At 40.8% G+C, this 144,179-nt stretch overlaps 6 protein-coding genes across 6 annotated transcripts in view; 2 read left to right on the forward strand and 4 right to left on the reverse strand.

Annotated features, from left to right (window-relative positions):
- Positions 1-3,288: 3,288 nt before the first annotated feature.
- Positions 3,289-12,774, reverse strand: dalrd3 (DALR anticodon binding domain containing 3). The gene is made up of 13 exons (XM_073470664.1): positions 12,345-12,774; positions 10,721-11,028; positions 10,177-10,487; positions 9,181-9,239; positions 8,963-9,064; positions 8,818-8,882; positions 8,395-8,453; positions 8,191-8,273; positions 7,898-8,024; positions 6,960-7,018; positions 6,709-6,825; positions 6,525-6,593; positions 3,289-6,208 (listed from the first exon to the last, which is right to left on the reverse strand). The coding sequence occupies exons 1-13, from the start codon at positions 12,576-12,578 to the stop codon at positions 6,089-6,091; spliced, it is 1,713 nt and encodes a 570-aa protein (XP_073326765.1). The 5' UTR covers positions 12,579-12,774; the 3' UTR covers positions 3,289-6,088.
- Positions 12,515-20,126, forward strand: LOC141000044 (uncharacterized). The gene is made up of 4 exons (XM_073470665.1): positions 12,515-12,598; positions 14,780-15,293; positions 17,143-17,187; positions 17,357-20,126. The coding sequence occupies exons 2-4, from the start codon at positions 14,876-14,878 to the stop codon at positions 17,644-17,646; spliced, it is 753 nt and encodes a 250-aa protein (XP_073326766.1). The 5' UTR covers positions 12,515-12,598; positions 14,780-14,875; the 3' UTR covers positions 17,647-20,126.
- A 7,044-nt stretch (positions 20,127-27,170) lies between these two features.
- On the reverse strand, positions 27,171-39,295 carry impdh2 (IMP (inosine 5'-monophosphate) dehydrogenase 2). The gene is made up of 14 exons (XM_073470257.1): positions 38,825-39,295; positions 35,946-35,994; positions 35,580-35,681; positions 35,387-35,461; positions 34,343-34,549; positions 34,145-34,232; positions 33,788-33,987; positions 33,309-33,399; positions 33,066-33,161; positions 29,415-29,558; positions 29,091-29,235; positions 28,396-28,539; positions 27,821-27,904; positions 27,171-27,583 (listed from the first exon to the last, which is right to left on the reverse strand). Exons 1-14 carry the CDS (start codon positions 38,920-38,922, stop codon positions 27,562-27,564), a joined length of 1,545 nt encoding a protein of 514 aa, XP_073326358.1. The 5' UTR covers positions 38,923-39,295; the 3' UTR covers positions 27,171-27,561.
- A 1,645-nt stretch (positions 39,296-40,940) lies between these two features.
- On the reverse strand, positions 40,941-57,878 carry arih2 (ariadne homolog 2 (Drosophila)). The gene is made up of 15 exons (XM_073470137.1): positions 57,768-57,878; positions 52,877-53,409; positions 50,643-50,710; positions 50,328-50,400; positions 49,971-50,112; positions 48,942-49,063; positions 48,144-48,253; positions 47,363-47,480; positions 47,111-47,161; positions 46,761-46,782; positions 46,133-46,284; positions 45,511-45,654; positions 44,766-44,834; positions 44,384-44,509; positions 40,941-42,893 (listed from the first exon to the last, which is right to left on the reverse strand). The coding sequence occupies exons 2-15, from the start codon at positions 53,141-53,143 to the stop codon at positions 42,822-42,824; spliced, it is 1,536 nt and encodes a 511-aa protein (XP_073326238.1). The 5' UTR covers positions 53,144-53,409; positions 57,768-57,878; the 3' UTR covers positions 40,941-42,821.
- A 2,576-nt stretch (positions 57,879-60,454) lies between these two features.
- xpc (xeroderma pigmentosum, complementation group C) lies at positions 60,455-69,715 on the reverse strand. The gene is made up of 14 exons (XM_073471058.1): positions 69,450-69,715; positions 67,379-67,672; positions 67,119-67,215; positions 66,910-66,994; positions 66,633-66,790; positions 66,364-66,484; positions 66,047-66,136; positions 64,543-65,412; positions 63,945-64,105; positions 63,269-63,350; positions 62,363-62,494; positions 61,954-62,123; positions 61,284-61,377; positions 60,455-61,095 (listed from the first exon to the last, which is right to left on the reverse strand). Exons 1-14 carry the CDS (start codon positions 69,565-69,567, stop codon positions 60,763-60,765), a joined length of 2,805 nt encoding a protein of 934 aa, XP_073327159.1. The 5' UTR covers positions 69,568-69,715; the 3' UTR covers positions 60,455-60,762.
- A 71,585-nt stretch (positions 69,716-141,300) lies between these two features.
- The window catches only part of LOC140999692 (hyaluronidase-1), a 6,159-nt gene continuing 3,280 nt past the window's right edge, over positions 141,301-144,179 (forward strand). The window contains exons 1-2 of the mRNA XM_073470212.1: positions 141,301-141,891; positions 143,377-143,625. Of these exons, the coding sequence (XP_073326313.1) occupies positions 141,301-141,891; positions 143,377-143,625 (840 nt within the window). The remainder of the gene's footprint in view (positions 141,892-143,376; positions 143,626-144,179) is intronic.

A 144,179-nucleotide genomic window follows, 5' to 3' on the forward strand; every position in this document is an offset into this window, starting at 1 on the left:
CAGGTTGTGGGAAGAAGGAAACACATCATTAATCTGCAGTTTGCGCTCGCTACATTTATCGGTTGTCACTCACTGGGCTGTCATCATTTAGGGCTGTAAATGTCAGGAGTTTATACCATTACCTCAAATTAAATTTAAATGTTGACTTGTTATACTTGTGCATACATCTTATATTCTGCAAGTCCCCAAACAGCTCCATGCCTCAGGTTGGCTTTTGTGAAACAGTCAGCCAGTTTCTTTATGTGTGCTGTGTTGGCAGGATGATCATGACTGTGTGGGCGTGGACCATCTCTCACTCTTGTCAACATCCAGGAAGAAATGCTAGAAGAAGAAGCTGACAGCCAGAGCAGGTGGAAGGTATCTTGTCTTTGAAAAAGCCTCAAATCAAGTGAATGCTTTTCCCCTCATTTTTAAAAAGACATCTGCAAACATACTGATAACAGAGAGACACTGAAATATAAACATATAGCTACACAGATGCATTTGAAGGACAGGTGCTTTTATTACCTCTGCCCGTGTCTTGTTTGTTTGCTTGTTTGTTTGTTGGTTGGTTTGTCAGCATGATTCTACAAAAACTATTGAACTCATTTCCACAAAACTTTGTCCCAGAATACCCCCCATTAACTTTTGGTTGGGATCCAGATAAAGGGACGGCTCTAGGAAATTTTTCTCACTTTCTTTAACATTGCGAGACAGGGTGTTTTCACACATTTTTGCACATTTCTCAGGTAATAATACATGGGTCTTGATGAAAATATAGGTGGCTGATGTCCCTGAGTGATTACAATTTGATGCAGATCCAAATAAAATAAAATGAATGAATGAATGTTGGGTTTTGGCAGAGGTATGCGCTCTACTGAGTGCCATTCTAGTCGAATATTTAATGAAATATGTTAGATGCGGTTTTACAGCAGACAGACATATAAGGCAATCAAAGTAATTTAAGTGGAGGTCTAAGTTTGTGGAAAATGAGCTTATTATTTCTACTGACACTATGTTTACTGAAATATGATGCTCACACACACACACACACACACACATAATGTTTGACATCTATCATGCTCATTCATAACCATTTCAGGAAAGACACCACTATGCCATAATCACCCTCACTATTATTTTAAGTTGCTTGTAATGATCATTTTTTAATGGATAATTAAAACTTTAATTCCATCATTGTTTAGTGGAGCTAATTAAGAATCAGCCGTGCAGCAGGATTACTGTAGACATTAAACAATAACGCTCAGTTACCATCTTCTCTCCATGAAATTTAGAGGTTCCACTAATTGCCTGCACAGTCTCCTATCTGTGTTACATGCTAATCGCTGCTGGTGACCTTAACCATGGTGAAATTCTCCACTAATAGCATTATTATTAAGGCAATCAACTGATTTGTCTGTGCCGCTCAGTTAATTAAAACAGAACCAATTATTCCTGTCATTACATGTCATTGTGCCTCCGACTCCTTTGTTTCAGACCAACAGCACAAATAAGCCAAAAATGTGAGAGAGAAAGAGAGGGAGAGAGATAGGATTAGACAGACATATTGATGTGAGGATAAAAAAACGACTGATATTGGTCATGATACTTAAAAGAGCTGCCACAACCAATCATTGTATTTCTCTGGGTTTTATGTTTTGGGGACACATACATTTAGAACATAAGTTAAATAAATACAGTATATGCTGTATATCACACTGACCTTAAAGGTGCAATATGTAAGAATTGACCCCTAGTCGAAGGCCACTGAAACAGGAGCAGCATGTCACCAGAGAAACTCCTAACTTCTGCTTAGTACACTCTTTCTCTGTCACTAACTATGGTGGTAACTACTAGCTGACATTAGCTTGTTAGCTCAGTTAGCTGTATATCTAGTGTTCCTAAGCTGACTCTTAGTCAGCAGCCTCTGCCTTTGGTATGTCAAAACTGAAATTTCTTCACATTCTGTTGATAATTAGTATTTTTAATATTTTGAACTAAAAAATCTTACATAGATATTACATATTGCAGCTTTAAGAAACCTGAAGTTAACTGGGTTAGCCCTGTGAGCATGTGTGATTTGTCCCACATAGTACATTATAATGGCACCAAACTTTAGATAGAAGCAGTGAGGGAGGGGAAACGCAGGGCAATCTGAAACATGTATCAGTTATTTCAAGACTCAAGGTTAATTTAGTCATTTTACAAACCGGGTGGCAAAACAAAATTTAGCTTAAGCTCTTTTAGGCTACAAAAGAGCAATCCTATTCTATGGAGTGGAGCTACCTGGGAAAAGAAGCTGCTTTCAGTCTACTTTTCATTTTTCTTTTCTTTCATTTCATTTCTTTGTCACTGACTGAATGCAAATAGAGAGCAATAAGGGAGCAAGCAAGAGAAAAAATATTGGGAAGAAACGAAACGGTACAAAAATGAACTAAACATGAAGGAAGGAAAAAGAGTGATGATAGAATACTTATATAAGCATGAAAAGTAATAAGAGGAGAAACAACAGTCTTGGTAAAGATGGCATCAGAAATACAAACAGCCAATGTCATGTTTCATAAACTCAAATTCACACATTGCATCTGTATGAAGTTAAATGTAAAATGTAAAAGCAGCAGAACTGACAGTTTTCATACTGGTTTACTCACGAAAACAAGAATGAAATAAGAGTTTATGGAGAAATACAGGATGAGATGGGAGGAAAAAGGCAGCAAGGAGTTTCAATTCAGACCACTAATCCGGCATTCATGTGTATTTACACAGTCAGCAGAGGGCCTCATTTATAAATTATCAAAACTGTCTCTCACATAATCCTGGACTACGCTGTATAATCCTTGCATAAGAGCAAATAAAATCATCACTATCCACAGGATTCACAGCCTGTTAAATGAATAGAATTATTAGCTTAATCAATTATTTAAGCTTGAAATGACCCACAGAAATATGATGTAGCCCACTGAATTAAGAATTAAACTCAGGTTTTCAAGAAGCAAATTAGTTATAAATGAGGTCCAAAAGAAGGAAGTGATGATCAGCAGAAAAGGGGGATGGAAACAGGAATCCAAGCGAGAGGAAGGGATGCAAACTATGAAAAAGGGCAAAGACAAATGGCACGTCACATTACCAAGGTTGTATCTCCTCTGATGAATCACTGTGAACAGCACATACTGTATATACGTGCAGTGTGTGGGTCATTATCGGACTTATGGTGGCCTGAGGGCAGTGTGTGGTAGTGGAGCATGAGGGGATTTATCTATAGAACAACAGTATCAGTATGTACATGTACAAGAGACAAATACACAGTGGGAGAGTCTCATGGTTATTTTAATTCTGCAGACAGGAAAGACACAGAAACTGTAGGCTGACAGATGTGTGTAGGAGAGTTTGACAGTATTCTTTACATTTAGATGGGCGAATACACTTGAGGATCCGAGATATACTGTATGTAGAGATTGTTGAGGATAGGAAGGAGTGTCCTGTGAAGTTGAGCCAGCTTGTGCACCGTTGCTAGACTGATTTTTATTTGCTTTCATTAACAGAATTCTTCTATTTTTACAATTGAAAACAAGATGAGTTAATTACCCACCTTCTTTCTTTAGCCCATAAGAACCCATGGTGGCCAAAAATGGGTCTGGGTTCTTATGGGTTAGACTCATTATTTTTGGACTCCTCACACTACTGCTAAAACCATGCGAGTCATCATGAAGCTGTTCGGTTTCCAGCTGAAAAATGTCATCAAGATTCAGCCCAGTCACCAGGATAAAATGTTGGCAGTTAATGTTTCTCCAAACTAGATTCACGTTACATGTTAATGACCTGAATTTCTTATCAGGAGGTGCAGTTACAGGCGAAAAGGCTGCCAAGCCAGTGACAGCGGCAAGACTTTGTTTCAACATTAGTAAGTGTGAAACAACAGGATAACTTTTAACGAGGGGCCGCAGCGTTTCAACATTTGTAAACATGCCACTACTGGATATTTTTAAGGAGACATGGGGACAATTTCCAGCCATGTTTGTGTTGACAATAACCTGATATTTTTGACAGAAAGTCAGGACATCTCCAGCCATGTTTGTGGTGAACAAAACAGGTATTTAAAGCCAAAACATGATGTTTTCCTAACATGTTTTTTTGTGCCTAAACCAAACCATAACCTAAGCACAACATTTATCCTGGCGAATGGGTCGCAAGATTTTTAGTCTCCATAAAGTAAATGGATGGATAAGTACTTGAACTTCCAAAACCAGGAGCACTAAAATTAGGACAGGCAAACTTTAGCTCTATATGTGAGTATATGACACATTGACAGCACAGAATAAAGAGATATAAGGGCACTAAGCAGAGATATGGGAGCTGGAAAAAAATGAGAGATGAGAGGAGAAGGTCAGAGATGTTGAGGCCTGAGGGGAGAAAACATGGCAGCAAGAGAACAACCAATGGAACACATATGGAACATACCATATCTGTTATAGACAGTACATCTGTTTACAGATACGGTGAGACAGTATAAGAAAGGGAAAAATGGAAGTCCCTCATTCTGCATCTCTCCTGCTTTAATACTGCGGTAATTAGAGCGCTGGTTAACAAGACAGTCACTGTAAATAAATCAGCATTTATAAACATCCCATAAAATGTAAAAAAAAAACTAAAAAAAACATTAAAAATAATCCACAGACCATTCAGGGACAAGCAACATTTGAAGGGATCAAACATTTCATGCAGTGAGTTTGTAAGATATTTGATACTTGTGCACATTAACGGTTTTGTTCCAAAGTGAGATATTCACCTAAAAAAAGAAGAAAAAACAACACCAACTTACAAAATAGTGTGGAGCACAAAGTAAAAACAAGCTATGGCACATTTTAAAGACAGCAGTTAATTGAAATGGCAACACATTTTAGGTCATTATTTTCCCATACCAAAATTTATAAATAACATTTTTGGCATAAAACTCTTAATATATATTATTTTCATGCCATTTCATGCATTTCCTAACGTTGTGGCACAATGCCCTTAATGCTGCTAATGTGTGGCATTTGCCAATAACTTATGAACACCTGTTACATTTGATACATGTTGGTTGATACTGAACATTTGTGATTTGTCAAGCAGGATAACTAATCGGGAGCTCTGTTTAATAATATGAACACAGCAATTAAGACTCATATGCAGAATATATATTCTGTACAGATCTCTTTTTTTAACTGACAATAAATATTCATGTGGCACTGATAAATACAAGGTGGGTAACATACATGAAATGGGACCTCACAGTTGAACAAGGCTTTAAAAAATGTCCTCAGGCAGTGACTAAGACACTTAAACGTGTTGCAAAGGGTGGAGTCTGTTTAGCAGGGCCGTAATGTAATAAAAATTAGGCTATTTAGAAAGTTTAAAACATCTAATTACAGATTAGATGCAATGTCCTGACTACTAGTTGGATTTTGGCACCAAAATCATAGTAAAAAGCTCAAAGGGCGTAACTAGAGTAACTGAGGCACAGGTTGGGCCCATTTGGGTGATTCAATTTGATTCAAAAACCAAAGTGTAAAAATGACAATTCATTGTTTTAACGGGGGTTGCACTATTACTCAACTAGGAAGGTTAACATCCCAGAGTCTCCAGGGTTTGTTACCATGGGACAGAGCCTCGCTAGCTATTTTGCCATTGCTCTTGGTCTCTATGCTAAGCTAACCAGCTGCTTGCGATGGCTTCATATTTACTGTACAGACATCAGAGTGCTATCAGTCTCTCCCAGACGAAAATAGCTCCCAAAATGTTTACTGACGTCACATTACATAATTTATGGGTAATTCTTTAAATATTCCAGTATGACCAGCTACAAGTTATCAGACTGACAATGAGCTTTAGAAGCTACATAGTGGGCGGGCAAAACTGTATATCATAATTGCTGTAACAGTCTCCAACTGTACCATAACACTGCCAAAGAGAGGGAAACATGGTGATGTGACTTCGTAGGACCTATTTTCATTGCTAAAGGAAGTGGGTACGTGATGAGGCTACACTTGCAAAACATAGGTGAGTATTTGTGGGATAGGTGGGGTGGTAGGGCTAACAGTGACCACAGGATGAGTGAGCTATGTTGAGGCTATAGTTGCCTGATGGGGGGAAGGTTAAGGGTGTCCAGAGCGCTGTGGTAGAGCTCTCTCAAGGCTCTTAACAGATACAGACGACTAAACATCTGGTTGAAGAGATGAGGCAACGGCTCCTGGAGATAAAGAGAATGAAATTGATGAAATTTTGCTAACCTCCTGCTGAACTGTGTTTTTCATTCAGTAATCACATTCTGCTAGTGCCCAAAAGTCACCAGACAGGGCAATGGGTTATTAACACACTAATCTGGTGTGCAACAGTAAGGGAACACACATTCATCCACAAAAACTCACTGTCGGAGTTAAAATTTTTCTTTGCTTATAATTTGTCTTCGGTTAATAAATGAATACATTTATACATAAACTGTACAAACACAAGACCTACTTTATTTATGAGCATGTATGAATAAATAGAAGTAAATAGATTCTCACCCCCAGCACATGGACTCTGTTGTAGTACGAGCTGAAGTCTTTACTGAGAGACACGAGGAATTTACAGATCTGAGGAACACAAACATGGACACGAGTTGGATAAACATCTTAACAGCAGACTGGTTTAAAAATTTCTATTGAAGGTGCCCATTGAGCGATAATCAGTTCATGTCAATGCCCTGACCTGTTCAGTCTTAATATTGACTCTGGCCCCTCCCCCTTCACAGTCTATCGCTTGTCCTGATTGGTCCAGCAGCTCAGAGAACGTAATGAGGTAATTGAACAGGAGAAGCCACTCGCCCTGTTGGTCAAAACACAGAGATAGCATGAGAGGATTAACACTGAAATGTTGCTGTGAGGAGACTGTATAGTCTAACAGAGACACGTTAAAACAAAGGAAATCTAAACACAGCCTACAAGAGAATCAAATGGTACCTCTTCTTTCAGAGCAGAGAAGTCTAGCTGGGAGCCTTCAGGGATTTCTGGGTACAGACCTGCAGATAAACAGTCAGAACATGTATGCTGATTCACAGAATTCAACTTGTTACATCAGTACTATACTATATTATTTACATCTAAACTGTTGCAGAAATGTTCATAAACATTTTTTTCAGGCAACAACAGCAACAACAGCACTTTCATTTAACAAGAAAATGAAGGTCACTGTTTAGTGAGTGTGGATTAGGCTTGGGTGATATCCAACATTTTATATCACAGTATTGTCCCTCCCAAATATCACAATAAACAACACTATCGTCGTACGGCAAAGATGACATGGAGCCTGATTCAAATCCCTTGGCTCGCCATTTTCTCCTGCTATAAACCTGAAATATTGCCAAACTGGTGAGCTGGTGTTCCTCTTCGAACTTAAGTTCTCCATGTGTGTATGTTAAAGCGCTGCATGCATGCCACTACATCAGGCCAATTAACCTGTAGTAAGCTACGCTAGCCCGCAAGTCATTTTTCACCATATGCGCATTAACATATACTGTACCTCAGTTAGCCCCAACTTACTAATAGGAGAAATGGCATGTGCCTTTGGATACAATCCCTAAACAACCTTTTCATATCTGTGAATGAAATAAAGTACTCAGAAATAGAACTGCTGGGACACTTTTAAATTATTAAATCAGGCTGTAACTGATAAGAGCATATAATCACACTGTGGCTGAACTGTTAAGATGGTCAACTCCTGCATTTGCTGTCGCTGCTTCTTTTCAATTGTAATCCAGATTTTCTTGGCTATTAGTTAAATTTGTCTTCCATTCTGAACTGGGTAAATACTGCCAGGCCACAGTGGTCTGAATTATTGGTTGTTTGTGATGTTGATCAGTAAAATGAAACAAGAATCTCTAGCAAAGCACAACTCTCACCCTTCTCCACTCCTCTCTCGTAGCTGTCGAACAAAGTGTGCAGTCTGGCACAGTTATACATCACGAACACTCCTCCTCTGGGCCCTTTGGTGGACACGCCTCCTTCCCTCTGGACGTCCAGTGTCACCTAAACAGACAGCCATCAATCATTCTGATTGTACTAATTACATCAAAGAGGAGACAGTCATGATCACCTCTCTGTTCACACAGAAACTGATGACAGATGAGCTCATCAAGTCACACACAGTCGTCTTAATTAATCAATACGATACACGTTGCATGTGAAGACTTACAGGACTTGTGTGGACCGTTGACAGCAGCTCAAATCTGACAGTGGCAGAGGTCATGACTCTGATGATGTCATCCCATGTCTGACCTATAAGAGGATGAGCAGGTGGGGTTTCACATCAGTTAATCACTTCGTCTAATGGTTATTGATATCAGACAGGAGCATTTGATTACAATGACAGTCCAAACTACCTTATGTTTACACACACCTTCTACTTGATCTCCATACTTCATCTCTGAGGCCTCCTTCATCTGACCTCTTCTCAGCCTGGAGGAGAGGAGAAAGAAACAATAGAAGCCTCAGTCACACAGATAGCTGCGCTAAAAATACACAGCCTCAACACAGAGATGAAGAAAATCACCATCAACGCCCACTAGCGTTCTTTTAATTTATTTTAATTAGAACTCGCATTTTACAGTGCAGGGAAGATCCTAGTGTCATTTGTGATAATTAACATCTGTCTGGTGGAGGGCTGTGCAGGGCGAGTGGAAGCAGAGAAGAGAGGGGGAAGGAAGAAGTGTGGGAAAAAAAGTGGAGACAGGAAAGACCAAAAAACCAACAGCGAAAGACAGAAATGATGAGAAACAAGAGAAGAGACACTCCTGTAGACAAAGAAAGTGATGTGTCTTACTGCAGGTACTGTGCAGCAGTGAGGTGAGAACCAGGTGTCTTCACAGGCCCGCACACCAGATGTCTCTGCAGACACACAGAACAGACCCGGTAAAAATAGGAACACAATGCAATACATGATTGTGTGTGTGAGTGTATGTGATTACCTGTGTATGTGTCGCTCCAGTGGCTCTCCACAGCACTGCTATCTGCTGCTGGCGGAACTCATCCTGACAGGAAGTCACATGTAACGCAGTTGCCATGGTTACCTAAAAAAGAGGCAGCAATGATATACAAATCAGTCCTTTTTTGTCTGTTTTTAATGAGAAAAAAGGAAATTGTTGATGCTTCTTTGTATACTGCATTTTGTGTGTGCGTGTCTCACTGAGCAGTCGGCTGTGGCGAGGTCCAGTTGAGCCAGGTGGGAAACACTGTCGCTGTGTACTGAAACAGATACACCAACAATGTCTTACCAGGAAATATTCAGTACCAACCATCTGTTATCCTACGGATCTTTTCTTTACCCAAAGGTATGGTGACACTGCCAATTTATTTAAAGAGTAGTTCAGCATTTTGAGCGATGCCACTCTCATATCTGTGCATTAAAGCTTCCCTGTGGATGGAACAGTTCTTTTATGAGTGGGTCAGCATTTTGTTTATCTCGAAGAATCAGCTTTGCAAATGTTTTATGATTAAGTAAATGCACTTGACACGTTTGTTAGTCCTCACTGGTATACATAGGGCTTTATGGTGAGTAACACTGAATGTAAAGTCCACTTTTGTTTGTTTACATGGAAACTTCACAGGGCACATTGAATGCTGACGTTCCAGACAACTGGGAACTCTGTTATTCTTACTGGAAAAAGTCAAATGAACGCAAAGTCAAAGTCGGAATTCCTACTTGTAAAGTCAGGGCGAATCCATCGAACCCAGCTTCGTTAAAAAGCAGTTTTCTGATGTCAAACAACAATGGCAGCACCCATGGGGAGGGGGAAGGATGTTTTTGAAGACGAAAGAATTTGTATTAGGCTAGTGAATGGAATATTTAGACACATTTTCAAGTATAACAGTGCCATAAAATAAAATATATAATGGCATCTGTTACCTCATGTGTTGTTTCCCCTCCTCTATTTTGTTTAGAATGCAAGGAGGCTGCTCTGCTGAGGGTTCAATTGTGCGTATACTTGCCAAAGAGACGTAATTTTGTCACGGTCAGCCAAGTTTTTTGTTATCATTACGTGTCCTGCAACTAGAACGCTCGGAGGTTGGAAATTCTTACGAGGAAATTCTGACTAAGACTTTTACAAAGTAAAAATGAACAAGCATTGGATCCTCAAAATTAATATATATATATATATAAAAAAAGCCTTTGTGGCCTAACCTGTGCAGGTACCAAGGCTGGGGTCGTATCCCAGCAGCCCCTCCTCCTGGAACACTCGTTTCAGGTTGACCCGGAGTGCTCCCTCGTTCTCCCCCTCCTCGACCTTCCTCCCTCCTCCTCCGCTGGTCCTCCTGCCTCTTTCTGTTTCCCTCTCTCTGTAGGTGGAGTTCTCCAGCGCCTCCTGAATCTTTTCCTCTCGCTCCTTGTTGGTCCAGTTGGCTGGGGTTGTTGGCCAATCAATGCCCAGAGATCGGAGAAAGGTGATGATGTCGCTGTCTTCAGGAAGCGTGGGGCAGTAGGACACTGCGAACCTGAGAAAGATGACGAGATATGTACCGATCACAACAGCATTTTCAATCTCCGGCTGCAACTAACAAGTATATTATAAGCAATTCATCTGTTTTTTTAACTGATTAAACATGTCAGAATATATTGAAAAATGCCCACTTTGAATTTGATTTTGGCTCTCCAGAAACCTATGGGTGACAAAACAGCAGCTTTGCCACTGTTTTTTACAGTCAATAGAATGAACCCACAGACTCACCCCTGTCTTCTCAACAGCGCCCCCATGTGGTCAGCCAACAGAACAGTCCTCAGCTGGCCCAAAGTCAGTGTATCAGGGGTGGGTGTGTTGGGTTTAGGATGCAACGCGGGGCAGTTCAGCACCACACAGCCTTGCCTCTGACTCGAGGGCTTCAGGTACTCTGTGGCTCCTCCTGCCAGGACGGCCCTGAAGGCTGCAGCCCGATCCACCCTCACCCTCAGCCCCTCGCACATGACCTCCCCGCCAGCCACAGGGAGAACCCCACTGCCACGGAGGGACAGGACCCTGGACATCACTGCTGGTGGGACCTGGATAAATTGAGGGAATGATTAGAGACTCATATACACGCACGTATGGACAGAAGTACGTGAGAGTATCTAAGATGGGTAATACGTGAGAGAAAAATACTGAATTTCAGGTCATTACATATGCATATAAATTGGTATTTTGAGATTTGCAACTAGTATATTATTCAATACTTAAAACTAAGAAACAGTAAACATGTTTGTTTGAGGGTTTAATTTTTTTTGCTCTTAAGTGGGCTCTGTGTAAGAATTTTAGTTGAAAACAATTAATAATTAACTAAAATTAAACAGAATATGAATAAATAGCAGTTTTGACAGTATGATACCTATGTTTTCTGTTGTAGGATATCTACTAAAGTTAAACCAGTTAGCCCTGGCCCATCCTGGTCCAAAGCTCCTATGCAAGTGAATTAAATATTAAGACCTGGTTCTCCGAGCTCCCATCCATATCGCTAGCTGCACGGCTAACTCAGTTCACCAGCTAAGGGCGGCTACAGATAGCAGCAGTTAGCTTCATATGATGCCCACTATTTGTTGTGAATATGAATTAGAAGTATAAGTTTATATATAAAAGCATAAAACTACTACATGAAAATAAACCCAGCTTCCTCCTACACAAGGAAGCAGGAACACGCCCACAGATGTAACGTGCCAGATGTGGGGGCAGAATGATGCATGTGTACAGATATTTTTCAGGCTGACATTATCTCCATCAAATCTTGTCTAACAAGCAACGGAAGAGGCCTTCCCAGCGTGCAGCTGTGCGCCTCTGTCTGACCCATATAGCGCGGCCACTCGTGGGTTAATGATTACTGCCGCAGGCTGGTAGTGTCTGGTCGATCATGATGGGGCAAAGTCAGCGAATGAGGCTGAGCAGCTCAGGATATTTGGGTCTCAATCAGACATATTCGTTATAAGGCTTCAGGTGTCATTCATCAGAGCCAGTGTGAACCTTGAGTGGACGCAGCTGAGCCTCATAACGCAGATAGTCCCCGTCCTCCGCTCCTATTGGCCGAGTCACGGTCCAAACGGTTCACTTAAATATTACTGCGCTGATTAAAATGTTAGCAAACAGCTTCAGCAGCTCGACAGACACTACTCTGCTAAGCGGAGGAATACAATGTAGACTTTCTTACATCCAGCTATGTCTAGCATCGGCGGTGTTACTAGCTACATGTGAGTGTTCCTAAAACGGGCTGTTCAGCTGAGAGCCCCTCGCGGTAACTGGAATTGTACTAGCTTGTTACATAAAACACCGCGAAATGAGCATTAACGACGTTAAAGTGATGACAGAGCCAACAGGTATCAGCCAAACCAACCTGCCCGTCCGCATACAGCGTGTTGAGCATCGTGGTCGGCGACAAGAAGTCCCTGTTACGCAGATTTTTAGCGCTGCTCTCCTTAAACCAAAGCTTCTCCGGGTCGGGGAATATCCTCTCGCCGTTTTCCCGGCTCGAGTCGGAGACATTTTCACGCTTCCCCCGAAGTGCGGAGCTCAGCGCCCGGACGGTGGGAGTGATCCGGAGGGGCGAAGACTCCTCGATATTCTCCATCACCACTCCAACACTGACAGGTGAGCTCACTACCAGGCTTTCAACACATCCACACCCTGCTCATATCTTATGTTCACACGCCGTCACGCTGGTTGGTGCTGATGCAGGCTGTGCTAAGCTTCAACACGGTCGTATTGCATGTCAGTTTCCAGCCGTACGGTTGATCACTGGTCGATGTCAGATATTGGCTGTAAAGGAGGACTGCATTGGCTGTTTTTGCATGGCGGAACCACTGAAATGTAATTCGTGTTTCTTCCGAGGTGAATCTCCGTGTGGGACCTGCTCCTAATAGCGCCCTCCATTGTGTGGCAGAGTAACTGCAATCTTCATCATTTGACCAAAAGAGGAGAAAAACATGTCTGTAATATGTTTAATAATCCTTTACCTTGCAAGCAGATCTGTGATCGGAAATTATTTAATTTATTTAATGATGATGATAATCAGTTATGGTATTTTAGTAAAATTAATATTTTGGTCTTCGGTTGAGTTCAGTTGTCGAGCTGTATTCTTAAACATCTATAGGTCATCTAAATACTAGTCAACCTATTTTAATGACTGCTGTCTATTATGAGAGAGAATCGTGAGGTTCACTGCAAGCCTTGCCAACATCAGTAACTGTCTTCACTGAAGCTCTTGTGGCTAAATTAGGAGAAAAAACCCTGCTGTTATGACAGCCTATCAATACCCATGGTTTTGGAATAAGATGTCCAGCATATGGGTGTTTAATGTCCTCATACTTTTGTGTGTGTGTGTGTGTGTGTGTGTGTGTGTGTGTGTGTGTGGGCGGGCGTGTGTGTGTGTGTGTGTGTGTGTGTGTGCGCGTGTGTGCGCGCGCGCAACATAAATATCATGTCAATTGTGAGCTGTGCCATAAGTAATGTCACTACTGCTACTACTCAAAATAATGATAGCACAGAGTGCCCAACCCTCATGGGTTTTAATAGAACACCAAAGGTGAAGTTGCAGCTCATTTCATCACCAAATTGCAGGTTATTTTGCAGATGTATGTATGTATGTATGTATGTATACATACTGCCTTCTCTCACAAGTTTGGCAAGCAAAATATGCAACGAGAAAGGTTCCCCTCCTAAAGCACCGCTCGGGTTTTCATAATCATCCAACCAAAAGAATTTAGCATAAATGGAGGACATTTTAGTTTTAAAAAGAAAAAGTACATCCCACATCCATGTAGACAGGGCAGTATATAGAGCTGGAGTGATAGTTATTAAATTGATTGGTTTATCAACAGAAAGCAACGATTTTGTGGAATAATCATTCAAGTCACTCTTAAAGCAACCAAAAATTCACTGATTCCAGTTTCTGAAATATAAATATTTGCTTCCTTCACTGTGCACAACAATCTTGTGTGTGTGTGTGTGTGTGTGTGTCTGTGTGTGTGTCTGTGTGTGTGTAGAGTTTTATACTAGAAGGCTGTTCTTAAATTAGTCTGCTGAAGGGGGAGGTTTTTCTGAGTTTAAGATGCAAGTACACACTAACTTTGTAACATCACAACTAGTGTGGTTCAGTATACAACTAACAAGTGTGATGTGGAAAACTGAAACCTTCAGTGCTCATACACTGAGAATAGACTTTTCAGTGAAGTATGAGACATGCTGCATCCATAATTTGTGGTGGGTGATCCTAAAATAAAAAGTTATTTGTTTTACTGTAGTGATTTAATATGACTATGACTTGTTGTGGCATAATTAATAGTGAAATAGTAAAACTTAAAAAATATTTAAAAAAACTAATTTGAAAAGGGCACTACCATAAACACGAGAATATGTTCATACTTTTTGTAGCTACTTTTTAAAAATGATTTATATTCCGTGAAGACCCGCCCTAGCCTGCGTTTGATTGGCTCCCCCTACGAACACTAGCCAATCAGAAGCGGAGTAAGGCGAGCCTCGCTGAATGCGGGTGGGGTAGTCTGTTGCAGATAACACGATAACGAGGTCACGTTGCGAAACGGTCCCATTTTGTGAAATTGTGGTCGGGTTTATGCACCAAAACTGTTATGGCCCCAGAACACGTCCACAAGTGTAATTCGAGCTAGCGGAAATACGCTAATTTTGAGCCCGGTTTGTTCCGGCGCATGACAGTGACGTACAAAGCGCAAAGATACAAGGGAGGTGTTTGTAATAAGTTGAGACGCTCCATCGGTACAGTTTTTCACGATAGCTATGATGCACAACTGGCAGGAGAACGAAATCAAAGAACTTTTGACCATCCGAGCGTCGGAGGCGATCCGTCACCAGATCACGGGCACCGTGAAGGACTCTGCAGTTTACAGCAGGATGACCAAACTGCTGGCGGACAGGGGGGTGTACAGGACTCACATGCAGGTGATCAGCAAACTGAAGGCGCTGAGGAAGCAGTACTCCAAGTATCACCAGCAGAAGATCCGCTGCGGCGCCGACCGCGTCGACTGGCCGTTATATGAGCAGTGCCACAGGGCTTTCGGGAAGGCCTCCTCCAGCAACCCGGCGAAACGAAAGCGGAGTCCTTCGCCCCCCTCCGCACCCTCACCCCCGCCGCCACCCCTTCCTCCTCCCTCTCCGCCTGGCATCTGTGAGAAGCATGATGAGGTTGTAGTCAGCCTCTGGGACGAAGTCGAAGAGACGGAGATGAACAAGCGTCTGGAGCCGGTGGAGGCGGAGGACGACGAGGATGAGCAGTACAGCCCATCAGACCACACAGAGCCCATTACCGTCAGTAAGTATGTTGTGTGTGTCTGTTATTCATGTGTGAGGATACCTGGGTGATAACCAAGACCTAGGTTGGTTTGAAAGCATTTCAACAATCCTGCAACAAATCCACTTCCAGATTCAAAATCCTTTCCAATCCCTTATCAGACCTGTTCAATGTAAGAAAAGCTGTGATGGCTCAGTTGCTGAGCTTTAGATACTGCACCGTCTCCAGTATGGAGGCCTGCAAACAGAGTGTCTGGGGAAACTGCAAATTCTGTGCTATGGTTAAAATACAGCAAATAAATAGTCTGTTAGGACACAGAAGATGTTTTTAAACATGCCCTATGGTTTCTATCAACTCTTCTTTCATGAGGTCAGACAAATGGCCCACATATGTTCAAAACCCTCTGAATCTGTGTACTTTTGCCACAGAACCACAGAATGAGAGAGCATTTGTCAATATGACTTCTCAGTGTCAAGGTACACTCAAAAACTAATGTTGTGGGTTATTTATTATGTTCATGAAGTAATGTAAAGAATAGTTATCGTTTTTAAAGAGTAGAAGCTGCAACATTTCTCCTGACATTATCTGTGGATGCTCCCATATTTTGTGGCAGGTGTGTGGAGTTAGACTTAAATATCTGAGCTAGCGATCGTTTGGTTCTGTAGCTTTAACCTTAAAATAACCCCAAATTTAATTTCACTTTCTGCTTAATGCTGTTTGTCCTCCTTAAGGTGAAGCTTGATGTTGATATTTGAGAGGATGCACCTTCCCAGCATGTTTAATATAGTGGTGCTAAACCAAAGTCTTATGTTGCAAATGGCTAATTATCCAAAGGGATGAATGTGGCGCACACACATCATTGCTCTGATCAAGGCCACTAGGCTCTGTCCCTAAGAAAGGTGTGTGTGTGTGTGTGCTACTTTCATCTCTTTGAATATTTAGCAGTGAAGATTGAAGTGTTTGTTTTGACTAGGGATGCACCGATTGGGAAAATTCTATACCAAATTAACTATTTGGACGATTGTCAATGCCAATTCAAGAGCCTGACACAATACTCAACATTCTGGGCCGATGCAGATTCTGATAAGAAGGCATAAAACATTCCAGCCGATATACACACATCTTCAGCAATGATCCCTAAAATGTGGTTATCAGACAATTATGACAAAGGTATCTTACAGAGGCAGGATATTTTACAGTGTAACAATCAACTTTGTCATTGGAAATAACAGTGCACTAAAACAGTAAACGAAAAAATTACAACATTTTCATATCAGTGCACATTGGACAATATATATTCAGGTACTGATACATCCTTGTTGTGCTCATATCGACCAGCAGATTTATCTGTCGGGCTCTAGGCGGTACTGATGTTTTTTTCGTTTTGTTTTTGGTGTTATTTATTCCCCCTTTCACACCAAAAAAATAACTGAACTGCTTTAAAGTCATTTAGCCTTTCATTACAGTATCTTTGAAAGAACAAAAATGTATAAAACAAAAACAACCTTATTTCACATGAAAAGTAACTGCTTCAAAAGCCTTTTATATATAACTACATACTCGATGAGAATTTTTCAGTACTGATAGCAGGGACGTCACCAGCTAGTAGCTCATGAATGTGCCATCAAAAAATTGTAGTGACACATCAGATAAACATCAGCTACTACTATTGGTGATTGACACCTTATTTGCAAATAGGCCACAGCGGGTCACAAGGTGAACATGGGCTGATGCAGATGTTTGGCCAATATATCGGTGCCTCCCTGGTTTTTACCCAGATTTAATCATAGTGCACACAGTGGTCAAGCATTAGCAGACAACAACGTGACTGTCTTTTATTTTTAACTCCTTTTTTCATCCTCACTGTTAGACCATCAAACTGACCACCAGTGGAGGAAACGCACGGACCAGTCAGGTAAACGCATGAATGCTTTCTGCTGTTTACTGATGTCACATAAGATTTCCATCACAACCTGTGTATTGAAATTATTATAACTCTTAACCACTTGTTGAACACTACCAATAAAAAAAGGTGTCACTGTTCTTACACTTACTGACGGGCTCCACTGTCTGTTGTTTCCTAGTGCACAAAGTCCCAACAAAGAGGAAGAAAGCATCAATGATGGACAGCGTCACCACACTGGTGTCTGCGACAGTCGCCCAGCTCAGAGAGATGGACGCCGCCATGCAGGCGCAGGAGGACGCCCGGCTACAGAAGCTGATGGACCACGAGAAGGAGATGCAGAACAATCTAATGAATCAGCTGGTTGCCATGCATGAACGGCTCAACCGAGAAAACCACGAGAGACACATTGAACTCGTGGACACGATACTCTCTAGGTTACCTTCACCTTCACCATCGTCAGGTCCGTGACTGACGCTTCCTGTGTGAGTGGTGACGATGTGCCGCAGGGTTAGTGAGGTGGGGGGAGCACTACTGACTCTCTCTTCCACCAGCTGACGAGTGCCTAAACCCACATTTTGTTTTTACCGTATTCTTTAAAAATGTTAGGAAAGAAAAGTCACTGAGAACATCTCAGCTTTAACCTCGACTCTGCTCACACGGGTCTCCTTTACACTACACACCCTGGTTAACCCTTGAACAACACCGATGTGAACTGATGAAATACAGACACAGTAACAAAACACTAATTTGAAGAAAAAACAAGAACACCACACCATGACAGCCAACTGTAGTGCCATTTTTACACTTCTAGAAATAATTGATAGAATGTAATTTTTCCATGCAAAATAAAAACTAGATTGACACTCAGTAGAGCGCACATCTCAACCAAGGTCCAATATAAGTCTAATCCAATTTCAAACTCTAGAGCCCTAAATTTTAAACCACCCTTAAGTGCTTAACCATAATATAAGCTCATCAAATCAAGACACAAATTGTACTCGCTTATAGATACCAGCCATCTAAATATGCCGATATTTAATTTTTTTTTTTTTTTCCAACCATTTCATCAAGGTCCATTCATTATGGATAAAAAAATTATTGGAAATGTTGAAAAATGCCTTATCTCACATGTTAAAGAAAATTAGAAAAAAATCCTAGATCCATTCCTGCAGCCAAAGTTACTGGGGTCTGTTCTGGGCCGAGCCCTACCCTCCTTCCAAGTTTCGTGGAAATCTGTTTGGTAGTTTTGGTGTCATCCTGCTGACAAACCCACCAGCAGACAAATGAACACGTCCAAAACACAACCTCCTTGGCTAAGGTGAAAATGTTGGCAATACACATTTTCAAAACAAAAGTCATAAAGCATTTATAAACTCCAAATTGGCTAGCTGGACTGTGAATTGGTAGATATTTACTATAATGTATAATCGTTTAGAGCATAGCGGATTCTAACCAATAATTTAAAGATATATTATTACATAACAGGTGTCACAATTTTAAATAGAAAATTGATCTAAATCGACTTCAAATGCATCATTGACGAGTACTGAACTAAACTGATAACATTGCCAAAGATCCTTGACTAATTCACTTGAGAAGATGGTTTAATGTGGACAGGTTTTAAAATTGAAAGTCAAATCAAATAGTAGATGAGGGAAATCACGACACCTCTGTTATACTATTACATATAAGTATTTGACTCAAAATGTGCTTGAGAATCTCAATGTGTGAATCAGAACGTCAGATCTGAGTCATATTGGCTGAAAATCAGAATTTGTAGTGTGGACATAGCCTCCAGTTAACATGGCAGAAGACATACGAGTCCCAAAATCATTACGTGGTGTTTAATGTGTCGACGGATACACTTCCTTTTCTACCACCTGAACATGTTAGTGTGAACACTGAACCAGACTCCTCTGCAAAAGTAAAACAAATCACACTGACAGCTGCAGCCTTTTTGCTGTAGGAAAGTACTGACTAAGTATTTCCTTTCATTCGGTGTTAAGAGCTGTTCTAAAGTGTCACTTCAGTACATAATAACGGGACAAAGAAACTGTTACTGAGTCATTGATGGAAATCATATTTCAGCTCAGAAGGAGAGGAAACCAAAGTGTTATTTATATATATATATATATATAAATAAAAAATCAGTAGAAGAAAAACTGCTCTTCAGTTGGTTTGTATTTGTATCGCAGGTCATAAATAAGGTATGTGATGCATATTGTAAGAATAATATGTAGTAAACAGTAAAATTCAGAGTTATCAGAAATATTCATTCAGCCAATCAGTTTATTTGGATAGCACTTCTCATACACAAAGCATTCAATAAACAGAGGAACTGAGGAAACAAATAAAACAAACAGACCAAATATAGATAGAAAAAAGGCCATTAAAAAAACAAATCAGCTCATATCCATTTAGAAATACTAAACACAGAAACCAAAAAATGTGTTGGTAAACTAAAATAATAGAAATATATGATTTTAAAAATAATTTTCCCACGTTGTTCCAGGAGTCATTCTTGGCTGACACGAAATTCCCGGTTGCGTTCACTGTCGTCAGCAATCCGGGAGAAAACGTGTCATTGAGGAAAAACACCTTCTGCATCAGACTGCAACATCACACTTCACCCAGTACACTCAGTTATATCCTGTACATGTTCACAGCAGAGCATTAAACACTTTACAGGCTTTACTGGTGTTGGTTTTACTTTCCATATTGATTTGAGAGAAACAAAACTGATTCCACCTTGTGAGCAGTTAGACTTTGCCTTGTATGAATCAGAATTGAGACTTTGGTTTTATACCTGTGGCTCTGTCAGCTGAGATGTTAAGTTTTATTGTAGATACTTTTATACTGTTATATACTGTTACAAGTGTGTTACTGTTTTACATTTATTGTTTTCTTTTTTTTCATTGATGGAACAATAAAGTTTTCATTTTCAAACAGATGCCGACCACGAAATGTAAAAGTGAGGATATGATGAAGTTTTTGTGCTCAGGTGTCTTCTTCTTGATGAGGCGCTTTGCATCAGTCTGATCAGGATGTGCAGTGCATTGTGGGATGGAAACGGACCCCATAACCAGCTGGAGCTCAGAATCACAGCTGCATTATGGGTTCCGTTACAATCCCACCCACCAAGATAAGCTTCTGGTCCGCACTCGGGTCTGGTCGGGTTACCACAGCTAAAAGAAAAAGACGAGGTCATTAACGGGAAAAATTAAATGAACTCAGTAGGACTGATCGACCGAAATGATCAGGTTTAATATGAAAGAAACAGTTTTGGTAACGTTGTATCGCAACCATCATTGATAAGTGGTCAATTTATAGTTAATTAAACTTTGATTTAATATTTATTTCACTGCTAACAAACTGAAATTCTTAAATCATTTATTAAGCAGTTCTAAAGGTTAATAAGCATCATTTGCAACTTTACAATAAACAATTGGATAATAATGTTTTCAGAAGCTCAGTGTAATTTTAACTAAAGCTTAACTATACTTTTACCATTAATGGTTATTATAAAGTGATCAGTTCTGTTAGTCACAGCTTTTCAAAGTAATGAAAACAAGCAGCGTACGTTCAGAAGAAATGTGAATGTAAAGAACAGAACAGTCAGTTAACGTCCATTAAATCACATTACGTTTGGTGGACAGGTAGTCTGTCAGTGAAGAACTTTAACCTTTTATTTTGAAACCTCACTCTCCCTAACCTTAACCCTAACCCTTTGTAATTTGGGTAGACTGAGCCTTTAAATCCAGTTTTCTGCAGCAGTAACAATGTCTTAAACATCTTACATTTGTCCTTGACTCATCATAAACTATAGTTAAGATATATACAAATGCCACCTTCCTCCTTTCAGTGCAGCTTAACCATCCCTTACATTATTTAGACGACCTGCAAGTGAGCGTTGTTTCTAATGTGAAAGTTCAGTTAAATAATTATCGCAGTAAAAACGCTGTGACTTCCTCTGGCTCACTTTGTTCTGTCCCCACTGATTTTTCAGTGCTGATACCTCATCTCAAAAGAGCCAGTAATGATTCAGAGTCTAATGACTGTGGCTCTGTAAGATGTGGTTTGACATTTGAACTGAAAGGAAAATCGAAATCTCTGCGTTATAAATATATGTAATGTGAATATAATGCTGAGCTAGTGCACTGGAGAAAACGTCAAAACAGATGAGTGGAACACTTTGGTTGCTTGAAGAAAATTATTTAATTTGCTCTTTAAGTTTAGCTCATAAATTATTTTGCGATTTATCAAAAACTAACCCGTCACTTTTTCTCGTCGCTTCAACAGAACTGTAGTGGGGGGGGAATCCAAGTTCACCGGATTGTGGTGTAACCTAAAACAAGACGAAAATAACCTATCCAATCGACATTTTAAAGTGTAAATTGTTTTCATTTTATAATCATTTTTAGATTTTTTTTGCTTTTCCAGCACAAATTTAAGCAAATTAGACACTGACTCAGTTTCTGTATTTGAATAAACCATAAATACAGCCACTGTACATAAATGTTTCCTTGTGTTTGCAGGTGAAACCATATTTGAAAATTCTGCAACAAAGCAACTTATAAAAGCTTAGAATAGAGATTCGATTAATCTCCGAGGACTTACTGGTACATTTTTAGGATCAAACCCCCTCAAAAGTCAAACACTGGTATCATTATCAGCCTATTCTACACTAACAAGCCTCCATCTTACAGCTCCTTTTTATGATACAGGAATCAAAAACCAAGGAAATTTAAAACAAATAAATTTGACATAAGAAAACAAGATAATTTTGAGAAAGCCTAAAAGAAGATTTTGGAGATTTCCCCAACTGAAACACGTCCACCTTGTCAAGTTTCTGCAAGACATCCTGTTCATACTGCAGCAGGGAATGCATACCTATCACTTACAGTATCACACTTGATAGTCGTGCCACATCTTGAAAAACCTGTTGGTTATCAACTGAAAGGAAAGCCAAGCAAGCTAGACGACGCACGAGAGGTCAGCCTGACAAGGAAGAGCTGATAGAACGATAAAGGGAAGGAGAGAGCTGTAGAGAAAAAAATTAAGGAAGAGATTTACATGCTAGGACTCTCCCTGTAGAGCTTAAAATAGCTTTTTACACCCTGACTTAAGGCCGCATTCATTACTCATGTCCTGAAAAGCTTCAGATACCCTTAAAAAAATAGGAACTAGACCCTGAAAGAAAAGAGGCAGTTGGTGAAATAGATATAACAGAGGCTTGCTTTCACTTTGTCATCTGTACTTCAAGTTTAATAAGAAAGCCTGAAGACTAAAATTTGAAACAAACACATTCAAGATTCAGCTGTGAAAGAGATTTTATGAGTAGAATGTGAGGACAAAGTTTAAAAGTAAGAAGTCAAAGAAAGAGAGCGAGAGAGAGGTGGAGTGAGGACACAGCAAACAAAGTGAAAGCAAAATGAAAGTAAAGCAGGAGCTGTCAGAAACACTTCATGAATCACTAAATGATTCTCAGTCATGACACAGTTTGAAAAATAGTGTAAAAGTTCTCACCGACATCCCAGAGCAGTGTGTGTTCTCCTCTGTGGACCCGTCTGCCAACAGCTCAGAGTCCAAACTTCCTCTTTAAATACTCTAGAGATTCATTTCACTTTCACTTCTCCTGATCAGACAAAACTCCTCCTTTCTTTCCTTTATCCACTCCCTCCTCAGCTCCTCTCCCCGCTGGAGACAGACAACAGCTGCCATCCTGCTTTTTATTAAACTGTCCTTAACTTAAGCTGCTTGTTTGTGAAGGAAAAAGCAGTCAGGTGTTGTGAAGTTGGATTTCTTGTCTCTTTCAGTGTATTAATTCAACCTGTATTGATCAGGCACCATTTGAATTAAAGGTTTCCATATATAATGAGGGATTTATATTCTCCTGTTTAAATATCTTAGAAACACACAAGTGGAGGAAATCAATTAATTATTATGTGTTATATGTATGAACACCCTGACTGAGCTGAAAGTAACCGGTCTCTTTTCTAAGTGTGGACATTTCACAGTTGTTACATGACTATCCTCGTTTAGATCGAGATTAAAAATCAATTTACATTTCATAAAGGATCAGCTCACTCAAAAAAGGTTATTTTATACATGTGTATATATTTTTTTGTTTCTGGTTTGTGTTTGGACCTGCTGAGGTTCTGACATTACAGAAAAAAAACAAACGCATGACAAAATATCCCAGTGTATGAAAGGTTAAACTGAAAATATATGATCCTAAGAGAAACAAACTATTTGTATGAAAACTGACGAAGACGCTGTTTCTAATAAGAGATGTTTGTGTTCATTTTTTCTCCATGTAATTTTTCAGTGCTATGAGCAAAGACGACAGAGATCACATCTCAAAACGGGACAAAGATCTGTGTGTGGCAAGATACCATAGGAGGTGAGTGTGAAATCATAATGACAATATCAATTATATGATGATTTGTTTTGGGATTTTATTCTCTAAACTTTCCTATTACAGATGTGTAGATGTATTTTAGTTCTTTTGTAAAACAAAGTTAACACACGCCAATTCTGAATTAAAACACAGCACATTCAAATCCAAATCAACACAACACATAAAAAGAGCAGAATAAAAGAGAGAAATCTATATAGAAATAAAAATACAAGAAAAGGTAAAAACAAAAAAAAACCATTAATAATGATTGGGTTTTAAAGACATTTATTGAAAATCACTTAAACAATATGTTTTTGATCTGGAATTAAATCTGCAAGGGTTTATACATTCCTGAGACTATCAAGCAGCGCTGTGCTGTGTAACGACTAAAAGACACTTCTCCCTGTTTAGATCTTGCTCTGGGCACAGCTCACAGAAGTGGGAAACAGAGAATTGAGATGAAGACGTTAATAAATAGGAATGAACTATAATATATAGAAAAATAGTAAAATATAATCTAAATATTATACTAAGGCAGTCTGGTGTCCAGTACTGACGAAATAATTAAACTGTGATGTAGACAGGTTGTAGTAAATGTCTGTGCTTAATGAGAAGCGCTTATGGACGGGGTGTAAATGATGCACATAAAGATATAGCCTGTACTGTGATAGTTTAACAGCTTGTAGACAGTGTTTCTTTATTAATATATGTATACATTTTTTAAATAGTTATAGTTATACGCACACTAGACACTTCGTAAATGTCTCACTGGTGGTGGTAATAGTATTCCATGAATCACATGTAAAACCCTGATCTTTCAGTTGAGCTAATTGAGTCTGTAATGTGACTCCTTCCCTGTCTGTTAATTAGAAACATCTGCAGGCCACATGATGGATGATGTGAGACAGGTGTGACCAACAGAGTGTGACTGCAGGAGTCCCATCAGTCCGTCTGGGTTTCAGCCTGGAAAGTCCGGTGGATTCTGCCAAAGAGTACCTGATCCTCCCCGGAGACCTCCTCTAGCAGGCACGAGGAAGGTGAGGTCCTGTAGGTGGAGAGAAGGTGGCTGCTTGTCGTCTGATGGAGGAAACGTGGCCATTACTCCCACGCTTTGTCCCTGAAGGTACTTCAGAAATAAACAGCTCAGCAGTTATGCATGTTGGGATTGAGTAGACTGGCCAACAAACGTCTACGTCTCCAAAGTGAAAATTGAAATAAATGAAACATCGTAAATGTTTTTGCGTATCATTCCCAACTCATCGCTGAACTACAATCCCAAAGCTTCAGTATTTGACGAGTTGGGACCTTTTAAAAGCAAAATAATCAAATGCATGTAAGTAATTTATTGACTATTTTCAGTTTAAAACATTTATGTCATAGTTAAAGATCAATGTTTTGCTAAAAAGAAACTAAGGTGTAGTGTAGCATAGATAATTTGTTAGACAGTGCACTGTAGTTTGAACGTGTAAAAGTAAAAATGTGTCTACAGTCAAATAAACAATTTAAGAGGTGAAAACACCATTTTCTCAGGCACAGGGCCCTAACATGTCTTTTTTTTTTCTTTTTTAGCAGAAGACAACATCCAAAATACAAATGTAGGTGTTTATTTTTGTTCAGATTTCTGTTCTGGATGTTTATACAAATTAAACTAATTGGACACATTTAAACATACAATATTAGAAAAGTTGTAAAACAAAAAAAAGTAATTAATGTAATAAAATTGTGAAGTTTCATAGGGATACCTATTTAAAACATTTACCCTAGTCATCACTTTTTGTCTAAAAGTATAGTGAACAATACAATACATATCTTTAAAGGTGCACTATGTAACTTTTTAAGTAACAATTGGTATATAATTCTATATTGTTGAACTGTCGATGGGCTATGTGCTGTTTTTGTTCTCACCCTACCATAACTGAAAGTAAAGGCCCGCTTCGCTCTAAGGTTTACAAATACAAACAAACATATGGCAGCTATTCTGTGTATCAAGAGCTCTGTTTGTCAGGCCAGTAAAAAAAAGTCACATAGTGCACCTTTTAAAGGCTGTTTTCTTTGACTCCAAGCCAAAAATCTCCACTTGAGTAGCACTAACATATACCAAACTGTCCTGTTTTATTCATATCTACACACAGTATATCATCCATAGCCTGATTTCTAACTCATTTAATTCTTAAAAACATGTTGAAATATTTTTTAATGGCTGCTGACAGTATTTACTCATTTGTGGATTGATTAAAAACCTCTGACTCTTGCATATTAACGATGCAAATAAAGAATTGTGAACCTGGCTTTATCTGGTGTTCACATTTCTGTTTGCGACATTTATGCAAATTGGTGCATATGTCTTATTTAAAATTTCAGAAAACTAAGAAAAATAATTGTCTCAGTGTGAGTAATCACCTGGGGAAATTGAATGGTGATATTAATTCAATCTTTTCACCCTATCCAAGCTGTACCGTGACCGCCGTTAACTGTTACTAACTGGAGAACAGTAATTGTTAAGACTGTGTTTACTTGGGCTTAAAAGGATCTGTCAGCCTTTTATCAAATGTCTCAATATTTTTGTTATGATTACTACCAAAATATGTTTTTTTCATGAAACTTGGAAATTATGGGACCTAAAACAATGAAGCGTTTATCTTTACAGTATTTGTAGGTTGTGACCCAGCGCTGCCTTTAGTTTTTGTTTGTTGGCCTGGAACTGTGAAGAAGTCAGTGCTGTATTTGTTAGGTCTGCCTTCAGGAATAATACTTCATGTTTAATCAGTGCTGAAGGGTATCCAAATGTCATACTTGAGTAAAAGTAAAGATATTGTGCAAAAATATTATTTTGGTAAAAGTGAGTCACCCATATGAACAGTACTCGAGTAAATGTCTTTAGTACCTGATATTAAATGGACTTAAGTATCACAAGTCATTTTCTGGAAATTAAAGTGTGTATATATGACACAAGAACAAGTAAGTTATACGTTATGTATTGCAAATATCTACATATATACTGTATGAGTCGATCAATTATCAGGTCCAATGTTAAGTATTTTTCTAATTATTGTAATTGTTTATTTTTAACTGATTTGCCTATAAAGTAAATTCATATACAAATGCACTTTGGCATTAAATAAGTTATTAAATAAATGTGGAGGAGAGTAGAACATTTGCCTCCGGAGTGGAAGTATACAGTAGCAGAAAAGGAAAGTCCAACTACCTTAAATTTGTACTTCAGTACTTGAGTAAATGTTCTTCGTCATATTCTTTTGCTGCGTTTAATCAATGTCCAAATTAGTAACAAATGAAATGGATTGTAGTCACATCTCCTCACAAACTGGAAGTTAAATGATGGGATTTTCTCGATCAGCTCAACAGAAACTTGTGGTTGTTGAGGTGACCTTTTCTCATTAGACAAGCTGCGACACGTCGTCTCAGGATATGCTTCCCCCTCTGCAGGTAACATGAGAATCCACAGATATTAACTTGCATCAGCCGAGAAATTGTCTCCATATTGTTTTCAGATGTTAAGTTTTTATCTGAAACACTAGATGTAGTAGTTTGATGGCAGATTATCACAAATCTTTAAAAAACAGATGACAATAGCTCGTGGAAAAACACAGAAGCTTTATTCTTGGACAACTTTTTTGCGTTCAAATGGACACACCAGACATTTTTTTTTAAATCACAACATGAAAGGCATTGGAGGACTCAATCACACGTGCACTGATTGATAAATGCTCAGTTCCCCTCAGTCACACACACAAACAGCTATACTAAACACAGATGATGCATAGATGACACTGGCAGGAAGACTGATGGATCCTTGGAAGAGTACAGTGTGGATGTGTGTGAGCTTATCTTTGATTTTGTATGAGAACTTAGTGGTGCGTATGTCGAGTTTAAATGGAAGAGGGCCTGGCAAGTTCAGTAGTGTGTTTGCATAATGTGTCTGTTGGAAGGATTCTCCATCTGCAGGCTAATTGGCTGGCTTCTTCTCAAAACAGACGTTTCTCATAACTGTGGGAGAAAGAAGAGAGAGTCAGCGAGGAGAGCGTCACACAGCAATCCATGTGGCTCCCTGAGGTTTCCTGTTAAGACACAATGGACACGCTAAAGAGGAAGTCTGACTGAAGGCTTGTTTGGCCGTGGGCGAGACGTGAAACTAAACTGAACTTTAAAGAAGATGAAATAGGAAACCAAACAGAAAAACAAAGTTGAATCTTTTGAGTTGAGTGTGTTAGAATGCTCGTGTACCTGTGCAGGCTGTGGACTCCACCCTCCATTTGAGCAGACGCTGTTCTCTTTTCAAATTTCAGATCTCCGGAGTACATCATGGCTCTGCCGGGAGAGAAGATAAGCTGTTAGACACCACAGCAGATATCAAGAGGAAGAAATGCAGTTCGACACAAGCACACCAGAAGTGTATAGTGTAACGCGAGTGGCTGGGCAAGTACCGAGGCTGAGGCTGTGTCCCAAATCAACACAAACTGTCATAGTATACTGTTTCAGCAGTTAGTATTAAAAGAAAATATTAAAATTAACCATTTTATACCAATCTAATGAATAATGGCCACTTGAGTGTATTTTAACCATTTTTCTGACACAAGTTATGAGTCTTTATAATCTTAATAACAATTAAATACTGTATTGTCATAGAATAATAACCCTTCACTTTTATTCTGAAGGCTAGATGGAAGTCTTGCGTCAAGATAATATCCCCTCACATTCTGTGCACATTTCCATAGATTTTTTTTTTTTTTTTTTTCTGTAACCCATAAATAGCTCACTGAATGCAGATTCACATCAGTATGTGTCTGCCTGAGTTTTACCTGAGCTGTGTGAGACTCTTGCTTCCGATGTCCTGACAGGAGTGCTGAATGCCGGCCAGCAGGTAGGGAACGAACTTATGGATGGAGCCTTTGTCCTGCACCGCTCCAGAAACACCCTGAGCAACTTTAATCTTATCACACTCACTGTGAGGGGAGAGGTGGGGGGAAAAGAAGTGAGTGACATGAAGAGGTTAGTGACATAGACAGAGTGCACTTTAAATGTCAGTGTGATGCCACCTTGTGGCTAAAGATCTGAACCATAATAAGGTGAATAGATTAAAGCACTTTGTCTTTTGGACACTCTTTCCCTTCTATGTGTGTAAAGTAAAGATTAAACATTTATATTGAGTAAAATGTCTGCCACTGTCTTTTTCTAATGGGAACATTACTTCTCACCACCAACCCACAAGGAAGTTATCTCCAACGCTCTTAAAACCACTGAAAATCAAATGAGGAAGATGTGTTGTCATCTGGGAAAAACTGGCATAGACTTGAAGGCATGCTGCTGAGACAAAGTTATACCGTGTAGGAGGGAACCAGCATTCTTTCTTTTTCTTCTCTTTCAGGGTAAGAGCGAGACCCTTGTATTGTTGTGATTTAAACCTGCAGATATTCAGTCACTTCTAGGGTGCTGTTACCTAACTCTAAACTCTGATCAATGTGAACGATGTAATCTGTTTCCTGTGTTTCTGTACCTGAAGTATCTGGTCTGGGAGCCCAGGTTTTTGTCCATGGCATCCAGGGAACCCATGCCACGGTACTTCTTCAGCCGGATGCCGTCAGAGAAGAAATATTCACCAGGAGCTTCACTGGTGGCAGCCAGCAGAGAGCCCATCATCACTGGAAAAAGTGAGAGAGAAAAGGTAGTGAGTGGAAGTTAAGCAAAAGGCTGGAAACTAATCTTAGTTATAACCTACGGATTGTGTAGTCAAACCTGAAATAAAATGGTTTCATTTCAGTTTTAAACTCAATTCAATATAATGGAGGTGGATTTCAATTAGTTTTTTGGTTCTCCATACCTGTGGATGCTCCCAGTGCCAGGGCTTTGGCAATGTGGCCGACAGTCTGTATGCCGCCATCAGCGATGACAGGCACGCCGAAACGCCTGGCGTACTCTGATACTTTATAGACAGCTGTGGCCTGGGGTCTGCCGCACGCCAGCACTGATGGAAGGAAGAGGAGAGACGGAGGAAGATTAAATGATGTGATAAAATGAGCACAGCTGTAGAAGTCAGTCTTCATGTTTCTATTCTCATCATGTCCTTCACCTAAAAGAGTAATCGACCAAAGTTGTCAGGATGCTCACACAGCTCACGACACAAAGATTTGAAGTCGTGTTGGAAACTGGATTAAACTATTGGTGTTTTCATCTTTACCAGCCAATTATTTCATATCATCAATTGTTTTCAGGAACGTGGCTCTGATACTTGCTGAAGTATGAATTTAACAAATATTAATGACCTTCGGAACCAGGAAACATCAACTGGCTCATAATTGGATTAACTGACATCAAAAACATCCCAACTGTGTTCAGAGTTCAGTTTTAATAGGCATGCATGGTGGAAAGTCCCTGTCATTCAAGTGATATTAAAAAAAACAACTATCAGACACAGTGAATGAGCCAACAGGGTGGAAACATGACACTCTGTTATCATGTTTAAGAAAACAGAATAGGGAAGTTAAACTTGTCACATCAGCAGATTCTTACAACCCCCGCACTGGGACTCCACACCAGACTCGTATAATACATGTCTGTTCAGCTGAACACTGCTAATCAATCGATTTCAATCACATCTCTAAGGTTTCAACTAATCTTTCACATCATCAAGTTCAGGACAATGACGCTTGATTTTACTAGGTGCAGAAAAAGAGAGAAAGATTCCAATTCCTTTTTTCACTAGTAGTTGTTCTGCTTCTTGTGGACTCTGGGCTGCACGGTACTTACCAATCTAATCCTAATTATCCTGCTATTCACTGATGGCCATGATCTAAGACAGGATATGTAAAGGGGCTCTTTGTATAATTTATCAGCATCTTTAAAATGATAATCCTATGATGTCAGTACAGTTTAAAACTCAATTCTGGGGGCATATTTGTTACAGCGTATTCAAGAAAACTCATGTTGTAGATAAACATTAGTAGGCAGTATGAAGCCAGGGCTGGTGGACAGAGGTATTACAGAATGTGAATACATTGAATGACTATTGCTAAATAAAAACAGCCAGCCATAAATGGTATCAAAGATTGGTCAGATTTCATAAAAATCTTTAGGATTGTAAAATTAATATTGAACGACAGCAGTTGAAAGGTACCTGGAGTCTAATCTAGGCTTCATAATTATAATTTAGAAAATTTGCTGTTGCATGTGTCTCGTTTATGAAACCATGAAAAAACAAAACAACAAACAGGAGTGAATAGAAACACTTTCATCCTTTCTCAGCCCAATGCTGCTCAAACTACACACAGCAGCTGAGCACTGAAACGTCGTCTCATACAGCCATGCTACAAATCAAAAGGTTTCTCGTGTGTGCAGCAAACACAGTTGGCAGCACATTTTAACATCAGCTCTGTGCAGGCGTGCAACTGCATGTCTGAATGCAGACTGAATGTGATGTGTTGACATAGATTAGAATATGGCACAATAAGCTGAACTAAAGCTTATTTCAAGCTGATTCATCCTTGAAGGGCTTGCAGTCACAGTTGCCAGGTTGCCATTGCCAACTATTGTGAGAAACTGGCAACCAATTCTTGGCCTTTGGCTGCAGTCAGTGGAAACCACTTTATAACAAAAGGTGGCACACCCACCAACGGACCAAACACAAAATGAGTTGATCTCAAAGGCTATATTCAGACCACCAGCCCAAATCATTTTTTTTTGGCAAATCCAGATTGATTTTAGGAAGTTTGGGTAGCAAAAAACCCCACATCAAATGCATCATCATTTTTGCAAATCAGATCCAAACCACATGTGGAGGTGGTTGGAAAAACATCAGATTTCTACAGATGCATCTCAATCTGGCCACTCGGGCTGCTCATATCTGATTTGAAAGTGTCTTTTAACGGCAACATCAAATCCAGAGAGACAAAGTGCATCCATGCGACTTGGTGCAGCTGAGCAGAATCCATGCTGCTACTAGCAGAGCAGTATGCAAGACAACATGGAGAGCAAAAGTCTGGACAGTCACGCTGAAATAAACTGTCTGCAGATATATTGGTGAGATCTGGATCCAAAAATCTGATCACTTGCCAATAATAGTGTGGACATTCAAGTCTGATTTGAGAGACTGCTAACCACTTTTGAAAGTTAGTGTTGAACCCTACCTTGATAAAGATGATTTATTATGAGTCTTTAAAGTCTTGAAGCAAAGTTACTGGCTGAAATGTAACCTGCATGGTCCTAACCAGCTCACCAGGTTTCACACCTCTGCTGAACAGAGACACCCTGTGGCTGCAAGCTGCATTACGCCCGCTCCTATGCTGTGTGTTAGAAATGGATGAATGATGTGATCAGCTGACACGATGGTAGTGATGGTCGGGATGATTGACAGATTAGTGAGGACACAGGAACAAGCAAAACCCCAAAAGCTCTCAAAACAAACCGAAAACCTACAACCACTACCTCTGCTATGTCTACTGATGCAAAGCTGTTAACCAATCAATGCAGCAGGCTGTGAAGTTGGGGAGGGGGCAGTCACACTGTGATAGTGGAGCCAATGGGAGCCCAGCACAGGCCAAAGGTCGTGGGGGAAACTTACTGGAGTATCCCGTAACAGTGGTTGGGGTTTTGGGGCTGTGGAGCTTTATTGCTGGTGGTACACTGAGGGGAGCTGGACGTGAACACATACTCACGCGCATACACACCATACAAACACCGGGGTGGGAGGTAGGGAGAGAATTTAAGAGGTAAGGCAAAGAGAAAAGAAGAGAAAGTAGAGGGGAAGCAGACAACAAGATGAAGATGACAGACAAAAATGAAGAAAACGGTAAGCAACATAAAATGAACTAAAACAAATATTTGTGATTTAAGATTTAAGAGGAATCTTGGACAAGATGAAGAGACAAGTCAGAGACAACAAGAAGCACAAAGACAAACGATATTGTATACCTCTGAAAGGTACCAGATAAATCACAATTTACAATTACAGTCCAACTAGTTTTCACACCAAAACAAGTTAAGGGGACCTAAACCTGGGAACTGACTCACCACAAACATAACTGCACAATCTAACCCATTACAGTTTGTCTTTCCAGGTGGTCACAGCAGATCAGGCTTCCAGGATCCGAAATGTCAACACACACAGAGCAAGTCATAGACCCCAAACTATACAAGAGAAGAAATAAATGACTGACATGCTCATCTTTCCATCAGAGCCTCCACAGGAGTCCTTCAGCTAAAACACACCACAGGATACAACAACAAATTGTTGAAACATATGATTACTGTGGCGCCGTTACTGAGCTGATATCATGTAGTTTGGTCCATACATGAGGATCAGTCAAGCAAACCAGACAATTAGCTTTCAACTGCTGAACCAAAGTGAAAAAGACAAACTGTACATCACTTCACCAAGAATTTCCTCCCCCCCCCCTCCTTTGACTGATTCAATAACCACATCAGGGGTTGAAGCAACACAGGTGGTGTTTGTTGAGTTTGCCGGTCTGTCGCTCACCTTCCTGTGTGATGCAGATGGAGCCACTGCCCATCCCCACTCTCAGAGCGTCCGCTCCTGCGTCGATGAGGTTCTTAGCCTGAGCTGCAGTCACCACTTCAGCAGACAGAGGGAGACAGAGAGGCTGTTAGAGATGCACACTGAGAGAATTATCCAGCTGATGACAAACATATCCGTCCTTCCTCTTTTTACGAATGATATGAGTTTGATTAATAAAGTAAAGGTAAAGATAAGTTTAGTTACCATTGCCTCCGATGACCTGTAGGTTTGGATACTTTTCTTTGATATATTTGATCATGTTGATCTGGAAGATTGAGTTGCCCTGAGACGAGTCCTGGAGGTACACAAGCAACACATAACATTGCTATTTACAAAGCATCTTTCATCTGGATCTGAACACGTCACAGCTGGTAGACAACCTCAAGATCCTCTCTAATTAACAGAATTAGTGGAAGAAAGTGTAAGTGTGCAAATTTTGCCTTGTTGATTTCGATATCCAGTCGGTCGTGTACCCGAGCACCACAGTAAATGTGCAGCTACTACTACTAAACTAAGTAAAGCCAGCTAACCTAGCTAGCTCATTACAAATCTGTGGAAGAGCCCACTGTCAGTCTGTTCTCCACCAGCAGCTCCAGTACTGATTCCTCAGTAATAAAGGTGGTCTGGTCTTCATCATAAACAACAGTCTCCATCTCTAAAACCTGTACTAAAATTCTCCTTACCAGTACAACCACATCCACGCCACTCTGCGCCAGCAGGTCCAGTCGGTATTTGTCGTCGTTGTGAGTGCCGATGGCGGCGCCACACAGCAGCTGTTTGCGGGAGTCTTTGGAGGCCAGAGGGAAGTCTCTGTTCTTCTTCAGGTCTGTGCGGGCGATGATGGACACCAGGGAGCCCTCTTCATTCACTATGGGCAGTTTACCTGCAGGAGGAGAGGAGAAAGGTTAAACATGTACATTTGCACCTACATGTAGGTTTTATATCATTTTTTTAACTGAAATATTACAAAAATATTTTTTTCTTTAAATCATATGAGTCATGAATAATTCTTCAGAAAATAAAGTTAACATCCTCCTCACCTTTCTTACTCCTCTGGAGGATTTCATTGGCTTCTTTAAGTGTCACTCCAGCAGGGGCGACCACAAGATCCTCTAGCTTTGTCATCACCTGTCAAAATAATGATACATACAGAACATAAATGAAGGAAGCATTTAAAATAAAGCATTAACATCAAAGTACTTTTAGTTGCCTCTGTCTTATGTTTCAAGTCCACCCACCTCACTCAGTGGCAGGTCGTGGTCCTCCTCCTTCAGGAAGTCGATGTCTCTAGAAGAGATGATGCCCACCAGCTTGCTGCCCATTTTGCCGTTGTCTGTGATGGGGATTCCACAGAAGCCGTGGCGAGCCTTGGCCTGGAACACGTCCCGTACCCGCTCGTTGGGGCTCATCACCACAGGGTCCGTGATGAAGCCCTGCTCATAACGCTGGGGGAGGGAGGGAAGGAAGGAGGTGAGGAAAATAAGGAGGGGCAGGAGAAGGACCAGCGGTGTATCGAAAGGAATATCACAGGACAAAAAAGTGAGAGTAACAGAAGGGAAGAGGGTTTATGGGATTCAGTGAGCGACGGTTTGATAAAGAATATGAAAGCAAATTGGAAAAGTTCAAATTTGCTGCCTACAGCTCAACCGAGAAAATTTACATACAATAAATTTGTTACAATAATTTTGTTATCTGTATTTATCTTATTTATTCAACTATTATTTGTATTATTTATCATAATTTTGTTGTTATGGGCAGGGAGAGGATTGCTGGAGGGCAGGTGGATAATGGGGGGTATAAGAAAAAGTGCAATCGTTGAATACAATCTGATTTTTTTTTTAAAAATCACGTTTTATTTATATAGCCCAAAATTATAAATCACACTGTCTCAGTGGCCTTGACAATCTGTACAGTGTACAACATCCTCTGTCCTTAGACCCTTGATTTGAGTGAGGAATTGAGTAAAGAAAAAAATAAGGGAATATGTAAGTTTTTTACTGCCTACAATCTAGAGGAGAGGGGTGAGGGATGCAGGGAGAAAACATCCTTCTATATCTTTCAAAGTGACATCAGCAAAATAAAAATAGAGAAAAACAAAGACAAAGAGAAGCTGATGAGAGATGAAAGGAAAAAAAGCATTTTTAAAATGAAGAAAAAAGCAAAACATAAATCACATTAAAGACTCCAGATACTGAAGAACAAAGGTGAAATACAGAAAAAAATAATAAAAATGAAATAAGAGATGAAGGAGTGTAAAGAGAAACTAACACCATCATCACTACCTTGACTTTGCGAACTTCATTGGCCTGGAACTCTGGAGTGCAGTTGTGGTGGATGAAGCCGATACCGCCCGTTAGCTGGAGGAGACAATACATCAGTGTGTGAGTGAGCGTTATGGTGCGCTAATATGATAGATAGCAGGAAAACTCTGCAGGAAATAATGAAGGAAACTGTGTGTTTATGTGTCTTACTTACTGCCATAGCGATGGCCATGTTGGCCTCTGTAACGGTGTCCATGGGAGAGGAGACGAAGGGAGTTTTCATGGTGATCTGTTTGGTGAGCGCTGAGGTCAGGTCCTGGACAGGACGATATATCAAGGCAGCTTTCAGCAAAAGTTACAAAGTTGTACTTTAAAATGAAAACACCAGGATCCAATATAAATTCTGGGAAGCCGTTATTTACTGCTCTGGCATTATGAGCCTAATTCAGGGAACATTTGTGATGGGAGGAACACGCCTGATAATCCTGACTCTCACCCCGGACATCATCCCAGATTAGTTTAATACCACAACAGCAGCTTTAATCAGATTTTTTATGTTGGTACCACTGCTACGACTCACCACTTGCTCCGATGTGAAGTCGATGTAGCCTGGCAGAATCAGGAAGTCACTGAATTAAAGAAAAGAAAAATTAAGTTAGGACGGCAATAATTTTAATTCATAATCTGGAACCTCACATTCCAAAACTGAGAACTAAAATCTTCAGATCAACACTAAATCATTACTAACTGTACAGTTTAGAGAGCTAACATTATTTACAGGGCAATGAGTAAACATGTACCTAATGAATAGGGATGCACCGATACCAGCATCGAGCCGATACTGCGCTCATATACTCGTACTCGTAAAAATTCACCGATAACGCTTTATTGCATTAGGCCTTACATTGCATGAAACTGAAAACCGCGATCAGAGGGCAGCTAGGGGGAGATGTCGAGTGAACCGGAATCAGCGTGGTTAGGAGAAAGTTGAACTGGTGACATAGTAAAGCAAGCGTCATGTCAGCAGTGTGGACCTATTTCAAGATAAGGGACGACGACAGAAGCAAGGCAGACTGCAAGCTATGTGCTGCTAAGGTGTCGAGGGGAGGAAAGGAGAATATGTCTTTTAATACCAGTAATTTGATAAAACATCTGAAGACGCATCATAAGGCTCAGTATACGGAGTTCGCTAACGAATATGAACTCCGTGATACTCTCACAACTCACCAGTGGACACTGCTGGAGAAGACGCTAACTGTTCTGGGTCCGTTCAAGGAGTTAGATTTTATCAAATGTGAAGACAGTGCCAATGTGGAGGCTTTTTGTTGACACAGGACATGATGATTATTTATATTTATTTTTATTTAATTTATTATCATTTGTTGTAACAAGCAGAGAAGAAAATAAATCCTGTCTTCCAATTCAGTGCATCTGTAATCTAATAGTTATTTTTGTGGTAGAAATATTGGTATCAGTACTCAGTATCGGCAAGAACATAAATGAAAATACCCGTATTCATACTCGGTTTGAAAAAAATGGTATCGGTGCATCCCTACTAATAAAACATGTATGTACTTCACATGTCTGTAACAGTAAAGACAGCAAGCTTGTTTAGGTGAATATTTTCTAGTTCAGAAATAGAAAAAGGAAGAAATTCCAGGAAAATTGTAACTTAAACTACTCCGAACAGGCATAACAGGACTAACATTTCTTTCTCGGGAATCTTCAAAAGGTGTCATGTTACAGTACGAGTGCTTGTGTGAAATATTTTTGCAGAGAACTTCTTAAATGCCATGCATGTCTATCCATGTGTCATGAGTGACAGTGAGGCCAAAAAGAGACTGAGGGCAAAACAGGGTGTCCCAACATGTGAGACGAGTGTCTGTCAGCCATTACTATGTCTTAATACACCGTCAAGAGCGTTCACACCCATCAGTTAAATCAAGTTACAGCTGAGGTAGACAATTCTAGAGAAAGATGGTTAATTATTTTGTCTCATTCCTGGATTAATTACGCTTTAGGTTGGCCATCTCATTATTTATCACTAATCTCATTGTGTTAATATTTTGAGAAAGTACCAATAGTTATGCCATGTCGTCCAATCCTAACTGATGTCATGATCCAATCAAAGGTATGATCCAATAATGTTTTACATAGCAAGGTGCCAACATTAAGTCAGTCCGTGTCACTACTATCTGTGCTTTGTTGTATAAAGGACTACCAGGCAGATGATCTAAATATAGCCAGGGCTCGCACAGTCCACAATAACAACAGAACCATGTAAGCCAGGACCTAAATTTGAGGCCAGTGTATGTGCACAAGGAATGTGTACTCCTTTCATTTCCAAGAGGCTGTCATTCAGACCACACACACACACACACACACACACACACACACACACACACACACACACTTAAACTGTTTAAGACAGCTACTTCACTTCCAAGAAAACCTTGTTGGTTGGCAATGTGTCATTTAAAAAGGTGACAACAATTAACAGTCAATATCAAAGCGGTCACTGATGGTTAAAATACAACCATGTTTGTCCGTGTGTGCTGCTGCCAAATGTGTTCACCCAGTTAATATAAACACAGGAGTAACCAGCTGTATGAACTTTGTCACTGAACACTAAACTAACCATGGGACTTCTGGTTCTTTCTTCTTATATTATCAAGCTGCGACATCTAAGCAGAAAGGTTTCTTTTCAGCTTCATCTTATAAATTGCACATATTATTCATCATATTTATTTCAGACACCACTTTGGGCTCTTGCAGCTTTTAATATAACTGTGTGCTTATTTTGGACACTCCACTGACTTACATTAAGTTGCGTTTACTTGCCACTGTGGGTGTTGTTCAACCTGTGAGGCCAGTTGTCTAATGTATTGTGAGGATCTGTAGGAGCTTGCTAAAGTTTGGACATAAAATAATAATAACCCTGGTGATGTCACAATGAAACATGATGTTGGTTGCACTGTGGGAAATGTAGGATCCAGTGTGTTTGGAGCTTGACCTCTAGGGACTAGTTATCCATTTTAAAGAGCAATAACTAAATAATAAAAGTCTCTTTGAACAGATAACGGATCGATTCATTCAGTAAACTGGCTGAACCAAAACATGGACCCAGGCTCAGCTGCCGGTTTGCTACTGAATTTCAACAAGTACATCGTCATTCATTCATGTAATATTGATGTGTTAGCTACACTTTATAACAGATAGTGTTTAACGTTAGCTCAGTCTGACTGTGGCACCAAGACGACTTGTTAGCTGACAAACATTCTAGCTAACTAGCGTACATCAGTGAGTTGACGCTAAAGCAGTGGAAACTAGCTAAACACAGAGGGCTACTGTTAGCACACAACGCTAAAAGACAGAAAACTAGCTGTTTGTTGAGTGTGTTGCCGTGTACGGCCCGGACAGCCCGGGTCAGAGGAGTGGGAGTGATCGCGGTGTCTTTACTTGTATGTGAGCCCGTCTCCTCCGTTGAACAGCTGCTGTCCCGTCAGCCCGTCATCGGGGACGTAACTGGTCTGCCCGCTGATCAGGTAGTCCGCCATGACGTCCAAGTAACACTTAGCAGTGCTTCAGTCTTTAATAAGAAATCAAACTAACACGCAGCTAAGGCAACGTGCGGACAGTGTACACAAACACACGCAGGCCCGGGAACAGAGACCGAGAACTTTCTCCCTCAGCCCGCAGCTTCGCTCTCCCTCTGGGTCGGTAACCGTCGTCCTGCTCCGCGAGCAGCCGGGAAGACTCCCGTTGTCTGACTGTGTTAGCGAAAGAAAGTGAACACAAAATGTCGGTATGAACACTTTTTGTTATCCTTTCTCAGGCCTTTCTGCCAGTCGGAGCCGAGCTTTCATGTTCTTCTTTCTACAGCACCCGTCGACACGTGCGTAACTCCCGTGTGACAGCGTTTCCGACACTGACGTCACGTCCGGCCGACCCGCCCCCTAATGTTTTATTATATTATTTTATTAATGTTACGCAAAGAAAACAGCTTTTATTATTATATACGTGTAACAGGAGTTTTTTATGACCATTTTAGCATTTCAAAGTAACTACTAACCGCTGCCAACTGTAGCTACGGTTAGCTGGTCAGCTCAGTTAGCCGTGCAGCTACCGGTCCTGACTGGGAGCTCAAAGCCCTGGAGAATAGACCGTAGCTAGTTAGCATGCTACACATGCTTTGCAACACATACACACATGGACAAAATTGTTGGTACCCTTGTTAAAGAAAGAAAAACCCACAATGTTCACTGAAATAACTGGAAACTGACAAAAGTAATAATAAATAAAAATTTACTTAAAACTAAAACAGAATAATTTTAAAAACAAACTGATGAAGTTTGATTATTTCAGTGAACATTGTGGGTTTTTCTTTCTTTAACAGAAGGGTACCAACAACTTTGTCCATGTGTGTTTGTGTGCTAACATCCAAACAGCAATTATTTACATTCTTTTGATTTTTTTCAGTACATGTTGGAAACTTTCAACCAAAATTCTTATTGCACCTTTAAAAACAAACATATGCAATATTAGCATTACCTAATTTTCACTGTTTTCATCTTTATCCAATGTATGATGGGCTGTTTGATGGAAATTGATGGATTTCACACAAACGCAAGTGTCTAACTTTATCTGAACACATCATATCTTATAGTGGCTTCAAAACGTCCTGCAGCCCACAGAGATGTTTGAGAACAGGAAGTGCCTGCCTGCCCTGTTTTGGAATAAACACTTGAGGGTGCAATCCCTCCCCACACACCACGCTACTGCCTGAAGGTAAAAGTGGGTCAAACACATAAGGTCAGGCAGAGCAGTGGAGCAGTTAATACTGTCTTGGCACATTATTATGCCTAACTATATTAGGCTGTGGCAGACACCCAGGGACCTACGCGATACCAGGCAGTGCCAATCTGATAATGTCAGAGGTGGCCTGGGTTTGTGCAGCATGCATCAACACTGCAGCAACTATTGGGACACATTAAAATTAGTCTGAATATTTGGAGTAATATTTATAGAACACCTACAGTTTATACATGTATACAAACAGATCTAAAGTCCCAATATAATCGATGGGAAGCACATTGAGTACTTACTATATGTGTTAGACAGCAGGACAGTATGATGTAAACCATAATAATAATAATCGCAAAGAATTCTTTCCTTATCAATACATGAACACAACATGGACTATACATTAAAAACTGTCTACAAAAACAAGGTTGGCTTCGTATTTTTCAGTTGTATTTTCATCTGCAAAAATCAGTCTCTACGTGGTTTTGTTCTTTGTTCTAAGATGTTATTCCTCAAATGTAGGAGTCAAAAACTCTTGCAGTGACACAGGAACCTCCCGTTAAGGCTTCAAGAAACATTTACTTAATAGAATCATTAACTCATCACATTTCCTCTTGTAATACGGCAAAAAACACCAGCATTACATTTTTGCGAGATATATTTCTTTTACTCGACTGCTAGCTGTTGAAATTTAGGTAAAATTCTGTTTAGCACTTCCTTTTGTGTATGTGCGTGTGGGTGTATGTGTGTAATGAACACACGAGAGACGGGGTTCGGTTTTAAAAACTCTCAGTAACTCTATTTCTGTATTAATGTACAACCGTTGAAAATTACAACAATTTTTTTGTATTTTTTGTAATTTTTTTCCCCATTTTTTTTTTAAACGATCTATCTATCAACAGCCATTTTCCAGAAGAAATGTGAACAATGTGAGCAGGAAGAAAAGAGAAAATAAAGAGCAAAAAGAAGTGCGGGGATGGATGTAAAGAAAGAGCAGAAGAAGAGCACGAGATGGGGGGAAGGAGACAGTAAACGGTTAACGTTTATCTTCTGCAGCGGAGTGTTTGAGCGTGAGTGTGTCGATGTGTGCTGTGGTATGTGCGTGCAAATGCTATGTCGATGGGTGGTGCTGTAGTGTGCGTGAATGGCTGAGATTACACTTGCTGCTTCGAAACAACTTCATCATCTGATCAGTGGAGGTGCAAATGTTATATTGTTCTGGAGATGGTCTGGCTTATCTACATTATCTGAACACGATCAAGCAACAACACCAGTAGGAGAATGTAAAGAGACAAGAATGGGACTAAGTAATTCAGTAGTTTTACTTGGACCATAACAATTGGCAACTATTTGTTGGCTGTAGTGGCTGCAGCAGGTCCGGTTTGGTACTAACGCATGCAAAGGAGGAAGGTGTGTTTATTGAGAAACACCGGCAACAAAGTCTAAAAAAAGTTGTCTTCTAAACACACATTCATCTTATTCTTTAGTATTCTGTGTACATGAACATGCATCATACGTAGCAAAATATTGAACTCTTTTTTTCAAGTATTTTGAGGAGTATGTGGGAGTGTGACGTCACCATATGCCCACAGTAAACACACCATATACACATTTTATGGCAGAATATATTATCTAAAAAAAGAGCTTTTACAATTAAAGATCCTCATAATCTGCCATTGAGAAGAGGTCATTGGCAAGTCAAGTTATATCTGTACTAGATGAAAATAAAGTTTGTTCAAACAGAGCCAGGGCAGTGACACCTTTCATCTGGAAGTATCACGCTACACTAGCTGGCATAGTTTCCAGGTTTTGCAATAGCTGCTGGAAACAAACAGCTTATTCCATAAAACCTTCCAGAACTACTTTATCACTTTTGCTGTAATCAGGTCTCGTATTTTTAACCTTTTGCTTAAGAGCAGTAATTTAAAATGTGAGAAAGTATCAGTAACTTTGCATGTGTTCAGGCCAACACAGTAAGTGCCACAGGAACAACTGCCAGAAACAGCCTGGTAGCCATTATGGTCAATGTGAAACCACAAAATACAAATCCACAATCAGCAAACATTCTCCTTAAAGAAAGTTTATTCCATCTCCCACATCTTCCTAGTCTGCATGATAACAAAAGTTTCTCTATTCATAGCAGTGTTATTTTACTTTCTCATGATTATTCAAGCACCACAGGGATAAAGTTGGGAGAATAACAGCTCTTACACTCTTTTCAAGAGGCAACATGTTGCTTTGAGCTGCTCATGTCAGTCTCTAGATGCTTGACGTGAAATAAAAGAATACCCACTGTTTTCAGACCTCAAAATTCACCGTCATGATCAGATCTGAAAAGCTGCAACAGGTGTAACCACGTTGGATGTGATGCTCTGAAGCCAAAACATGTACATGATGTGCAATGAGAAGGAGAAGAGGGAGGGGAGATACAATCGTGCCATTCTGTGACCCTGCAGCATTATGGGAGTGAGAGGAGGGAAAGACAGAAAGGAGGAAGCAAATGAGCAAGTGTAGGGAAGCGAAAAGAAGGGGTCAGATATGACTGCACCGAAGGATAGGTCGTGGAAGGAAGCAAAGGGAGGAGGGCGAGGAAGAAAAGGAAGGAAGTAAGGAGGGGAGGGAGATGCTGGTGCTTTGCAGTCGCGATGGCGCTTCAGGTGTCGTGGAAATCCTTCAGCAGCGTGCGTCGCCTCTGCTCAGCAATGTGCATCTGATTCTCAAGATCCTGGGAAAAAACAAACAAAAAACAATTATTATTGTTTAAGACACTTTGTTTGGGTTTCTTTTTTGTATTTTAAATCAAGAGGAAGTGACTAAGACAACTTAAAACAGAGATACTATAATATGATATGATGATGTCTACAGCAATACTAAAAGTTTTTGGGGTTAAGTGCCAACTTTAGCATGCTAAAATGCTCATGATCACAATATTAACAAGCTGATGTTTAGCAGGTATAATGTAGACCATATTCACCTGCTATATAGCACTAGATATGAAGTACAGCTGAGACCTCTGGTAGGGAAGCCCTAAAGGGCCATGCATTCATACATTTTATTTCCTCCGTTTTCCCGTGATAACGAGTTAATTTCATTTGTTTTCTCGAGATCTCGAGTTATTATCTCGAAATAACAACTGCCATTTTCCTGAGATAACGGGATAATTTTCTCGAGATCTCGAGATAACGAAACTTTGTTTTCCTGAGATAACAATATAATTAATTTGAGATCTCGAGATAATGACTGTGATATGATAGGCCTGAGATTATGGAGACGCCCGGGACCTCGTAGCTGGTCAGCTATGTAGTTAATGACGACATCAGGCTCACTTAGATTGCGCCTGTGATAACGAGTTAATTTCATTTGTTTTCTCGAGATCTCGAGTTATTATCTCGAAATAACAACTGCCGTTTTCCCAAGATAACGGGATAATTTTCTCGAGATCTCGAGATAACGAAACTTTGTTTTCCTGAGGCAACGATATAATTAATTCGAGATCTTGAGAAAACAAAACGATAGTGTAGTATATTAAATCATTGCAGGAAACATCATTCAGTGTAGCAATGTCAGAGGAGCAGGAGCATATCGATCACCGCGTCACATATCTTTTCAATCAAGGCCTGACACAGGCTGAAATAGCATTATGCCTTGCTATTACAGATAATATACACATTAGTGTGCGTAATCTAAAAAGACGGTTAGCAAGGCTTCAGCTATATCGGCGGCGCAATCTAAGTGAGCCTGATGTCGTCATTAACTACATAGCTGACCAGCTACGAGGTCCAGGGCGTCTCCATAATCTCAGGCCTATCATATCACAGTCATTATCTCGAGATCTCAAATTAATTATATTGTTATCTTGGGAAAACAAAGTTTCATTATCTTGAGATCTCGAGAAAATTATCCCGTTATCTCGGGAAAACGGCAGTTGTTATTTCGAGATAATAACTCGAGATCTCGAGAAAACAAATGAAATTAACTCGTTATCACGGGAAAACGGAGGAAATAAAATGTATGAATGCATGGCCCTTTAGGGCTTCCGTACTCTGGCAATTTAGTTAAGCAGGTATTAAATCATAAACCAAAGTGTTGGACAAATTAAATGTTTGACCTGATGATGGTGCTAGATGAACCGTCACATGACCAGGAAAGTTGTTAAAAATCACCCTGAGGGCTGCATGAATGGCTCAATCAATCAGTCCATTTAATAGCTCTTACCCCTCTGTCACTGGCGCTGAGCTCCCCCTCGCCTCCCACCACTCCTCTCTCGTAGGTGTCGGCCCGCTCCACCTTCCACGACAGGTTTTCTATCTCTGCTTCCAGCTGGGCCTGCTGGTACTCAAACTGCAGACAAGGAGAGATGAAAAAAAAAACCCAGAAAAATCAGGCAATCACTTTTTTGTTGAGAAAAACAACAATGATTACAGACACAATGATAACAATGATTACAGACACAAAACAATTTCCCCTAGGGGATAATAAAGTATTTCCGATTCTGATTCTGATTGTTGGGTCAAGACTTTAAATAGGCATAGGAGAGGAAGAGGTGGAAGGAGAGTGAGGAGTGAAGGAAAGGCTAGGAGACATGTTTGTTCCTCACCAGTTTCTTGCGTGGGCCAGACTCCATGTAATAGGCGTAAGGATACGTATACTGCAGCGTGTAGCGACACTGGAAACAAAAAAAACAAGAAGCACTCATGATGTTGTACAAATTGGGTAAAGTTTGGAAAATGCTTGCTTAAAGTCAGGCTGTGTAAAAATTAAGAAAGGCGCTGTGAAAATGTGTCAATATGAACTTTAATCTACCACTTCACAGATCAGCATGAGACTATATGGATAATATTAAACCTAAGAAGTAGGTTTTGTCTTTTTCCCCAGAACTTTTCACAACATGGAAGAGATGTGACAAGATTGATGAACAAAGGATTTCTTTCCAGAGATCCAAATTCCACGAATGAGTGCTGAGGTCACTTTTTCTAACTTTGTTTATCCGTGTGAGTTGTGAGTCTACATTGATGTGCTCTGACACTACATGCTCTTTCTGTGTTTGCAGCTGCAAGTTAACCATCTGGCTCACTGTTCTTTCTACTCTCCAAAATGTAGGTTTTCTAAGTCAATGTTAAACTTGTCAGGTAGCTTATTTAAACAGTAATTTCATAGTTCATTTGCATGCAAAGTTTCCTGAATAAATCCAAAACAAAGATTTCATGATGTTATATTTTTGTGTACCTGTCTTTCTGTCCATCTTTCACTCTCTCTGATTTTACCTATTTAATTTCTTCCTCACATCCCTAACCTACTACATGTGAATACACACACTGTTGCATTTTAGTGCGTGTCAGTACCTTAGCCAGTAGCTTTGCAGCATTATGCAGGTACTGCCAATCGATCCAGGTTCCCAGGTTGTTCATCACTCTCTCCTGGATCTTCTCCTGGATCCTCTGGTATGTCTGAGCCTCCAGCTGCAGAGACTTGTTGTGATTCTCCCACTGGTGGGATAAAGGTTGAAAAAATAAAATAATAAAAAAACAATGAAAGACGAAAGGAAATAATTATTTTGTATATATAGGGTTATGTTGGTACAGAACTTGTGTGTTAATAAATTGTTCTGGTTGTGAGCTTCTTTAAAACAGTATGGGATGGCTTTTCTGACACAAATATCTGTTCAGAGTGCAGGAGAGAATCTGTTGGGAATTAATCTCCCTCAAATCCAAAAGATGAAATCTGTCATCTGGTTTTAGTTCATATAAAACAAGGATTGACACTTTGAATTTCACATGGGCTCCACAGATGTCTCCACCAGTCTCAGCATTTGGTTAGAAGAGAAAATGAAGCACGTTTGTGAAGTTTATAACTTTACTTTTGTCGAGGACGGACTTTTACTGAGCAGTTTTGCACCTTGTTTTTATTAAATATTATTTGAACAATAATGTAAAATACATATAATTGGGGATCCAAAGTACTCACCCTCTCGAAGTAGAAGAGGTATTTCTTGAGGGCCTCTCTGGCCTGAGCCTGCTGGCTCTGGTTGACTATATCAGGGTTTTCTTTGTAGCGGCTGCACTCGTAGTATTCACTGCCATGAGTCTTCCAGTCACCAAGACACATCCAGCAGAAGTCTGTCAGGAGACACAAAACACACATGATGGACTCACACTACAGACATGCATTACACATAATGTACAGTAAGAGATACATGTTTACCAACTTGTATCATAAAACAGCCGGCCATAAAACAGGTCTTTTTGTCTTATGACAGATATTTGCTGTGGTGTATTTTCCATTTGAGCGGGATGACTGATGGGAACAAAGAAAAACAATTCTTGAACTGTAGCTTCAAAAGTTATTCTGAAGGTTTTTCTTTTAATTTTGCAAATTCAACTCAACCATAAGCTCCATTAAGATGGTCAGCAGCTGTCAGCATTAACCAAAAAAGCAGACAAGAAGATAAAGAGGACTTTTTTCCTAACTAAACATGAACTCTCAGTTCTTATCTTGTAACTATTATGGCACACATTGTGCCACTGGCTGGATGCAAAGTGTCTTACAGTAGGACTTCATGCTTCAGTGGATCACACTGAGACAAACTACTTACCGTGTTTGCACTTGGAGCATTGCTGAAATAAAGACAAAAAGGAGGAAGTCAATTAGTGAAGCAGAAATCTGACAAAACAACCATGGGAGTCACACTTTGACTTCAAATAAATCTGAGCAAATCAGCAGCTGAATGTTTTTACACAAAACCACAGAGTGCTAGATTTAACACAGCTGCTGTGTCACACAGATAGCTTACGAAATGTAATAGAAGATGCATACATATGTATATGCCCATAAGTGATTTAATCAAGTGTTAAACTATTAAAGTTGAGGACTAGCTCTCAGAATCTGGACATATTTTTAGCATTTCCATGTTCTGGTAAAGCGTGACTTTCAGCTCTGACTCACCATGTGATTGCACCCTCCGTTCTTCTCGATGCAGATATTGCACTTAGGACACTAGAGGAGAATGAGGGTAATTAGTTGAGGAAGAGTGATAGCTACAGCACTGTAAAACAGATAATAAGTAATGTGTACTTGTATGTGTTTTCAAACTGTGAGATCATCTATGACCATGTGAGTGTACAAAACTACAGTATGTGTGCAAGTATTTTTGTCTATGTTCATGACAGCATGTGTACACGTAAAGATCCGTCTTACATCTTTAGTGTGTGCACTGATATAGTTAGCCGTCTCCGAGTCATCTGCACATTTGGTCAGCCATTTTCGGATCGTTGCGCAGTCTGTGGGTGCATGGTACATCTGACGGCATTTAAAACTGAGACAGAAAAAAGATAAATGAAATATAAAGACTCTACGGTTACCAAGCACATAACATACAGCGTCAATATTAACTGACCTGTTTAAGCTCCCTTAAACTCTATAGCATATTATATTGACAGATGAATCTGGTTTACTGTGTCCGTTGCTGCCATGCTGCAAGCCAAATTTTTCCATGTGGGATAATAAAAGACTGAACTGATATTCAGCTACTTTTTAAAATTTAAAATTCAAAATTAATACTAGCATCGGATTTGTGAGACACTCAGGACAAATTCTAGACCTTAGAACAGGTTAACAACTTAGGCCACTTAAAGAGCCTAGATAACCAAGGGAACTTTGTGTATAAAAAGCATTTAATTTACCTAATCACACTATATGCATGGCCATCTGTGAATTATATGAGCTTTTCTCATTCACCTTTTCCTCTTACTCCCACTTTGTCAAAGAATGTAGCTTTCTGGGTTGATTGAAAAAAAGACTACACAAGGAATTCAAAATCTGACAAAACGGAAACTGTGAATAACTTGTTAAGTGGTTTATGGAAACAAATACACGTCCAAATTCAGAGAGAGAGAGATAATTGGATACAACCTTGACACACAGCCAGCAGGCAGTCAACAAAATTCTAACCATAGCTAAGAAATGTGTGATGTCCTACCAGAAGACTTCACTGCAGCGGCTACACTGCACCCTGCGCGCCCGGGGCTCCTGCACCTTGATGACAATTGGACAGTCTGCACCCGGACACAACTGCAACTGGAAGTGACTCTGCAGGACAGAGAGAGTGATAGTGAGATTAAGTAACATAAAGAATGTCAAAACGATCAGATGCATCATGATAATGAGTGTAATGATAACTCTCCATCTGTTGATGAAACTAGCTAAAAGATTTCAGCTCTGTTCAATTTTCTTTAACAGGGAGGTCAGTTTTGAAAGGTCCGTTCACCCAAAGAAAAAATTAGGAATTGGGTGGACTGATGAGAACTTGACATTGTATTGTGTGGATGATTCAAAGTAACAGGGACAGTGTTTCTGGAAAAGGGTGTTGCTGTTGAATTTTTATATGTAATATTTCACAAATAATTCCATTTTCCTCAGTTGCAAGCAGAAATCTCAGACAGTTATTTCAAAACCTGTGTGAATAAAACTGAAAAAGTGTTTTTTTGCAATTTGAGAGAATGAACAAATGTCTAATTTGAGATATCAAATCATTTGGACAAATATATAGATGGAAATCCAGCTGGCTAGAGAAACTGTGAAGAGAGTGACAAAGCAGTGTGAGAGTGGATTCAGATTTAAAACGGTGTGAAGGAGATTCAAAGATTCACTCGTGAAAAAAAAAAGCACAAGGGCTCTTTGAGTTTTTCCCTCTCCTTCTCACTCCCTTTCCACATGCCTCTGACATCTTATTTACTGTATGTATATCTGAGCAAACAGACTCAGCCCACACACAAACCTCGACGTAGTCTCTGAAGAGGTAGCGTCTGTATTTGTCCTTCAGTTCCTCTGCTGGCAGCAGCGGCAGGACAAAGTCTTCTGGCATCTGCAGGGAACAGTCCTGAGCCATACACGAGATACCTGAACACACACACACACACAGGTATTATGAGGAGTCCTGAATCATTGACAGGTTATAGTGTGAAAAGCAACATGTAGCCTACATACACGGCCAAACAAAGGCTGCTACTGCTATTTATGTGTTTCTTTATGAACAGACCAATAAATTTATCTCAACAATTTAATTTCATCCAGGACTGAGAGTTCTTGCCCTGCAGTTCTGTTTTGTTTAAGCGAGCTGGTTTCTAGTTACAATGACCTAGAAACTAGACTGAGGTCATCTGTCATCATGAAAGTATCCTTCGTACAGCTGATAGTGAAACACTTATCAGACAATGAAGGACTCTGTTACACAGACCAATAAAGACTGTTGGAAAGTTGCACAAAGACACACACACACACAGGGAGTCTCGTAAACTGTATGCACTTTACCACACACATACAGTGTATTGTACAAAAACTTTGAGCTGAACCGTGCACACACCCACACACCCATCTGCGCTCCTGCTGACACAAGCACACTTTCTCTCAGATACACACACACATTCATAATCAGAAGTGGGAGCGTGCCTCCCTGGTGGAGTTTACACCAGATGGAAGTCATCAAAACCTCATATTACAGCTCCCTTATCTTCAAAGTCACACATACACATAACACACAAACACATATGGAGTGGGCCGCAAACAACCAGTAAGGATCTCTGGTGTTTTCTGTCATTTAAACGTTATCATTAAGTTACTGATGTAGCTCATCTGCAGACACTGCTGCTCTAACGAGAACACAGGCGAAAATGATCTTCAAAAAGGATCAGAGGCTGAAACTGTGATGAAACCACACACACACACACACACACACACACCAAAGTGTGACTCATGCACTCCAATACCAGCTTTGATGACTACACACAAACACACTCTCACTACTCACCCACTCCCATGCCATCTTTGACCAGGACAGTGCAGTGCTGCTCCCAGCATCCTTTGCAGAAGGAGTGCTGGCAGGGCAGCGCCAGCAGGGAGTCTCTCCGTACAACCTGTAGACACACACCACACTGGAGGGACTGAGGGGCCTGAAACACACAAACACGTCATCAAACACAAAACTGCACTGGCGCTCAATGAACATCTGAAACCGTCTTCAAGAATTTTACACAAAGTTTCCCAATGCTTGTGTAAAGCCTAAGACGATTTTCAAAGTAGTGTTCACCAAAATGAAATGTAGTAACCGATAAGTCAATAAGCCCACAAGCGAGCCTTCATTTATGGCATGTGATCTATTACTCACAGTGACTGTTCTGCAGGTGCTGCTGGGCTGGACAAGAGCATCTGACAACAGCAGAGATGAGTTGGACTTATATCTGTAGGGGACATGGACAGAGTCATGGGTCATTTCAGGATTAAAGACATAAAATTTAAAACTACAGTGCAGAAGAATGAGAGGTAGAGAGAAAGAACCTGAGAATATAATAATGGACTTTTGTGAGTGTAAAAATGATGGAGGGAAAGGAAGGGGAAAAAACAAACAGGTAAGTGGTTGTGAAAAGACTGCAAGAATGAAAATAAAAAAGGCAGGAACAAGGACGGAGCAGAGGAGACGTACCTGTCCAGTATTTGTGTAACGTGCCAATGAAAATGCACCAGGATCAGTTTTGCTACTGCTGGTGAAACCTGAGAGAAAGAGACAGAAAAGAGAGAAACTGCTGAAAAGTTGCTTCAATCATACTTCAAAGCAATGAAATGTTGCTTCAGTGACACATGAGTGACGCAGCTGTTTTGAGAGTCAGCTAATCTGTAATAACACACAGCACTCACATCCCCAGTTTGCCTGTTATTACAGAAATAGATAATAAGCAGACTCTGATGCTCATGAGAAGGAAATGCTTCATGATCATGACCCTGCTGTACAACACTGATAACGAGGTTTACTTAGTATTTTCTATTTTGGCTACAGAACAAGAAACCTAGCAACAAAATAGAACCAAATATGGAGGATAGTTCAAACCCAGTAGAACTGAATCAAATTTTTTGATGAACTGTTTCACCAAAATAAAATAAATCTATGGAAATGCATAATTAAGTAAACAACAAAACGGCTTCTCAAATGTAAAGAAGATTTGCTTGCTTTTTCTGTTATACTGTTGTAAATGGAGTACCGTCAGTTAACTCATCACTGGAATGACAGCAAAAGATATTTAAAGACGTCACTTCAGACTGTGATATCATAACAAACTAAAAGATTCAGCCTGGAAACGTGAAATGTAGTCAGTCAGTGCTTTCCCAGCTGATGACTTGATGGATTCTCTCAGCTGTTACTGTACAGTGAATATTAGATGAGGCAATATGGTTACTGTACATAGGACGATGTCTAGGATTACTTTAGCGTATCACTTTCCACCACAAGCTGGACGTATATGGCTGCTGTTAGTCACTGACATTACAAGTGCATAGAAGTCGACGATTTAAATAAAGTAAGATGACTGAGTCCCCCTTCACCTTATGCCATCAACACACCTGCTCCTCTGGGAGGTGCTAACAGAAGACTGTGATTGTGGCTGTGCAGGTCTCAGGTGTGATTGTGTGTAACAGAGTGTGAAATAAGGTCTTACTGCAATAAACATGCAGACTCAGCAAAGTTACTGCAGAGTAAACTGCTCATGACGAGGTATGAAGGGCCGTATTCAGGATGATATTCATGTTCACCGTTCGTCAACCTCCTTCACTGTCACTGAAAGAATGCATTAATATTAATGTTTGTACTCAGAACAATGTAAACTGTCAGAGATTACAATTAGCCCTCTGTGACAGCAAACTCACTGCAACTATTTCAGGCGGATCATTTTTATACAGCCATAACCTCAATCAACAAAGTGAAGCCATGCACACTATTTTTTGTATACATCTGAACATTAAATATACACAGGAAAAGAGGAAATGGTTTGATGTCGCTTATCAAAATGCATCTTTGTCTCTTTTCTGTTTGGGGAGGAAAGTGGTCATTTTTTCTTGCTGCCACATCACTTCATTTTCAGGTAGTGACTATCAGTAACCGCTGTACTTCGAAAAAAATTCTTGGTGACCATTTGGTTAACAACACCACACCCTACTGACTCAAAAATGGACACCATGTTTTGGACTACATCGCAACATGTGACAGAATTTGAACACATTTTTTCCCCTTGTTTTGTCCTGCCATCCACATCTGAAAATTGCCATTCTACTGTAGACAAAGAGTAAGTGTTCCCAAATAAAGTGAAATGAAGCCCACTTTCTATCACCTTCGATTTTTTTCGGTGATTACTTATTCAAATTAGCATGAAAGAGGGATTACAGGAATCATCATTTTATTAGCATTACTAAGCTGTTGTGAAATTGCTATTGCATACTCTGCACACAATCTTCATATGACAGAATGTCAGGAACAACAAAAATGTGTGTTCAGCCTAACACCTCATTGCTAGTCATAAAGAGCAGTAGGCAACAGAGTACAAGTTTAACCTGTTGAGACCATGCAGAGTAACCAGACTGTCTATCTTTGCACCGTTTTCCAGAGTCAAAAGTGCATTTGTGTGGAATTTCAAGTTTTGTGCAATGGTGGCCTGTCAGGTTTGAAAGTGAGGTCTGTTTTAAAAGGACATGAGAAAATTTCTAGTAGAGCCCGACCGATATATCGGCGGATATTGGCCTATCACAGACCTGTTTCAGCGCATATGTTTTCCCATATGTACACTACGGAAAATATTGTTACAAGATAACAATGCTATAAAAGAAGCTTGGGTAATTTAAAATGATAATGACGTGCAGCATCACACAACCTAGCTGCAGATACACACTCACCTTCAGTGCAGCAGCCACAGTGTTAACCTCCTCCGTTAGCACCCTCTGACTCTCTTTGTAAGTCAGACAGGTGAACAGGTACTCCTCTGGGTCGAAGGAGTCAGCGCCCTGTTGCTCCACGTCACTGGCCACGCCCTCATAGTAGCTTGCAATGTCGCCCTGATCCTCCTCGTCTCCCCCATCGTCCTCATCCTCCTCTTCTTCAGAGTTCACTCCGAAGTCTTCCTCATTACTGTCCGACGCCTGGCTGTTCATGTCCACAGACATGCAGTCGATTGAATCAATCACCCGGACAGGTAGACGGCTGGCCTACCTGTCGGATCCTAGTGTTCCTATTTGCAGAAATGGCTCGTTTGAAGCTCCACCTCTTCGTGTCTCCTCCCACACCTCTTTCCACCCGCTAGTGCCTCTGGTCAGAGACACACCGCTTTCCCGTCTGTGTGAGGCGCGTAGATCCGCGCTCAGCAGCAGCGGAAGAAGCAGAAGAAGTCACACTCCCCGTCACTCATTTGGAAAGCTGGTTACAGGGTGATCTGAGGAGAAGAAGAAAAGACTGAGGATGAGAGAAGAGGAAAGGTATGAGGAGGTTTGTTTCAGTGATCAAAGTTTTTTTAATTCCTGAATATTCTTTTTTTTATATAATTATATGCAATACTTAAATCATTAACTTCAATATGTCAAGTAACAGTGCATATTCTTTGAGATTAAACTATTTAAATCTAACTGGGGTTGATAATTTCTGGTGAGATAAAGGTGTATGGTAGTAATCAAATTTTGACCGAGACAGCAGAATCACATCTAGCTACACATGCAAGAAACAAATTAAAAATACATGTCAGCTAAGCTAACAGATAAGGAAAATAGAGCACTGAGTCATGGCTGTCAGACATCTACAGTGTGCTGATAACTCTCAGTGATAAAGGTATTCTCTCTAGGAATTTCTGAGCAATACCTTGAGCATTTGGCTGACAAGGTGAAAATGTATTTACAGAACATCTGTTGTAAACAGTTTCAGTGATACAAACAACATAATGAATCCCCACACTATTCCCAGCTGGTTATCCTCAATTATACTGAAAGAAAATGTCCACTAACTTCCCAAAAGTTGTGTATTGGTGAACGGAAATACCAATAATTATTCAGTGTAACAATGTCCCTATTAGGAAAAAAAAACGTCTCTATATCAGTCTCTGACCGGGAGCTCAGCCATCTGCATCATCACTGCTGGGGGGGTTATTTGGGTCTGCTGAGGACATAGCTACTCTACACACAATACACACAAAAAACCTCAGCTTACAAAATCTCTTACAGTACCAACTAGCCAATTTGTGCATTTTTTTCCTAAAGTCTAGGCCCAGTCACAATTTTTCTTTAACACTGAATGACATCTAAACTAAAATATTACAAAACATTTATATATCTGTACTTCTTTGTGATGTTATCATCAGTGTGGGTTGAGATTCTACAGCCCCAGACACACCAAAACTACACTGAAGGCTAACTGCTGACACCCCATTGTCACCTGTGTCTGAAACACTTCACTTGAGCCCACTACAAAGAGTACAGCAGCAGCCAATTAGCTTTTACATTCTGTGCCTGCATGAAAGGAAATAACTCCATATCAGCAGGTGGCGGTAGTCTGAATTCGTCATTCTAAAACGATAACTGGAAGACTCAGGACTGCGGATATACTAACCTTTTTCATGATAAAGCAATGTGTGTCTGCCATTTTCCCACCACTCTCGCTCACCACTTAGATGGCTTTGTAGTGTCTATAATTCTGATCAAGAATATGTCTGATAAAAAGTTACAAATGGCACCCTACCATTCTATACCTTCTGTGTGTGCCTTCTCAAGCGGGCGAAAAGCAGCCAGCAAGGGCCGACCAGTGCCAACAGTGCAGAATACACCTCAGAAACTGGGGCCACAGATTCTCAGTGATGCCCCGAAATTGGCCAACTGCCTTCCTGGTGTGTCGCAACCTAAGATGCCAAAGCTCCATGACCAACTGCAAAAAATAAATCTGCTAAGACATACAATATATACTAAGATGACCTAATTTCATTACTTCTTTGGATCATGACCACAGTCCTGCAAAACACAATGTTATCTTAATATCTTACATTATCAGTCTATTAAACACAAATTAAATAATTAACAATGCTGCCTACCACAGAATACAAAGACTGCATCAGACTCAATTTAACACATTTGGGAGCACTCTTTCGGAGATGTGTTATTAAACTCTTTGACTCGAAGTGGTTTGGAAGCTGCTGAATTTTAATATTCATTTGTCCCTGTGGCCTGTGGGTGAAAACACTAGTTTGCTGACTAAAGCAACTCAGAACAGCAGAACTTCTTGTTCACAGACTCTGGACAGTCATTGACAACAGTCTTCTTGGTATTTCTTAAAACACATTTTAAATCTCACTCCAACCATTTGATTTCACAGGGCAGGTTATATTTCATAAAGTGTAGTTGTTGGCCATTGCTCTTACTTTTGGCCAGAACTACCCACTCCCAATAAAGTTCAACTAACTCCCTTCAGGAGTTGCTATCAAATAACAGTATTCATTTCTGAAATATTTAAAACGCTATGATTTCTCCCACAGCAGGTAGTCACTGGAGTCTAGGGTGTCTCTTATTTTCAACAAATAATATAAGTCTACTGATGCTGACAAATAAGGTACCAGCCACTGCGTAGAGGATGACATTTGTTTCCTGTTCTGCCCATAGATAACACACCCATTCAGGAAAACACCAGCACAAGACATTCTGCTGTAATTTGTAATTTTAAAAATTTGACGTTTCTTAAACATAATTTATTCGCAATTATATTCTCTAGTCCGGCTACATGAGTCAGTTGTTGCTAAACTTTGGCTGTGTCCGTTTCATCTGCCTTTTCTATTTAGCAGTTGACGTTCATTATAGATTATGTTGAATTCCATAAACCGAGCGGAGTCTACTATTAACAAAGGAAGTAGCTCCTGAATTTGGTTTATCTACTAGACACTGTTCTGTTGAGAAACTGGTAATCTTTGCAGGGTAGCCTTGATATTAAGACCATGGGCTGTGACTGATTTAGGTCCAAGGTCCCTTCCTTCCAGCCTGCACAATATATCAGATCATAGCTCCACCGAGCCTACTCGGCATTTCAATTTCTGCATTTCTCTGCTATGAATAATTAGTTCCAGCACGTTCTCTGTTTGGATCTCCTTCGGCCCCATTTCTGCTCTTTGTGTCTGTCTCCGGCTTCGGAATGAACTTGACAAAAGCAGGATTTTAATTCTGCACTTCCTCACATAGCCTATATTTTTCGACCCCACTACAGTGTAGATCTGTTTAACACGTGCGGGACACAAGGCCTGGGTTAAGGCTTAATGTCACGGTTTAGAGGATTAGCTGAAGATGCTTTAGCTTCAGGGATGAGGGAAACAGACCAACCACAGCTGAAGTTAACTCAGTGCAGTAACACTGGGGCACAAAACGGGAAGAGAAAGCCTTTCTGAGACAGCTAGAGTAAAAACCAAGAAAACTATAAGCACACAACAGCAAAGTTGCATGACTGGATTTGTGATAAAAAAAAATAAAATTAAAATAAAGATGGCATAGGGGTTGGAAAAAACACATCACTGCATGTGTTTCGTCTACTAATATCATCATTTTAAGGATTTATTAAAATTTTGACAGGTGAAGCAGGTTTTTGCGTACCCAGTACCCAGGCAGATTTCTCATGACGACTCCCAAAAATACTTAAAAATGCCGATTAACATCAACATCATAGCATGACGTTTTATATCTGTAAAACAGCTTGTGTGACATTTATTGCCTTGTTTAACCCTGACATTATCCAGCCCTTTGGCAGAGCAATCAAATTCCTTTGCATGTAAAAACTGTACAGTGGAAAGTCAGTTCTCAGGCATTGCTATGCAGCATCACTGCCATGCCAAATTGGTTGTCCTTGTCAGAATGGGGTTCCCCTTGCACACACCATTTTATCAATGTCCATTTTGTGCCATTTTTTATATGGATGGGTAGCATGCGTGTGTTTTCTTGCCAACCCGTGTCTACTCACCACCATGCGTAAGTCAAAGAATCCCACAAACTTTTACACATCAGAGGCCATAAGGAGGCTTATTTGTACGTGCGATTTGTTTCTGGAGCCAAGAGACACAAGACCAAAGCTGTCTGTTGTTCGCCATCCACCTGAATAGTAAACAAGGTTAGCGAGGAAAGCCTGCCAGCCGGCCCCGGTGCCAGCCCAGCGATAGACGAATGCATGCATTCCGCCCGGTCCAGGCTAAAAATAGGCAGAAACTGGGTGACACACATCTTGCTAGGCTAATGTATCACAGCGACTCAGCACAGGTCTGATAACACGTCTTGGGGGATGGGAAGTAGGAGGTTAGGGAAGAGATTACCCAGCGTAAAAAAAGGCTTGGTTGTTGCTGGAAATCAGTATTTTAGTCCGGCTTCCAAGAAACTAATTTAACGCTACATACGGCTGTGAAGTCAAATACACAGAGCGGCAGGCTAATTTACCGTTAGCCGGATTAGCTTCCTGGCTAGCGTGCTGGCTGTTGTATTCAGCAGCGAAGTAACGGCATGCCAAACCGACGAGTTTTACGAGTTAAAATGTTGAATACTTTCAGAACAAGCTTGCAAAAGTTCTCAAGAAGAAGGTAATTGTGTCCTCTAACACGAATTTGCAACATACGAGCTAGCCAGCTTAGCCAGCCCCTTATCGTTCCCTCCCGCTGTGCCTACGCCTCTCATCCACTCTAGTCCGGGGATTGAGATGTAAACAAGGCCCTCTGGAGCTCGGGAGTAAACAGGCACATTTAAACAACTGCTGCAATAATTTACACTAGTTAAAGTCGGTGGTATTTACCTCTCAGAGGAGCGTCGGTTCTGCCGGTGTTGACAGCCTGAAGTGGTTTTTGTGTGGGGAAACCCAAAGAGCGATATTACTCTCTGTTCGCTTGGCTGGTAGGCGGAAGATAGACGGTACTTATCTCTGACGTCACGTCCGCCTCCCTCATGCCAGCCTCCCCTCTCTCCTCTCTCCTCTCTCCTCTCGGAAAGATGCAGCAGTTTGACTAAATGCATTAGTGCTGTCCATTAGTACATAAGCATTATTACAAGATGCTGCAGCGTCCAAAGGGTTTAAGGTTCCGGGTTTCATTCCATATGAATTTCACCTTAAAACAACCAGTTTACCAAATTAGTTGCAGACTATCAGGCTTTTAAATCACTTTATGGCCATTCTTACTTCTCAGTGTACTGTATGTATACACACGTCTAAATGGCAAAAAACAGAAGGAAAAATGTTTGCAAAGTCTCTTCTTCCCCAATGCCATTTCCCCACACTACAGACATCCCATTATATTTCATCATCGTATGAATGTTGCAACATTTTCTCTTCCTAAAATGGCACACCCAAAATCCCTTTAACAACCACATTTTGAGGGCTGCAGAGGTTTTAGTCCTCCTATAGTCTGTGGTTATGTTTTTTTTTAACTCTCTATAAAACAATGTATTTGCCAGTGTTATAGAATAGTTACTTTTTGGCTAGTTTAACCCTTATAACAAACTGATTCTTTGACCAGGTAGTCCATGGCACAGTTGGACCATGATTTGTGTTCAGGCTCTCGGGTAAACAACATCACAAACACATCTTCAGCCCAGTATGATGCTGAAATATGTTTACTTCAACAAAGCCTTAATGCTGTGTAACATCATTACCTCACATGTGGGTTAGTGTAAATTTCTTAAAGCAACTTCAACATTTTAGACATATCAAAAATCTGCAGGTCTAAACTGCTCCTGCTGTAGTTTCCCTTGCCCATAATTTGCCTAGGTTGGACTGTAACTGTGTGTCCTGCAGCTCTACAACTGGATGGAAACTCAAAGTGTTTTAGCTCACAAGATATAGGACCGATAGCTTTATAAACAATGCATTACCCTCTCTGTGCATGAGAGAAGCAGAGGGTCGAGCACCTTGGGTTAATGCATTGGTAATTGGTCTTGAATTTCTGAGGAGGAAGATGCATCAGCATCTAATGCAAAACGCAAAGTTCACAACAGCTCTGTCACTTTTTACTGATGCACAAATACATATAAAAAAAATATTCAAAATATTATTTGTGAATTTTCAGTGTAAGGAATGTCTGTGAAATTTACTTGACATGTTCAAACCTAGTCAGAAATCATTAAGACTTCATGTAGCATGATTGTTTTTTTGAAGGTAAAATAAACGTGCAGATGTACCAACACACACACACACAGACAAACATTGCTGCCAGTATTAAAGTAGTAGATGGAAATTATGTTTGGAAAACTGGTTGTGTGCGTCATTGACTCCTGCTAAGAACACTGGGTAATCTGTTTTGGTGGCCTTCAGTCAAAAATCCCCTCATGGTCAAATGAGGAAGGAAATGTGAAAGCAAAGAGAATTAAAGCCCTGCTGAACATTATATTTGTTCTGAACCTGTGACTGTTGGACACGTGGAAAATTTTAATGCAAGATTTTTACTATTTCTTATGCTCGATTTGATCAATCTAAAATTGTGTTTTATAAGAAGTCCAATAAATGTAGCAAAAGCAAACACAGATAGCAAAAAGTACTTAAAAAGATAGACTACAACATTAATTTAGGTTGCTTTGCTTTTTACTTTAAGAAAATGTTTCATACAAATTGTTTACTATTTTAACTACAGCGATCATCTTAACACGTCTACAGACATAAATGTGAAATAGATAGAGACTGTGACAGAATACAGCAAGAATGTGTGAGTGAGGAATCAATTAGTAACTTCTTATCTGCAGTTAAGTGATTTTTCGTGTGTTAACCTCAACATTTAATACCCAAAACTGTCACAATTGACTCATCACAGCTCCGTAGCTACAAACAAGGCTGTGTTTGTTGAAAATGTGACAACCAGGAGATACGAAGTTTTCCCTTAACAACATCAGTACAAGTTTCTTTTTTCATGGTGTCAGGTTACATGGTGAACAGTCGAGCCAGTCACAATGTCCAGTCAGGGAGACCTGTTTTAAAGGAATGGGATGAAATGAGACAGTAGCTAGTAGTGGAGATCACAGCTTTTTAAGTGCTGGCAGTTTTCCATCTCCATTTGGCCACTACAAGCCATGGGAAATATGTTTATTAGCTCTATTGTTTGTAGTGTTGTTTATACATGGGGTGTTTACTCGTGACACAATCCATCAGTTCAAGTCAGCAAAAGCTGTGCGTGCTGTTCTGTGTGCTGAACTGAAATGGAAACCATGACCAGCAGGCTCAAACCAGCACTGAACTGGTCGAGGTCTGGAGCATTCAGCAGATTTAATACTTGCAAGATGGCTGAACGTGTCACAGGAGTCCAGCAGTGTGTCTTTATGTCACGTTTACACATATATGAAACTGTAAGGACACTTCCCTGATCTCACATTCATATAGAGTTTGTTCTCTCTAACTTGGGTCTGTTCTGCACAAGGGTACGTGTGTCAACATGTCTTGCCATGTACTGAATCTCTGTTGAGCTCTTATACAAAAAGCTGACAAAACAGCAAATGAGCTGATGGTGACCGAGCAGGTTTAATGCATCAATCACCACGACTGGAAGAAAGAGATCAATCTCCAGGGCAATTCCCCCTTTTTTCTTCCTTCTTTCAGTCTTCCTCTCCTGCTTATAGTGTTGCACTCAAAGGTTCCAGTGTTGACCAAACTAGCAAAATTGATTTCAAATCTGTTCCACCCGAGACACACTTTATCCTACTTTCATGGTATATGGACATCTTCCAAAGCAAATATCAGGAGCAGTCAGTTAAGTGCTTTTTTGAGAGCAGAGTGTAATCAACCGTAGTGTGGTTTTGGATCGTCGACATCACACTTTCTCAAAGGGGAACATATGTTTCTCTTGTCCTTTCTTTTCCCGTTTTGTTGTTGTCTTCTTCTTCAGTCCACTGACGCCCCCTCCGTCCTCCTCGGCTTGTCTGTTCTGGGGCCAGGACATGGCCAGAGTTTCAGAGGCAGTCTTAGCTCCAGGACTTCCACCTTCAACCACCTCCTCGTCAGACGAAAGCCCACCAGTCTCCTCTCCTTGAGCGAGGCTGCCCAAACCCTGGTTCTTCTTGCCGTAGCGCTGTTTAAGCCGCTCTCTGATCAGGAGCCCCTTTACCAGCAGAGTCCAGTTAGAGGTTGCCCTCTTTTCTCTTTTCTGGAAAGAAGTGAAGAAAAGGTGTTGCGTTTTTTTGGTTTTAAAAACTGGTTTTGCTTTAACTTGAAAGTTAGCCGATTCATGATAACTTATGCTCTCACCTTCAATGAAAAATCAGTCATGCATGTCATTAAACGAGTTAAAAAAATAAATTAAAAAAAAACACACACACACACACACACACACACCTCTCTCTCCTTCTGTTTCTGAAGCTCTTGATCTTCCACCCAGGCCGCTCGGAGAATCTCCTCATGCTCCTCACACACAATGTACCCGTCAGTCCTGAAACAAAGTGAAAAAAATATTATTTTTTTCCATGAATTCAACATGTTTTTATAACCACTGCTTTGATTTTCTGACTTTCTTAGTAGTAGTTGAGGTAACTATAGACTTACTTTGAGGTGTTTGATCATTTTGAATATTCACACCAAACTATGCAACAGAACAAATAGAAAGAACGACAAAAGGGATTTTCCTGAGTACCTAACAGAACTATAGTAACAGCAAAAAAAGATAATAAATCGACTGGGACTGTATCAGAAGTTTTCTGACAATATGTGTAACTCAAAACAAACCAATGACATGAAAACATACTTATTTAAGAACAGTAAAGCTGAAATTAGCGAGCAACTGTTGTAGCTTTGATATGAAAAAAAATTAAGCATTAAAAGCCATAGTCAACAGTAAACTACTATTTGCAGTAAAAAAAATTCATTAATTCAGACACAATGAATACAGTGCAGCTATTAAACCCTGAGACAAAAGCCACTGACAGGCTTCTGTACTGATGACATTCGTCTACTTCCTTGTGTTTAACTGATCCCTTCCCAGCTGGGAGTTCAAACAGTGTTGTCTTACACAGCGTGTGAGTATCCTCCATGGAAGTCAAAGCCTGTAACCGCGGGGGCGGCGTCGAGGTCTAGCTTCCTGGCCACGCGGTGCAGGTTGGGCAGCTTGAGGTGAACACAACCCACCGGCAACATACAGGGCTTAAAGAGGTAGACGTTACCGTAGTCGTTACGGGGAACCTGAAGGAAACAGACACAGAAAACATGTAAAAAAAAAAACTGTTGTAAAACTTTCAGCTTTGGTAACTTGATGTGATGTGCATGAGTCACTATTTTTCACCTCTGATTCCTTAACACGCATTCACAGTTTCTTCTAAAATTATTGGTCGTTTATGAAATGTGTGTTCCATTTTGTCTGCTGCATCCTAATATTTGCCACCACAGTGACCTCAATTCCTCACAAGTTATAAGACAGTTACCTTCCCATCCACAGCTAAAGGTGGCTGGTAGTCTTCAGTCTGCCATTCTCCAAACAGAGCCAGGTCATTCTCATTCTTTGCCTCAGATGCCATCCTGGCCTTACGGGAACGATTAGAGAAGCCCTTCACCATCTGAAAGAAAGCAGCACAGAGGCATGTCTTACCATCTACTCAGTTCAAATCATACAACAACTGAACACAGTGATTTGAATTTTATGTTGTTCAGTGTGTAGCTGGTTTTGCATGGCTCACAAAAACTGTTTTTATCTTAATCATAAACAATTCACACATTCAAGTTTTAGATCCAGAGGCAATGATAACTGTGCCCTGCTATTAAGATTGAACGATATGCAAAAGAACTATCTGATCCGTGTGACAGAGAATATATTTGACCATCAGAGGGAAGTGCTGCATATCATGAGTTGCTTGTCTGAAAATCTGTCTCTACAATGCAGAAAAACAAGTACGTTTCCTCTCAAAACTAAATAATACGCTACACAGTGATGTAAAACCTGCTCTGTTGAACCTCAATGCAATTGTTTGCCTACAAATTATACACTGGACGTCAATTGTCATTTTCACAGCTCAAATCAAACAGACCTCATCCAGTTTAATGTTAGGAGGAAATCTATGATGGAGGAGTGGTGTTTTATTTACATTTAAATGAGTAGATTGTGACCAAGTTTTCATTCTGTGGTTAACGGTTCCTGAAGTTGTTCCTCTTTTTTTGTTACCCTCAGTCAACGAATCATGTAAATCAAAACTGTCAGCAGAGTCTAGAGGAGATTGAGTTTGAAGGGAATAAAAGCCAACACCGACGCAAACTATAAGAAGAGAAGGTGGATGGAAGAGGAAAAAAAAACAAGAGAAACAAATAAGACATTTGAGAGTAGTATTCTCTCTCACCTTGTATGGTTCCTCTCCTAGTCTGACAGTTCGTGCTTCTTTCAGCCACGTGTCTCTGGAGTGGAGGGTGTGCACACAATCCCTGAATAGAGAGAAGATTTACACATGATAAGAATAACGAGAAATTGTTTTATTTATCATGCAGAAATTCTCATTTGTTCAAGAATGTAATGTTCTGCTCTTGGCTTTAGCCCAGCACAGACTCAATGTCTTTTGGTTCATTTCATTAAGTGTGAAAAGCGCCTAACAAACATCAATCATCAACAACAAAGGTAGATGTAATTCACAGCTAGCTGATCAATATCTGCAGATGGATACAACGGCTTCAAGCACAAGACGGTATCAGTAATCAAACAGCACCATCAGGTGGACACTGATGCTCAAAACAGGTCGACATTAGCTGTGTCCCGATTGAGCTGATGTTCCAGCGCACGCAGCCAATGAATCACACAATGAGCTGATCTAACCTCCCGAAGATCAAAACTCATGCAACATTCAGGTGCTTTTTGCTCAACCCGTAAATAAAATACACAGCCACTGACTTCACTACAAATAAGAGGTCTGCCACTTTCCCTTTCATAGTCTTTTACAAATCAGCATTCCCAGATTAGAATCTACATAGCATGTCATGCAGTGTTAAGTTATTGACTTAAATGTATATTGTTTTACTACTGACCTGGAGTACACCGGCTCTCCCCTGCAGTATCCCAGTACAGTGGCTGTTGAGGGGTAGATAGCTTCATATTTCAGCAGGTGCCTCCTTAAGGCGTATAGTGGGTGGTTCTTATACTCCCCGACTGAGATGGGCAGCGGTTTGTTCAGCAGCTTGTTCTGGAGCTAGGAGGCCAAATATGGGGAAAACACAGAGAGACGATGCTTAGTATTAAAAGTATAACGTTGAACCAGTTCAGAGAATAAGAAGCTCTTTGTGCACAAAGAGAGATCTTTTATGTACTGAAATGAGTTCAAGTTTTTACTTCAGTAGGCAAAGAGATCAAATGTTTTCATGCTTTGGACCAGACTATACTCTTTGTTGATCCAGAACTGCATAAAACACAATAAAATACACAATATTCTCTGTGATTATTGCACCATCTATGAAAAAAAAGTATCTCTAAAAAATTAAGAAAAAAAAAATTAGAGTAATAAATAAGTTTCTGTGTGCTTGAGATGTGTTGGAGGTTGAATGTATGTCTAAAAATTAAGTCTTTAGATCTGTCTCTTTTGTCAAGTCAGCCTGTCTGTCTGCATGACTACATGTCTGTCTGTCTCACCTCCTTGTCCTCTTGTAGGTCCCTGTCGTACTCGGGTCCCAGAAAAGGCTCGAGTGTTTCCTCCCACCATTCTTCATCCACCCGCCTCTTCCTGGACGACGTCATCCAGGTGGGGTCGTACTTCCTTCCCAGGTCCTTCAAAAACCCGTCCCCGTCCACCGACACCACATACATCAGCGGCGCTGTTGCATTCTGGGAGCAGAGGTGAGGCATCCCGACGCCGTGCTCCACATCCACGCAAACCCAGGAAGAACTTTTGTCCAGATACACCTCCAACCACTCATCCGCTCCAGGTCCCTGCTTCTTTTTCCCACTCCTTCGCTTTGTTCCATTGCTCATCGTTCCTTCTCCCTCATCCTCTTGTTCCTCCTCATCCTCCCACTCCTCTTCCTCCTCTTTTACCTGTTTTTTTCCTCCACCACTCCTTCTCTTTGGAGCTGCAGTGTTCTTGCTCTTTGTCTCTTTGGCTTTACTCTTCCCTTTTCCCTTCTTTTTTGTAGATTTAGCCTCACTCTCTGAATCCGCACTGTCCTCCTCATCACTGGTGACCTGAAATTCTTCCTCATCGCTAAGCCCCTCCCCTTCACTGTTGCTTTCCTCCTTGTAGCTGACTTTTGAGGCAATGCTGCGGCGTTTTGAGTTCTTTGGCCTCTGCCCTCCTGATGTTATAGTCTTCTCCTCTTCCTCCACATCCTCCTCCTTTATTTCATTCCTCTTTACTTTCTTTCCTCCTCTTTCTCCTTTGGTTTTCCCTCCTCCTGCTGGTCTCTTGGTGCCAGGAGAGACCTTCTGCTCAGGGGAGCTGGTCTTGGAGGTATCCTGGCTTGTGTTGCTCTTTCCAGCACCAGCAGATGTTTTTGCCCCTTTGCCCTGGAGAAAGGACAAAAAGCGAATTAGATTATGTGTATAAGAACACAAATACGAGCCAATAATGTGTAATCAGTCTGTGATATACAGACATAATGAAAGAAGAGGCAATAGTTTGTAGAGAGGTTATTTTTGTCCCTCCACTGATCAGCTTTTTTAAAGTGACTCTTGAAATTAAACTATTGAAACATTTAACAGACATAACTTCTGAAGAGTGTAGACCACTGATATCCAATCCAGGCGTACCAAAGGGTAAATATTGTAGTATTTCAATTAATTTAAAAGTATAGAAATTACAGTTTGATTAATGAGAAAATAACCACAGATGGAGTCAGCTGTGTCTTATGAACACTTTGGTCGCATTTGAGATATTGCATGAAAACTATTTAGCAAGCTAGCAGAGAACTGTTGGCTAAAAGTAACTGACAAATGGGTAAAACATTTAGGTAAAATATATAGATACATGTGAAAAAATAACATTAACTTGATTTCAATGACAGCTCTTTGCTTTGTTTTGTTGACATTAAACCATAATGCTGTATGAATCACATTTGTACAGAGTTCAGCCCTTGACAGTGTGGCTGCTGTAATTATATCAGCATCCTCTAAAGGGCTCAGTAACAGATTGTCAGTATACCTTGGCTGAAGGAGGTTTGAAAGGAATCGGCTGCAAAGAAAAAACCAATCGGCAGAAGAGCTGCAGAGACCTCAGGACCAACAGGAACAGCTGCAGGAAACACAAAACACACAGGAGTGTGTGAATTATTTTATATATTCAATTTATAGAGGGACTTTGTACAATATTAAACATAAATGTGGCCATTTGATACATTGTACCAGAGTTATCTTGCTAATTTAAATCTGCAGTTATTTCATTCACTTTATTCAACCTTTGAAACTCAAACATTGCATTTTACTTCATGAAATGTACTAGTTTTGTGCCAAAATACCAACATGTGTCATTTCCTGGTGGTTTCTGGCTGACAGGCTGGCCAGCCGTCTCTCCAGCAGACCGCGGGGGTCCTGACGCTCCTCATAGGGAAGACTGGGGTTGAGGGTGAACGTTGCTCTAAACCTAGAAGGGAAGAAGAGAGAGGAAAACGGAAATAAAAAATACAGTGGTGCTTACACCTAGTTAATCATAACTGATGAGTTGAGATTAGTGACTCTGGAGCTTCAGACACTACTAAACAAGTCAGATTTCATATTTAACAAGCACACACCATTTGAGCAGTCCGGAGAGGTAGTTTTGGTCGATGCGTTCCTTGGCGACCATGCCGTAGTGGGCGGGCAGCAGTGACAGAGTGATGGCCAGCAGGTCTGGTTCACTGCACAGACGGTTGCGGAACATCCCACCAGCTATCAGGCACATGAGGTGGACCTGAGAGACCAATTAGAGGTTTGTAATGACTGAAATCCCATAGTGGTGACTTCAAATCAGACACAGGATTCGGAAAGAGCGTTAAAGTGAACAGCTGGGTGCAATCTGTGTGTTTTCACCTTGTGTGTGTCTATTAGCAGGTCCTTCTGGTATCGGTTCATCATCCGCCTCAGATATGACTCAAACTCCGCCTTCCTCTTTTGCCTGGCCAGTACGAAATTATGATTATTAGAGTTAAGTAATACAAATAAAATAATAAGTAACACTTTGGAAAAATAATCTTTCATATGTATCTTCAGTATATAAACATGCACAAGCATCCACTTACTTTTTTCTGACTTCTGGGGTCTCGATCTCTATCTCAACCGACTGAGAGGGCAGTATGGGTTCTGGTGGTTCAACTGGACCCAGTGGCTCCTCCAGCTCTGATCAGCACAACACACACTCAATGACTTTGTCACTTTCGTTTGCCTCTTTCCTCCAAACATGCTATGCGCCTCATAAAAACAATATTCTCCCACTTTCTCACTTTGCAATTAAAAAGAGATAGAAATATGTTGTGCTGTTTTCTACTAATCTGTCACTTACCCTCCACTTCCTCCCAATCATCATCGTCATCCTCCTCACTGTCCTCCTCCTCTTCTTCTTCTTCTTTTTCCTCTTCTTTCTCTGTTTTCTTGGCGTTCACTCTACCCGTAGGTGGTGGTGAGGTCACCATGTCAAAGTCATCCTCACTATCAGTCTCCTCCTCCTTCACTGGTGACTGGAAGTATTTACTGGCTTTGACAGTAGTGGCTGTTGTGGACGTTGCTTGTTTTTTGGAGGACCGTGGTTTGGGTTTGACCTTCCTCTCAAGCTTCTCTTCCCCTGTCATGCCATTACCTGGAGGGACAGATGGAGGGAAATGGTTTTAAGCTGCTGTGAGTAAAAAGACAGTAGTTTCATTAGCATTCTTCTACTTGTCACTTTTGGCCTTTTACAGTTGAAACTGTTATAATTTAAAGCTGCTATATTTAGAAGCAATGAAGCGCAACCATATTAATGCAAACCAGAAGTTTAATCACCCTAAACAAGCAAGATCCCCATCACAGACTATCTTGCCGTTTTATATTGTGAGCCCTGGGGAAACACTCAAGAAGAAATTTGTTTAGAAATAATAAAGTGGTGCCGTTTTTAGTCCATAGAAGACGGAGCTCAAGCTTTAGAGTTTCTGGCGAGAGGTCACAGGATCAAAGATCGTTTTCTAGATTAAAAGCCAAAGATAAGTAAACACTAATAAAAAGAAATCAAACAGAACAGTGGTGGTTGTTGAGGTCCCCTTCACAAGAAGAAGCAGAGCAGTTTATGAGAATCATAGTTAATGAATCACTTGTCATAAGACATGAAAGGCAGGCTACCGATCATCTCAACCATAGCCTCATTTGTTGAGCATGCAGCTTGGTATCAATAATGCTGCAGCTCAGACACAATAGAAAGAGCATATTTGCATAATGCCGCTGCTGCTGCTGCTAGACTTTCTGAATTAAGTACAGCTAAGCCTAATGTGCATTCAAAAAATGTGACAAGAGCAGAGAGACAGATACAGAAATACTTGAATTAAGACATACCAGCAAATTGAGAGAGGTAGACAGACCAGCTGGATTAAGATACACTAATGCAACACGCAGTTACTGATGGATGAGAATAATGCAAATTAAGGTGCATGATTTAAACAGACACACACTCAGGACAGAAATAGTCCTCTGGTCTCAAGCTTACTGAAACTAAAAAAAACATGTTTTGATGAAGTGGAGCACAGATGTGTATCTGGGCCAGCAGATCCACTCCAGTGACCTGGCACATCACCCATACATGCACCTGCACTTTGGTTGCATGAAAAGTGTGTATTTGGCGGCAACAATAACAAAACAAGCCGTATGTATGTATGAACACAACTGAAACAACACTGAAAATGTGTGCATTTTCCACCGTTGAAGCAATTTACAAAGATGAACGCCACATGATGAGGCCTTAATAAGATTGGTGAATTCTCTCCAAATGAATCACTGCTCTTTAGGGCTGGACTGTCAGAACAGTTTTATGATAATATATTTGTATACGTTATTATCTCACAAAATTTTGTGTCCAAATGAATTATTCAAAAAAATGTGTTGTTAAAAAACAAGAGGTTGTGTTTTAGCATATGTGAAGACTTTTGTCTGATGACAGCTTCTGTGTGACAGGTTACAACAAAAAAATGTATGGAATTAAACTATGTTTTGTCACAATATATACATATATTGGGAAAATATATCAGTTTATAGCTGATGTTTCAGTCATTGATCTGTATCACTGAACCAACACAACCAACATAAATTATAATGACAGTGTAGGCTCCATGATTTCATGTGATAACTCTAGTCTATATTGATCTTAGCGTTACAGTCGTATAAAAACAATCTAACAGAATGCATTTAGAAGGAGATATAAAGTGTATTCTTATTCAAATCAAGTAACTTTATTATCCATAAACTCGGAGTTACTCAGTCACATAAACATAGTCACTACTGCACTAGTTAGCAAGCTAAATGTGGGTTTCCCATTTATTTCTGGAGGCAAACAGGGAGGAAAATAATTTAGTCGCAATGAATTTCTTAGTAAATAGCAGGACTTTTCATACCTGCATCTTTCTTCTTCGCTCTAGCTTTCGCCCCGCTGCTCTTCTCCTTCAACACCTGCTTCAGTTTCTTTGTAACGCTGTCGGCCTCAGTCACTGCACACTCTCTCCGCTTCGCCATGTCGCCTTTCTGTCCTTTCTCAAACTTTTACAAAGCAAAATGTATTTCTTTAAATATCGTTTGGCAAAACTAGACCGGCGGAAGTCCCTCAGCTCCGCACATGGTGTTGTGTAAAGGCGAGGAAACTGCAGTTATTCAACATTTCACTCAGCAGCTTTCATAACACAAGAGACTGCACTCCGGTTGTTTTGGTGGGCAGGACTCTGACGTCACTTCCGCTCCTTCGTCTTCTTCTCCGCCGCTAATTGCAGTAGCGCCAAGCGGCACAATGTACCTTCTTAAACCGCCAACATCTGTATTTACCTTTTGACGCTGACACAAACTTTCTTTGTCTCTTCCGCTTTCTTAACTGAAGGGCAGCCTTACATATATTGTGTGGCGTGTTCTTGAGCGATGTAATACCATATTTTGGACACTGAGCGGCGGTGTTGTGCTATATGTGAGGCTTAGCTGGAAGTATTCACATGTGGCGTGCCACCGAGGAAGCCATTGTCTCTGTTCCAGCTCCACACACTCCAGATATTAAAAATGTCATCTTGAGCTGTTACAGTTTTTGCAGTGACACATTAATAACTACATTCATGGGGTTTCATAAAAAGAGACAGTCATGGTGGGCGGCTACACAACTGTCTGGCAACAATAGGTTTGTTTTTATTTTTGAAGCATTCAGACAGATGCATACAAAATTAGTCCGACAGTAACAAAACTGTCTATACATCCACATTGCCAAAGCCAGCTGGCATCAAGGCTGTTAAAAGATTTTGCACATTTCATCTGATTTAGCACTAATCATATATGTCTACCATTCCTGCAAACCATTTTAAGCATATGCAATAAATTCAGTTTTGCAGTTTCCTTCGAGCACCTGAACAGGCCATTTTACTGATTTCAGCCCACCTTTATAAAAATCAGTCTGCACTTTCACCTGCATGACCACACTATGATAATATATCTTTATCATAATGTGTTTTTGCCGTAGATAAAATGGACCTAATGTTCAATGTGATGGATTACCTGAAGAAAATGTCAGGATTTCAGGAAAATATATTCACACCCCACTGTCTTGAACGGAGCCTTAAATGTGGGAAGAGTGGAAGGTTAAAAAATATTCAGTACTTTGGGATGGTATGGTTTGAAAAATGGTGTTGCCATATTTACAGTGTGATGTAAACTTTACCTAAAGCAATATAAAACCACCAGTAGTCCTTTACTGAAGGTCAGAGCCACAGTCCAGTTTAGACAAAAGTATTCATGAGGACCTCATATTAGTCATATATTAGGGATTTGTGGCACTGATTCTGTTGTAATATGAATGTGTATGTGTAGTATGATGGTGAATGGATCCACAGTGTGCACATGAGACCATTAGCCAACATTGGCTGGCTAGATCCGGCAAAATCACCTGGCTTAGTTGCCATAAGTAGTCACAAACAGATTAGTCGCTGTAGGTTTTCACCTATTTCAGATCATCTGATGTAACAGATTTAAGTCTCTATTTCTATTTCAATTCTATTTTACGGCCATTTCACACCATGACAGAAGTGTGATGTTTCATTTTTTTGTTTTGTTCCAGTCTTTTTCTTCATTTTCCATGGAAAATGTGTCCTTTGCTGCTGTGACAAGCCTCTACACTGATGTGATTCTACTCTGTTATGAAGGTATAATGAATATATTGTTTTGTTTTGAGGCTTTTCTAACTGGAGCATCACAATGTGTCAGTCTCACCTCACTAACAAAACGATTTTCAATTTGATTCACATCGCTTTGGCGTAGGTTTCCTCACAATATTGTCAGGAGGGCTCAGACGTGAGAATGTGGCTGTAGTCTTCTCTCTGTGTGTCAGCCATTTCCTTCCACCCAGTGCATGCTGGGATACTCTCTCCATCCCACTGGGACCCTGAATAAGAATGAATTAAAAGACCGTGACTGAATGAATTCTTTTATTTTGTCATCCTGCAAAGGGGGCTGTGTGAAACGAGTTCTGCCTCTTGAATCTGAATCAATTCTGTTTATTTCAGTTCAATTTAATTTTCATTTTGCTTTGATGTGATCCGTATCGATCACGTTGGGATTCTGTGGCAGATGTGCGTGTTTCACTTCAGAGAGCCGTCTGTCAGCTGATACAGTCAGACAGCTTCAGACTGACTCACTGCAGTTGGGGCCTGATGGGACCAAGGGGACCATTTCTGTCCTCAGTGTGTGTGTGTGTGTTTGTGTGTGTATATAAAGCATTCACCACACATATGCATACCTATTGCATGCATACGCATAAATGAATGTATGTTTATGTGTGCAGTGCATGTGCATCCATATTTCCGTGTGACTGTGTGACAGGTTTTCGCTTCACGGTCTCCTGCATGTGTGCATGCATTTATTGCCTCCTGTGAGCATGTGGGCTCTTGAGAGTGTATTTATACATATAGTTGATAGTAGTGTGTGTGTGTGTGCGTGTGTGTGTGCATGTGTGTGTATGTGAGGTGACAGGGCTTGAGTCCATGGTCTAGTGCGCTGTGCTCCCAGCGCGGTGCATGGCTTCCATCCCTATATGAACCATCAGTACAGTCAGATAGGAATAAAAAGCCATACAGCGCACTGGGCATTGGGAAGACTGGATTTTGAGAGCAAGGACACACACACATGCACAGACACACACACAGAATCAGATGATAGATGGAAAGACATTGAGATAAAATCCCTGAGGGCCTGCAAAACTGGAAAACAGGGTAACAGCAGGTGAAGAGAGGAAGACAGAGTGCATATAGAAGATGACACTGTATACTGGGTATACTGGGTATCCTGGGAACACTGGGAATACAGCTTCATACTGGACCGAAGGACCGATCAACAGACTGACCAGAGAACACATTGTGTGAGTCAGAGGGAAAAAGCACGAGCATCATGACGGATGGGTGATGCCAGCCGGTGTTGAGGTGTGGCAACAGGTGTGACATCCACACAGAAAGAACAGAAATGGGCTTTGTATCCCTACATTGTCATCTCGAAGGCAGCTGGATTTCCAACTGTGCAGCTGTCGGCTCTTGATGATCAGACTGAACTATCCTGGTATACGATGTACAAATGATGTGCAGGATTTTTGTATTTGTTAACCGTCTTACTCTAGTCTTTTAGATGGTGCAGTCACCGAAAGTCCCTGTTTGGATGGTGGGTTACAGCACAGGTCCGTCATTTTGCCCTATGTACACATACTTTTATGTTGCTACTACACCACTTTATCTGCCTTTAGTTTTTCATAGGGAACAGATAACACACAGTAGAACAAGTGCTGTCATCTATAGTCCACATACCTGTGCCCCTGGTGGATGTCTAGACCTTCAAAATAAAAGAAAGGAAATGAAACACTCATACGGACAGCTAAAGACAAGAAATGTTACAAAGTTTGTCGAAAATGCAAAAGAATCATCAATTATAAATGGATTTTAGTCCAATTTATTTTGAGGCATGCACTGATAAGCTCTGCACATATTCTAAACTTTAAAGCCAGTGTCAGAGTATTTTTTTTGATAAAGTCGTTCCAGTTCAAACATGATTGTCCTCTTCAGCTGCGACTTTACATGTTGTTCCAGTGTAAGTCTAGTTGTTAGGATTGAATTAAAAATGAACTTCCTTTAAATAATTTGCTCCACCAATGGGCTCTGTGGCACCTGTTGTCCACCACATGCTGCAAACTCATCCAGATTAACAATTTTTTTTCTTTCTTTTTTCTTTTTAAAAAAAATCAAACTCATTTTTAAACACCTGACAGTGATTCCACATATTTCACAGGACAAAAAACTTGCTTTCCTTTAATCATGAGTGTGGACATCCTCCTCTCTCTGCCACACACGGACGCTTTTTTTCTGGAATATTCCTGAATCACAAGATTTATAAAAGTAGATTATAGAACAGATTGAGACTCATTAAGAGGGACAATTCTGCAGTAAGGGAGAACATTTTGTGTAAAAAAAGAGTCATGAAATGTAAAATATTCCCTCACTTCTGCCTGTAAGGCATAAGACCCTGTTCTGTCCTGCACTGTTGGGCCCCAAAGCTCCAGGAATGACTTGAAAAAGGACTGAGAATTTGGTAAAAGTGGCTGCATTAGAATTAGCATAAACTCCCCCCAGTATCCCATCAAGTCTGCAGCAGGTATGTTATTATTGTTTTCTACAGAAATAAAGCCTGAGAAACCATTCCTGTCGCTCCTTAAGAGGCTTCACAACTTCAAGGAGCGGATATGAAATAAATCCAATTACCGAGCTGTCAATCAAGGCGCTAATTAGTACGACTCCAGCAGACTAAGTGGCATCAAAGCTGGAAACTCGAAATAGAAATGACGAGAGAGACTCACGCACAAAAAAACAAAATAAATAATAATAATCAGACAAAACGGGCAAAAATTCTCCCCTGAAAACAACAACTACCGCAAATAAACCTCGTCAGACGCTCCCTCACTCAACCTCTAGACTGGCTGCTGCTATTTCTGGATCGCCACAGACTAGAAACATCAGCTCGTAAAAAAAAAAAAAAAAAAAAAAAAACATAAAAAGAAGGAGAAGAAGAAGAAGGGAGCATCCAAGCATCCGAGCAGGGACACCGCGGGTCCCTCCTCTCTCTGCGTCCGGGCTGCTGGAGCTCCTCAGCCCCGCCGGGTGATCCGAGCAAACAGGGTTCAAACAGGTGGGCTTCCAGGCTTGTGATCGCTTCTGCTTGAGGCCTGAGCAATTGTCCAAAATAGTAGTCTGTTCCCTGATCAGTCCTCTTGTCCTGAGAGAAGGGGGTCGGTGATGCTGCCGCTGCCGCCGGTGGATATGTGGAGTTTGATCGCCCCTTTACGCATCTGTGCGTATTTCCATTCAGCGGCAGAAGCAAACCGAGAGAGAGAGAGAGAGAGAGAGAGAGAGAGAGAGTGAGTGAGAGTGGAGGGAGGGAGGGAGGTGTGGTGGAAAAGGAGAGGAGGAGGAGGAGGGGGTGAGGTAACAAAAGCCCCTGAGTGAGGAGGAGCCAATGAAAAAAAGAGGGATGAGAGAAAAGGGACAGGAGGAGAAGAAAAAAAAAAAAAAAGCAAGGAGGGGGCATCATCATACCTGAACAGGAGACCTCCCTCTGCTTGTGTGTGAGTGTGTGTGTGGAGACAGACAGAGGGTGTGAGGGAGGGGAGGCTTATGTCGCCTCAGTGACGCGCAGTGTTAATAAAAGCCGGGCACAGGGGCTGAATAGGGCTCTTTTCTGTCTCATTCAAATACCGCCAGAAAGCACTTTCATTCTGCTGATAAAGTAGAGAGAGAGAGAGAGAGTGTGTGTGTGTGTGTGTGTGGAGCTGTGTGACAATGTGTGTGTGTGTGTCCATCTGCATCTCCGTGTGTTTGCCCTCTCTCTCTTCTCCCCCTGTCGCTTTCACTGGCATTTACACTGCGAGCAGCCAGACAAACAGACGGCTGGCTGTACAGCCTGACCGACGGCCGATAAACACGAACCCCCAAAGTCAGGCAAGAAAGTGGAGAAAATAAAGAGAGGGAGAAGCCAAGTCGAGTTAAAGCACGTGGTAGAAGGTAAAAGATGAGTGAGGAGACAGGTGAATAAAGTCAGAGAGGAGATAAGGAGAGACGGGGCTGCAAAAAGATGGAGAAAGACGGAGCATAACAGCCTCATTTCAGAGAGAGAGGAGGGAAGCAGTCCAAAATGTCTTCAGACAAGAGAAGGGGGGAGCAGAAAGAGGAGAGAATGACAAGAAAAAGAGAGGATAAGAGAGAGAACACTTCACAGGGATGAAGTGGAAATACTTGCTCTCAATCTCCCCTTCCTCCACCTCCTCCTCCTCCTCTTCGTCCTCCTCCTCCTCCTGTTCTCAGGGGCTCGGCTGGAGTTGCATTCCAACGCGTCGCTCTCAATCCCCGTTACTCCCGGCAACACAGTTCCTTGATCTGGTCCCACGTCATGCCGGGCAGAGGAGGAGGAGGAGGAGGAGGAGGAGGAGGAGGAGGTGAAGGTGGGAGCGTTGGGGGGGCGGGGGTGGAAGACAGGATTGATGGTAGAAGAAGAAGGGGGTGAGAAGAGAGAAGGGAGGTGAGTGAGGAGGTAAAGAGGGGGAGAGAGGGGAGGGAAGGAAGAAGAGAGGAAAAGGGGAGATGAAGGAGGTGACAGAGGACACAAGAGAGGAAGAGGAAGAGAAGGGCCAAGACATGAAAGACAGAGGCAAGGACAGAGGGGTGAGAAAAAGAAGGGGGGATGGATTGAGGGAGGAGGAGATGCAAAAGAAAGACAGAAACCGGATTGTCTGAAGAGAGGAGACGGCGCAGCAGCCCCTGCCCTCCCCCGGTCCTCGTTCCTGATTACAATAAAATTAAAAAGTGAAAATAACTGCTAAGGATCATTTGCTCCTCTCAAGGCCATTAAAGTCAGATGGGTTTGTTCTGAACTGCCTGCTTCAATAAAGTTCAATAAACTAGAGTTAAATAGAGTGAAGGGAAGATGGATGGGACCATAAAGAAGACTGAGAGGTGACACAGCACACATGGCTCGAGTCGTGGTTGGAAAAGTGGTGCTGTTTGTTTTAAAATGCTCGCAATACCAGACAGGTGGGACGTCGGCCAATAAAACACCTCAGAGTGCTTAAATGCTGCAGGGCAGGTCAGAATAGGTTTCTGGCATGTTAGTTAGTCCTTGATAATGTCTTCTTATGTGAGAGTTGAAAAGATGTGTTAATCACGTTCTAGTTGTGTAATTACCTGAGTTTAGATTATTCAGTAATTCCACAAGATTTGACTTTATGAAGATAATATCATATAGGCCTATGTACTGTATGTCATTTATTAAACCTGCAATAACAGATTGTTGTGGCCACTTGAGGTCAGCAGACACAAGCTGTGAAAACAACACTGACATTTTATCACTTTGTAAGTTGATTTAGTGAACTTGTTATTAGACATCCAGCAGATAAGGAGCAAGCATTAGCACTCATTTGCAGTTTTGTATCTGGCCACTAATAGTCCAATATTCACTCTGTTTTAGCTGTTTGTGGTCTTCAGTGACTCCTGAGGGAAATATCCAGCTCTTTAGCTGCTTAATAGACCATACTCACACGGCCATTTTCCTCTGACATCACGCTCAGGGTGGGAAGCCCTAAGTGTCGTACTGCTGTGTTCCAGGTTGCAAGTCCTATCAACAGGGGGAATCTTACAAATCGATATCATTTCACTGCATCATCAGCAACTGAAAAGACAATGAATAGTAAAAATGTGGAGGGACATCAGTATTTCAAGGTAAAACAACATATTTGATAACACATTCGCTTCCACGAGACACCAGCTAACGCTAGCGTTCAACCACTTCCTAGCTAACATTACTGTTTGATAGTCTTATATGATACGATAAGAAACGTGTAAATTGATTATAAAATATCAACGTACACGTTGGACTCATTTATTTAAGCCCGGCAGTGAAACGTACTGGATGTAATCAAAGGGTAATGTTAGTAAGGAGGTGGTCGAATGTTAATTTTGGGTTATGCAATATGTTGTTTTACCTTGAATTGGCCTGATGTCCCTCCACATTTTCAGTATCCATCATCTTTTCTGTTGCTGATCAATCGAAAAGTGGTGAAATGTTAACAATTTGTCAAATTCCCTATGACTTGCAATATTACTCCAAAATTCAAGCATCCAAACCCGGAGCCTGATGTCAGAGGAAAATGGCTGCCATGTGAATACGGTCTATGCCCCACTTTGTTCAGCTAGTCGCTAACCTTTTTTGTCTGATGTTTGGTGCTGAAAAGGTAGGATATGTTATTCTTTAAGACCTTTTTCACTAGCAAGAACAGTAAAATTGGAGGCTGGAAACAAAAACAATGAGCTGAAAGACACAAAAATGATCTGTAGAGCTGAGGGAAGTGTCAAGTTGGGCAATAACTCTCTGTGGGTTAGAGTTACCTCCCAGAAGAGTTAGAAACAACAGGCCGGAGAGTCAAAACATCAAAGGTGCCATGTGTTAGAATTTTAGTTGAAAACATTCAGAAATTAATGTTGCAGAGATCTACAGAAGTTAGCATGCTATACCGCTAGCCCTGCCTGTCCCGGTCCCAGGCACCTGTGCAACACATGCTCTCCGAGCTCCGAGTCCGGACCGCTAGCTGCACGGCTAACTGAGCTAACTAGCTGGTTGCGGATACAGTTAGCCGCATTTAGTGGTTTCTCTGGTGATATGCTGCCCCTTGTCTGTTGTGGATCCATTGTAAATGCGAGAAGACTACGGACTCTTGATGGAAAAAGGCGAGAGGCCACTCCTGACCAAAACCCACGATGATGATGGAGACACAGCTCTTTGAAACCTTGCCGCATTTGGAATATACTACTGTCATGTAGTTTTTAACAAGATGAGTCAAAAATCAACAGTGGCACCTTTACCAACCAAACTGAACAGGAGTGAAAGCATCTCAAGTGAACTGCGTAAGGAAATGGACACATTTGTCTCTGAAACATCTACATTTACATTTGTTAAAGTGGTAATAAGTCATGATGATGATGATGATGATGAACTCTGATAAAGTCATTAAGCTCAACTCTTGGATCTCAAGCAATGTACAAACGGAAACAGGATGTTTTCACAGAGTAAACATGAGTTTGTATCAGACGGTCCATCTCTGACGACACACTGTACACAAAAATACAGACATCCAACTTAATGACTAATTTTGGGCTATATAATGACCACGGTGGGCGGACTGGATTCATTCATCATCATTCATGGATGTTGTGCGATTCTGGCAGGGATTGCAACGTGGTAACCCATCCATCTGGTACTCCGAGGAGGGTTACAGCAAACAGGATTATTGCAAATGGTGTTTATTGATCCGAGTGTGAACAGAGAGGGGGAGATGAAAGAGAGGGGAACTGAGGTTACAGGTCAACTCGTCTGGGTTTTGAAGGCTGAAACTGATACCAATATTTTTCACTCACTTTAAAGTGTATCATGTTTACGCCATCAACAAAAACAAGTATTCAGGTTTTGCTAGAATGTATTTCTTTTCAGAGCTGGCAGTTCTGAAAAGAAAATGTTTGATAAAGATGAGGAGAGGCTTAAAAAAGGCAAAGCCTGCGAAAATCCTGTGTGAAGACAGGATCAGATGAGAGTGGCCTCTCATCATGTTATTTTATACCTCAATGGGTTTTGGTCCTTCACAGTAACTTTAACCCTCATAACTGATGCACAGACGTTGTTTTAAACCTTCAAATACCAAGGCTATCAAATAAATTATATATACAATGACTTCTGACCTGTTCAGTGCTGAAGTGGTGAACAAGCTGTAACAGATTTGATTTAAAACTATGGAGAGGCTCTGCAGTTTCTTTAGTTATTGTACTATATAACTGCACACAAAAATAAGCTATTCAGCACCACTGAAAGGCTTCATACAGATTCCATTTCTTTTACATCTTAAACATCACTTAAGAGCAGTAATAGACATGCTGAAGTGGCCTTCACCTGGGTTTATTATATCAAAACGTTTGGGTGCCCTTCACAGATCAAGTGCAAATAGGAGGAACATTGCACAGATAAGATATCAGTCACTTGCTGTGTTTACATGGACACAATATTCCACTATTAACTGAAATTATAGCCGGATCAGAGATAAAAATGCCTCATGTTACCATCTCAATCCGAGGTGACTTGCCTGATCGCAGGGGATATTCAATCGGATTGAGAGAAGTGATGTAAACCTTGATAATCTGATCATAGGAGTATATTAGCGATGAATATCCATGGAAACGCTGAATTAGATTGTTTCTCTCTGGTTGGTATAAATGTATTAACTCTGCGTCTGAGTGTGTTTTGTCTATTTGCATGTGTTTTCTTGAAGCAGAAATAGACAACTTTACAAAACAGTGATTTGTAAGTGTTTTGGAAGGCACTGACAAATAATGTCATCCTGCTGACAGGGACGTCACATCAGAAAACCCTTTTATGTGTTGTTGTAGAGGCCATGGGCAAACTGCGTTTTTTTGTCGTTTAATCTGGAGAACTTGTTGTCAGGGAACAATGAATGTCTGTGCAAAAGTTTGTGGCAATCCATCAAGTAGATGTTGAGAGATTTCACAGTGTAAGTGAAAACTTTGACTTGCTGGTGCAAGAGGAGAAGTCAGGGTATCACCAAAGTCATTAGGCTTCATCCTTTGGGGACCGTAAATGTCTGCCCCAAATTTCATTGCAATCCATCAAGTAGTGTTGAGATATTTCAGTCTGGACCAAAGTGGTAGACCAACTGACAGACATTGCCATCTCCAGAGTCATGCCTCTTGGATGGCAAATAAAAAAGAGAGACTGCCACTCTCAGGATCAAATATATACAGTATAAAGCATGGCTGGTTATTTTTTTCATTTTCATACATTTTCTGTTTTGAGTTTATAAACGTAAATGACTCTGAACAGGACTTATTAGTTTGTGCACACACATTGGCAAGTGTTGTTAAAAGGCCATAATGTGCAGAAGGGCCATTCTGTACTGTAAAGATGATGCATCAGGCAGCGGTGAAGCATAACTGAGATTTTACAGCTGTAATCAAACAGTAGTCAACCTGGAAATGATGGGAATTTTAATTCCTCTGCATCTGTAAAAGAAAAATTCTCCCACGCCTGAGTAGAGTAGGGAGCAGAAAGTGTGTATGGTCTACAGATTTCTCTCTTTAAGTAAGTCATCTTACAAAGTGATCCTCAGAGAAGGAGAGGAAGGTCAGTTCAAACCATTTGAAAGATATATTTTAATAAAAGTGTCTTGTACGCTTCAAAATACATAAACTGTAAGTGAGGAATAACTACTTAACCAGCTTATTTCAAAGGTCCCCTATTATGCTAATTGTCAGGTTTTATTCTGTTTGTCTACTAAAATGTTGGCATGATTTAATGTTCAAAAAACACATACCGTCTGTTGCTTCAGCACCGTTATTCACCCTCTGTCTGAACGCTCTGTTCTTTAAGACCCCCCTCCCCAAAAAACCCAATCTGCTCTGATTGGTCAGCTCTCACAGGCCTGAGCAGGCACCGCCCACTGCTTTTAAGCATCAGCTTTGCCTGTGTTTTTGCAACCATGGCGTGCTGGGGGCGTGGCTTAGAGGAAATTACTGGATAGTTGTGACATCACAACCTCACGGAAGTCCTGACGGCTTGTTTAAAGGCACAGCTTCTGTAAAAGGGCTGTGTGCATTTCTCCCTTGGATTGATTGTTTTGATACTTTCACAGCATTTATTTAGTAACTAGACCTGCTTTACAGTCAGAGAATACATATAATCTCATTTTACACAATATGGGACCTTTAACGTTTTTTTTTTTTTTTAAATTCAATGCAGCAATCACACATCTTGAGCTGAGAAAAATAAAACCTTTAGCTGGTGAGGCTCCATGTTTTCATACATTTACATTCAAACAATCGTTAGTGGACGACCAGTATGATAATGCGAAGAAAAAAAAAACACACAGAAGCGAGGAAAAAAGAAATGATGTGCCATTTGATCATTGCGTTAGGCGTTTGATCCCGTGAAAAAAGAACAGGGAGAATTAGGTTTTTATGTTTCCTACAATCTCTGGGTGCCTTTACCTGACTGAGGCACGCGTCGTGATTACACACACAACATTAGCGGGGTAAGAGGAGGTGAGCGAGGAGAGGAGGAAAAGTGAGGAAAGATTGAAATAGGTGCGCGAGGGGGGGAAACCACAGCAGAAAATGAAAAGTGCGAGGCAGAATTGAACACAACAGAAGAGAATAGGCTGCAATAGAAAACATGAAATATGAAATATGAATAGGCCCTTGATGATATTCCAACTCTATCTGCCTGTCAGTGGGACTTCATTGATATTCAGGGGAGAGCACCCCTTCTAGCAGCACATATCAAAAGGCAGTGTTATGATCAATAAATATGCCATGGGAATCAAAGCTTTTTTCTTTGATAGCATTGGTCATTTGCCCAGAAACTGTTTGGAAGTGGGGGCCAGGTTTGAAGGCAGCGTGGTATGAGTCACTGGTTACATTTACAAGAGAGCAGAAAATCAGATTTTTAACCTTTTGTGGGTCAGCTGAGCCGCTGATCCTCTCGTCGCTGTCTCTTCAGGGCAGAATGAGATGCCAGGCGGATCGTCCTCGCTTAGACAGCCTTGAAGCGAACAGCTGTAAAAAAAGAAAGTTGGGATTGATAGTAAAAAATGTCTATAAACAGCTTGCACCCTTCGACTTTTTGATTGATAATACTGCAGTAATAACAAATTGTGTGACATTTCTGAGTTAACCTGTGGGTTTAGGACTGATTGAATGTTTGGAGCTGCATGAAACTGGTGTATATAAAATCCCTGAGGAGCAACTGAGCAGGGGAAATATTTCCTCGACTGCTGCTGTGTCACGCTCAGGTAAAAAACCATATATCAGCAAAAACAACCTACTCAGTGCAAAATTTAATTGCACAGTTTTATCATGATCTGGTCACGGACACATGAAAAATACATCTGATCTTGACACATATTTAATGCAAGGAAAATTCTTCTTAATACTAATTCTTTTTGACAATTGACCCATTGATTTAGGTTGTTATTGGGTAAAGGCAACAATTTATGCTTCTTTATTTCTGAATGGCATGAAAATCAACTTGCAGAGGCTTGAAACATCCTCGAGATGTCACACTGAAGAACAGTTAGATTGTAATATCTTAATAACTTCTGGAAGGATCGCCATGAAATTAGGTACAGACATTTACTATCCCCAGAGGATGAAGCCCAGGGGTTATAATGGGCCGGGGCTGTCCAGGGCTTAGCTGACAGGGACTTCATAGTACATTTGAATGCAGCTCATAAGTCCATGTTAACATTATCACCATAAGTCAACAGATGTAATGTATTTAACTTATTTTTCATTTAAGTTACCAACCCAAGTAGTTTTGTCTGTGTCTGTTACATGTCTATTTTTCTTACCATGATGACAAGAGCCACCTGACCATGGATCTTCATGCACTGCACACAATTCATTATTTATATGCAGACTGATGAGACCTGGCTGATCTCAGAGGCCAATTTGCTTCTTTCTGTGTAAAGGTCACTGTTCAGCAGAATCTTCTATTTACCGAATGGTCCTCATAACCAGCCCAATTGCCAGAATAAATGTTAGCTAAGTATGCTTCTGCAAACCACACAGTAGTTAAAACAGATCATTTCTTTATGTTGCAACTTTATGTTTGTTTTGTTTTGTTTTTTTTTTAAATGACAACGCTGTGCTCATGCTCTACTTATGTTTACACACAAAAACCACATGGTTAGGGTTAGGTAAACATCAATGATTTGTCTTAAAATATCTGTTTTGGTCGCCACAATTACGGATGGAGATGGTCTGACATCCCATGTTTTGGTTGAAAATGAACATAGGTCTCCTCAAACAGAAACACCCGCTTTAGATGCGACATTATGGATGGAATTATCCCCAGGTATCATTAAAAATATCAAGTGGTGTGATTCGTAGGACATTGGCAAATGCACTGAAGGCAATCTGCTATTTGTACACAGATCCTGTTGATCTCAGAAGGATTTGCTAATTTGTTGAGTAAAGGTCGCTGTTAAGCAGCCAACTTTGAGATGTTGTCACACTTGGTCCTTGTAAATGCATTACCGCACAAGGATAATGTAACTAACAAACATAAAACCAAACTGTGGATGAACTGAAACTGATTTTCAGACAGTACTGAAATAAATGGAAGCAAATGGCCACCTCCACCGTAGTCTGACACCTGTGCCTCAGGAAATTGTTGGCTTTGATGTAGCTTATACAAGATTCATAGTTAAAAAAATACAAAACCACAGGAATCGTCTTTCATTCCATCTATTCATGTTCCACTTCCACTTATCCTGGTCTGGTTCATGGTGGCCCAGTTGAAATAAAATAAATACCTCCACAGGGTGACTCTGATTAAATGCCCAGTCTAAAGTATATCAGCTGGAGTCCGAACAGCCCATGAAAGAAGCTCATTTGAGCAGTGTGGAATGATTTCTTCAAGCCAGAAATAAAGTGACTGTTGAACAGTGTTGTCACTCTACCGATGATTCATTGTGAGATTACTGATTATCCCTAAATTAGTTTTTGATTTTATCTTAAATAAATGCTCTTTTACATTAGACCTGGACCCTCTCCCTTTACAAATCCATTATTCTGTCTTCTTGGAAACCTTTGCCCTCCTCTGTACCTTTTCCTCCCAGATGAACTTTCAGTGCAGAGAAGAAAATAAAACATCAAAACAGCAATTACTTTTCTTTTTTTTTAAACCCACGGCTGAGTCGTATTAAAGACCTTCTGATGTCCATTTCTGAAGAGGCGATTGGTCCCAGCGGCCGCCCGGCTGCTCATCACACTTCTATTAGCACTGGAGCCAAATGCTGCTGCAATTACTTTCACTGTCATGGCAGTCACAAGTGGCACAATCCTGGTGATTAGAGTCAGGCTTTGGCTCACTCTCATAGAAATGCAGACACACACACACACAGTTGGTAGTTGTTACTTGGCTAAGTGGGTGCTCCATCGCTGTGCTACACTCAGCCACCTGCTGCCATCTCCGTACCTTCGCTTCAGGCAGGATCGTAACAGCGCCTGAGACATTAGACATTAGTCATTAATTGAGCTTAATCGTCTCATTGTTTAATTGTCTGAGACCAACCTAATGATTATGCCAAACTCAAGTGCACTAAACACCTGGCTGCAATAAACTTGAAGCCGACAGTTTCTTAAGCGAAGAGTGAGGACTGGAAATGGGTCACGGGCCCTCCTCTGCTGGGTCCACCTGTGACGCAGCAGGTAACTTTTAATGAGCCAGGGACAAAGCTGCACTCTTATCCAGGGTTTAAAACTTTATACACACTTAAACAGCTAATGGAAAGTCAGTGTGTTACTATCCTTATTGGTATTTCAGCAAATTGATGTATTTAGAGTTTATTTTGGGGTGAAATGATGGTAAAGATTTGAACTTGGATTAGCGCCCAGGCAGGCACTATCCTTGTCCTCACACACACAGTAATACAAACGTGTGTGTGTTTCTGCCTGCAGCAAAACTCCAATTACTCCAACTATGACATACTTGTTTGGCATGACTGTGACAGTTGGCCAAAATCTCCATGATTTGTTGGGTAAGTGTGTGCACACACTGAATCCGGCGGCTACATAAGCCATTGACGGTCAGATCCAATGGAAGGCCATGTGCTTGGAGGGATGGGGCGATGAGAGGAGGGATGCATGTGGCAGGGCGGTGGGGGTTTTTGAGGGTTATTGGGTGGACGACTGCCCACCCTTTGTGCTCCAAATCCAGGGGAATCTGCTGGCCATTGTGGCTCCCTGCTTGTTCACCAGCCAGAGAGCTGAGAGAGGGGATTTCAGCTCCGCAGAGCCGATGACAAGCAGGTTTTTTCAAAATCGTCCTCTCTGGGTTTCTCTCTTTGCTCTTTTATCCTCTCTGTCTTTCTCTCCGCTTTGTTCTGGGTGCAGTGCACAGTCAGCCCCGGCCAGCTATAGTATAGTAATCTGGGAATGACCGAGGTTAGTGATTCTGTCCTGGGGTCTGATTTAGGTTTTGGGGGTAGCACCTGTGTCTACTGTGGAGCATTTGGTGCAGCTTATTATACAGGCAGTTTAGTGCTTCATTTTTCCCATTTTGTCCTGGTTAACAAGTGAGGTAGAAATGCCATGCGTTCATTTAAACAAGGCTATTTTTATTTCAGAATCCATGCTCATCCTCTTATTACCTGCACAGCACTGGTTCCCCCCCAAATCTTCAGCACTGAGAAGCTTCTGAAACAGCATGTAGTCTGTCAGACATCAGACGAGCCTCAGCTGAAACCAATGCTAATGAGATTCTTTCAGGTGGGTTGGCAGTGTCTCAAGGCAGAGTGACGCACCGATTCCAGTGGCAGAGAAAACTGCAGCGCCAATAGATTTGATATGGCACAATCAAATATGAATCTGCACCCATCTGAAGTCAAAAGAAATGAGATTCTACAGCTCACAGTGATCTTTGTTTGATGAGGATAACATGGCTTCACATAGGCCCTCCAAACATAGCCTGTCTGAGGAAAGTGCTTGATGTGAGGAGCTGATCTGAGCATTTTGTAGTCGGGGTCCCTCAATCAAAACGATGAAAACAAGAGATAGAGTTTGATGAACTCATGAAGTACTCTTCATTGTTAAAGAGGTCATATTATGATAATTTCCAGGTTCACACTTTTATTTGGGGGTCCTAGTAGAATAGGTTTACATACTTTAATAAAAAAAAAACACATTATTTTTCTTATATGGTGCATTGCTGCAGCATCTCTATTCACACTCTGTTCAATCTTTGGTGAGACTTGCACATGCATATTACATAACGGGCAGGATGTAGCCAATCAGAGGCAGAGTAGGGTGGGTCATGGCGAGCAAGGTAGTGTGATCTAGCCTAATATTGACCTCTTTTAACAGCCACCATTGAAGATGAAAATCTATCTGAAAATCTATCTAGTCTATAGGTGACTAATACAAACATTAGCAGCCTAAACATTAGAGTGGCTAGTTAGCTAGCTAATTAGCTGAATTCCTTTCTCACTGTGTAATGTATGATCTGTTGTTTGTCATGTTTCCCCAGAAGTTATAGCAACTTGTGTTACGTCTTTAGCAACACAGAGCGATAAAAAGCTAGCTTTATTATAATAAAGCTGAGATCCACACAAAGAAAACAGGCAACAAAACAGGAATAGCAGAGAGCAAAAACATCTAAACAAACCAGTTGGCTACATACAAAGATGACACAAGCAAACACAGACGAACCAACAAAGAGTGAAGGGAAAACACAGGCTTAAATACACAGGAACTGATAAACTAATGGAACACAGGTGAGCAGGAAAAAGGGCGGGAAAAAAAGACAAAGACAGGAAGTGGAAAGTAAAGTGTGACACACAAGGACAGAATCTACAAAATAAAACATGATATGACTTAACCAAAAACCTGAACCATGACAACAAGGGACGGTAAAGGGAATATGACACCAAAAGAAATTAAAAAATTAAATTATGGTAAACATTTGGGATGATGTAAGTACACCATCCAACAAAATCCGTATAAGGTCTGGTCATTTTTATACATGTTCATGCAAAACTGTTACATACTAGCCAATGTTTTTAAAAGAGCACTTCTACAGTATAACAGTCTGATACACAACAAAGAGAGATATTGACTTTTTTATCCCACACATTTTCCTTCCCTGTCAAACCTGACAGCTACTGTACATTACCCACAGCACAACTTCACCACTGACAGTTCTGCCAAAGATTTGGATGTGTTATGCTAGAAGCTAGTACAGCCTCAAGCTGTTAGCCTGCAGCAGAGAGATAGGAGCGGGCTGCAGAGGTCGGGTAAGTTCGCTCCTCTACAGCCACAAAAGGATTCATACAAGATTTTTTCCAACCATATACAGCCCTCTACAAATCAGACTTCAATATGTAAAACATTTGGACTTCCCCTTCAACGGAGCCAATTTGTTAATGTTTATGCAAGGCATACATTTTAACATTGACTGTTTTGTTGTACATCAACATCCTTTTGGTTGCTTAACAGCTTATTGACCACATAGTGTTGTTTGATTCACTCACTGGGGGAACCAAAGACATTTGATGTTTAGAAGTCCGAACACCTTGTTTAGCTGGTGGAGCAGGCTATAATTCTAACTTTGCTAGCTAATAGGAGCTAGTTAGCTTGGTAGTTGCCAGTGATTATACTTTATCATCAGACGCTTTGATAAATTAACCTGTTTAAACCATTAGCTCCCTGCTAATACTGCTAACATGCAGCTGTTAGTTGTAACTGAGCTGGCTGCAGGCCCCTACAACATTGTAAACACAAAGTTGGAGGCAAATGCTGAAAAAATATAAGATGTTTATGAACTGTGAAAGTACTGTAGCTAATAGGTTTTCCACGAAAGAGGTCAAAAATATTTCCTTTGCGTCCAAAGCATTTATAGCCCATTTAAAACTCTCCCAGCATGTTGGACATGTGGGGAATGATCAGTTGTGAGCAAAGCAGAAAAGCATCTCTGGGGGCGACAAGTCAGAAAACAAATGGGGCTTCCTGGTGGGTTGGTGTATCAGTATGTGTGTGTGTGTGTGTGTGTGTGTGTGTGTGTGTGTGTGTGTGTGTGTGTGCGTGTGTGTGTGTGGGAGGGTTTGGTTCCAGTCTCGTGCTGGGCTGTCGCGTCTCTCTGCTCCATTTCCTGTTTCTCTGCTCTGTGGGCTGTCGCAGGGCCTGGAGGAGGGGATGTGGATGCAGAGGGAGGTTGGATGCACGCTCTCCTTTAAAATGAAAGAGACGTAACATGAATCAGTGGTTCATGATGAGGGGAGGGAGGGGTTCAATCACTCCCATAATCGCAGGGACGACGGTCCAACAGCAGGTCGTTTTTCACTGGCTTTGTAACCTGTTAACAAAATAAAATATAACCCTGAGAAGAGCTGGTGCCACATTGTGAGTCTTTTGAAGTTCTCAGAGAGTGATAATTAAGCAATGGCAATATTTTGTTGGTGAAAGTCAGGCTAACGTCATCCTTTGAAGGCCGTCTTGAAGCTGGGGCTCCTGCAGAGACACCGAAAGAAAGAAAAAAAAAGTGAAAACAAATTGATCAAATCAGATCTGTCCTTGATGGAAAAGACCACTGGAAAGATGAAAGGAAGGGAAGAGAGGGAAGGAAGGAAAGAAGGAGCAAGACTGTAGAGGAGAACTGAGGGGAATAATTATTTGTGTTAGTACTGTGTTGTTATGACATAAGACAAAGAAAAAGAACAACCCAATGTTGTAAAAAATTAATTACTGCAAGTTGATATGTAAATATTTTTAAAGTTTAAATGATATTTTGCAAGCGAGAAACAGGCTACAACATCACATTTCTTGTGATTAAGCCTTTGTTTTCAACAATGGCAAACCAGTCTAACAACAAACAACAGTGTTAAATTATTCAACTTATTGCTATCTACTTGTTGACATGATTGCAATGTTGTTATATTTGGATTTAATTCATATAAGATAGAGTTCTGTTTCCGTCCTCGTGCCAGTCCTGTTGTCATCCTGTTTTGGTCCATGCGTCTCCTTTGCTCCTGTGCCTGTTCCCTGGTCCTTTTGTGATCCGTGTTTCTGATTTTTTTCTCGTGGTTTTCTGATTTGTCCTCTGTTTTGTATTTCTCTTTAGTTTTTCCTTGGACTTTGGCCCGTCTTTTGTTTTTTACTTTTCGGATTTTCGATTTCTTACTTTAACATTAGCTCATTAAAGCTGCCTGCCTGTGTGTCCTATTTTCATATCTGTGACAGAAATATGCTGCAGCTAATACTGTAGTTGCCAGTTAATACCAAAACGACTGAACAAGTTGATTGTCAGCGTCTGCCAAAATATCCACATGTACCAGATCTTCGTTGTACGGTTGCAGCTTGATTAGGTTTAGATAAGAAAATTACTTGGTTAGGTTTAAGAAATCATTGTGGTTTGATCTGTTACAAATGTATCTATCACCTAAGTAACTTAGAGTATGTTATGTACACGACATAACATACTCTATCTATCATATTATGTTCAGATGACATGTATATGAGCTGACTTTCAAATGAGGAGAAGGCCGGGATGGTGGTGACGTCACGGATAGGCGAGACTGCTGCCAAATGAGAGACCACTGTTCGAGACCACTTTGACTAGTCTGGACTTTTTGCAGCTGTATGTGGGCCAATTAATCCAGGTATTTTAATCCAAAGCATGATTTTACTGACCCTATCCAAGTTGTTCTTACTGCCCAAACCTAACCAGACCTCAACCACGGTGTTGCAACAGCATAAAATTGAAAATTGAAACACAAAGAAACGTAAAGTTTCAACATTCCTGTATGTAGAAATGTTGATATGATATGATGAACACATCCATAGTTTGCAGAAACATTTAGACAAACATATTCTGGCAATTGGGTTGCATGCTGAGGGTAGAAAAGTAAGAATATGAATAATTTGGGACAGAAGGGAGGCTCATACTAGAAATGATGAAGAAAGGGCATTCATTACAATAATATCAGTGAACTGAGAGAAAGTGAAATAATAAAATCTTCTCTCAGACAAAGACTCTGACAGCAAACTGAGCAAAGAATGAATTTAAGAAAAGAAACGGTGCACCAGCATGAGAAGTATAAGGAAAAACGCTGTGTAACAATGAGCCTGCAGGAGAAAAGAGGGAGACAACAAGAGGGGATACATTAAACAGAGAACTTTTAACTGGAAACGGAGCTGAAAAGGCGGAGAAACACACAGCACGATGTAAAGGAAAAAGGAGGAACCGGAGGGATGAAAGACACGAAACCGGAGAGGAATCGCGTGCATGTATGTGTGTATGTATAAGTGTGTGTGTGTGAGCGAGATCCTGTATGAGCCGTGTGGAGCGCGGGCTGCATGGCTGAGCAATTCCTGTCCAGTTGGCTAGTTGGCTGTGAGTGTGTACGGTAGGGGGTCCCACAGAGGGCTTTGATCATTACCGAGTGTGACAGAAGAGTTCTGACAGAGAGGTAACCCCCCAACCCAACACACACACACACACACACACACACACACACACACACACACACACACACACACACACACACACACACACACACACACACACACACACACACACACGTACCAGTAACAACATCACTATGACCACTTATGTTACTCAGAGGCAGAGATGCAGCAGGAGGTGAACGTGCGTTTAAATTCACTCGAACTCAAACTACTTGCTAGTTTTGCTCCATCTGACTTTTTTCCAAATAAAGTTAAGACTGCAACTAACAAATGTTGCCAGTCAGACTGAAATGAACTTATTTTGTGTGATCAGTCTGAATTAGGGATGCACAACATTGGGGTTTTTTGCCTACATGCCAATATTTTTCCACTCATTTTGGCCAGTTCCCCATTCTGATACAGACTGCAGAGAACATCGAGTCTCTCCTGCAGTGGAACAACCATATTGTGTCTACTCTACAGTGATGGCCCACTGGCAGATGCAGACATACAATGCTTTTCAAAATGTGCATGTTCACTGGGCAAACTAAGAAAGCTATTTAGTCAACAGTTTGTCGGGTGTGCATAATTGAAGAGTCATCTTTTTGGCCCGTCATTCTGACCTCTCTATTTCATGGCTGGCTCTAAGACTTTAACAACTAAGACTACTAGGATTGAACAGGTTTTATGCAACCTGAAGGCAGTGTCCAGTTGCCTCCAATCCGTTGATGACATCCAGCTCCAATCAGCAAGGGACACACACACACACACACACACAACACAGAAACAGCTCAACACAGCAAGCCCTAGCAGAGGCCCTGGGGCGGTCACAATTTAAAAACCTTTATCGGTCGATACTGACGAGTTATAGTGCATCCCTAGTCTAAAACCTCAAAGATTTACAATGTGTTGAGGTACAGCAGTAATTCTAAAGGAAAATGGTGGAGTTATTTTATCTTTTTACTATCATCATCAGTTTTTATATAGTTATAGTTTTTATACCTTTATACCTGTTTTGAATGTAGTGTAACTATGAAGCAATTCTGCAACTCCACAGCAACAGTGTGGGGCAAAATGTATTGAGCATGCCCAGAGAGGACATTTACACTGTTTTGCAGTATGATGATGAGCTCCACTCAAGCTACAAGTTCATTGTAATGAAGGAATATTTCACTTAAATTTCACCCAAAGAGTTGGCTCTTTTAAGTGTTTTTTAATAGTTTGCACAGTTCTGTTATACCTGCCAACATTAGGCTGTGAGAAAGAGGGAGATTTTCAGGTCCACCCTCAACACCCCCGCCCCCGTAGAACCCTGCACCAAAGATTAATAGAATTAATATAAGGATGTGAAAGTAAAATGAGTTTTAGCGAGTCTTAATAGCTCACAGTAAAATAAATATAAAAAACATACAAAATGTACAAAAAGGCGATTAAAAGTCAACATCTAAAATTTACACCTACATCACAAAAATTATCATCATGTTCAAACATTTTGATATAGTGTGTGTGTGGGTCTGTTATTGCAGGTAGACCTTCAAAGAGAAGAGGAGGAAGGATGAAATGATGCAGGACTACAGTCTGCAGAATGGAGGACAAACAAATGAGACAGGAGGCAAATGTCAATACAGAGGGAAGTCTTCCTTTCTTTGGAAGCTTATGTCTTCTGCTTGGGACCTGTTTCAGAGCAGAGTGGAGGGCTTGAGTGAACGCAGTGATGAGAGCAGGGTCGTTTATGTGCGTTGTGCTCACCTCTGTCTCTGGGTTGGGTTTCCAAGTACCACTGTGCCATGAAATCGGGAGACTAACAGGAGAAATTACCAATCGGGAGCACATCTGAGAAAGGGTTAAAAGTAGGGGGATTCTCACAAAAACAGCTTCAGGTTGTCATTTGTTCTATGTGCGGGGAGCTACTTGAGCTCACCAGGGTTCAGGTAAGGCCTCCATCCTTTCTTGTGTTGACACCCAAGGTATTCAGCCTATGTTGTGGCCTCTTAGCAGCTGGTACAGCCATGAGGCTTAGTGGTAATTAAATCCCCTAGACATAACGAGAAATCCTTTTATCAGTATTACCTATGCCGTGACCAGCTTATTTGAAAACCATGGGCATTGATACGCTGCTATAACAGCCTCCTCTCCTCTGGTAAGGCTTTTCACAAGATTTTGTCACTTGGCTGCAGGGATTTTATACTCTTTAGCCTCAAGAGTATTAGTGGAGTCAGCCACTAACGCTGGACAATGAGGCCTGGAGTGCAGCCAGTAGTCTGAAAATTAAGATCGATTCTCAGGTGCCATGCTTTACTCACCTCACTTCACACACACGCCACGGTTATCACCTCTATGGCAAGAGTATGACACAGTAAAACCCACACTCAAACATAAATACAGTATATCTACTACTATTTCTGCTGCACATCAGTACACCATGTCTAATTTAAGTGCAAACACAAACAGCTACATATAAAACAACAATAAAGAACACAGCTGTGGTCAGAAAATTAGGCTAAAGGCGTGAAAATATGAACAGAACAGAACAGAAAAAATATTAGCTTGTTGCTGTTTACAGTTTGTTTTGATTTATTTGAATAAATCTTAAAGGTGTAAGAATTTAAATATATAAGAATTCTCCTAATCAATAGTGGGCAGCATATCACCAGAGTAACCGCTAACTGCTGCAGCTGCCATTAGAGAGTTAGTGCAGCTAGCGGTCTAATTGTACTATTGTAATCCCACAAGGGAAATTTTTTTTTTTTTTCACTCACATTACACACAGGCACAAACACACACAATGTATAGAGGAGATGAGTGAAGGGGCTGCCACATGCACAGCGAGCAGTGTAAGGGGTCGGTGCCTTGCTCAAGGGTACCTCGGCAATGCCCAGGATGTGAACTAGCATTCTCCACTACTAGTCCACATCATACTTTTTTGGTCAGAGTGGGACTTGAACTGGCCACCTTCGAGTCCCCAAGCCAAGTCCCTATGGACTGAGCTATTGCCGCCGTCTGGACTTGGAACTCGGAGCATTTGGGGAGTGTTGATGTTTACACCGCATCTCTACGCAACAAAACATATACTGTAGGTCATAACATCAAAACTGTTATTTCTGCACATTCAGTCGATCGTTTTTAGTGAATTTTTGAATGTTGACAACTAAAATTCTTACATATTGCAGCGTTAACTTCACAAACATCAAGATGCAGAGCAACTGTATTGGTTTGTGCAATTATAAAACTGCCCCTGAAAAAGACCAAGAGTCACCTGCGATCAAATCATCAGACCCTGTGGAAATACCACCACCCACCGACACACATGCACGCACACACACACGCGCACGCACACACACACACACACACGCACACACACACACACTCGGTCCAATAATAGAACATTAATTTCCCAATTTATTTTGTCTCTAGTTGCCAGCCTGCCAGTCCTTCAGGTGTTTTCATTGAGGTTCAGGTTTCTGAGACACTCTGTGAACTGGTAATTAGTTTCCCCTGGCTTTCTGTCTCATAGCCTCTGAGTGTGTGTGTGTGTGTGTGTGTGTGTGTGTGTGTGTGTGTGTGTGTGTGTGTGTGTGTGTGTGTGTGTGTGTGTGTGCGTGCGCACAAGAGAAAGAGAGAGAGAGTCACATCCAGACAGAAATCAATTTCAGGCGGAGATCTATCAGCTTTTGTAGCCAGCGATCCAATCATCAAATAATGCATCTGATATCACGCTGTCGAGGTGGTCTGCTCGGGGAATGATTCACTCTCTCTCTCTCTCTCTCTTGTTCACTTTCTCATTCTCTCTCTCTCTCCATCCAATTCTTGTCTCCGCCACCCACACACCTGCAGTATCTCAAACATTCTGTCACACACACACACACACACACACACACACACACACACGGCGAGGTGATGGATAGTATTTGGAAACATGTCTTTACCTCAATATCATCAGAGGCAAATCCCTCTTTCAGATTATTTTACACTGTTAGATATCATCAGTCGGAGATGTTCGCAGCACGCCAGGGGATATTTCCAGATCAAGTGCTGAGATTTATTTCTTGTTCTTCTAAACCTGATTTGTCTATCTCTAATTCAGTAAGTGAAAAGCTACGAGGTGCATTGAAAATGCATCCAACTGCTTTAACAACAGGTGGAAAGAGCAACAGCAAGAGTGATGGCTAAGTAAGAAGAGCAAGAGGGGTGTTTGTTTTAAAGGGGAGAGCTGTGCCTCCTCTCATTTAAAACACTCATGTGTCGCTGCTGCTCTGCTTTCTGGTTCATTAAAGAAACTGTCGCTGCAGAAAGTCTATATCTATCTCTCGTGTGACTGATTTCTCCCCACGTTCAGCATCTGATGCTGAGTGATGCTGCTGATCTATAATGAAACCCTCACTGTTTGATCCTGTCAAACTGACATTAATTGATAATTCTAGTTTATTGCAACATCGATTTCTGTTTTCATAGTTTTGACAATTAAACTGTTATATTTTTGTGCTCACCAAATCAGTCACTGAGATCTCAGAATGCAGCTTTAAAAGCAGTTAAATGGGACACGAAACATGAACATGCATATATACAATTATTTAAATACATACTGTATATACATTAACACGCAGTGCATTCATTTTTAAATTTGCATCGGGGTGAATGTAAACAGCAGCAACAAGATGCTGATGATAATATTGCTGGTATCTTTAAATTAAAAGTTCCACATCAGGTCAACACTGTCAATAAACTTTGACTGCGCTCAAGCCGAGCATCAATGATGTAACCAGTGTAAGACATGTGTCACTGACTTTGCAGGTGCGTTCATGAATGGGTAAAACAATTACTTTATCATAACGCTACATGAAACATGTGGGCTAGCAATAATGTTCAACCACATCATGATACAGAAATATGAGAAGTACAGGCTGTAGAAGTATCCATATGCGTTTAATTAATTTAGTCTGAAGGCCTGTCATATTAGCCTTGCGGTCTCATGCAGTCGCAGAATTGACAAGTTGATGCTAAACGCGTCACAGCACGTACGACTGAAGTCCGCCAAGGCTCAGTCCACAAATCCGGAGGGTGGAGATTTGGATGCAGCCAAAGATGTCCTCGCTTAACCCCAATACAGGCATGCAGCTATATGTTTCATTGCAAAATGATTTATTTAAAATATGAAATTATTTACAGACTGTTAGACTGACTCATCGGGGAATCCCCTTGGTGAAAGACCTTTTAATATGCGACCCCCCGTCACTGATCAGTCATGTAGTGTGCAGTACACAATGACTTCAAGATTCCCAGTTACAAGAAGGAAAGTTTTGTAGTGTGAACAGGACAGCAATCTGACGACCAAGGCACGAGCAGGGAGTTCATTAACAACCTGTCTGATGTTTTGATGTGTTGATCAGAATTTGCTATATTTATTTCAATCAGGAGATTTGAAATGACTGACTGTTGTTAATCCCTGTGGACACTGGATAGTGTAGCAGCCTGTGTAGGGGAGGCGGGGAGGAGGCCGATTTTTGTGTGTAACTGTCCTGGTATCACAGAACGATGTGGAGACAGCTACCCAATGACGAGTTCCCTTCATCACGAGTATGGGTATTGACACATTACTCGGATGATAAGCATGCTCTTAAAAGTACATTATCTGAACTTGTTTCAGCCGAGTACCAGCTCAACCCAGAGTCAGTATCAATACCTCTGGTATTAGAGCGAAGAAAGACCTCTAACATTCCACCAAGCTCGGGCATTACCAAAGTTACAGAGTCGGAGAAACCTAAACAAATTAGTGCTTAAAGGTTGAATGTGGACCATGGTCGTCACCCAGGCAGGATAGACCTCGTTTGTGCCAAGCGGCAAATCTTGAATCAATCCTGGCTGGTTCAATGAGTTGATTTCTACAAATAGGTGAAGCTGTTGTTGCCTAATTTGTTGCCACATTTTCAAAGTGGTGATAGCTATGGGGTAAGAGGTGTCCTACTGTCTAGGTTAAATAGAAGGCTGCTACACACCAGGGCTTTTAAGGACGAGGAATGAAAGGAGTTAGCTTCTAGTTGGATCCAATTATTATCTGTATCTGAGATCCAGAGTGCAATTTTATGCATGTTAGCTGCCCAGTAATGTGATTGAAAATTTGGTAGACCGAGTCCTCCCTGTGACCTCCTCCAGAGATTTACAAATTCTCTGGGTTTAACCCCCCATATAAAATTTGACATTATTGAATCTAAAGAATGAAAAAAGTGTAAAAATGGGTAAACATTTAAATAAGTGTAAATATGATTCATTTTAACGGCTTCTAACCCGTTAGACGTGTGTGGTTTTAAGTTAATGAAATATGTTCTGCAAATATGTACAAAAAAGGCTGACACACACACACACACACACACACACAGCATATGACCGCTCTACAGTGTGTTCACAGAGTACTTCAGAGACCAGCACGCTTCCCTCTGAGTGTTAACAGGTTTTCTTCCTGCTCCACTTGAGAGTGTCTTCATCTCTATGTGTGTGTGCGCGAGGTTAAGAGATGAGCATGTTCCTCCTCTTCAGGCTCGAGTGCCACACACCTGCAGCCTGGCATCATGTGTGTGTTTGTGTGTGTTTTGGGGTAAATTCATGGTTTGTGTATGTAACCAGGCAGCAACTATGTGTGTGTTTACCAGCTGTAATCACTAACAGAGAGAGCGTGTGTATGCGTGTGTGTGTGTGTGTGTGTGAGTGTGTGTGTTGATGTCATAATGCATTGAGACAGACAGCCTCTCCCACTGTGATGTCGTCATGGTTACCACATGGAGACACAATGCTGTAAATATCTTTATTTACCATCAGTCAACCACACACACACACACACACACACACACACACACACACACACACACACACACACACACACACACACAATTACAAAGCCTACGACATATGGTATGCACACACATGCACAATCACACCCTCTTTGTCTCTTTCGCACTCACACATTTTAGAAAGTGTGACACACAACAACACATAAACACATTAACACACAATCACTTTCACACATATGTCAAAAACAGACGCAGACACACACGCACATACACGCACACACACACACACACACACACACACACACTCATCATTTACGTCACCATCCATCCTAACATACTGTGTATACACAAGCACATCTCCGTCTGACAACACACAAACAATTATCTTTCTATCCCGGTAAATTATCATTCACTCATTCACACACATCACTACCTCTCTCGCTTCATTTGCTGCCTCTCTCTCCCTCTCTCTCTCCTTCAGGAGAAAGGTCACCTCTCAACAGGAGACCCACCAGCCTGTCAGAGAGAGGGAGAGAAGGGGGAGGAATGATGGAGCACAGCCTCTGCTCAGCCGGCTAAATTTGAAAACACCACCGCTGTGTGAATATAACGTGTGATTTCATGTCGTTTTCATAAAGATCAGTTCACTATCAATGACAACAATGAAACCGTTAAACAAAGGGACAGACAACAAACCCTTGTATCGCAGCCATTGTTGGAGGATATACTCAGGTTTATCTGTAACCCATTACTGTTCCTAAATTCAGGACTACACATTACATTTACTAATAAAAACAATATGTCGTTACTTGTGTTACCCACTGTAAGCTGGTCACATTGCTGAAGTTTAAAGTGTGGTGGCTGAGAGACGAGGAACCCTTGAGGACACCGCTGCCTACAAAGTGTTGTGCTTTCCCCCACGATGGGCAGAATGCAACACAACAGACCCTCGCCTCCAGCAGCACTGAATGACTTCTTTGCTTTCAATGAGGATGATACAGCTTCAGTCAGAGAGGAAGGTCCTGAAAGCTTCCCTACAATAAAGTCTATATCTATGAAATTCAACAGAGCAACAGCGTCTAGTGCACACATTTAAAGGCACTTCACCCTGGGCAGTCTTGCTGTTAATCAAAAAAGTTGGACTAAATTGTGAAAAACTCTCAATCATGGTTTCCCAAATTGTTTCTTTTGTCAGTCTAAAATCAAAAGATTCTTCTTTTGCGATCAAAAACAACAAAGAAAAGCAACAAATCCTCACATGTAAACTGGAATCAGCAAATGTTTGACATTTTGCATGAAAAATGACTGAAACAATTGATCAGTTATCAAAATTTTGGGCAATTAATTTTCATTCAATGAAGTCATAGATCAATAAGCTGATCATTGCAGCTCTAGAGACTACCATTACTGCTTCAAATCCAATGTTAAGATGTATTTACTGCCGTCACACTGTGGCCTCTGATGTCACGCTCAGGGTGGGAAGCTCAAATGTCGTAGTGCTGTGTTCAAGGTTGCAAGTGTAAACGTAAGAGATCTTATGAACTGTTATCATACCACCACTTTCTGATTGATCAGCAACCGAAAAGAGAATGGATAGTGAAAATCTGGAGGGACATCAAGCCACATTTCAAGATAAAACAGATTTGATGAATCCTGTTAGCTTCAGTTAGACAACAAGTTCACTGTTTTACCTTGAAATACATTCCGATGTCCCTGATTTTCACTAGCCATTATCTTTTCTGTTGCTGATCAATCATGAAACAATAATTTGTCAGATTGCCTACGTTTATACAACTCATAACTCCGAACACAGCAGTATAACAGTATCCTAGCATTTCAGCCAGTGGCGCCTCATCAATAGGGGGCGCTAGGGCGCCGCCCTACCTGTCCCACATGAAGAAGAATCATATAGACCTTCACTGAATAATACTTACATGTGCCTAAATATTATACAGTTAGTGATTAACATGTATAATCTACAATAAAGAGTTAGATTCAAAATGTTCTACGTTGTGTAAAGTGACTGAAAGCTGACGTATTTCCGGCCCTGGGCGCAAAAATCTTTGGCCATAGCTCCTCGTTATAAGTTGTACATGTGCACTTCACTCACTCTAATTCAAGAGATATGAGCTTGCAGGGCACTGACTTTGATCACCCCGAGGCCGTGATACACAGCGTGAAAAGGAACTGGCGTAGGATCAGATGTCATAGAGGTTCGTAGAGAGTTGGAGGAGCATTGTGTGATCGAGTGAGTTGCGGAGAATAGATTGAAATGGAGAAAGAAAGTTTCAGCTAAAACAACTCCATTTGAGAGGAGAAAAGCTCAGAGTGAAGAAGCTCAGACCAGCCGGACATCGTGATCAAACAACAGGCACAAGACAGAGGGAAGAAATACACCTCGTCTTTTTCATGAGGCTGGTTTGCTAAGAAGTCGTGGCTAACTGCATGCAGTGAAGTCAGCACTTTAGTGTGCTTTCCCTGCCTCCTTTTTCAAACAGCAGGAACTGAACCAGCATGGATCCAGTCAGGTATGATCGATTTAAAGCTACTTGGCAGAAAAAGTGAAAAGGCATGAACAAGCTAAGAGCCACGCGGAAAATGCTATTCGTCTTGACATGTTTGGTAGAGTGAATATTGTGACTCAGCCTGATGAAAGTTACAGGGTACGGATCCGAAGACACAACGAGGAGGTTGACAAGAACATCTGCAGAGTGCTGCTGTGTTTAAAGGAAGACAGTACAGAATGAACTCTCAGTTTTGAGAGAGCACATCACTGAAGACATCAGGAGAGCTGACTTTGTTTTAAGTCATTTTAGTCATTTTTTAACCTAAAATGTCAAACATTTGCTGTTTCCAGCTTCTTGAATGTAATTATTTGCTGCTGTTCTTCTTCTCATTTATGATGGTAAATGAAGAGTCTTTAGGTTTTGGACTGATGGTTTGACAAAGCAGGGCTCTGGGAATTTTTAAATAAGAAAAATGTTTGCAACACTTCTTGAGTTTTTAATGTGGTAATTATACTTTTTTGTGGAAAAACCATATCAGACAAATGTTACTGTTCCAAGCAGAGTATTTCTGTTTTAATCTATTTAAATAGACTGGTGTGATGCATCAGTAGGGTGCTTTGGCGCATCCTACTGATTATAGCACATCTGTTAGGTCGCAAATAAATGTATTTTTGCAAATTAGACAGTGAGCAGGGGTTTATTGCAACTTTTGGTGAACTTCCTTCTCCTATAAGACAAGTCTCTTTCTTAAGCATTTACATATCTATACTACATATTTTCAAAACTGGTGCTTTTGTTTCTGATTTAGTGAAATGCATGTGGATGGGCAGATTTACATAGATTTTATGATGATATAAAGTATGATTGATTAGGGGTGGGACAAAATATTGATACAGGAATATATTGTCTCGCATCCTCTTGTGATACGATTATCGATACACTGGTGCCAGATATCAATATTTTTATTCAAACATACAGGCTCAATATGAGTTAAAAGAGTCACTACTTCATGACTCCTTGAACCTCTTAAAGGATTTAGTGAGTGATACTTTTATTGGCCATGTGCCAGTTTATGGCTATTTTACGTTGGAATGATGACACACTTGCAGTCAGTTTATGTGAAATAGAAGCAATAAACTCAGATTATGCACTTTTTATGCATTGTTTCATCTCAGTTAATGGCAAATTCTGTGAAAACTGACACCACAATGCAGTGAATAAATTCCTGCACTTTGTCTTTTAAGGGGTATTTTGTTCTTTAGCCAGACAGATATCATGATGTCTAGTTAGATGATTGTCTTGCATCTTGTAACCCTGATCCTTTTCACTAGCAGAGATATGATATGAATTCAAATACTAAAACACATGCTTGAACTCGCTTTTACAAGCGTAAACTTTACCATATCTTTGTTTGGGATATCAAAAATCTTTAAATCTATTAAAAATAACCTAGCTTTTAAACCACTTCTCACAGTCTTCATTCAGGGCCCGCTCAGGTTTCATCACTTAACCTGAATGTACAACTGTAGTCACATGATAAGAGAAAGTGGTAACACTGTACTACCACCTGTTAACAGTATTATGTGACCAGTGCTCCACAGTAAGGTCTTGTGATTATACCTGAGCTGTTTCTACTGGCTGATGAAGATTGTGAGATGTGGTACCTGTGGTAGCTGGTTAGAGGACTGTAGATGCTCTCCATAAATTATTGCATATTTCTATTGCCCTTTGAAAAAACAAGACTTTGCAAAGTAAAAAGGTTACCTCTCACTCCACTTAAAGCTTTGTTTTGCCTCTTTACTGCCAACAGAAGTATGTACCAGTGCTGATGGAAAAAAGAAAATAATGAAATAACATTGCTGATACCCTTTAAAGCTGCAAGCATCCTTGACTGTCCTCTACAGAGACTAGACAGGATTTTCCTCTTTCTTCATCCGGTTTTTTTCTCTTTTTTTCTCCTCACAATTCAACTTGTCCTTGTCTCTTCTGTCTTCTGCTTTAAGTGAGACGTCTCCGGGTGAAATTCAGACACATAATGCAACATCAAATACTTGAATGTGTGTCTACTGATTTCACTTTCTTAACAGTATTTATGCGAGTGTTTTCTCATATTTTTGCGCCACGTAAACAACAAAACCGTAAGTAAATCTACACAGCCCATTATGCTTACTTACTCACCCAAACACACACTACAGAGAGGAGAAGAATAGAGAAAAGAATAAGACCTTGAGTCGAAGTGGGAATAAGAAGAATAAAAAGATGAATTTGAAGGTGGATTTGATTCCCTCAGGCAACTCCAAGGAGACTGACACAGGTGGAATATGAATGAGGAAAGAGTGTGTGTGTGTGTGCGTGTGTGTGTGTGTGTGTGAGAGGGGGTAGTGGGATGGGAGCGACTGGTGGTAGAGAGACCTAGAGAGTGAAAGAAAGAGACATGAGAAAGGGAAATGTCAATGAGAAGAGAGGGAAGTGAGGAGAAAAGGAACAGAGCGGAAACAGAAAAAGTGGAGGAGGAGGGTCAAAGAGCCTGAAAGAAAAAACTGACAGAGGATGGAAGAGACAGACTGGTAAGCTAATGGCAGAAGACAATACGAGAGAGAGGCACAAAAGGAAATGATAGATAAGAGGTAAAGAAATAGTTCTGGCATTTGAAGGGAGAGAGTGAGGGAGAGAATTACAAGCCAAAAAATGTGGGAAGGTCGTGGAAGAAAAGTGAGACGATGAGGACCACATCGTACACAACAACCCAGACAACATTTCCAAAAAGGCACTTTCATACTTTGTGTTTGGGCCGGAAAAACTGAGCATTTAGAAATTGCTGACATACGAGTGTTGAGGGTTTTCTTCTGTCACCTCTGATGAGAGAGGGGAAAAGTTGAAGTCGCGTAATGGAGAAAGTAAGATGGAAACGCAGAAGATGAAGAGAACGACACAGAAAAGTGGAAGAGTCAAAGAAGGGACGCGGGAGGGATGTTAATGTGAGAGAAAAGCAATGGGAGAGAAATGAAAAAAGGAAGGTTGGATTAAAGGGAGGAAGATGGGAATGGGAATGGATAGAAAGGTCAGAAGAGGAGAAAAAAGCACATAAGGTGACAAGAGAACAGGAACAAAAGAGACCGAAGGAGGGAGAAACAGGCAGCCGGATGAGCATAAGAATGAGAGAGAGCGAGAAAAAAAGAAAACGGGAGACAATCAGGAATAGAGCGAGACTGACAGATCGACGGGAGGGAAGGAGGAGGGAGTTGGTCTGGGGATCAAACTGGTCTCAGAGATCATTTGACAGGAGATGAAAAGAGGAGGTGATGAGGAGCGAAACGGTGCAGATGAACAGACAGGGAAGATGAATGCAGACGAGGACTGGAGGTGATGAGATAAAAGAGAGACAGGAGGGAGAGGAAAAAAACACAGCAATGGAAGACTTAAGTACCTGTGGTGTCACCTTTGTTGGTGCATGACGCCACCGCTCTGCAATAATATGCATGAGGACAGCGTGGGCTGCCTCGAATCCCAAAATTTCACCTGCACTATATATAGCTATATGTGCTTTGTTTTTTGGGGTGTTTCGGCTTTAATAAAGGCTCCGTTTGAGTGCGGAGGAAGATGGAAACAGGTGATACTGTTCAGGAAGAAGCAGAGGCTCAATGTCACCTCATGTCACAAATGAGTTTCATTATTTGACCTCAAGATGAAGAACAAGTGTACGACAAAACTCTGATTACGGTTTTAGTTAACATCTTGTTGCTATGTGCTGCATTTTATCATATAACTCATTATTCATTTTGAGACATTACAGTAACTACTCCTTGAAATCATCAACAGCAACATGGGTTACAAAAGCTGAAGCTTCTAATCGCCACCTACGCTGCATTTCAAATTCTGTGATCGGGAAGAAATTATGATAGTTTTATGAAACAAAAGACAACAAGGACTCAGAGAGGCCAAGCTTTTAATTTCTGGCAGTGATAGAGGGTCAAAGTTGTTACAGAAAGATCGGAACATCACTTCAAACATGCTCATCCTCTCAAGTAGAGTAAAAAATAAAAACCACATCGACAAACCTAACAAGAGCAATGATGTTGAGAGTTGGATTGTGACAAGGCGCCGTCACAGATGTAAGGAAATTCAGTGTGTGTAACATTTTTGAAGCTTTTATGTTTGGGTTTACCAGGCAGCAACTACCAAGGCTCAATGTGACAGGCTGAGACACCTGTCAATCAGAAATAAAACAGGTTATAATAAAACAATGTAAATCTCCTTTTGGGAACATTTATTTGGAGCAACAGAGAAATTTTTGTTGGAAAATTTTTTAAAATTGTACTTTTTTTCTCTGGACTGCCTTCACCTCACACTGTGGACCTTGTCAACACTAACTGTGTTGACCTGATATAGAGCAGACATCTGAAACAACCAGTTGGAGTTACCGGTGTAATGACAAGGACACAATCCTTCACAGACTTCCCACCCATGAACACTGCCTAATGGTGAGGTCCATTTTAAGTCAGAAGTCGGTATTTCCAAGTTCCTAGTCAGCATTTTTAACTGGACCCACCTCACCAACCCCGACCTCAAAATCCAAGATGGTAGCTTTGTGAATCAACAGCTGTGAAAGCTGTGGGATATACTGTTCATCAGCACTTCTGTCTTATTTGTTTCATATCAGTTCCTATCCTGTCCAACTTCTATCTGTGGACATGTTGCTTTGGTGTTTGCAGCTCTAACCTGGCTAGAATTCGTATCCTAACACACACACCTCGGGTATGACATCATTGCAGCTCCCACTTCCAACTTCAGAGGGAAATGGAACGCAGCATAACTGAGAGTGATCGGCTGCTCAGACAGGAAGTGTAATAATTTCTGTTTTTCTTCAAAGTATTTTCTTCTATTTTGACAGCTTTCTGCATGAAGGTTTGCAGAATAATTATTTGTGATGTCAAGATTACAAACTGAGAAGGGAAAACATTTGTCTCATTTTAAAAATCATTACCTACAGTATACCCTCTCTGGCTTTCCATAATATTTAAGCCCTTTATGTTGATTTTCCACTCTACACATTGATTTATGTTGGTGTTGAAAAATTGATTCATTCTGTGTGAATGCAGAAAAATGACAAGAGCCAAACAGAGATGTAAAGCAACAATCTGGAGCAGAAAATGAGATGAGACAAACAAAGTGGACTGGAACCCGACTCATGACACGCTACTGGCCTTGAACTACTGACCCACCCTGAGACATCTGATGCTTGTTCACATTTTGACACATTCAGTGTCATTTCCAGGTCACACCATCAAAAAGGTGTGAAGGATGTGTCAATATCACCAGATATCAACACAGCATGTGTCGGTGAAAGCTGAACACGACACTGTCCAAATGGATTTTCAACACATCCACGGAAAAGTGAATCCTTTATTGTGAAGTCACCGCTGTTAATAGCTGCAATATTAATTGCTGAAACAACATTTTGAAAAGTACCACAACAAAAAAAGTAAACAGGTTAAATAACAGAGCTGTTGATTTAACCTCTCTGCTGCTGCTGTGGGGACAAAAACTGAGATTTTCAGCTTTTTCTTCGATCTGAAGGGTTTTTTTATGTGGTGTTTTATTGGTAGTGCAAGTTTTCTGACCCTGAGGCCCACAAAATCCATTCAGTACCCTTAATAAGATTTCAAGGATTCATAGTCATCAATCTTAAAATGAGTCTGCCTTTCTAAATTTCAGAAAAATTGACTTTTTGAAAGCACAGCGAAACAGCAGGTGAAGAGAGACTGTGCTCACCTCTGCAGACACACACAGCAGCACCTCATCATTCTTCCCTCCAATTCAATTCAGGGGACAGCTGAGGGAAGACTTCTCTTTCTCCCCATTTATTTAACATTTGCTAAGGATGTATTCTGCTGATAACTATATGATTATGAGCCACCCTCGACAGTCGGCCCGGTCTGAGCCGAAAGAGACCTCCAGGACATCTTGACTGAAACTTCACTGAGTGAAGGTCAGACATTACCGCCCACAAAACTCAGATCAGTCACATTAATGCGGAGAGGCCGGGAAGTAGTGATTCAAGATGTAGTGACAGCCAAGTGTGGGTGGACTGGTTGTGTACGTGCGCAGGGAAAGTAGTAGCATCAGAATCCACAAAATGCTCTCCAGCAATGTGCCTGATATTTGCCTCTGTGCCGGAGGCAATCTTTATAGTGCTGTTTGATATCAGGCCATTGCCAAAACTTTTTATAGACTTCCATAACTACAGTAGGCCGTGTTCAACAAAAGAGCTATTATTTCAGATCCAGATTCAGGAATTATGCACTGGTTGATCAGTTTTGTGACTTTGGGAAGGCGGCATGCAAAAATGCAAAATAAAAATAATCGATAATTCCCCTCAAATGCTTTAAAAACTAAGGTAACAAGCCTTTTTTGAAAATATAAAGAGTATAAAGCACAGATATTTGAGTTAAAATGTAGGGAGTGAAAGTCAAAAGTTTATCCCTTCCTCTTTCTGATGAGGACGGGCTGGAAAAATCCACATAAAGTGTCTTAGTACAGTGCTGGGCCACAGAAAAGCTTTAATGCTCCTTGACATTGATTCTCCAAGTCTTTGGATCTCTGCCGAGGGGATGAACATCATTCTTCCAAAAGATAGTCGCTCATTTGGTATTTTAATGATGGCCGTGGAAAGCCCTGTCCAACTTGTCGCTCCAAGACCTTTCACCGCTGCTCAATTGCTTTAAGATAAGGTGATTAAGATGGCCATAACATATTATTCACATCATTTTCATATTCATCAAACCATTCAGCGACCTTTGCACCCTGTATGAAAGCATCTGCATTTCATATGAGTCTTCACTCATTTCTTCATTTGTCACTAATCTGTATGTGTATCCGGAGGCTCTAGAGTTTAGTCAGAATCCTCCGTTGTCATCGACAGATGTCAATACTTCAGATGACTCGGTATTGAACTTCATCTACAATGTGCAGTTGTTGTTGTTCCTCAGGGGTAAGCCCTGCGAGGTACAACTAAGAACCACGGTGAAAGCAGGAAAGCATTTTATTTCCATCTATAATTTCCTGTTAGAAAAAAACCCCATGGATTCCAATAACTCCTCTGGGTTAGAATAAGGCGAGAAACAGCATGATTTTGTTGAGAAATCAATTGATTTCGGTGGAATTGCTGCAATAAGTGGATTTATACAAGGGGGGAAAGTGATACTTCAGTTTTGGTGACACGCAAATTTGCACTGTTGACCATCTTGACAGTACTTTGAGAAGAGGGAGAGACGGAGAGGAAACCAAAAACAAATTAAAGCAAATAAAAGCATAAAATAGAGGAAGCTACTATCTTTTGGCTGCCATTAGCTGCCGAATGCCATTTACTTTAATTCAACCTTCTCTGTCAGAGTAAAAACTGACCACAACAAAGCAATGGTTTGAAGACAGAGACAGAAGTCCGTGGTACAAATACAATTTTTCCTAGCGGAAATTTCCAACTTCTGCTCTCAAAGCCTTCCAGGTGCATGACGACAAAAGTTAATAAAAAACTTGGCTGACCATAACAAGTTCAGAGTTGTCTGGAATGGAGCATTATTGTTCGGGCTGAGCTAGCAAGCTTAAAAGTTTGCTAACCGAAGTTAGCAAGGTTGAGATTTATTTTCCCTCTTCAGTAACTTTTATTGAACGAAATTGTGGGCAATTGTGATCTATTAGGGGGAAGTCATCAGAGCAGGAGATAGGAAATAGAGAGAAGCTCTGGGAGCTATTACAGCTGACTAGCAGGACCGGGCCAGCTAACTAGGTACGCTTATCTTGCCAGTGGTACAGCAGAACACCAATTAGCCCTGCGAGGAACCAATAAGTCATCAAGTTTTCGACCCACCTATTCCATCTGGAGAAGCAAATGTCACTTGTGGTGTGACCGCTGCTTAGAGGCTGACAATTGATTTATCACATTATACTGTAGACGACTGCAAGAACAGGCAAATTACACTTCTTAAAACAAGAACCGGGGCTGCATTAGAGAGCTAACTCACACTGTTTATTTTGTCGTCAAGGATTAGTGTGTTGACTCACAGAAAGTGACAAAGCAAAGAGAAAGTTTGACTCATCACTGTCACATCTTTTTCCTTTGAGTGAGTTCCCGTGGTTTTCTGTGGAATAAAGAAACACAGACCAGCCCGATTGGTAACCATGAAAGTGTTTGTTGTCGTTTACAAATGTCACCTCAGACTGATACCTGGTGCTGCCAATGCTCAGAGCATAATAATTCCCGCTGTCTGTTTTGATAAAACTCTTGTAGAGAAACTTACAACTGTCTGTGGTAAAAGGAAAAAGGGAAGAAAAGGTTTTGTGAAGACAATGTGTTGGAATTTGAATTTGAGTTTTGTGAGAATGTAAATCATTTAAACATCTGTAAGAAAAAGGTAAGTTTTAGTCTATACTGTTTTCCACCTATTGTTAACAAATCCCACGAAGATACCAAAACTTTCATCAATTTCCAATGTTGCTAACCTCTCTGTGCGTTTAGCTCCAAGCCACGTAACTATGAAAGACATTCATATAAAAAAGAGAGTTTAAAAAATATATATAGTTTAAGTTTTTTGACAGCCGGGCACAGAAGTTTTTAATCAAGCCGGAATAAAAAGTACATTTGTCAGGGACTGCTTTCAGCGGTGGATTAATACACATCTGGTTCTCAGCAGCAGGGCTGTGTGATAGTGTCAAAATAAACTACAGTGTGTGTTTGTTCATGGAAATGAAGGAATACAACGGCGAGGCTCGCTGATGTGTTTTGAAACAATAATGGAGCTCTATGGCACAAAGCAATGAGATACATCACGCCTCAGCTACTAACAATACTCTCTTGAAGGGAAGACAAGGAGAGATGGAAAGTGATGGAGAGAAAACACCTGGCTCCTGTATTAAGAATCCACTGATTTCATTGGTGAATGGAGAGAGACACCGAGGGAGGAGAGGAGGGAGGGGCGGGGTGGGGAGTAGGGAGCAGGAGAGGAGGAGGAGAAGGAGGAGGACGAGGAGGAGGGCGAGTGAAGGGAGTAACGGTCGTCTCCATGGTGAAGCAGTGGTCGTCATGGTTACCCACAGAGCCCGGGTCAGCGGCTCCAGGAATGTGCATGCTGTTTGCACACACACACACACACACACACACACACAGACACGCACAAACACACGCACAAACACACACACACACACACACACACACACACTGGTCATTATTTTCTCCCCCTCTGTTGTGTGTGTGTGTGATGACAGATGAGCCCTGTTGTCAGAGTCACCAGGGGCTGTGAATGTCTACACTTCAGGAGGTAAGGAAAGAGGTGTGTGTTTTTACCGCGTGTCAGAATGAAATGTGTGTTATTTCATCTCTCTTTACTTCATTTTGGGGATACAAATACATGTTTGCATCTGGTGCGTGTTGTGTTTTGTTTGTGTAGGTGTGTGTGGCCGGGTCAAATAGGTTCATAGCGAGGAGGGGTGTGACAAGACAACTGTGACTCAACTGAAGCTACCCCATGCAGGCGCCTGGCTGTTTGTGTATGTTTTTGCCAGTGTGTGAATATGTGTGCGCGCGGGTGTTTAACTCAGCAAGTGGCGTGAGTTAACCAACATGCACTGCTGTGCTGCCATTTCTGTATCAAAAAACATCAAAATCTTCTTCGCAAGTGGTGGTTTCGCACACACAGCCTCACACGCACACGTCCCCGCCTCCAGACATGCTCACCCGAGCACAAAATCAGAAGTTCAAGCAAGAAATTCACTCACTATTTTCCCAGCGTCTTCCCACTACATTTATGCTTCAATTGCGATTTACATGGTTACCATGACATGCAGGCACGCCACAAACATGCCACACCACACTGCTCTAACGTGCTCTAATGTGTTTGGATGCATGTGACAGTTTCTTATTGATATTAGAAACGTACCACCGGTTCTACTTATTCTAACACCACCTGCTCAAAAGCCGCTGGACCCACTGAACTGTACAACCATCTACACACAGCTGAATTCATTTAATGATCAGAAACATTTTAGTTTATGAAATATGTACAATTTTCCCCCTTGAGTAACAGTAGGATGATAAATGTGCTCAGGCCTGATTGGCTTTTTAGCCGTGCTAGCAGCCATATTAGTAGCATGGCTAAAAGAAATGTTAACTAGCAAATGTCAGTGTTAGCTTGCAAATATTAACATGTCACCATTGTACCATTATGTAAGCATGTAACACAGCATGCCAACACATTTACATTGATACGTTCATATAATAACAGCCTACACATAGCTCATGCTAAAAAAAGCTGAGCTGAGTTTGATGATGGTTTAATTTTAATTAATGTTCAGTTACTATTTTACAATTGATTTCAGTCACTCAAATCCATGCAACATTTCCTGACATTTTTGTAGTGACCACAACCGACTATTTTTCCAGGTGGAAGTTGGACCATCTCCATTTGTGATCGTGGCGACTTATACAGGTATTTATCAACCAAACCATGATGTTTTCTTAACCCTAGCCAAGTGGGTTAAACTTTAAATTTTGTAGCTCTGACCCATCTGAGGCAGTGATGGATCTGAAGGACGTGTGACTGAGCCCTGTTACAGAGACATCCGCCCATCTGAATGGCTATGTTCTGTCTGTACCCTGGAAAAATCTGTTCATCTACACTAACAGGTTTCATGACCCGGGGGCAAAGCAGACCTACTGAAAAGGCTTTGTGAAAGGTCAGAAATTCACAGACATCAACAGGGGAAGTGGAGGCAGGTTCAACAGTTCCTGGATAGTCTCACGTAGGTCTGAGGGGTTTTGAAGGTCACTGACGATACACAGCATGCCTGGTTGAGCCGGCCAGAGTACTACTAGTACGCAACCTGCTGCCCTTTCAAGCTCTGACTGAACATTCGGGGGGGTTTATACTCCAGTAAGTGTTGCATTGTTCACTCACTTCCACCTCATTTTCACACATCAGACCCTGAAAGTTAATTGAGCACTTAAAAGATAAAGAGCTGAAGGACAGGAAGAAATTGTGTTAGTGAGTGAACAATTTAACTGTTGTTCAGCGTAGAAATCATTCTTGCTTAAAATCGCCTTTTTCTGTGGCTTATTAAAAGTCACAATTTCAATGCAATGAGAGAGATGTGTTTTTAACAATTTGCATTGAAAGAGTCTTTTGGTCTATGACTTTGCCAGATTTCCATTGGCGTAAAAAATTCGACTACAAGGGAAGTTACGATGAACAAAAACTTGAAAAGCGACAAATTGAGGCATAATTTGTACTTCGTTCAGTAGATCCAAAACCCTGAAGCACAAATTATGCCTGAGGAAATGTCCTCATCTGCCAATGACTGTATGCATGTAACAGACTGCCAACTGTAAATGTGGAATACGTCTGCAGAAACCCAGTCTAGTGTGGTACACACAGAACCTGGGAGCATGACCTGCACTAAAACTTCTGGATCCTCGACTGGAGAGCTCAGCTGAGACAGTGTCATTGATCTGAATGAGATCAGCATTTTTCTGAGTTTTGATGATATCTTACAACAGGGAGGCTGAAACTTTTTCAGCTGGTATGCAGAAACATATAGTGGGGCACAGGCCAGAACAAGAACCTACTTATAACACTATGACTGTGACTTGGCCCACCATGCTTATGAAAAAACATAAATAATTAGGGATGCTATTTATTTAAAGAGCATTTTTAGCTCACAAAATATAAACCACGAAAGCAATTCTTCTTTTTTTCGCTAGTAACATCTGGTGGGCCAGTCTAATTAGTATTATTTGATTATGTCATCAACTGCTGGTATAATACACGGCCAGCATTTGCATCTGGGGTGTGATGAGTTTGATCCAAGTTTCTCTCGTGAATTTCTGATTTATTTCATGACTTTATTATGTCGGAGAATATTGACTTTTTTTTTTATAAATTTGAGAGTTTTTCTTGTATATTTACCACTTTAATCCCTGAGAATATTCACATTCATTCTTAGAATATTATCCCCCATCCTTGACTTCCTGTCGTAATATCAAATATGCTGTACGTCTGAGTAATGACTGTGCAAGCTTGTGATTTGGTGCTTCACAAAAACAACTCTCATGTTAGTATTTATATTTTCTAAACATCCGACGACAACAAAGTCACACATGAACACTCTTGATCTTGACCTTGACTCCGCTCTGACACGCGCCTCTGTGGCCCTACAAATGACCTTTGACCTCCGAGACAACATTCATCATCAAACTCAAACCCTTGTGTGCGCTGTGAAAGGCCTTTGAATGGTCCTGAATGGACCTCCCACTTCACCTTCATTGTCTCTCTATTCAGTCGTGATCGGGGCTCTCAATGCTACGTCGGGCCCCATCTGTGAATACCATGAGCCATACTGCATGATAGACACTGAAAGGCACTAAATACATCAACACAGACATCAACAGTCTTTCTGAAAATGCCCCAGTTGGCGTATAATGCCACTTGAGGCTCCTTCAATTTATATTTTGGACAAGGAACTCAAATCTAATGTCTCTGGTGGCGCCGAGATGGCCCCTCCGCCAGCTTTTATGTGTTTGTCGGGTCACGGCGCCTGTCTTCAGTGACAGATATTGTAAGGTCGTCAAGATAGATGTCCACATTCTTCGAAAAATAAAAGACAACTCAGAAGTTTAAGTCAAATGTCATGTGTGGCGCCAGGATAGCTCCACCTGGGCCCTCGCCTTCTCTCAAAGAAAGATAGAAAATGTTACAAGCGAGGACAATTATTTAAAGTCAATCAAAGCTTTATGTTCATGTCACTTTAGGCCCCGAGCACATTCATTTTTTGTTTTCAGCAGTACACGGTACAAAAAGGAATAAATATACACCAATGCAGATATGGTATGTTTGAGTTTTGCAGCACGAAAACTACTCCACTGTTGGCTGTGTTAACTTAATGGAATTGATCTTTTCATTTTCACAGTGCTTGGCTAAGTCGCTGCTGACAACGCCAACGCAGTGAGCCCAGAGTTAGATTTGAATCTATTTTCAAGCTGTCACACTTGGTTTACTTTTGTTTTGTCTGTAAAATATTGGTACAAAATCAAATAAATGATCTGAAGGTATCAATGAGATTGTTGTGAGACCCCAGCATGCCTCACCCTTCAGGAAAATTACCTGAGTCTCAGGCTTCAGCTTCTGTATTGTGATCTTTTTTTCATGCGCGGCGGCCTGGTGTGTTTGAGGTAAACAACATTCCAGTTCATTTTCAGCCCTGGGAGGAGGGCATGAACCATTAGCTTCCAGAGGCCAGCCCATTCCTCCGCTGTCTGTCGGCCTGAGAGGAGAGAGCTGGCAGGCGGGCAGGATAGCTGGCTTCCTGGTTCATTGGCTGGATGGCTGGCTGTTACACTCTGGTGGACAGAGATGCCAAAAAAGCGGGCATGGAGGAGCCTCGGGGGGCCAGAGAATAACAAACGATACCAAGAAAAAGGAACCTTGTAATTTAAATGCAATTGTGAGTTTTTCTGTTTTGTCTGAAATATACCGCTGCACACAATAACAACACAATGTGAGGTTTTTCTTCAGGAGGTAATGACTCGTGTGTTATGCAGTCGAGCTCCACGAATCACTCAAAGATGCAAAAATAGTCTGAAAGCTGTGCGTACACTTGGAAAATTGCATAATCAAGAGAATTGCACTGTATTGCAAGGGCATTCAGTTTGTTTAACTTTTTGTCACACACAACTTATCCTTGGGTACATTAGTACAGAGCCAGATAAATTGGATTTTTAACCAATTGGTGGAGGAAGTGTCACATTTCAAGGTAATGTGCTGGAGAGAGGCAGCGCTGAGCAGGAAAGAAAGTATAATTTTTAACCATGTGCATCACAGATGGGAACATTTCTATCTCAGACACTGATGATGAGCCAGAAAGAGTTTTAAAAAACAGATGCAGTGCAATTTTATGATGGTAATGCTGATTAAAATCTTGATAATTGGGCATCCAGTTACTTACTTGAGTCTAGCATTGACATAAGCTGGAAGAAACAACTCTTAAACACGCTGTTAAAAATACAGGCACTCGCATTTTATGGGACCATGATGTCTTTTTTACACTCTTGATAACTTTGTGACATCATGCTGAAGACTTCCAGTAATTCCCAAAATGGTTGTAGCAAAAAATGACCCAAATGCGGACTCCAGGCAGGCAAATGTCGGCGCAAAAAGCGAGCTTTAATGATAAGCCAATATAAAAAAAAGGCGGGCAGCAAAAACTAAGAAAACAGGCAGAAGAAAAAAACCAAGAACCAAGGAAATACAAAATGTAACCGAGTACATACAGAAGCGACATCAGAAAGAGAGAAAACACGTGGACTAAACAGAGGAGGCTGAACAGGGACAGGTGAAACTAATCAGGACAATCACAAGGGAGGGAAGACAAGATAAAGACAGGAAGTAACACGACATGACACATAAGAATGAATCTTACAAAATAAAACAGGAAACAATAAAACTGAATCCGAACATCATGACAACAAGAGCTGAACCTGAACTTTCTACTGGTGTACAACCCGGATTCTAAAATGTTGGGATGCTGTGTGAAACATATAACGTGGCTTGTACTTTCTGACATATACTGGATTGGAAACAGAACAAAGACAATATATTTAACTTTACCTCATGATATTTTGTAAACAGCTGTTTATTCTGAATTTCATGCCCTGAAATGCGTTATTAACAAGTTGGGACAGGGGCAAAAAAAGACTGACAGTTGTGTTCAAAGTTCAGTCACCTGTTTAGCAGTTTGAGTTAAATGGTAACAGGTGATCGTATCATGATTGGGTATAAAAGGAGCAAGGACGGGGCGAGGTTCACCACTTTGTGAAACACATGATTGTATGAAGGATATTACAACATGGGCTCTGGAACACTTCATAAGCCATTGTCACTAAACACAGTGCGTTTGTAAGATTTTAAACAGTGTTTCAACTTCGGTGCAATCAGGGTTGTACTGGGTGAATTCTATTTTAAAAGAAGCACAAAGACCAATTTGCCCCTCTACCACACACAACAGCCACACACTGCTGGGCTCGGCCAGGTCTGGTGAAGCATCCTCTCTGGACTCAACAAGTTTTGGCTGCAGACACGCAGCGTTTCCCTCCATAAAATCTCCACGGTTAGATGTGTGGCATTCCAGTCAGCCAGCTGGCACAGAAACACAAGTTACTGAGCAACACCCACAGAGCAGGACTTTGGAGCTAAGATGGCTGCCGTGTAACAGCACAAAGGCCAAAGTGTGGGTGCTTACACTGACCGGCACGATGAGTGCCAGTCTGCATCCTGGCACCGAAGCGGACTGTTTGTAATTACAGAATCGTGGCTCAGAGTGGACACCAGGCGCTCTGGGCCCGACAGTAAAGAGCAACAAAGCATTTGAACGCTGCCAGAGTCCCAGACAACATTTGCTGCTTCTACACCAGGATGAAAATGACTCTTCTTTATGTCTGCAGCTTTTCTGTTTACTTGCCAACTAGTGGGTTCAAACAATTTGACTCATTTCCTCTTCATATCTGTCCAAACTGTTCATAAATGGCTCCATTACTTTGCACTCACTTTTTCTTTATGTCCCTTTTGAAAATAGAGGCAGGACAGGTTGGCTGCAGCCTGTAATTACTGACTAATACACACAGCAGGGGCCAAAGCAGTCTTGCAATATTGGACGTACAGGAAATAACAACTATGTGATGCATAACATATTTTATGTATAAAGGAGGGTTGTGTAGCCCTGTTTTCAGGTGTATAAGAGGCCTAGATTTTATGTAAAGCTTGTAGGAAAGTTAAAGTTGGTCTTTGGGGATAGGAGTGTAGCTGAGCTATGAATTTGATGACTAAGACTCGACTTGACAAAATAAGGAGAGAAGATTTGCTGCTGGATTTCACCAGCAGTGACAAGTGATTTCACTTCGACTCGGGAAGAAATTGTTCAGCAGTCTCACTGTCTTGGGTTATGATTTTATGTTCAGTGTTGTATTTCACCCATTGGCTGTTGCAGCAGCATTAGACTTATTCATTATATACCTGATGTGAACATCTTTCCTTTCTATCACTCACTGTCAAAGTTGCTGGGAGGGAAATTTTGCACTGGATAAGGCTTTCAATGACAAAATATACCAACATTTCATTACTGAAAAGGAGATGACTAGTGACGTTTGGGTTACAGTGACGTTTAGGTTACAGCCCGACTGATATATCGATAGTAACAGCAGATATTGGTTTATGCTACCAGATATATATCGCTATCTGCATTCATGTCGACATTACGAAAACCTTTAAATGCAATAATTATAATGCAGAAAAAGATGCTTGAGTAATTATATTTATAATAATGTTGAATAATTATTAAATTCCTAGTGATCTACCTGATGATCCTCTCTCTGTTACATATCTTTGTCACAAAGGTTTGATAACAACAAAGAAAATGTCTGTTCATATATAAATTCTGTGTACATAATAATATGGGCCAATATGTGGATATCTGAATTTTCTCATTGTTGGCATCTGCCCCAAAAATGGAGTATTAGTCGACTCTAATTCAGGTTGGCTTTACAATCAACAGCCAGCTGGTATTTGGTGCTAGCATACAGAGCTTAAACCAGCTGCCTGTTGTGCTTAAAAATTAAAATGAAAGAAATTGAAAAAAGAGTAAATCTGCAACCTGCAGGGTTGGGCGATTACTCTGTGGGTTCATCAAAACGAGTGATTATTGCCCATAAAATTAGTCATGTGATCCATTGGTAATATGAAAAAATGTGATTATAGCCACTTTAAGTTAATTTGCCCTGTTCTGGTGCACAGAACAGGAAACAGTTCAGTATTAGCTTGTTTGCTCGATGCATCACAGTATGTTTGGAATGAGTGCGGTCTTGAACGATACCGCATTAGCACTGCAGGAGAAAAAACATATGACCAGCACGGTGACATTTTGGGTTCTTCAAACCAAAACAAGAGTGTTGTATTGTTCACAGGGGTTTCAGTCTGACAACAGAGACGGCCACAGTGGCCAACACTGCAAATAGCAGCAGAGGAAGGGAAACGGGCCAAACAGGCACTTTGGAGCTGAGCACTGTTTCGCCTTCATGCTACTTGCTGTGAGTGGAGCTTCAGATTGTTTATTTCACTGTGGAGGAAACCACTTTGTGCTAAATATTAGTACCTGGTGGAAGGTGTGACTGTGGCTACCTTTAAAGAAAAATATTTATGCTGTTCACTAGAAGTTAGTTGGAAAGACAGTTAAACTGTCCGCTGACTCCCTTCTTACATGTGTCATCCACTGAGCATATATCACTATAAGAACACTTCAACAAATTACAGCGTTGTTGTAAGCAGGTTGTGCTATGTCTGGTTTCTGTCTGCTGCTGCTGCTGCTGCTGCTGCTGCCGCAGAGCCTCTCCATGAAACACACAGATGGGGCATCGCTCGCCTCCGTCTTCAAGTGCTTGTTTCTGCCGGCGCTCGAAAATCTCACAGATCGGCTCCTGTCGAATCTGGTATTTCACTCTTTACATCATCCCCTCTCCCCCCCCCCCGAAACAGCTTTTAGGTGTGAATATATTTGTACATTTCAGACACCTCATCTCGTCCCAAAGTGTCTCAGATCTGTAACACTGCAGAGGCCACGTAGGAGCCAATTAACAATTGTTTAGATCAGTTAAGATTTTCCAAATGATCCAAGTGGTGTCTTCTTTTCATGTGGCGCTCGCCTGGTCTCATCACGACGCAATCATACCCAGACAGTTTGTCTTTGTTGGTCACAGCCACTGTGGATCAGCTCACTTTATTGCATTTATGTTCTTGGTTTGTTTAAGCTCAGTTACACAATTACTCACCAGCCAGGGGTGTTTTCAACCTGAAAGTATTTTTCCAGTGGATTGTTTTCTCCCAGTGGCACACACACCATTTTGCAACAGTCTGTTTGCTCACATTCAGGGGGAGTGAAAAAACCAATACATCCTCTGTGAAACCCGACAGAGCAGTGATGTATGGAAACACGACAGAGTTCACAACAGCAGTTGATGCACCGCAATGCATGTTACACCATTAGGAAAATATCTGAACCTTTACTTTCAAACTTCTCCAAGAAGAATTTGAACCTGAACCTATTATGACTTGTGTTCTGGTGTTCGTAAAGTAACTTCTGGCTGTGATAGCACTGTGTTAATAATAATCAACATTCTGTTGCAAGAAACTGAAAACCAGAGGAGAAATCAATTTCTTTGAAAAAGAAAAACAATTGTTATTAATTTGATTACAGTAACCATTCTGCAACAACTATTTACATGTATACATGTTGCAAAGCATCCTCAGGGTTTATTGGATGTTGAGGACAAATTTCAACCCAACCCAGTGAGAAATAAGCAATTAGTGAGAATCCACCTATAGAAAATCACAAAAATGATTAAATTTAGCTCTGGGCCAAACTCAATTAATAATCCATTCATTGCATTTATTCAATTCGTAGCTAAAAAAATATTTGGAGTACAGGATTTCGCAGGGCCTCGTGAATTTAATAGAACATGATTTTTTTTCAGGAAAATCGATGACATTAACGAGGAGGGCCTTGGTGAGTTGGTGTGAAATGACACATAAACAAAGTGCGTCATTTCCACTGTAGACAAAAATGGGTACACGCACAGACACACACACACAGACACACACACACACACACAGTCAGGAAGCTCTGACATGACATGATTTTGTGGATGTGCACTGATCAACAAAGGGCTTTGATGGTGTTAGCGGAGGTGTTGTAAATGCTCACGTAAATAAGGTGTTGCTTGTGTGAATCACAGAATCTGCTGCCTTTACTGGAACATGTGTCAGGAATTTTTTGATAAATGTCCAGAATAAATGGACAAAAGACCTCAGAGACTGACGCTTTATATCTGTGGTATTAGAGAATTTTGTTGAATACACTACACATGGGTACATACACAGGTTTTTATCACAGCTTTGATCTAAACGTAAGACCCAGGTGAACATGCTAAATTCCGGCGCGCAAACCGATGGCATGTTATCAACATCCAGTGGCGGCGCGTAAATAAGGAAGGGATTTGGGGTGCGGTCTATTCAAGGATGTTTTATTACTGGACACAGTGTTGCAGGTGGGGCCCATTCATTCCTATGAAAGCTGCTCAGTGGTGTTCTGAAGCCAAAAAAACTCGACTTCCCAGCTATGAAAATACCTGAATCGCTGACCAAGATGGCTAACTTACACCAACTGGGACTGAACACAGCCTCCAAGACGGACAGCGGTTGGTTTGACAACAGGGACAAAGACTTTTTTGGTGAGTTTTATTTTGATTATGTCAAGTTTGAATGAAGTGTGTCTAACTTTTCGTTAAAGAGGCAACAAAGCTCGTCTTAGTTCGGTAGAAGAGAGGAACTTGAATTCAGAAGGTGTATGGTTGTATTTTTCTGTTAAATAATGAAAATAGAAGTAAGAGCATTTCATTTCTTGGCATTTTGTGTGTTATTTTGTTCATTTATTATGCAAACAGCTGGCACATATCTGTCAGCTGAAACTACAGAGGCTACCAGCTATTGCCTCTGGCCAGTAAAAAGTGGTTAGGACCTTATTCACACGGCGGCTATTTTCCTCCAACACTCACGCTCAGGTAGGGAAGCTAAAATGCTGGGATAATGTAATACTGCTTGTGTTCCAGGTTGCAGGTCACATACACACAGGTAATATGACCAACTGCTGTCATTTTACAGCTTCCCAATTGATCAGCAACTGAAAAGATGATGGACAGTGAAAATCTGGAGGCTCATTGGGTCATATTTGAAGGTAAAACAACATATTAGATGACCTGTTAGCTAATGTTAGCACTCACAACTTCCTAGCTAACATTACCATTTGATAACATTGTGTTTGTTTCAGTTCCAGGTTTAGACAAATGTCTCCAAGATGTGTGAAGATATTTCTGAACTAATTTATGCCTTTCTTAATCTTATTGTATCAAAACAGTATTGTATCAAACAGTAACGTTAGCCAGAGTGTGGTTAAATGCTAACGTTAGCTGTTATCTAATGGAAGCTACTCGGTTATCAAACCTGCTGTTTTATCTTGAAATATGGTCCAATGTCCCTCAGGATTAAACTGTCCTTTGTCTTTACAGTTCAATCAGTCAGGAAGCAGTGAGATGACAACGTTTTGTCAGATTGCCTATGTTTGTATGTCTTTCCACCCCAGAACACAACAGCACGATGTTTTAGCTTCCCACCCTGAGTGTGATGTCCAAGGAAAAAGGCAGCTGTGTGATTATGGTCCCTCAAGAGAGAGGACAGGCCAGCATGTTAACTGCAACACTGTACAGTGACATCTTTGACATAACGTCAACCCTAAAGTTTCTTCACACTCTGTTGATAGTATTAGTTCATTTTGTAATTATTTAAATTTGTTTTAAACTTCTGGGCATATCCTCCACATTTCTCCTTTAAGACCATAGTAGATCCATGTCAGAAAATGTGTTTTGTTGTCCTCCTGCGTGGCAGTGTCACTTTTCTTACTGTATCAAATAAACTAAACCAAAACTAAACTTCTCCAGTTCAAACTCTATTGTCCTCGCCTGGTTTTATGAGTTGAATTGATGATGTAAACAGTCTAAAGTTGAAATAAACCTCTTCACATTCGCCCGGTCTACCCAGTGTTAATCCTTTTGCATTTTTTTCCCACTCCCTCCGTCTCCGTCTGTCTCTGTCTGTCACTTTCTCAATTTAATTTCTCAGCTTGAATCGCTGCACTGGCTCGACTGTTAACTAGACGAAACACTGCCAAAGTGGTTTTACCAAATGTAAAATTTCTGCCAGCCTTTCTTTCTCTCCCTCCTGTTTACCCCCTGCCAGCTCCCTCCCTCCCTTCCTCCCCCCTCCTTCCTCACCCCCCGCCGTCCCGTCTTGAAGACAGCGTTGCGTTGCGGCTCCGCGCCCCTAAAGAGCTGAAACTGTCGGCCGGGGAAGCAGTGAAATGGAAAAATTTAATCGCATTAAGAGAAAAACCTTCTCTTTTCATTTGTAAATTCCTGGGACACGCTTTTTTTTCTCCACACTCTTTTTTTCCCTCCATTTTACACCTACCTCTCTCTCTCTCTCTCTCCCTCTCTCTCTCTCTCTCTCTCTCTCCCTCTTCTCTCTCTCTGTCCTCACCCCGACACGGCTGCTGGGCTCTGAAAACATCCGCCTAGGCCTCAACACACACACACACATACAGTACATGTAAGAACACACACACTCAAACACTCAACTCCTCACTTTACTTCAGCTGAGGATTTGACAAACCAGGATGGAGGCCTGTTGGACGCACACACAGACACATACACACACACACACACACACACACACACACACACACACTCACTCACAGAAACACACACACATTGTAATTCCTTCCCTTTTCCGCTCAAACGAGACAGAGATCAAAGACCGTTTTACTGACTCCTCCTCTATTCCCTCCCTCCATCTTGCTCTCCCTCCTCCAAATCGGTCAGTGTACCTCAACGGTTTTTTCCTTCCTCCATCCTCCCTCCTCTTCCTCTTTTTTCTTTCACTTTTACCTCTTTTCTCTGTCCCCTCTCTTTCTCAAACCCTACCCCTTTTCCCCTCCTTCTTTCCGTCTTTTTATGTTCGGTTTCTTCTTTCTTTTTTGAGGAGCCGTGTTCCGGTTTCATGTCGTGTCCACATCCGCCTCCATTGTCATTCAGCTCCACAGCAGCTCTACCTCCGTGACAGAGACACACATATATACACACACGTATACACACTCACAAGCTTCATTCCAGCACTGCCCACTATCCAGCCTCTCCGTGGTTATTGACCTCCTTCCACTAAACACACACACACACAGGAATACACACACTGCTTCCATGGGGATGAGCCACCTGAAGAGCGCTAAGGATTAACGGACCAGTTCAAACAGTGTCAAGAGCTTTTTCTCTCTAACTCCCCTGAAGAAACCCCCTTGCACACACACACACACACACACACATACACACACAAACACACACACACGCACGCACACAGATTGCATCTTAGGAGTTTGCTTCCAAAATGAGACGTAAAACAAAAGTGAGATGCCTAACAGAAAATTAAACTCATCTGGGATTAAGAGTTTAAGGAATGTAACCTTTAAGGCCGCAATCAGTTATGTTTTTCTTCTTCTTGCAATTATGATCTGCAGCTTTAATTCAAGCCAAATTAAAAAGAAAAGCTTTTCCCATCCTTGACTTTTTAATTCAAGGTTGGTTTGGAGGGAAGTGAAGTATCTGAAAACGCTGATAAATTCAGCAAGTGTCTCATTCTGAAGTCAAACATTTTGCTATTCAACTGTTGTCGGTGCAGTTGTGAGTTTAATTTTGAATCTTGATTCACGCTGGTTCGAGATAACAACACACAAGCTGCCGTTTTCCCCTCCTCCTCCTCCTCCTCCTCCGCTTTCTCTCTTTTCTCGCCTTTTTTTTTGTACGTCAGCTCTAAACTCAGCGGCTGGTGTCCCCGCTGAACTCGATGGTATCTATTGTGCGTAAAAAAGACCAGTTAGCTTCACATTCCTGCTGGATACTGTCACACTAAAAAGCACAATAGAGGTGCTTTCACACTGCAAATCTTTCAGTTCAGAGCCGCAACGTCAGCCAAACTGTAATACCACTCACTCTGCTCTGTCTGTGTGTGTGTGTGTGTGTGTGTGTGTGTGTGTGTCCCTGCTCTTTCACTTGCTCTCTCTGTCCCCCCTCTCTCTCGCTCTCTCTCTCTGGCCATCAGAGGGAGCTCTCATGCAACTCACTCCAGACAATGCCATCTAAATGTTAATTACATCCCCGTAGACATGATGGTGGCAGAAATCATCAGTTGCCATGTGTCTTTACTGCCACTTCTGCATAATGTATTCATGTAAGTAGTGACCAAAATGCTCGAGATTGACCGAGTACAACATCGCTGGCTTCATATGTCTGTTAAAGTGATGCTGTTTTGACATTCAAACATAGATATCTGTGACATAAATGTTCTGTATTGCCTCTGGTGAAACATGACACGACTAATGCAATGTTTGTGAGGGCAGCACTGTTGTAAAATAGCACTGAGCTGGACGATAAAGATATAATGGAAGATGAATGTTCTCTCTGAAGGTGCAGACATACTGGGTCCCTTGATGGATTTGATGTATCCCATCCGGAGATCTGGCCGCACGGTGCATGATGGATATGGCACGGCTCTCAAGATTCTGTTGCTGAACCCCCTATTTCTTGCTTGAAATGTTTTCAGAAAGGAAATTTTAGAAATACTGCAGCCTGGTCCATTGCCTATGCTTCAAAGTTACCCATTAGCATAATTTCTAGAAGCTCTCCTTTAGTGTAGCAGTTAAAGAACAAGAAAAGTCCAAGCTGGGCAGCTGTTGGGATGGGTCATACACAGGACTTACCCGCAGGGTTTGTTTCCCATGTGTGACCAACTGTAAACATTGAGTTCTTTTCAAGTTATGTTGCGTAAGTAGGAATTAGTTGACTTATGTAAATGACCTAATGTAAGTTACGTAAGCAACAGGACTGAAGGTAAATTGAACAAAAAGCGGGATATTTACCTAAACCTGACAAAGTAGTATAGTTGGCTAAACCTGACCAAACTGTGACCATTTGACAACATTAACAAGAGTCCAAAAGTCATAATATGTTTAACGTTTGGCAGCAAGCTTTACTTTGAGAGTCTAACTGTGATTCATGATGGTTTCTAATAATTATTTTGTAGTTGTAAGACTGTTGGATCAGTGGCTTAAAGCAACACAGTGTAACTTCCTGGAGAAAGATACTTAATTGTTGAGTCTCATTCCCAGATCATCAAATACTGACGCTTTGAGTCGGTGGTTCGGGTCACACGGCAACCTAAAGCGTCAGTATTCGACGACCTGGGGATGAGACGGACGTTTTGTTGCTTTAATCAATGACCACAGTCAATTTGACAGACGCACACCACCGCATATTTTTACACACTGATCTAACGTGAGAAGAGTCTCCTCAACCATGTGCACAGGAAAGTGTTGATCCAACATCCAACAATGGCCGAGCTAATAACTAAAGTCTAACCCCAGGATTCTGCATTCACCCCCCACAGTCACTATACTTTAAGTGCCTGTACATTACTGAACACACTCACAGAACCACAGTATGAGTGAAGAACTGCAGTCAAAACATTCAAAAATACAACATATGGCACAATACTTGGTGGTTGCCTGCATGTAGTACCTGCCTGCTGCCTTCCTGTAAGTAATCCGGTTTCCAAAGGCTGAAGTTTCCCAAATACTAGACTATTTCTGTAAATGTTGTGTTGTTTTGACACCGGTTTTCCAATTCAAGCGTCCATTTGGATTTCACCAACTACTACAACAACCCAGAAGAACTTTGACGAGAGCATAAAGGTTCAGTGATGAGCCCAAAGGCTTACTGTATGTGTTGTCAGTCATTGAACATCATCACCATCATCATCCCCTCGCTGATCTGCTTCCGTGACATCAGAGCAAATCGGATGACCTGAGGGAATTGCTGGTGTGCATGTGTGTCTATGAGGGTCCATGAGTGTTTAACCTGAAGGTATTGTTGGTGACCTCCGTATAATCCGTGTACTCCAGGTGCTCCGTCTGCTCCACCTTGAAGAGGGCAGAGGACCTCCTCACGCCAACATAACGCAGGTACAAGAGCGAAAACACCTTTATCTGAAAGACACAGGGCAATCAGACCAAGAGAGAAATAAACTTTGGTGGCCCTGAAGGTCAAAATATCACAAAACACGACAATGTTTTAGTAAACACAGCACTTCAGAAAACACGACAGCATTCCAATAAACACAATGACATTTCAGGAAACACAACATTTTAGAAACAATACAACAACACAAAGGAAACATGACAACATTTGTTTCCTGAAAGTTTGTGTTTTCTGTATTGTTGTGTTTTGGCCTTCAGGGCCACCATAGTAAACACATGATCGACTCAAAAATATGTAAGAGGGACCTAAAACAAACATGACCGCAACATAAAAAGCACAAAATAACACACATTTACAAATATGTAAATACTAAAAATTTCACATGTAACAACTTAATTGTCCACATTTGAATTGACCTTTGTTTTTTGTTTGGACTGACAGGATGAACAGCCCTCCCTCATTACTGTTGCCGAGGTGCCCTTGAGCAAGACAACTATACCCCAACTGCTTCAGCAGGCAAAAGATGAGACAGTGGTGTGACTGGGCAACTTCCAAATGTGATTTCTGGGGATGAACATTTATACTCATCTACCTTGGTTAGTTGACAAAGAAACAGATTTAACTGCAAATAAACCAGATGCACAAATGAAAGAGTGCCATATGCAACATACGTAAAAACACAGATGCATACAGAGGAGACATGCTGTGTACGGCGACATGAGGACTGGAAAACACGCGAGCAGGCAGACACAACACGAATGCTGACATTAAGATAGACAGTACTCATGTATCTCCTGCTAGTTAACATGTGGTGGAGGCTTTTATCCAGAAGTCCCTGTGGTTCGGTGTGTGTATTTTTAGCACAGGAGGCCTCATTGGGAATTAAATAAAAGGCTGGGATATGTAAGATTGCGAGCATTAGCTAGATGTAGATCCTGTGAGGAATACACTGAAACATACACACATAAATAAACTTTTATCTGTCGACATGCACAGGGAACATAAAAAGGATAAAGGATCCACATGTATAAAATATACAATATAAGCATTTATAAGTGTAATAAATCATTGGCATGTTGTTGATATGCTGACAGAAATAAATGAGTCCATCACAAGGAGGATCGGCAGCTTTTATATTGCATTTTCAATTGTATTAACTAGATTTTAATTAATTTGCTGCAATTTCAGATTTGGTGGAAATGTTTCAGAATTACCGAACACCAGAAAACCAAAACAACTAACTAACTCTAACTCTTATCCCAATTAACAAAATGAGCACAGTCAAAAAACGAAATGGTGGTGACATAAGTCGTCATCTTTGTGAATGGATGCAGCAGAAATTATAAAAGGGTTAGTTTTCATTATAATAAACGTAACCCTCTGCATTCAGTGAGTGCAAGACAAATGAAAAACTATAACAGTTATCAGGGTAAGAATCTAAAGAAAAGAGCAGCAGCAGGAGGAGGGAGAAAAAAGGAGAATTTAAAGAAAAAAAGCAAGAGAGCACAGGTGTGATTCTTTGACCAGGTTATTAGCTATTGTGTGCAGTGACAGCTCTAATGGAAAAAATGACAGGTAACTTAGAAGAGAGAGATGGAATGTGAAAAGTATGGCGCCTAAACAAAGAACGGGGATGGAAATATAAGAGGCAAATGAAAAAAAGGACAAAAAAAATGAAGGAAAGGATGATGTGGGTAGGAATAGGATATAGGCAGAAGCGGGTGTGGAAGATGGAGGATATAAATATGTGATTTGTTACAAAAAACCAGACATGGTGGAGCTGAATTTTTCTATATTTTCTGACAGTTTATTATATAAATATACCCCATATTAAATATGGAAGATCAGCCCTGTCCTCCATGCATTGAACATCATCAGTTAACAACAACATTACAACTAGGAGAATAATGCCATTTTATATACATCAGTTCTTGTCAGCAACACAATTATTTGTTTATACAAAACAAATGTAACATCCTGTCATAAATGACCAAGAACTGCTAGTTTACAATCACATTCCAGGCACCTTGCCGCATTTTGCTTGTTTAGATACACCAACTTTTCCATCTCAAGTGTAATGTCTAAGTGTAAAAACGTTTTAAATGCCACAATCATATACACATAAGCAAAACAGCCGTCACAAATATACCTCAGTCCAAAAAGACTACCCGGCGTGACAGGTACTCCTTACTGCTGCAGGTGTGCTTTGTGCTAACATTAGCCGCTAAAAGACTCCATTGCTGCCGCCTCATTCTTTGACCCGCAGATTCCACCGGATACGTTACGGCTGCGTTGCAGCTCCACCACGACAGCGGAGCTGATCAGTTGCACTCTAGTCTATGTGTTAACTTCCACCAGGTCCCCGCAGCCCTGCGGAGCAGATACGCAGGACTTCTATTCTGGCAGATGCCGCAGCACAACGCAGCAATTCAGCCGAATTTAGCACAGAGCAGACAGGAAGTCAGACACGAAACAACAACAAGACATCCGGTTAATTTTCAAAATAAAACACTCCATGTTGATACAAGCACAAAAACCTCAAAAAAGAGAAGAATATGAGCTCTTCTTCTAATCCTTCGGTCGGGAACATTTCGTGTTGTTGTGTTTATAACACATACGTATAACTGCGGACGTGCGTGATTATGTAATTATCGCGGGAATTCCTCGGTTTTGTAACTACAGCTGTTCTGCGGAGCTGTGCCGTGGCGGACTCAAAACGCAGCTGGTGGGGGTTGACGGAGGAGGACGACGGAGCAAAATCGTACCAGAGCCGTAACGCAGCGGACACGTATCCAGTGGAATCTCGGAGTGAGTCAGGGGCTGTGTGCTTTGTGCTACTGAGCTGCAAAGGTAGAGTGCGTCAGTGTTGGCAGATGGGGGATGTTAAACTATTGTACCTGAAGCTGAAAATTAAGGTATTTTGGGGGAAATTATCATACAACAAAATTAAATAGCCATAAATGTGTAATATTACAAATCACATATTTAAAGTCATTTTTGACACACCTACAACTCTACCCACATCCTTTTTTTTTTTTTTTTAAGCAAGCTGATGTAGCTCATAATGCATGTAGGGTGGTGTCCATAAATCCATCAGTCTAACAATTTTGGTCATACCCTGGAATCAAATGACAAGCGAGCACAACGGGAAGCTTGTTCATATTCTGCATGGAAACAGTTAACAACATGAGGTAAGCTAATCAAATAAATTACTGTGCTCACTGATCATGTCAGGAAATGAATTAAAATGGGACAGCATAGATTAAAGCCACCTCCTAATACAAGTGTCACAAAATGGTCACATTATCGTACATTTTGTTGATGAAGGTTCTCAGTCTTCCAGGTCATGGTGAGGCTTATTCAGTTCAGAACTGAAGAAGCCTCTTGGATGAGATGTGAAACGTCTTCAAGACACTGAAACAAGTCAAGTTGCCTACAATACAGCACTTAGAAGTATCGTATATTATGGATTTTTTTTAAATTATTGATCATACATCATAAAAAGGGCAACATTTACATACAAATACAATAATTATCATACATCTGGCAACACTGCAGTTTGCAAAGGCAGACAGGTACGTAGGCAGACAGACAGGTAGCCTGTCCAGTCTGTTCACACAGGCCAAATGAGAGGATTGGATGAGCTATTAGAGGCCTGCAACAGCCACAGTTACTGGATTTTCTTCTTTTAATTTGTAAAAGCATTTGCTGTATTGATTGCTGTTGGGATGTCAAGAGATTTTATACAAATAAAACGATGGTGAGATGATGCAAAGATTAATAAATAAATATGCTCTTACTTCCTTTTCGCTATGACTTTGACATTAGTGTTTCTATTTGACAACACTGACTTCTCTCTTGGAGAATAATAATACAGCATGATGGATCATGATCTCAACAGTTGCATCTAGTTCAGTTGAGATCCTCTCACATTCAGATTAACTTGTGAATCTCAGCGTGCAGTTATGCTCTACGTATGCCGATGTCAGTTGGTCAATGTGTCATTATCTCTGTCCAACACTTGGTATAAGTCCAGAGTGAAGTATCGAATGGACTGTCATTAAATTTGATCTGACATGTACGTTACTGTGAGAATTCCCCTGACATTTCATCTAGCACCACCAACAGGTCAGAATCACCACTAGTCTCTTTCCTCACGGGGGTGCTAGTGTGGCTCTAGACTTTTAGTCTTGTGTGTTGGGTGCTTCTGGTGGCACATGCATATCGTACGTGAATGTGTTCGGTAACACAGTGAAAGATTTACTTGTGAGATATGGTTTTGACAAAAATATCAAAGAAAATAATACAGGAGGAGAGCAAACTAGGGAGGAAAACTATGTGAGTGATCCAACAAAGAGAGGGGGGAAGAAGGAAGGATGAGAGTAACAGAGCAGAGGGAGAAAGGAATAAAGAGTAAGAGGGAGCTGTCGTTTATTGCTGTGTCACACCAACCCAGACGGTGCTTTTGTTTTTTTGTGGCTGCTGATCCCTGGAAAAAAAAGGAAAGAGTTCAACATTAAACAACAGAGAGTCAAGTGTGGAAGAAAAGAGATTAGGGAAAGAGGGATTTGGGAGGGAGGGAGGAAAGGAGCTAGAAGGGGGAGGAGTGCGAAGAAGGGGAGGGGGGAAGCTAATGAAAGAAAGAAATGAAAAAAATTAAAAGTTAATTGAATTGAAGAACAGAGACGTGAGGGGAGGAAAGTGAGGGAGAGGTAGAGGAAGATGAGGGAAGGCAAAAGAGGAAGAGGAGGAGGGGAAGGAGTGGGGGGAGGGGGCAGAAGAAGGCGAGGGAGACAGGTGTGATCCTCCACAGCTCGGGTGTTTGTTTAGCCAAGAGCGGCAGCGGTAGAGCAGAGGATTATGGGATTACGGTCAGTGTCGTTGGTCATGTGAGTCGGTGTGGTCTACACTGACCCTGCTTACCTTCCCTCAGTAAGGAAGCTTAGCCTGGCTGAAGGTGAGGTCACACACACCTGCCCACCCATCACTCTATCTCCCGGACAGACTCTCATCTACCTCTCGTTGGCTCGCTTTTTTACCTGCTTCATGACTTTTCCTTCCTCATTTCTTCACCTCTCTTCCTCCCCTGACAAAATTATCTCTCTTTTTAATTCCCTAATCTATTTCTGTCTCTTTATCTCCCTCCCTCCCCCCCTCTCTATCTCCCTCTTCCAGATGTCAGGCTTCGTTTTCCTGCATGTTATACATGCACAGCTTATCCATGCCCTCACAAATCCGGCAGGTTCTCTTGATTTTTCTATCCGGAAGAATAACGAATAAAACAGAAGAAAGAGGAATAAAATATCGTACAATCAGGAGCGGTAACTCAGATGATGTCCAGACTGTGAGGAGTAAATACAGAAACAACCCCGGCCTTGGTAAGTTTGGCTCGTCTTGTCTAGTCAGTATAGCATTTATCAGATTTTGCAATTGTTTTTGGTGAGTTCAGTTCAATTTGCACCATGATAAAATATTTAAGTAAAGTAATGAAGTCAGCAGTGTGCGAAAAATGAACAAAAATAGGAATAAATAAATGACATATATTGTATATATTCAAAGTATATAAACTAAAATGCCAAATTAAAAGACGTAAATAGGTTCACAACTGAACCGCACACACTCTTCACTTCAATCAAATGCAGTCGTACTGTTGTTGCTTTGTTTTATTTATGACATCTGATCAGGGCCAGGCTGATAATCAAACTGAATTATTATTTCTCTTCAAGTCATTATTCATTTATTCTGTTTGAATCACAGAAACAAATATCTGAGGTTCGGGCAGTCGTTAAAGGTCTGGAATCAGGCTGGTCAGGGTAAGAAATTAAAGTGTCTATCAAAACAAAAAACAAAAGCTTTCTGTGTAGAAATATTATGGCAAAAACTGACAGTAAAGTAAAATAGAGTTGTTGTGTCTTCAGAACAAAAGTTAGTTACAAGGTAAGTAGACAGTTTTCTCTGCTCAGTACAAAATGGATGATGTTGACTGAGACCTCAGTGGTCAATGCTTCAGGTGAACTCCATTCACCTCCATTGTATTGGAGAGGCCCCTGATATTTTAAAATCTCAACATATTTGTTTATTTATTTTTCTTCTTAGGCAACAGTGCACATTCATCAACACTGACATTTAACAACATCAGGGTAAATGTGCCAGAGTTAGCACAACACCTCATTTTTCACCCATAGTCCCAACAATCCAACAGCGGTTAAGAAAAAAACAATTACCCTAACTGCAAAGATAAGAAGCCTGTTTGTTTGATTTTATTTAAATAACTACAAAACATCATTGTGTTGACTTACTCCAATAACTTACTGTATAGATATGATGGTTGCTTTTGACAGTCAGGTGTACTGTTTCAAAAGCTACAGAACTAAAAATCATAAAATAAATAAAATAAAATCTGTCTAAATCTAAAATAAGATGTCATTCATTTTTTAAAACTAGCTATTTATAAAAAAATGTGAATTGTTTACACAGAAGGAAAAAGTTATCAAGGAATAGTTGCTGATACTGAGTAAAAAAAGGAATGGTTGTTCATATGTAACGTAAACATTTTGAGCATATGGAAGTAACTTTTTATTAAAGAAATAATATGTAAGAATTCTGCTTAAAAATGTCTAAAACCGACTCGACTGTTATCATTTACAGTATTTTGTTGAGTTGTGAACTTACGTTATCACAAATGTTTCCATGAACATTCAAACCAGAAAAATCCTCAAGGTACGGTGTGTTAGGGAAGTTGATGCTGAGACTTAACTTAAACAAACAAAACTTTACATCACCTCGTCCACCGACACCGCCTGAATCAGGTCAGGCAGATTTTTATCAGCAGTGGTGGTTGTGTCGCTGGTGTGTGTTCATCACCAGTGAAGCGAGTTTAACCGCAAGATCATTTGTGTTCATCCTTGTTACACACGCAGGTATTTATCTGCCCCGAACAGCCAGATTACTTTACTGTATATTAGCAATAAGCTAGCGAGCAACGGCACATCGAGGGTGTGTGTGTCTGTGTGTTTAAATTCTGGTCAACTCTCACTTAATTCAGCACTCACCGGAGACTCAGGTTCTGTCTCTCCTCTCTGTTATGTCGGCTGTCTCTGTCGCTTCAGAGCTGGCCGGCTCCGGTCAGCTGCAGTGGCCATGCCCACCACGCTCAGTCCGGCCCTCCCAACACAACACCTGGCAAACGTCCTCTGTTTTGCTTTGTTTTGTCTGAGAAAACTAATGGCAGAAATGTGTTGCATTTAAAACTACTGAGAACTGTCGCAGTGTCAGCAGTGTCAGTGGCACTGACAGATGTCAACTGCTGAACATTTATATGAAAGCTCTGAACATAATTTATCATTAACTCAAACCCGTGAGATGAAATTCAATAGTCCGACAGCAGATATCACTATCACTGTGTGTAATGTCTTCATGTCTGAATCAGCCAGAGGGGTTTTGATGCAACAATATTAATTTTGAGGTGGCCTGGTCTTACCACATGGCGTATGAATAACACGCCAGTATCAAAAATCATGTTGCATGTTATCAAAATTGATTTTTTGCAGTTTGCGTGTCATTTAACACCGTTTGTGTTCAGCTTTTTGCATGTCATAAACATAATAATGTCAGGACGTATAATAATAAAGAGGGAGAAGAGCTCTTATGGAGGCTCATTGGGGTGGATGGGTCAAATAAACACAGGACTTACGTATTTAAGGTAACTTAATGTACTCATTTTAACCCAAACCAAGATCTTTTCCAGAAGCTAACCAAACAGTGACCATTGTTTGGTTAGATTTTTTTTTCCGTGTTCAGCTTCGAAAGCTTCAAAGGCTTTTGCAACTTAAAACACCAGGGGTCCAGTGAGTCAACACACAGGCCTCATTAAACGGTAACTGTCACATTGCAATGCAAAAAAAACCTCATTTGGACAATCAGTCTCCTCGGCTAAAGGAGCAAAACTTTGGAACTGTCCACCCACGGAGTTGAAAATGTAACACAACTTTGACAGTTTTAACAGAGCCGTTTCTGACAGAGAACCGACACCAAGAGAACGCTGCACCTTATACAACTGCACAGGCTTATCTATACCTTTATGGTGTTGTATTTTTAGACCTGTGTTGCAGTGTTTTGTCAATCCTGGTCCTCGGGGACTCTGATCTGCATGTTTTAGATGTTTCCAACTCACCCGATTCAAACGATCGGCTCGTCATCACGCTCTGCTGAAGCCTGATAACAAGCCATTCATTTGAATCAGGTGTGTTGGGGCAGGGAGACATCAAAAACATGCAGGACAGGGGGCCCCGAGGACCAGGATTGAAAATACTGCTGTTTGATATTCTCCTTTTACTGCATTGTTTTTATTATATTTTCTTCTGTCTACTTTCATTTGTTAAAAAGCCTCCTGTGGACAGGTGTTGGGAAATAGCATTTTGCTATGAACACTAAGTGCTGTGCATCTGGTGCTTGTGTGCGGCTGTATGTTGCGGCACCAATGTTCATGTTATGTCCATCTCAAATATATGAACCCAACTGAAATTAGGACTGCATTAAATGAAACACGGAGTGACATGAAGGTGTTGTGCTATTTTCATGCCATCCCATTAGATCATGTTGTCTGAGGTCATAGTTTGTGGAGGCGTTTTATTGAACTGGTCAAAAATATTATTGGTACCATCCAATCAGGACTGGTGATATGACCTTGATATCTTTATCTATATATTTTTTTTACCATGCAGGTACCTCAATATCGATCGTCAATATTGTTGGGATTACTATTTGTGCTTTGGGTCTATGTCTCTGATTATATCTCCGAGGGCCATGAAAGTTCACATAATTTCACGTAAGTCTGAAGCTTACTGTGTGTGTTATAATGTCAGTGACTAACGTGACCAGAGCTGTACCTACATCTCTATTCTTGGACTTGGAGAAATGTTGTTACAGTGAACAAAAATGGTAACTACTGTGTGTAATCCTTCCAGATGTTTTAATATCAGTCACTGGAGCCGGCTGTACATTTTTTTTTTGTGGAAACAGAAGCAACTGTCACCTTCCTAACTTATTCCAACCTGTCTAACACTGCAGCATACTCAGTGATTTAAATGACATGGATGCTATGCAAAGTCTTGAGACTGTGCAGACAACTTGTCTATGATCGAAAGCACTATAACTCCTCTACACTTAAACCAATGGCCTGTACGTTGACTTGCTGTACCATGACTGCACTGGTTCTTTTCTGGGCATTAGATTGGAGTGACGCATGTATCGTGTTAATCTCGGCTGATTTCACGTCCTGATTGGATCCTCCCGGTGTTTCCTCTCGGTTCATTGAGCAGCGGCACAAACAGCACGGCCAGAGAACATGGGATGGTAGAATGTCAGTTTTACCAGTTAGTTTACCACAAACAAGGACACATCAATCAATCAGTCAATCAATTAATCAATCAATCCCTTAAAAGCTCCATTTTGTACAAGAAAATATGACAGTGATATTGCTCCTCCTAAAAAGTTTGAAAAAAAACAACACAAAGACTTTAGGAGTTTCACTAAATACACATGAGAAGAAGATAACCTGCTGCACTGCACTGTGGCAAACGTCCCTGTCAAAGACGGAAAGCAGCAGCAGCAAGTGCTGCCGTAAGCTCAAAGCTTCCGGTTGCCAAGTTTTTAAACAAGATCTCGAGGTCTAAATTTAACATAATAAGCAGGCGTTTCACGTTGTTATGGATATTTTCCCCCTCAAGTGCCAAATCACATTTTTTAAGGCTGTTTGAAGATGTCGAGATCAAATCAGTGTCGCAGCAGGTTGAAATAACAGATTTCCTCTCCTTGTGTTATTGGCACAGCGTGGTGGCTTTCATTAGAGACGAGCAGACAAATGGGCCGTGAGATAAAAATGAACAGGGAAGAAAAACATATTAGAAAATGAAATAACTAAAAATTAGAAATGCTGGATTTGTATGCTCATTAAAGGACATACTGCAATAATGCCCTGAATTACAGATACGTTTAATAATCAAGAGTTTTAATCAGAAGAGAAAGACCTTCACTGACTGATTTATTACGCCTAAACAAACGAAATAAACAAACTCTCTTTATTTTCATGACTGAATAAACTGAATAAACAAACTGACCTTAAAGGACAACACAGTTTCATACTGTTTTACTTTGTTTATATGTGGCAGACCCTGCCACCTTTCTACCATCAAACAGTGTTCTGGGGACCTTATTTTCCTCTGAGAGCAGCTTGTTTGTTCAGTTATGGAAAAAATAAATATTTCTGAGTTCGTATTATTACCCCATCAATATTGTAAATAGAATAAAGAGTTTGAATTTCTTCTCCAAAACTACAACGTGCCCCTTTAACTTGATGTGGAATTTTTTTTTAACATCTCACTCAGAATTCATTTTTATTAGTCAACCTGTGAACTAATGTGTAATATGCAGTTAGAGGCTCCATAATGTTCACGTTATTAAAGGCTGAAGTGTCTTTACGAGCTTTGAGCTGCGGAGGCGGTGGGCTCAGAATCATCCTCTGTCCAGACAGAAAAGTAAACACAGACCAGAGGCTTCGTCTGAACAGATTAGCTCGCTATCACGTTTACCATTCACCACTACCAGAGTGTGAGGGATTACATACTGTACAGTATGAAGGGATTACAGCTATTGGAATAAAAAAAAGAAATTAAATAAAATAGAGGTGGCAGTTAAAGACCTGATTATGATTGTTATATCTAAAATAATAATCTGTGATTGTCTAATCTGGTTTGCAGATTGTTGTGATAAAATCTCTGGAGAAGGACACTTAAAGATGACAAATGTATGTGTCGATGTCATCTTACTTCATATTCAGCTTTGGAATAATCTAAACAAGGAAAAAATGCATTCTCACCTCATTTTTCCCGTCTTTTATGCACATTTTTCACATGATCGGTTTAGAAACACTGGGATTGTAGCAGCACACTGTCCACGCTGCGACCTGTGACCTCCTTAGTATTAGTGGCTTATAATGTCGGTGATCAGGGAGCTTATTCAACTGTTCTTCGGAAGTCTGTGCAAATAGGAACATCAGTAATGCTTATAATAAACTGAGGAGACAAATGGATGGATTACTAATTTACAGTTTTTACATTTTTTAAAGGGTATTACATGAAAAATAGCGTTTCTTTTCTAAATCTTACCCATTTTTTCTAGTGTAAAGCAGATTTAAACCTGATGTTTCCTGACAGAGTTGACAGGGAATGTGCAAATGAATCAGTGTCACTGAAGCTGTGTTATAATCAGTCAATTAGGCATTCAGGTGTAAGATGTAATTAGAGTTAAACGGCTGTTATTTTGAGATGATAATGATGATGAGGCAACTGAACTGAATTACACATGTAAATCCAATAATGGTGTAAACCAGCGTTCGTTACAGTTTGTCTTGTTAACATACTGTAGTTGTGTTGCAGAGAAGTCAGTCGGTTGAATGGCCCTGCACGCCCACACAGGTGTCCTCACTTTAGCCTGATTAGACTTCTTCTAAGGACTGTGTGGGCGTGCACAGACGCCACTTGATTGGCCGCTCGCGTACTCTCCTGTCACCAAGGTTGGTGACATCACACCGGCCGGGCTAACAGAAAACACCTGTGAAGGTGTGCAGAGCCTTTAACACAGTGCTGATATTTCCTCTTCTTTACCTTATGTATTTATTTGCACATAGTGTATTTCACTTGGCAGTCTGAGGTGCGCTTTGTCTCCAACACACATTCGTCACCCAGTGTAAAATTTCCCTTTTTAATGGCTTGTTAGAGGGCGAGCAGCTATCTGTGCTGTCGAGAAGAGGTGCCACTGCTAACAAGCAAATGCAGGAGGGTTTGTTTTGTTTCTTCACCAAAATGTGACAAGTTCCTGGTGAAGACAAATAAGCTGGAGACATTAAAATGCTACATTCCTTTGTTAACACCAGAGGAACAGGACACAATATGTTCAATATGGCTGTCATCAATCCAAAAACATAAAAACATAAACCATAAAGAAGATGAAATGCACGAGAAAGGGAAAAACCTGAATTAACGAGCGGGGCGACATAACAAGCTGCTTCCAAATAAATAATGTGGATCGTATATAGTATATGATGGCCTGCGCATTCACCTGATCTCAACCCAGTTGAACACCGACACAGCCGTGTGTTATACGGTTCTCCCCACTGTCATCATCACTATATGTCTGTCTCTATATATCTGCTGAGTGGGTGCAGAGTGAGAGACAAGAGTCAAATATACTACATGAGGTGAGAGTTACAGGTGCATGCTGGTGTTCTGAAAACAACAGGAAGTCTGTTAAAGTAGTTAGTTGGCCAATTAATTAACATGATTAGCAGTTGCAGCAGCAGTGACACACAGCTGATGGAGGAAATTAAGGCCCCCTAAGCTCCTTCCTTTCTGACATAACACATATTTTGAGATTCAGCGCAAATTTCCAAGGATATCATCATTATTATTATTATTCTAAACTGGCAACAGGCAACTTTTGCGCTTTAACGTATCATTATGAAGTAAGTAGAATAATGACACCATCTTCATTTAGATTCTTGATGTCGCTGCAATTCTGTCTGGCACCGGTTACGAAATCTCCCAGGAAATTAAAGGCTCGCTTGACCTGCTTTCATGGAAAAACATCCCTTTTTCTCCTGATGTTTTCTTCCAGTGACTGTAGTTACTTGTTTGTGTGAAGCAATACTCAAACTAATGTTATTACTCTTTATAAAATGATGACAATATCACTTTACCTCTTCAGTGAACACGCTTATTTCTTCTCTCTTATCTCTGAAGTGGTGCTGATTGTTTCAGTAACACATATGTGATCATTTCATGCTAAGTAGGTGAAATTACCATTTAACATGTTTGACATTTCTTTGAAATTGACCACAATAATTACAAAGAAATGTTTTGACAATTACCCCAACATTATTTGATAATAATATTCTGCTATTTTCCAATAAGCAGTTGATAAATAGCTGAAAATTTCTTTAACACATTTCCAGGAAACTTCCAACTGGTTTTGGTCGTTTCAAACTAGTTTCTGTCTTACTTCCACGTCTGCAGGTCAGTAAATTGAAGAACATTTAACCACAACCATTTACATTTTCACCAATTTCACCAATCACTTCAGCAGATCAGTCCAATATGGAACAATTTTCCTCAATATATTTTTTTTAAATAACAACTCACTTAAATGTAGTGGTCTGCTGAGGGGAATTAGACAGAAACGAGAAAGGACCAGCTATTCATCAACTTCTGATGGGAAATTGCTAAAAATAATTATTTTGAAATGATGTTGGCGTAATTTTCAATCAATTCTGAGGTGAATATTCTGGTATTTTGGGAGTCATTAAAAAAAAAAATCAAATATGTTGCTTGGTTATTAGCACCTACTTAAGATGAAATTTGGGGTCCTGTAAAATGAAGTGCTGTTATTGTGTCTTTCACGGATATTTTGAAACAAAACTCTGAGGAAAACAGAAAGCAATCTAGTTTGTTGACTGTGGCGCCATAAATGATACTACTTGGAAACACTGAGGGGTGAAAAGTTTAAAAGTTGTCTTTTTCCACATTAGTATCAATTGTGTATAAACATGCAAAAATCTGCCATGAAATCATTATGTTATTAGAAAAAATACACACCTTATAACTCCAGAACCTCCCCAAGAATAATTACATCTTTAGGTGTTCTTCAGTATCAAATTAATCCAGTGCTGGTTGTCGGTACATCCACGAGTACACTGCAAACAGGAACTGCTAATAGTTTATTCTGTATATTTTTAAAAGTGCCAATTTGACAAATTGTATTTTGTTGCTTATCTGTAGACATCAGAGGGTTTGTGTCTGTGTCTGTGTGAAAACAAGGTACAGCAGGATTCATGTTTTGGTTCCGTACGTTGCACAAAGTTACAAGACTTCACACCTTAAATATTTACAGTTTTTGGGATTTCGGTCTGTTGGTTAAATAAGATTTTGATGATAGTGAAAAATGTTTCTGTTTTAAGACTGTTCAGTGTAATTAAGCCTGAAGAGTCTTTACTAAGGTCTTTGTTAAAAAAAAAAGAAAAGTTAAAAGTTAATGAAGCTGTGAGTTCTTTCAGGTGAGCAGTGATTTTTTTTTACCCGCCCTACATGATCCACTATATTCATTTTTTTTGTGAAACAGGAAAAGTAGTCCCTGGATTAAAAGATTCTGCAGTTATTTTCACATTTGTATTTCATCGCCTATGCAAAACTGCCATTCAGTCACACATTATTTATAAAGATTAACAGTTAATGCTGCTTCTAGTTCTCATTATCTCACATCTGTGCTGCTTGTTGAACAAGAGCGCAGTGGAACAACGCTGTTTTTTCTGTCTCAGTTGGCCTCATCAGACCTATCATTGACAACAACCTTCCTGTTATGTGGAAGGTTTTCCTCATGTGCCTGTCTGCTACATGAGCAGAACTTTATTTCAAATAAACCACGTCTACTGCTTCTGCATAGTCAACGAGCCAATCATGATATAGGCAACACAACACAACTACCAAACATCCATCTTGGAAAAGAACAATTTATTTAGTTTATTCGTCAAAAGTGTGATTTCTTGAAATTTAACGAGAGGCACCAAGAGATATTTTCGCTGTCTTTTCTCCTACAATGTCATCCATCAAAAAGACACATGGACATTCACAGCTGTAGTTTAATATTCTTCAGTACAAACTGGATCCATGCCGCACTGCTGCACTGCACATTTGTATGTTTTCCATCATTTCCAAACTAAAGCTGTATGATCCCCGGTGGAATAAACAACCTAAAAGCTTCATGAACACACACCGGCAGGAAGCAACTGCAGCGCTCATCTTCAAAGGCTCTTTCTGTCAGTTTTCCTGCCTCTGCTGATGTCTGGATGTTACATTATTGATGTATTAACCTGAAGGCAATATTTTAAAATTGCAGGTGGTCTAACAACTTGTTGTTTTGTTTAAACTCCAAAAATCCACAATATTTTATGAGCTTATTGCATGCCGTGCATGTAAAATAGTACTCAGGAAAAATACAAACAGCAGCTGTGAGGTAAATGTAGTGAAATAAAAAAGAAGTGCATCTAAAACAATGAACAAAAGTCCCATCAGCCCGTTATTCATGATTACACTTATTAGCTGAGTGAGTCACACAGTGGTTGTTTGTGTGTCCAACTCATGGCACTGAATAGAAACGATGATGTGATTCATGAAAATAGTGTGATAAATGTGACAGTGACACATTTACAAACAGCTTCTTTAATTAAACATAAGGGTCATAATGTTTCTGCTGGGTAAAGTCTGGACGCTTGATCAAGATAAAGTCAACAATGAGTAGAGTTGTTCTCTCGTGGCATAAGAAGAGATTAACAAAAGGTGCTATTTGTAAGACAATTTGATTTTTGAGTCTCAAAAATCAACTTTTCAAATGTCTAAAAACAACTGGACCGTTTGTTGAGTTGTGTACTGACATTATCCAAAATGTTTCTAACAATGTTCAATCCCAGAGACGTTTACTCAGAGTCATGGTGCATTTCATTTGTTGCTACTTCAGGGACAGGGAAGCTGGCGACCTAGACAAACGTTAACGTGAATGAAACTTTAAAACATTACGATACGTTTGTGCTTGAGTCACATCAGATACAGGTTAAAAGCAATGCTGGTTGTTTAATAGTGTTTTCGCCACCAGCAAAGCAACTTTATGCCAGAGGATTTTTTATGTTTATTCACCCCCACAGAGGTACAAATTGGTCAATGTTTCACAAGCTCTTAGCTTTTAGCTTGATAAATAAACAAAATGTCAAGAATTCACCAATAAGACGTGACAGTGCACTGTCTCTACATGGCGTTTTTGCTCGCTGCTGATGTCCGACTCTCTCTCGCGCGCTCTTCAGCCACTTCACATGGAGTCACAGTCTCGGTCAGAGCCACTGTAAATTGCCACCATACTGTATCTTCTGTCTTCAAACTGGCCGCCATTGGTCTCGGACACTGTGTCCGGACCTTGTGTTTACTGGGAGGCTGCTGAGCCCGGTTAAGCTGAGCTCTATCACCCACAGTGACTCCCCCATGACCCAAGGTCACAGTCCAGGCAGATTTCTGTCAGCTAATAGGGCCATTTAGCTGCACGGCTATCTGAGCTAATGTGCTAACGGCAGCTTGTCGGTACAGCCAAAGACAGCTACAGTAGAGAATAAAGTGAGCAGTAGTTAGCAGTTATGTTGCATCTATGTTATTGGAGCCACCTTCAATAGGTGACCACATCTTACACCTTTAAACAAATCAGCCCGTTAGAGGTGATCCTTTTATCAGGGTGAACTTTAGGCTGGAAGTGTTTATTTTCCTTTTTCTGCTCATTTGTTTTGAAGTTATTTGATATTTTTCACATTAACATGTATGTGATTTCAAAGTAGGCCTATAAAGATGCATACTGTAACGATATAACAGCTGTTTTTTCTTGTGGCTTTGTGTCCTGTAAATAATGTAGCAGTGCAGCATTTTACTGAATCACTGAATCACTTAAGGCGTCACCTTACTATTCTCTGTGGTTTTGAGAAAACACGGAAAACCACCAGGCAGCAACTGCAGAACGAAGGCAACATACTGTATGACACATTGTGTGTTTACTTTTCATTTAGGGACAGTAAATGAGGATTACAACATGTGACACGGGAGTCACCTGTACTTCCACTCAGCATTTATCCTACTTTACTCCTGTGTGCAGCCTTGTATACACATGCTGTAACCATTTTAAAACCTGGACCCCTGCTGAGTGTCTACTGCATCCTACATCACTGAGCATATAAAATATTTACGACACCAGGCTTTCTCCATGACACGTGTGACAGAGGGAACCCTTGAGAAATCTATAATCCGTCAGTGATTTCACTACACCCATGGGTGAAAAAAGGGGAGATGACTGAGGGTAGAAAAGATATGAAGAGGATTTTCAGACCTTAAAATAAGACAAAACAGAACACAGCTCAATAAAAAAGTAGATGAAACAAGTATCAGGAGATTTCTTTCTGCTCATTACTTGATCAAGACATTGTTCAGTGAACATTTCACTTTACAGACTGAAGGTTTGACTCTTGCTTTGTCTGTTTACAGGGACATGATCGGCTGTGAAGGCCTGAAGGGGTGAGAGCCCAAACGGAGGCCGCTTCAATGGCGTGGACCGAGCCACGTCCAGACCCAAAACCGGAACCAAAACTGACACTTTACAATCTCAGGACTCACAGAACTTTATCGTCAGCCATCCTTCAAATCCAGCCTCCACTTTTACTGCGCCTCCTTCTCCTGCTTGCTGCCTTTGCTGACCTCGGTACTGCTGGTCCAGCTCGTCCCCCTCTCCTGTCCGGACAGCCTTTTATCATCTTCTGGGGCATCCCGGACTCTTCCTGCTCCGGTCGGCAAGATCCCAGATCTTTTGGGATGGAACGGGAGGGCCGCGTGGCTGTCTTTTACGAGGACACTCTGGGGAACTACCCATATTTAGTGGACAAGGACACACCGGTCAATGGGGGACTACCACAGCACACACGGCTGGACAGCCACCTCCAGAAGACACAGCAGGACCTGGAGGCAGCTTTACCTGCCCCGAGGTACCTTGGACTGGGGGTGCTGCGCTGGGCGGAGTGGATCCCCCAGTGGTCAAGGAACCGAGATCGTAAGACCATGTATGTGGAGGCATCGAGGAAACTCCTGAAGGCTTTCTTTCCTCACTGGACCCCGGAGGAAGTGGAGAAGTGGTCACAGGTAATAAAAGTTCAGACAAAGAGGTACCAAAAAAGGCAGGTGATAGAAGGAGAGGAGAAAACAAGTATTCAAGAAATAAAAAAGGAGACAAATAAGTGATCATGAAAAGGAAAGAGGGATAGGGGAGAAGTTAAGGGAGCATGAGATGGAGGGAACACTTTCAAACATGTTAGCAGATGGTGGAACGAGCAAGATGCCAACAGAAAAAACAAACACTTCCAAAAGTGTTTCTTCTTCAGTCAGGAGAACATCTTTGATGGAAAATGCAAATATCCACCAAGACTTGGTCAATTATAACACCACTACAGCAACATTACAGCAAAGTTATTGTACTTATGTTGGCAACTATATTTCATTATGAAGTGAGCACCTTTAAAGAAGAACCAGAGGAAGAAATGGGAGGAAGGAAAATGGTTTCAGGCAGGAGGGCAACACTGCAGCGAGTGAGGAAGAGCAGGAGAGATACAGTACGCAGTATACAATGACTTAAAGTGATTTCTCACCCAGACAAAGTGGGTCTTTGCATGATTTTCTCTCTATGTTGCTAAAGTTACAACAAAGTCTTTCAAAAAACTTTACTTTGATCCCATCCAGTAAATTCAGACCATTTGGAAACTTTCTTAAACATGAACTATAGTTTTGTTACTGACTCTGATCTGCTGATTATGTTAGCTTAGCATAACGACTGGGAACAGCTTGCATTGCTCTGTTTAGCAGTAACAAAAAAAAAGACAACTAATTAACTATAGTTATTTCTGCTGTGTTTAGTCCGTACAAAAACGGACACATCTTGTATTTATATATTTATATCTTGTATTATGTCTACCCTGGCTCAAGCTGCATATTTAAAGGTTAAAAATGAGACTTAAAATATTAATATAGCAGCTAACAACTATCTGCTTTGTAAAGGTCATTGGTCATTGTCTGGTCCTGAAGAGACAATGACGTTACTTTCACTCTGTGTGTGTTGTAATCCAAGCTTCTTGCTTTAATGGCCTGTCAGGTCGCATTTGTATGGTAGCATGTTAGCATGTAAGCCATTCTGGAGAAAGATAGTTGTTTGTTGGTTCGTATGCCCAGGTCGTCAACACCCACGCGTGGATTGGTGGCTCGCCACCATGAGACGTAAACCGTCAACTATGTTTTTTCAGAATTGTTTAATCAAAAATTTACCTTAAAGGACACAGGTACCAATATTCTCATCCAAGTCTCATAAGAAAGCTACTAAGAGTTTAAGTGTCAGTTTTCTTTTTAATATCCAACACATCAAAAAAGTTCATCATATTGATGTGAAAATCCTTTAAATCCAGTCATCTCACAGTAAATACTGTTTATGTATGTCCCCCAACCCATTGCTCAAGATTGATGATTTGGTCATTGTGTAAAGACAATTCAGAATAACTGTGAAAAACTGGTGGTTATTAGAAAACAAGATAGAAAAATGTGAGGAGGGGACTGAAAGGTGATCTATTGATCTCGTCACAGGTGGACTTTGAGGCAGCAGCCCAGTCAGTAATGATGGAGAGTCTACGGGAGGTCAAGAGGTTAAGGCCCAAAGCATTGTGGGGCGTCTCCCCATACCCCAGCTGCTACACGGGCGACCCCGCCCAAACTGCGTTAGCCAATTACACCGGCCAGTGCCCTGCTGCAGAGATGGCCCTCAATGATGAACTGGTGTGGCTATGGAAACGATGCTCCGCCCTCTACCCTCTCCTCACCCTGGAGAAGCTGCAGGTGGGTCACACTACTGTTCTCACTTTGTGTATCTCTGCAGTATATTTACAATCACTCGTAGTAGCTGTTCGTGCACTTCCTAACACTAAATCTAAACCTTCTGTTATAATAAAAAAATAATGAAAATAATCTATAGAGGGAGCCTAGAAAACCTAAACAAAAAAAGAAAAAGAAAAATATCTTTTTAAAGCAGGAACAAAGCAGCAAGGAGGGAAGATCAAGTTACGAAAGTTATGAAAGCTAGTGTCTAACTCAAGCTCGTCCCCTGAGCAGTTAACAACGGCTACACTACTGCAGAAAAAAACAAGTGAAATGAAAAATGCTCTGCTTGGTCCTGCCGTGAGGTTTTGTTAAAAGTTAGAAAACTTCTCTCTGTCAAAGCCAGTGATGTAGTGGAGCCCAACAAACCTCAGAGTTTGCTGTAATTGACAAAGACAACTCGTCTGGTCGATGTGAAACCTTGTGAAGTAATCTCATTATCTACCACGCAGGAAAAAGTTGCAAAAAGAAGCTTGAGAGGACAAAAACAGAGTTCACTGCTGTTTAAGAACTTC

Source organism: Pagrus major, chromosome 7, assembly GCF_040436345.1.
Source record: "Pagrus major chromosome 7, Pma_NU_1.0".
Lineage (NCBI taxonomy): Eukaryota > Metazoa > Chordata > Actinopteri > Spariformes > Sparidae > Pagrus > Pagrus major.

Bases quoted from the DNA above. Each gene is read 5' to 3' on its own strand.
- arih2 (XM_073470137.1), bottom strand. From the start codon at position 53,143: ATGTCTGTGGACATGAACAGCCAGGCGTCGGACAGTAATGAGGAAGAC. The intron at 48,254-48,941 runs GTTTGTGTGTGG...TCTGTCCTGCAG, and splicing joins TCTTCAGAGACTACGTCGAG to AGTCACTTCCAGTTGCAGTT. The intron at 44,835-45,510 runs GTACTGACACGC...TTTTGTTTCCAG, and splicing joins CTGCAAAGCTACTGGCTAAG to TGTCGCTACACGCTGCAGTA.
- LOC141000044 (XM_073470665.1), top strand. From the start codon at position 14,876: ATGACCAAACTGCTGGCGGACAGGGGGGTGTACAGGACTCACATGCAG. The intron at 15,294-17,142 runs GTAAGTATGTTG...CCTCACTGTTAG, and splicing joins CACAGAGCCCATTACCGTCA to ACCATCAAACTGACCACCAG. The intron at 17,188-17,356 runs GTAAACGCATGA...GTTGTTTCCTAG, and splicing joins GAAACGCACGGACCAGTCAG to TGCACAAAGTCCCAACAAAG.
- dalrd3 (XM_073470664.1), bottom strand. From the start codon at position 12,578: ATGGAGAATATCGAGGAGTCTTCGCCCCTCCGGATCACTCCCACCGTC. The intron at 8,025-8,190 runs GTAAGTCTTCAC...CTGTCTGTTTAG, and splicing joins CAACGGTCCACACAAGTCCT to GTGACACTGGACGTCCAGAG. The intron at 6,826-6,959 runs GTACCATTTGAT...TTTGACCAACAG, and splicing joins TCTCTGCTCTGAAAGAAGAG to GGCGAGTGGCTTCTCCTGTT.
- xpc (XM_073471058.1), bottom strand. From the start codon at position 69,567: ATGGCGAAGCGGAGAGAGTGTGCAGTGACTGAGGCCGACAGCGTTACA. The intron at 65,413-66,046 runs GTATACTGACAA...TCCTTTCTCCAG, and splicing joins TCAAACCTCCTTCAGCCAAG to GGCAAAGGGGCAAAAACATC. The intron at 62,495-63,268 runs GTGAGAGAGAAT...GCTTTCTTTCAG, and splicing joins TAGGAGAGGAACCATACAAG to ATGGTGAAGGGCTTCTCTAA.
- impdh2 (XM_073470257.1), bottom strand. From the start codon at position 38,922: ATGGCGGACTACCTGATCAGCGGGCAGACCAGTTACGTCCCCGATGAC. The intron at 33,400-33,787 runs GTAAGGAGAATT...GTGTACCTCCAG, and splicing joins GCGTGGATGTGGTTGTACTG to GACTCGTCTCAGGGCAACTC. The intron at 33,162-33,308 runs GTAACTAAACTT...TGTCTGCTGAAG, and splicing joins ACAGGTCATCGGAGGCAATG to TGGTGACTGCAGCTCAGGCT.